The sequence below is a fragment of the Macaca thibetana genome, chromosome 1 (assembly GCF_024542745.1).
Source record: "Macaca thibetana thibetana isolate TM-01 chromosome 1, ASM2454274v1, whole genome shotgun sequence".
Lineage (NCBI taxonomy): Eukaryota > Metazoa > Chordata > Mammalia > Primates > Cercopithecidae > Macaca > Macaca thibetana.
Genome location: NC_065578.1, coordinates 192457440 through 192601618, shown reverse-complemented (window position 1 = coordinate 192601618; position 144179 = coordinate 192457440). Strand labels below are relative to the sequence as shown.

Here is a 144179-nt window from a genome sequence, read left to right as displayed (position 1 = left end):
GTCTTGCTCTGTCACCCAGGCTGGAGTGCACTGGCATGATCTTGGCTCACTGCAACCTCCACTACCTGGGCTCAAGCGATTATCCAGTCTCAGCCTCCTGAGTAGCTTGGATTACAGGTGCCCACTACCACACTAATTTTTTGTACTTTTAGTAGAGATGGGGTTTCGCCATGTTGGGCAGGCTGGTATCGAACTCCTGACCTCAGGTGTTCCACCCGCTTGGCCTCCCAAAGTGCTGGGATTACAGGTGTGAACCACCACACCTGGGGCAGTCTGTGTCTTTTAATTGGGGCATTTACATTTAAGGTTAATATTGTTATATGTGAATTTGATCCTGTCATTATGGTGCTAGCTGGTTATTTTGCTGATTAGTTGATGCAGTTTCTTCATTTTGTCAATGGTCCCTACATTTTGGTATGTTTTTGCAATTGATACTGGTACTGGTTTTTACTTTCCATATTTAGCGCTTCCTTTAGGAGCTCTTGTAAGGCAGGCCTGGTGGTTACAAAATCTCTCAGCATTTGCTTGTTTCTAAGGATTTTATTTCTCCTTTCCTTATGAAGCTTAGTTTGGCTGGATATGAAATTCTGGGTAGAAAATTCTTTTCTTTAAGAATGTTGAATATTGGCCCCCACTCTCTTCTGCCTTGTAGGGTTTCTGCAGATTGATCTGCTGTTAGTCTGATGAGCTTCCTTTTGTGGGTAACCCGACTTTTCTCTCTGGCTGCCCTTAACATTTTTTCTTGCATTTCAGCCTTGATGAATCTGACCACTATGTGTCTTGGTGTTGCTCTTCTTGAGGAGTATCTTACTGGTGTTCTCTGTATTTGCTGAATTTGAATGTTGGTTTGTCTTGCTATGTTGGGGAAGTTCTCCTGCATTATATCCTGAAGTGTGTTTTCCAACTTGGTTCCATTCTCCCCTTCACTTTCAGGTACACCAATCAAACATAAGTTTGGTCCTTTCACATACTCCCATATTTCTTGGAGGCTTTGTTCTTTCCTTTTCATTCTTTTTTCTCTAATCTTGTCCTCACGCTTTGTTTCATTAAGTGGATCTTAAATCTCTGATATCCTTTCTTCCACTTGATCAGTTCAGGTATTGATACTTGTATATGCTTCCCGAAGTTCTTGTGCTGTGTTTTTCATCTCCATCAGGTAATTTATGTTCTTCTCTAAACTAGTTATTCTAGTTAGCAGTTCCTGTAACCTTATATCCAGGTTCTTAGCTTTCTTGCATTGGGTTAGAACATGCTTTTTTCGCTCAGAAGAGTTTGTTATTACCCACCTTCTGAAGCCCACTTCTGTCATTTCGTCAAACTCATTCTCCATCCAGTTTTGTTCCCTTGCTGGCAAGAAGCTGTAATTCTTTGAAGGAGAAGAGGCATTCTGGATTTTGGAATTTTCAGCCTTTTTGTGCTGGATTTTCCTTATCTTCATGGATTTATCTATGTTTGGTCTTTGATGTTGCTGAACTTTGGATGGGGTTTTTGCATGGGCATCCTTTTTGTTGATGTTGGTGCTATAGGTTTCTGTTTGTTAGTTTTCCTTCTAACAGGCCCCTCTTCTGCAGGTCTGCTGGAGTTTGCTGGAGGTCCACTCCAGACCGTGTTTCACTTGGTATCACCAGTGGAGGCTGCAGAACAGCAGAGATTGCTGCCTTGTCCTTCCTCTGGAAGCTTCATCCCAGAGGGTCACCCACCAGATGCCAGCCAGTGTTCCTCTGTATGAAGTGTTTGTCGACCCCTGCTGAGAGGCATCTCCCAGTCAGGAGGCATGGGGGTCAGGGACCCACTCAAGGAGGCAGTCTATCTCTTAGCAGACCTAGAGGGCTGTTCTGGGAGATCTGCTGCTCTCTTCAGAGCTGGCAGTCAGGAACGTTTAAGTCTGCTGAAGCTGCGCACACAGCCACCCCTTCCCACATGTGCTCTGTCCCAAGGAAATGGGAGTTTTATATATAAGCCCCTGACTGGGGCTGCTACCTTTCTTTCAGAGACGCTCTAACCAGAGAGGAAGAATCTAGAGAGGCAGTGTAGTTACAGTGACTTTGCTTAGCCACAGTGGATTCCACACCCAGTTTGAACTTCCCGGTGGCTTTGTTTACACTATGAGGGGAAAACCACCTACTCAAGCCTCAGGAATGGCGGACGACCCTCCCTGCACCAAGCTCGAGCATCCCAGGTCAACTTCAGACTGCTGTGCTGGCAACAAGAATTTTGAACCAGTGGATCTCAGCTTATTGGGCTCCATGGGGGTGGGATCTGCTGAGCAAGACCACCCAGCTCCCTGGTTTCAGCCCCCTTTCCAGGGAAGTGAATGGTTCTGTCTCGCTGGTGTTCCAGGCACCACTGGGGTATGAAAAAACTCCTGCAGCCATCTCAGTGTCTGTCCAAATGGCCACCCTGTTTTGTGCTTGAAACCCAGGGCCCTGGTGGTACAGGCACCCAAGGGAATCTCCTGGTCTGTGGGTTGTGAAGACTGTGGGAAAAGAGTAGTATCTGGGCAAGATAGCACCGTCCTTCACAGCACAGTCCCTCACGGCTTCCTGTGGCTAGGGGAGGGAGTTTCCCGACCCCTTGCACTTCCTGGGTGAGGCAGTGCCCCACCTTGCTTCTGCTTGCCCTCCGTGAGCTGCATCCACTATCTAACCAGTCCCAGTGAGATGAACTGGGTATCTCAGTTGGAAATGCAGAAGTCACCCACCTTCTCTATTGGTCTTGCTGGGAGCTGTGGACTGCAGCTGTTTCTATTCAGCCATCTTTGATAAAGAGGGGGCTGCATTTAAATCTGTGTGTCTCATTCAGCAGCTATGTGGAGTGTGCTATGCATTATGACCTATCTTCTTCTCATGAGCTGATAGGCTCTCCTCAATTGATTATTTTTCATCACAAGTAAACTAGTTATTTGAATATCTCAACTTACTATAAGCCTACCCTATAGTAGAAGGTGAAGCAACCTTTACAAACAAGGGGCTGGCCCTTGTTGAAGTACCATATGAAAACCCTCCTGCTCTGAGCTATCCTTCCTCTTTTCCAATCCTGGGGACAATGAAAGTTCAGCCTGCTTTGGTTCTCAGTTCTTTAAGGTCAGAAGACCAGGCACCTTCAAGGGAATGAATGCCAATCTTCTTCCAAGGATTTATGCTGTTTTAGAACCAGAAACACTTTTTCATAATCCGCTGTCTTAAAATCTTCACCTTGAGGATCTCTGTTTGATCTCCAGGCTCTCCCAGACTACACAGAAAAAAAAAAAAAAAAAAAAAAAAAAAAAACACCCTATATAAGGTTTCTCCTTTGAGTCCATGGAGTACAGTTTTGTCAGCATGAGAGTGTATCAATCAGCTCTAGTGGTCTTGAAGCTCAGAAAGCAGACTAGACTGCAGTTGAAAGAAGAGGGAAAACAAGCTACATTCAAGTTACCAGTTTGCTAGAAACTTCCTAATATATTTTGTAGAAATTATTGAAATTGAGAGGACACAGTAAGAGAGTGATGGGCAATGTGACATAGTGGGGCACTCCATCCAATTATTGCCAAGTGGGAAAGAAGACCTTGGGTTGCTACATCTCTCCATTTTTTTTTTTAAGAAAAATCATAAATCCAGAATTTTATTTAATATCTTTTCATTTCAAAATATTGAAGATTTATAGAATTGTTTTTGTAAATACTGTGTGAACAAAACCAAACATGTCTTTAGGTTGGATTCAGCCTACAGTGTCCTAGGTTAGGATCTCTGGAGTAGATGGTATTTTGGATAATAGATGGACATCTCTAACTTTTTAATTCTGTATTGATATGGTTTGGCTCTGTGTCCCCACCCAAATCTCATCCTGTAGCTCCCATAATTCCCAGGTGTTGTGGGCAGGACCTGATGGGAGATGATTGAATCATGGGGGTGGATCTTTCCCATGCTGTTCTCATGATAGTGAATGGATCTCACGAGATCTCATGGTTTTAAAAATGGGAGTTTCTCTGCACAAACTCTCTTTTGCCTGCTGCTATCTATGTAAGATGTGACTTGCTCCTCCTTGCCTTCCACCATGATTGTGAGGCCTCCCCAGCCATATGGAACTGTAAATCCAATAAACCTTTTTTTTTTTTTGTAAATTGCCCAGTCTTGAATATGTCTTTATCAGCAGCATTAAAATGAGCTAATACACATATGATGGAAGGCAACTATCATGCTTTCTCTTTAGGCAAGTTCCTTGGAAAGAGAGGCATGTCCTCTACTTAGTTTTTTATTGTCGAATGTTCCAAGTATAGCATAAGGTATACACAGGACATTTAGTAGGTGTTTATGGAATGAAGAAAGACAACCCTTGGTGCCAGTGTCAGAGACTAATAGGTGACTGGTCTGACTTTTGTGAATATAAACAGTACTGCAGTAAAGGAAGCTACTAATGTGGCAATTGAAAGTGTGAAGAGGGATGAGACATAGTGTCATGAACTAAAATATTCCCTGGAATTGATTTCCATAAAGGTGAGCAGAATATGCATGTATGTGCCTTCTGCAAAACCAGAATGTTTTCAAAACTTTCAGCTGTCCAATTTACCTGTGGCATGGAGCTAGCTGAACAATGAATCCTGTTTAACGAGGAATACAAGAAGTTTTGTCCCAACCATGAGGATTTGAAGATTTTATAGTCTGACAACCACCTGGATGCAAAGCTTTGTCTCGTGTGGCATAACCTGAAGATGAACTCAAAACCATGAATTTTCATTTTTTTTCCTATTTGCCATGTCTCTTTTGAAGAGACTTCGAAGAGTCTCTTGTAGGGAAAGGAAAACAATGAAATCATTATCCTATATTTTGCAAGCACAGAGTCTGAATACTATAATAGTGAAGAAATGATTGCCTGAAATAACAACTCAAATGTGATTTCAAAATATGAGAGAGAAAGGCCAAAAACAGAATTTGAATTGCAAGCCTCCTTAATTGTTGATTGGGCTCTAATGGTCTGTTCACTGTACTACTGCCTGTATGAACATGAGCCCTATTCCTAATTACAACCTATTTTTATTGTTATCTAGATGACATCAAGATCTGTGGGATTAAACAGACAGTGCCATGCACACTGTGTAATGATTGTAGCCAAATACCATGTTTTCTCAAGACCATGGAGAGAGAGTGATTTCCTCAGTCAAAATATCAACAGCTAGATTTTCAAGGCTGCTACCATTATACTATTGTCATTCTGAGAACAACAACAACAAAATGTCACTCTATTGAGTCAACAGACTGTCTTTAGCTTATCTTCAAACTCATATTATTTTACTCTGTAATTTCAAAATTTTTGTTTATTAAGTTTCTCTCTGGGAGAGTTTGAAACATGAGTTTTAAAACAGATTATTAACATCAAAGACTATTGAGTTCACTTATAAGTAATAGGAATATAGAGTAATAATACTACACATTTATATATAATCTGTCTACTTTCAAAGAAAGGATTTGAAGTAGGTTCTTCAGAGTAAATGAGCTAAATATGATCAGCTTTTTCTGTCGGGAAATTGAAGAATCTAATGAGTGCACCCAAAGAATGGCAAACACGACAGTTTTCTTCAGGACTGTCACAGTGCCCTGCTTCCAAAGGATATGACACCCAAAGAGTTCACAGCTGTGCTGTCATCGCAAGCTTAAATTTAACACTGGTGATATCATAGCCATGGAATACAATTTTTTAAAAATATCACAGCTGAATTTTTAGATTACGTAGTATCATTAAGAAGTGAGCTCCACCAGTTTTGATAGAGACTACTGACATTTGAGAGCATACAATGAAGGAAATTTATGTAAAAATCAGCTGTGTCACATACTGTGTTAAGACTTTGATACCTATGATCTCAGCCTCAAAACAACCCCGTGAGCTAAGCAGCATTATCCTTATTCTGTACACTAGCAACTTAAGATTTGAAGAGGTTAAATACCTTCTCCAGGATCACACAGCTGGCAAACGACTGAACAAGGAGGCTCACCCACGTCTTCCTGATTCCAAAGCATGTGCTCTTTCCATTACACATGGAATGTTGGGAATTCAGATTGTATTTCGTTTTGGCCTAGGTTAAAAACCTGCTCTGGACATTTCTCAGGAGTCAAATAAAATAGAGGCTAATGAAAACAGCGAATTCATCTCCTAACAAAGCCTAACACACCTCGGTGGCAAGGGACAGGGTCTCGCTATTGGAATAAAAATTATGACATGACCAAAAGCTCTGTTCTCAGCCATTCCCTCTCATAGATGTAGCGATCTCTTAAAGTCCACCACGAATATTCCTTCCTATGTCCTTTTTAAAAAAATAAAATTATTTCTATGGGAGACAGGAAAGAATCATATATGAAATAAATTCACATTCAAGTGCTTAGTGACTAATCAGATATGCTTTCTTCTAAGAAGAAGGGCAGTCAACACGTTTTTGGTGTGTGAAGATGATGTGGCTGAAAAGCAGAATGGAAATCTGGAAAGGAAATGAAAGAACACTCTGTCTTTTTCACTTTCTGCTTAGGTCAAGCCCTAGACACAGTACTTGGAAAAGGAAGAGAAAAAGAGATGCTGGTGGTGGTTTTTTTTTTTTCTTGAGTAGTCTGGAAACTTGCAATGGGTCAAATTTGTAGCCATGTTCTTGATTTGAAAGATGTCTACCTGAAGATAATCGTAGTTTTAAACATTTTATTTTAATGGTCACTGATGATTGGTATTATTTTAAAGGTTAAGCATTGGCATCAAGGTTTTTCTATATCCTTTGCTTTTACTATTTTAATAATACTCTACATGAAATAAACACTTTGAAAACTTAGGAGATTTCATCCTTTCGTACTTGTGAATTTGACTTTTGAACTGTTATTAAGTTTGAAGTCCAAATTATGGAGTTGACTAAGACTGATACTAGATTAAAAAGTGTGCAAAACCATGGAATTAAAAGACCTAATCAGTTTTTCTGTGTCACTGACTTTCCTGCTTAACTGAGTATTGTAGAGTATTACATAACTAAATATAGGATGTAACACAGATCTTAAAAGTTAAAAGTCAATAACAAGATTCCAAGCACTGTCCATAGTTGGTAAAACACAAAATTCCACTTTAAAACAACGTTTTTCAAAGCCTCTCAGAAATTAGTCTGCTCTCAGGAAGTCCTGCCGAAGGCTGTCATAATGAGACATGCCTATGGAGTTGGCAGCCATCTTGTGCAGTGAGAGACGGAGTGTCTGGCTCTGAGCCAAGGAAAGCCAAAGTGATCAATATTACATCCTGAAAGCACCAATGGACCCTTTGTCCCAGAACTAGCGCTTCTGGGAGATGTGCCAGAAGATTCACATGTGCACATATGTGCACACACAATAACATGATGATTCAGGAAATTCAGTCATATGGGAAGATCAAAAGCACAGCAGGATATTCCTGTGACTCTGGCATTGGTCAGCAATACTTCAACCTCCACATCCAAATATGAAGGCAGCTTAAAGAGCCTACAGATGGAAGACAAACAGAAACTTGAAAAAATGTACTAAGACAGCTTATTTTTCTCCTGTTGTCCTTACACCTACCATGAACACTCTGGTGCCTTGCCAGTCACTCCTGCACCGCTTTGAAGTTTGACTCTGTCCCTGAATCCTACAGAGTGGATGCCAGCCTGGCCTGATCTCACCTCTTTAAGCCTTCTGCCTCCAGTGTGCTCACAAGTGTTTGGAACATGTATTGGGGATAGAGGAGAATATGATCCCAGACCCAGCTCCAGACAGCTACTAGAACACGTTATGTGTCTGGCATTGAACAAGATCACATTGCCAATTTAAAACCATCGAAGTGATCTCAATTTTCTTGGGAAAGAAAAAAAGAAAGACCAAGTGCCTGATGAGAGAACAATGAAAAAATACAAATATCATCACACACACAAATATCATCTGCCTAAAAATCCAGGCCATATTTGGGATCAGAAAAATATATTTTAAATGGATCGCATTAACAGAAGGGCCTAATCAGGCACTCTTGCTACTGTTGTCTTTATGGATAAATTTTAAGGACAGGTGGAGCCAGGCAGGAAGTAAATATTCAATTTAGAACGTTTTCATGCATTTAATATCTGCCTCTCTCATCATGTTTGCAATTTTTACAGTCTTTGTTATGAATAGCTTCTCATCACATTTCTAAGAGGGAGATCATCATAATTACAACCTTATGTTATGGCAGAGCAGAAAGAAGTGACTTGGCAAAGGTCGTGCGGCAATGCAGTGTCCTAGACAGGAAGGGAACTGATATATCTGGAAACCATTGTGAGTTGTGCATTCCAGTGTACATGGCAGAAAGCAAGGCTCAAGTTGCTGCAGCCAAAGCTTAGAGCTTTTTCTGAAGCATGAGTGCTTGGTATGGATATCACCAAAAAGAAAAAAGAAATTAAGCTTTAGTAGTACTGAGCAAAATCCGACTGGGAGAAATTTCCAAATTACTGTTACTTTTATGGGTATTAGGAGTAAGACAGAGAAAGGATAAACTGCCCTTTAATAATAGAGTATTTGATTTGGCATTTAAATGGTTACAAAATCTACTCTTAGGCAACAATTTACCCTGTGCGAAAGTGTTGTATTAATTCAGATAAGGATGGTACCTCCTTCATGAGACTCTCCAGGGGTTACTTCTTTGTGTTCTTGTATGGTCCACATGGCTATATAATGAGCCAACACATATCCTAGGATGCTGCTTTGCAGTAGGAATTAGATGTTTAAATGATTTTAGAAATGGAATATCATGAAGTCTATAATTTCTACACAATGAATGAGTCATTTACAGATCCTTATAGTTGGTCTTTTCCCAGCAAAAGTTTCAAGAATAAAAATCCCCTATCTCCCAACATAACATCAAAGAGAATAAGATTGAAAACTCAGAAGAGAGAAACAGAGAGACTCATAGTATTTTTTTCAGAAAATACATATTTCCCAGTAAGCAAATCTCCTTATAAATATAATTGTTTAAAAATGAAAAAAAAAAAAAAAAAACTCTGAATTTACTGTATGAACTTTGGAATATTTAAAATGGAGAAACCAAGAATTTTCTGTAATCAGTATTAAAATTTTGACATATAGAAGTGAAAATTTAAATCACAAGGTATAGGACAAGACCTTTATTTGATACACAAAAGGTCTTACTAGAGGAGAATATGACCCAAACTGGATAAGGGCAGACACATCTTCCTTGACCACATCTGACAAGTGGCTTTACCCAGTTGTCTCACAAAAAAGAATTACATGTTTATAACCCATTTGGTTTATGTTTCTAATATTTAAAAAAGAGGTGATTGTAAAATATTTCAGACAACAGAAAATAGTGTACCATCAACAGCCATATTTCACATGTTTCAGCATCTTACCATATTCGCTTTAGATCAAATTCTTTGTTGCCGGGCACAGTGGCTCACATCTGTAATCCCAGCACTTTGGGAGGCCAAGGAGGGCAGATCACTTGATGTCAGGAGTTGAGACCAGACTGGCCAACACAGTGAAACCCCATCTCCACTAAAAACACAAAAGTTAGCCAGGCACGGTGGCGGGCGCCTGTAATACTAGCTACTTGCGGGGCTGAGGCAGGAGAATCACTTGAACCTGGAGTGTGGAGGTTGCAGTGAGCCGAGATTGAACCACTGCATTCCAGCCTGGGTGACAGAGTGAAACTCCGTCTAAAAAAAAAAAAAAAAAAAAAAAAAAAAAAAAAAGACCTTCTTTATACGAAAGAAGACATAGCAGATATATTAATATTTGAATGCTATAATAGAAGACTATCCTGTCTTGCAATTCCATTTCCTTTCTTCTCTCCATGGTAGTACCTGAAATTGGGGTGTATTTTATTGTTGTTTTTATACCTTACTACCTGTAGATGTATTAGCAATTATTATGTAGTATCGTTTGCACATTTTTAAATTAGGTAATATTATGTTGTTTTACATTTTTCTATGTGATTTTTACCCTACCATAGTTTTTAACATTTATCCAAGCTTATATATATATATCTTCTAATTATTATAACCACTAAAACTAGTCTACTTATGTGTGTGTGTGTGGGATGCCATTTAATGATGGTTCACTATTATTACTTTTCATTGTTGTTGTACTTTTTATTTTGTATTTCCTTGATTATAGTGAGATTGATTTCCTTTTCTGTGATTTCTCTTTTCATATCCTTTGCCCATTTTTCCCACTGGATTGTTTGATTTTGTGAAATTAATTTTTAGCAGTTTATAATATATTCTTAATGCCAATTCTTTGACAATTGCATGCCTTGCAAATAACTTCTCTCTACTATGTCTCTTTAATGATTTATAGACTGCTGTATATAATGGCACATCTCACCTCTATTCCTTACATCAGCCCCATCCACTATACATAGTTGATGCCAAAAAGGAAATATTACAGCAACTTCACTGTGCTTTTCTATCAACCTCATTCTTGTTGAACTTCAATTATACCTTGCTTCTAGCCCTTGGCTCTGTTTTTCTTTGGCTTCAAATCCAATCTTTTGTATGACATTTGAACTTGCATATCCAAGTTTTTATATTCTGTGCTTCCTGAAAATGTTGTACAGCACTCAACCTTTGTCATCTCATCTTTTTCCTTCTTGTGTAGATTCTCTGGATCTTATATAATTTATATCACATGCTTTCATGATTGTGGTAAGCTAGATCCTTTGGCCTAGCATTGAACTTTCTCTTAAATTCTAAATCTTTAATAAATGAATTTGTTTTCTTCAGACATGTATTTCTAGCATAAATCATCTTATTCATGTATTTTATGACTTCTTTATTATCTGTTTCCCTCCTCTGCATCCTCCTACAAGAATGTAAACTTTATGAGAGCAAGAACTTTATCTTTTCACCACAGTATTTTCAATAATTTTTGAAAGGAAGAAGGAATCCAGATAATGTTCTTTGCATGATTTCTGATGTTTGAAAACCCAGCGCAAGCCTTTTTAACTAAGGTTCTATATCATTCTCACACCATAATATGTAGCTAGTCAATCTTCATTCGTTATTTTTGTTGTACTTCCGTTCTCACAGCACCTTTGATAAGTATGGCAGTTTTAAAACATGGCTGTAAATTATTTGCCATTTCTCCCATAAAGAGGTCTGATTTGTGTACTCATTCTTGATTTAGGTGAGTTTGTGGTGCCACAGGATTTTTGAGACTGAGTCATAAAAAGTCATGCAATTTGCGCCTTGTTTTCTGGAACACTTGCTTATGGAATCCTGAGTCATCATGTGATAAGTCCAGCAACATATCCTGAGGCCACCATCCTGTGAGGAAACCCAAGCCATATGGAGAGGTCACATGGCAACATGCAGGTCACATAGTCACATGTAGGAGTTCTAGGTAACAGTCCCTGCTTAGCCCAGCCTTTGATTTATTCCTGACCAGTTCCCAGACATGGAAGAAGCCTCTAAATGATTCTGTCTCTCAGTTGTTCAAGTCACTCCCAGTCATTTAAGTCTCTTCAGCTGAACCCACATATACTATGAAGCGAAGACAGAACATGTCCACTGCGCTCTGCCTGAATGCCAAATGCTACCTATACAAAAAGGATGCCAAATTAATTTTGAGGCCAAAATTCTATTATGGTAGAGTGAAAAGACCAGATAAACCACATTTTAAATTAAACTGTATAACCAAGCTGACAATAATCTGGATTTATTGCAAACTAAAACTCCACTTTAATAGATTAACTATCCAAAGAAAAAAATCCTGTTTTCTATACTTTTTGGCATCCGCCACCACGCTCGGCTAATATTTTGTATTTTTAGTAGGAATGGGGTTTCACTGTGTTGGCCAGGCTGGTCTCGAACTCCTGACCTCGTGATCCACCCACGTTGACCTTCCAAAGTGCTGGTATTACAGAAGTAAGCCACTGCACCCAGCCCTTCCTTTCTTTATGTAGATCCAAGTATCTATCACATCTATCACATCTCAAAGTTATAGAAGAAAAATAAAAAATTGAAGACTCCAGCAAATATGTTTCTAAGATTTCTGATTTAAACAAATCATCCTGGAAGAATACTTTATAAATTTAACCATCATTACAATACCCTCAAGCCCAAAAGCAGTCTAGAGCTTGTATAATGTAGGCCCAAGAGTTCATTATAATGATGGAATCTATTGCGTCAATACCAAATTCCCCAACAAAGACTCTTAATATGTAAGTGGATGAAGAGTCAGTACAAATGAACCCATATTCAGGACATTGTCAGCTCATGCTTTACATATCACTCAGGGGCATTTTATTCTACTCATTACTGTCTTCTTAAAGCTCTCCTCTCCTTGGGAATCTGTGACACTACTCTAGTGATTTTCCTGCTCCCTATCCAGGTTTTTCTTCTAAGTCTTCTATGGATACCTGTTCCTAATGCTACTCCAAGCATCGTCTTCAGCTGTCGGTTCTTATCAAAGTCATTCACATGAGTGATCTAATGTACTGCATACATGCTGACGACCTTCACATGTCTACCTCCAATTCAGATTTCTCTTGAAGCTAAACATATAATCTGCACCTTGGACATATTCCCTTAGAGATAAATCTTCTTTCTCCCAAGGCTGGCTTGCTGCAGGTGTACTTGTCAAAGCCCAGAAGCCACCCCACCTCTGGCTACATGTGTTGACTTTAGGTCAGAGTGAAGGTGCATGGAATCCAAGACACATTTCAGGGCCTGGGCCTGGACTGGACATGGCTGTGGGTCCAGGAAAAGGCTGGGTCTCTAGTAAATTTTAGGGAATCAACAGGAATTTTAAAAGCTATGTACAAATCTTCTTGTAGAAATGCCTACCTTGATGACCTATAGAAGCTTTAATGTTTTCAGAAATTGACTTTGTGCTTAGACTGCAGGCTGTATGAGAATTTTGTCTAATTTGCTTAACATTGTATATCCAACACTTAACAGATTGCCTAATCCAGAGTAGGCAGACAATATTGACCGAATAGATGAATGTATGAATTGATGAGTGTATGAAATAGTCTCAGAACTGTTTTCTTCCCAATATTCCCTGTTTTTGGAATGGTGACATCATCTCTTTCAATTTTCCCAAGCCAAGAACCTCAAAGTCATCTTAGATCTTCTTCTCCTAGCCCTCACACAACGATTTGGTCATCAATTCTGTTAATTCTACTTTCTGACTATCTGCTCCTCCTCCCCATCCCCATGACCATTGCCCGAGTTTATCACCAACCTCTTCATCTTCTACATGGCTATCAGAGAGATAATTCTAAACACAAGTGCCACTACGTCACATCCTACCCAGCTCTGCCACTGAGCTGAATGACTTTGGACAAGTTACTTAACCATGCTGAGTCTTGCAGCAGATTGTGAGGCTTAAATTAATAAATGTTAACTGTTTAGGACAGAGCCTAGGATAAGGTAACAGTCAATAAATGTTACCTAGTGCTTTTGTTATTATAATCCACTATTCTTCAATATACCTGATTTGTTCATAGAGAAACAAAAACAAAGGCCAGGCGCGGTGGCTCACGACTGTAATCCCAGCACTTTGGGAGGCCGAGGCGAGCGGATCACCTGAGGTTGGGAGTTCGAGAGCAGCCTGGCCCACATAGTGAAACTCCATCTCTACTAAAAATACAAAAATTAACTGGGCATGTTGTCACATGCCTGTAATACCATCTCAGGAAGCTGAGACGGGAGAATCACTTGAACCTGTGACGCGGAGGTTGCAGTGAGCTCAGATCACACCACTGCACTCCAACCTGGGCTTCAGAGTGAGACTCCGTCTCAAAAAACAAAAACAAAAACAAATCAACGCAAGTCAATCCCTTTGCCGGGCATGTAAGACTTTTCTTACCTGACTTCCACTGGTCTAGCCTCACTCCCCACTCTCTTTCCCTAAATTTGAGAGATACCAAATCCCTTTGCTTTTTTTTTTTTTTTTTTTTTTCCACTCTGTCAACCAGGCTGGAGTGCAATGGCACGATCTTAGGTCACTGCAGCCTACGACTCACAAGTTCAGGAGACCCTCCCACCTCAGCCTCCTGAATAGTGGCAACTACAGGCCTGTGCCACCACACCTGGCTTTTTTTTTTTTTTTTTTTTTTTTTTTGGTAGAGACAGGGTTGCACCATGTTGTTCAGGCTGGTCTGTAAATGATCTATCTGCCTTGGTCTCCCAAAGTGCTGGGATTACAGGTGTGACACCACCCCTGGCCACTTTGCATTTTTGATACATGACATGCTTCTTTATACCTTTGCATATACAGTAATCATCCCTTAACTCCTCTTACAGTTAAATTTCAGTTTTAATGCTGTGTCCTCTAATGAACTTTGCCTGATGTCTTTAAAGTCAGATGCTTCCCTGAAAGTGACACTTAACTTGTGTATATGATACTCATGACTTTCAGCTCACTGTATTATTAAATTTTCAAGCAGCATTTCTCTAGCTTTATTAAATTGTATACTTCTTTTGGGGAGAAATAATTCTTTTATCTTTGTTCCATTTTTCTATGAATAGTAATAGAGTCTAACATTTAGCATACATTCAATAATTATTTGTTGAACAAATAAAGCACCTTATTATTAAATCATTAGAAATGACCTAGATTATTGATAGGAAAATAATATATTGAGTAAATAAAATATCCTTTAGAATTTATGATTCTCTTCTGAGAAAAACTTCAGTTCTGTATATTTAATGATTTAAGTAAGTAAGCTCATCTTTTGAAGAAGATCCATAGTTTATGGTATTTTACCATCATATATTTCTTCTTTAACACTTTGCCTTTCTTTTTCTTTTTCTTTTTTAAGATGGAGTTTCGCTCCTGTTGCCCAGGCTGGAGTGTTATGGCATGATCTTGGCTCACTGCAACCTCTGCTTCCTGGATTCAAGCGATTCTCCTGCCTCAGCCTCCCGAGTAGCTGGGATTACAGGTGCCTGCCACTACGTACAGCTAATTTTTTGTATTTTTAGTAGGAACGGGGTTTCACTATGTTGGCCAGGCTGGTCTCGAACTCCTGACCTTGTGATCCACCCACCTCGGCCTTTCAAAGTGCTGGTATTACAGGTGTGAGCCACTGCACCCGGCCCTTCCTTTCTTTATGTAGATCCAAGTATCTATCATATCATGTTTCTTCCTTCTGAAAAAATTATTTTAACATTTCCTGCAAGGCAGATCTGCTAGTGACAAATTCCCTCAATTTTTGCTTGTTGGAGAAAATCTTTGTCTTTTACTTTTAAAGAATAAAGAATTCCAGACTGGTGGGTTTTTTTCTTTTAATACATTACATATTTCACTTTACTCTCTTCTTGTTTGCATGCATTCTGAAAATAAGCCCAATGTAGTTCTTTTTTTGTTTGTTTGTTTTTATTTTTTTCTTTATTTCTTCTAAAAAAAATGGGATACATGTGCAGAACGTGTAGGTTTGTTACATAGGTAATCGTGTGCCATGGTGGTTTGCTGCACCTATTGACCCATCCTCTAAGTTCCCCCCCCACCCCTCACCCCCAAAAGGGCCCTGGTGTGTGTTGTTCCCCTCCCCGTGTCCATATGTTGTCAGTGTTCAACTCCCGCTTATGAGTGAGAATATGTGGTGTTTGGTTTTCTGTTCCTGTGTTAAGTTGCTGAGGATAATGGCTTCCAGCTTCATCCATGTCCCTGCAAAGGACATGACCTCATTCCTTTTTATGGCTGCATGGTATTCCATGGTTTATATGTACCATATTTTCTTTATCCAGTATATCATTAATGGGCATTTGGGTTGGTTCCATGTCTTTACTATTGTAAATAGTGCTGCAGTAAATATACGTGTGCATGTGTCTTTATAGTAGAATGATTTATATTCTTTTGGGTATATACCAGTAATGGGATTGCTGGGTCAAATGGTATTTCTGGTCCTAGATCCTTGAGGAGTCACCATACTGTCATCCACAATGGTTGAACTAATTTACACTCCCACCAACAGTGTAAAAGCATTCCTATTTCTCTACAGCCTTGCCAGCATCTATTTTATTGTTTTCTGACTTTTAAATAATTGCCATTCTGACTGGCGTGAGATGGTATCTCAGTGTGGTTTTGATTTGCATTTCTCTGATGATTAGTGATGTTGAGCTTTTCTTCAGATGTTTGTAGGCTGCATAAATGTCTTCTTTTGAGAAGTCTCTGTTCATATCCTTTGCCCACTTTTTGATTTTTTTTTTTTTCTTGTAACTTTAAGTTCCTTGTAGATCCTGGATATTAGACCTTTGTCAGATGGGTAGATTGCAAAAATTTCTCCCATTCTGTAGGTTACCTGTTCACTCTGATGATAGCTTCTTTCACTTGCAGAAGTTCCTTAGTTTAATTAGATCCCATTTGTCAATTTTGACTTTTGTTGCAATTGCTTTTGACACTTTTTTCATGAAGTCTTTGCCCATGCCTATGTCCTGAATGGTATTGCCTAGATTTTCTTCTAGGGTTTTTATGGTTTCAGGTTTTACATTTCAGTCTTTAGTCCATCTTGAGTTAATTTTTGTATAAGGTGTAAAGAAAGGGTCCAGTTTCAGTTTTCTGCATATGGCTAGCCAGTTTTCCCAGCACCATTTACTTAATAGGAGATCCTTTCCCCATTGCTTGTTTTTGGCAGCAGGTTTGTTGAAGATCAGATGGTTATAGATCTGTGGTGTTATTTCTGAGGTCTCTGTTCTCCTTAATTGGTCTGTATGTCTGCTTTGGTACCAGTACCATGCTGCTGTGGTTACTATAGCCTTGTAGTATAGTTTGAAGTCAAGTAGTGTGATGCCTCCAGCTTTGTTCTTTTTGCTTAGGATTGTCTTGGCTATACGGGGTCTTCTTTGATTCCATATGAAATTTAAATTTGCTTCTTCTAATTCCGTGAAGAATGTCAATGGTAGTTTGATGGGATAACATTGAATCTATAAATTATTTTGGGCAGTGTGGCCATTTTCACGATATTGATTCTTCCTATCCATAAGCATGAAATGTTTTTCCATTTGTTTGTGTCCTCTCTCATTTTCTTGAGCAGTGAAGAAGTCCTTCACATCCCTTGTTAGCTTATTCACATCCCTTGTTAGCTGTATTCTTAGGTATTTTATTCTCTTTGTAGCGATTGTGAATGGGAGTTCATTCATGATTTGGCTCTCTGCTTGCCTATTGTTGGTGTAAAGAAATGTTTGTGATTTCTGCACATCGATTTTGTATACTGATTCTTTGCTGAAGTTGCTTATCAGTTCAAGAAGTTTTTGGGCTGAGATGATGGGGTTTTCTAAATATACAATCATGTCATCTGCAAACAGAGACAACTTGACTTCCTCTCTTCTTATTTGAATATGCTTTATTTATTTCTCTTGCCTAATTGCCCTGGCCAGAACTTCCAATACTATGTTGAATAGGAGTGGTGAGAGAGGTCATCCTTGTCTTGTGCCAATTTTCAAAGGGAATGCTTACAGATTTTGCCCATTCATTATGATATTGGCTGTGGGTTTGTCATAAATAGCTCTTATTATTTACATATATGTTCCATCAATACCTAGTTTATTGGGGGTATTTTTTAGCATGAAGTGATGTTGAATTTTATCAAAGACCTTTTCTGCATTTATTGACATAATCATGTGGTTTTTGTCTTTGGTTCTGTTTATGTGATTGATTACATTTATTGATTTGCATATGTTGAACCAGCCTTTCATTCTAGGTATGCAGCTGAGTTGATTGTGGTGCATAAGTTTTTAAATGTGCTGCTGGATTTGGTTTGCCAGTATTTTATTGAGGATTTTCACATCAATGTTCATCAGGGATATTGGCCTGAAGTTTTTTGTTGTTGTTGTTGTGTCTCTTCCCAGTTTTGTATCAGGATGATGCTGGCTTCATAAAATGAATTAGGGAGTAGTCCCTCCTGTTCAATTCTTTGGAATAGTTTCAGAAGGAATGGTACCAGCTCATCTTTGTATTTTTGGTAGTATTCACTGGTGAATCTGTCTGGTCCTGTTTTTTGTTTGTTTGTTTGTTTGGGAGGCTATTAATTACTCCTTCAATTTCAGAGCTTGTTATTGTTCTATTCAGGGATTCAATTTCTTCCTGGTTTAGTCTTGGTAGAATGTATGCACCCAAGAATTTATCCATTTCTTCTAGATTTTCTAGTTTATTTGTGCAGAGGTGATTACAGTATTCTCTGATGCTAGTTTGTGTTTCTGTGGGGTCAGTAGCGATATCCCCTTTATTATTTTTTATTGTGTCTATTTGATTCTTCTCTCTCTTCTTCTTTATTAGTCTAGCTAGTGGTCAATCTATTTTGTTAATTTTTTCAGAAAACCACCTCCTGGATTCGTTGATTATTTGAAGGATTTTTTGTTTCTCTATCTCCTTCAATTTGTCTCTGATCTTAGTTATTTCTTTTTCTGCTAGCTTTTGAATTAGTTTGCTCTTGCCTCTCTAGCTCTTTTAATTGTGATGTTAGGGTGTTGATTTGAGATCTTTCTAGCTTTCTGATTAGGGCATTTAGTGCTATAAATTTCCCTCTTTTGGGTTTTCAACACTGTATTGTTGATTCTTTCTCATCTTTGTGAGTTTGTCTCGTTTCGGTCTTTGAGGCTGCTGATCCTTGGATGGGATTTTTGTGGGGGCTTTTTGTTGTTGATGATGATGCTGTTATTGTTGCTTTCTGCTTGTTTTCCTTTCAATGGTCAGGTCCCTCTTCTATAGGGCTGCTGAAGTTTCTGGGGGTTCACTTCAGGCCCTATCTATATAATTCACTCCCACGCCTAGAGATGTCACTCAAGGAGGCTGGAGAACAGCAAAGATGGGTGCCTGCTCCTTCCTCTGGAACTTATGACCTCGAGGGGCACCAACCTGTTGTCAGTAGGATTGCTCCTATATAGGGTGTCTGACAACCCCTGTTGGAGGGTCTCACCCAGTTGGGTGAACAGGGAACAGGACCTATTTAACAGAGCACTTTGTCCCTTAGTGGAGAGGGTGTGTTTCACTGGTGGGGGGGGACCCACTCATCTGGGCTGTCTGAATTCCTCAGAACTACCAGGAGGAGAGGCTAAGTCGGCTGGTCCGTAGAGACTGCAGCCACCTCTCCTCCTAGGGGCTCTGGCCCAGGGAGATCCAAATTCTGTCCCTGAGGCTCTGGCTGGAGTTATTGGAGATCCCACCCGCTGAGGAAGGATGGGTCAGGGTTAGGCCTGAAGATGCACTCTGGCCGCAGGCTACCATAGCTGGTGTGTTGGGTTATGGGGACAAGTGTTGGGACTGAGCCCTCCAGCCTCCCTGGCTCCAGCAGAGTAAAAGAGCAGCCTGGAGCTATAGAAATGGGTGCAGCCCTTCTCCCACCCAAGGAGCTTAGTGTGTTAGGCAGTTGTGAGTCCCAGTGCTGGTTGCTGCCACTCCCCAAAGGAGTTCAAACAGCCACAGCCGGTGCTGGTTGCCCCTCTTCCTGGGAGTTCAATAGGCTTGAGCAGATTCTAGCTGAGAAGCTGTAAGAATCTGTGCATTCTGGGGTTGGGATGCTAGGCTCTGGTGGCGTAGGTTCACAAGTGGGATCTTCCGATCCGTGGGTTGCACAGTTCCATGGAAAAAGCAGTTTCCCCGGCTGAGTAGCGTGTTCACTCACTGCCTCCCTTGGCTGAGGGGAGGCAATTCCCCTTCCCCGTGTGGCTCTCAGGTGGGCCGCAGCACCACACTGTTCTTCCTTGTCTCCTTGGGTCATGCCAGCATTCGAATCCATTTCGATGACAGAACCTGGATACCTTGGTTGCAGGTGGAGCATTCACGAACTAAATATGTTTTTTTTTTTTTTTTCAGTGGGAGCCTCCTAATGCTGTTGCCTGTTGTCAGCCCCCTTGGCCCCCCCACCCCCCTACGCCCTTCCTCCCACTTCCCCACCCCCCTCCCCATCCCACTGCCTCCCCCTACCCCCCACCAATGTACCACCCCCACACCACCAGTGTCGTTCGTAATTCCTATTCTTACTTCTTTATAGGTAAGGTGTTTTTTCATCTTTCAAGATGTTCTCTTTGTCTTTAATTTTCTGCAGTTCGAAAATTATATGCCTGGGTGTAAATTTTTGTTTTTTATCCTACTTGATGTTCTCTGAGCTTTCTGTATCTGTGGTTTGGTGTCTATCATTAACTTTAGGAAATTCTCAGTTAGTATTGCTTCAAATATTTCTTTTCTTTTTTTTTTTTTTTGAGACAGAGTCTCGCTCTGTCACCCAGGCTGGAGTGCAGTGGCCGGATCTCGGCTCACTGCAAGCTCCGCCTCCCGGGTTCACGCCATTCTCCTGCCTCAGCCTCCTGAGTAGCTGGGACTACAGGTGCCCGCCACCACGCCCGGCTAGTTTTTTTTGCATTTTTAGTAGAGACGGGGTTTCACCGTGTTAGCCAGGATGGTCTCGATTTCCTGACCTCGTGATCCACCCGCCTCGGCCTCCCAAAGTGCTGGGATTACAGGCGTAAGCCACTGTGCCTGGCCAAATATTTCTTCTGTTCTGTTTTGTCCTTATTGTCCTTCTAGTATTCCTATTATGTGTATGTCATACATTTTGTAGTTGTTCCACAATTCTTGGATATTCTGTTGTCTTTTTTTCTCTTTGCATTTCAGTTTTAGAAGTTTCTATTGACATTTCTTTAAGCTCACTGATGCTTTCTTCAGTTGTGTTCAGTTCATTGAAATGCCCCTTTAAGGTATTCTTCATTCTTGGTACAATGTTTTTGATTTTTAATATTTCCTCTTGATTCTTTTACAATTTTTTCTCCTTTCTGCCTACATCACTTATCTGTTCTCATATATTGCCCATTTCTCCACTAGAGCTCTCAGCATATTAATCATAGTTGTTTTAAATTCCCGGTCTAATAATTCCAACGTCCCTGCCATGTCTGACTCTGGATCTGATACTTGTTCTATCCCTTCAAAATGTTTTTCTTTTTCTTTTTTCTTTTTTTTTTTTTGTCTTTTATTGTGCCTTACAATCTTATATTGAAAGTTAGACATGAAATACTGGGTAAATGGAACAGAGGTAGATAGGGTGTTTTTTGTGAGACTTTATGTTTATCTGACTAGGAGTTAGGCTGTAGCTGTAGGTGTCAGAGATTAACATTTCCTCTTGTGTTTTTCTATTTGTGTTTCTGGTTGTCTCTGAGTTTCCTTAGAGATTTCTTCTTAAATAAAGTCTGACACATCCAGTTCTTTTAGTTGTATTCTCCAATTATTATACAAGAGCCCTATTGGTGTGATGGTAAGGTGTGAGGCAAGAGTAAGTGTTCCATAGTCCTATGATGCAGTCTCAGGCTTTTAGTTAGCCTGTGCTCCTGAGCTGTGAGCTTCATGAGTGCTTCTCAATGTTTCCTTCTCTTTGGTAAGTAAGACTGGGTAGAGGTAGCTGAAGTTGGGTATTTCTCTTCTCTCAGGTCAGTTAGGTTCTGGTAAGACCTCCATTTGATTAAACTCTGGCAAAATAGTTTTTCATGAGAGTAGGCCTGTTTGAGAAGAACAAAATAATCTGGGCAAATTTTAAATGGAAACTTTCCTCATACCATTCTGGAAACAGAAGGGGATTTTTTTTTTTTAAAACCAGATATTCACTGTGAAAACCTCGTAGAGCTTCTAGATGTAAAACTCACATAAGTATAGGGGCTCCCCTAAGATTGAGCCCCCTAGAGTTTTTAACTCTCAAATTTGTCCACACTGAGCCGCCAACAACTTGTTAATTACAGTTTAAATCTTCATATGTTGATACTGGTTCTTGCAGAAGATTTTTGCTTCTGGTCTGGTAATTGTGATTTTCTGTATTAACCTGCTTCTCTAATTTGAGTTTGCCCTGTGACCTCAGTTTTCTGACGGATATAAGAAGAGTTGTTTGTTTTCAGTTTGTTCAGCTTTTTTTGTTGTTGTTTTATTTTGAGGCTGAGAATGACAACTTCCAAATAGCTTACATACTGAAACAGAGACTAGAAGTCTAGTTTGTGATATAAAAATTTATAAATACATGTTGTTGCATTTGGCTAATTGCTCATCACCTAAGAAAAGAGTAAGCATTCATTTGTCTATCTGTGCTTAGATGACATTGATTTTAGTTTCCTTATTTTTTCTTTCTTTCTTTTTTATTTTTGAGATGTGGTATGGCTCTTTCACCCAGGCTGAAGTACAGTAGTGGTCTTATGGCTCACTGCAACCTCAAACTTCTGGGCTCAAGTAATCCTCCCGCCTCAGCCTCTTGAGTAACTGGAGCTATAGGCATGTGCCACCATGCTCAGCTAATTTGTTTTTATTTTGATTGTAGAGATGGGGTTTTGCTATGTTGCCCAGGCTGGTCTCAAACTCCTGGCCTTAAGAGATCCTTCTATTTCAGCCTCCCAAAGTGTGGGGATTGCAGGAATTAGCCATGCCACCTGCCTAGATGACACTGTTTCTGAGAAGTGAATAATAATATTCTCATGTTTTCTATAATTTTGTGCTTAATTTCAATTTCACTATGTCAGATGAGTGTTGGCTTTTAGCAATACTGCTTATATTCAGTGTAATGTCAGAACTGTTAAGTAGTCAGTAGCTGCTTAACAATCTAAAACGAGTTCTCATTCTGGTAAGCCAAATGCCATCAGATAACTTTTTCTGGTAGATGATAATGCCGCTCTGAAATGTCTACTTTTTGTGGAAAAAAAGTATGAAATAAATTGAGTGGTCCTTAGAAAGCTGCATTTGTTGCTAAAAACAATTATTTTTGATTTGGCACATCTTACATGGGTGACTACAATGTAGACTAAGGCATGCAGGCCCTGGGAAGACAACTGCTACTTCCAATTTACTTTTTCTCTTTTTACCACAAAATCTAATGCTTTGATAGAATGGAGAGTCTTTCATTGGGTCATTCTTTACTAACGCTATTAATGAGATGTCAGTGATATACAAGCTACATATGGACTCTAGAAAGCAGACTCTCAATGAAGCATTGGGAAATTCCAGAGGCATCATATTCTAAACTGAAGAGGTTTAAGTCATACTGTTTTCAGGAGATGAAAATACCTATTGATAAATTTTAATTAGGTAAAGTTTCACCGAGTCTTTTCCCCAGCAAGACAATAAAAAAGCCATTGGCTAACTCTGGTGGTCTCCCTTTATGCTATTAGCCATGATATTAGTCTTGCTTGTTACTGAATGTGTATAAAGATGTAACTGGTTTGAGAACACCTGTACTTTAATTGTGCACCTGGAAACACATTTTGTGATATTAACATACCCTTTTCTCTTTCTATTTTACACCTTCCCTTCTCCACATTGAAGGTTGCTAGTCCTCCTGTCATTACTCAGGAATGACAATACAGGGCAAGGAAGGAAGCAAACACAGACCAAAGTCATTCTGCCTATTGTTTCTAAAAGCCTAAGGTTCAGAGGAAATGATTGGTTGTCGATTTTGCTGAGGAGGCAAAAAGAAGGAAATTCTATAGCATGAACAAATGGAAAATGATTTCCATTAGGTTGAAAATCACCCTGCCCCTTTTGAGCTAGTGGGTTGAAAGAAAAGAAAGAGATTTGTGAGCTGTTGGAGGAGAAGAGACCAACATCCTGCTTCTCAGAGCACCACAGGAAATGTTCTGAGACCTCCAAGAGGACCTGGCTGAACAGTTCTCAAGCAGAGGGACACACAAGCAATCTCACCAAGAAAGGGTCTGTGCTGCAAACATTCCTGAAGCAGTAGGAATCTGTTGGTCCTGAAAGGGTCTTGTGGGCAGAAGACATTTCCATGGCTATCAATGTGGCAGAAAGACTGAAGACAAGATGCCTCACCCCCAATCTTTACCCTGTATAAAATCTAAAAACTATACTATAATATATAGAAACTATACTATAATGGAGAAGTCCAAGAAATGTGAATGTTTATGTTTTTTGTCTCATGTGTTGCAGTCTTAAAATATGAATTAAATTGATTTGACAGGGAGGTTGCAACATTTCTTTCTGACCTGAATTTGTAGACATAGCCACACTTTTATTAGATCCTTATGCTCTTTTTAAAAAATTGTATTTTCCCCTTAAAACAAAGAGTACAAACTTAGCATTCAAATTATTTTGAATAATTGTCTCTCTAGCTCTCTTTTAATAGAATTCACCATCTTCAGAAACTTAGTAGACATGGAACATGGAAGTCTTTAGCAAAATAGACTTCATTGCTGCAAAAACTACTTGGGATTAAACCCAATCTAAATTAATTCAATATAAAACGAAAGAAAAGAAAAACAAAAATGAGAATAAATAAGGAGTTCAGAAGGGTCAAACATGCTAATATTAAATAATATTATAGTCCCCTGATTATGAACAGTGTCACAACTTGGCCTTGTTTTACACCATAACTACCACAGCTATCCTCTTGTTCAAATGTTTTTTCTTTTCTTTTCTTTTTCTTTTTCTTTTTTTGTCTTTTTTTTTTTTTTTTTTGAGACAGAGTCGCTCTCTGTTGCCCAGGCTGGAGTGCAGTGGCACAATCTTGGCTCACTGCAACCAACCTCTGCCTCCCAGTTTCAAGTGATTCTCACACCTCAGCCTCCCGAGTAGCTGGGATTACAGGAAAATACCACCATGCCCAGCTAATTTTTTTTTTTTTTTTTTTTTTTTTGGTGTTTTTAGTAGAGACAATGTTTCACCATGTTGCCCAGGCTGGTCTCAAACTCCTGAACTCAGGCAATCTGTCCACCATCCACCTTGGCCTCCCAGAGTGCTAGGATTATAGGTGTGAGCCACAGTGGCCTCTTGTTCCAGTTTTTTTTTTTTTTTTTTTTTTTTTTTTTTTTACTTCTTTAAAATGTCCTGACCCTAGGAATCCAACTTACAAGGGGTGTGAAGGACCTCTTCAAGGAGAACTACAAACCACTGCTCAATGAAATAAAAGAGGATACAAACAAATGGAAGAACATTCCATGCTCATGGATAGGAAGAGTCAATTTCATGAAAATGGCCATACTGCCCAAGATAATTTATAGATTCAATGCCATCCCCATTAAGCTACCAATGACTTTCTTCACAGAATTGGAAAAAGCTACTTTAAAGTTTATACGGAACCAAAAAAGAGCCCGCATTGCCAAGACAATCCTAAGCCAAAAGAACAAAGCTGGAGGCATCACGCTACCTGACTTCAAACTATACTACAAGGCTACACTAACCAAAACAGCATGGTACTGGTACCAAAACAGAGATATAAACCAACGGAAAAGAACAGAGCCCTCAGAAATAATACCACTCCTCTACAACCATCTGATCTTTGACAAACCTGACAAAAACAAGAAATGGGGAAACGATTCCCTATTTAATAAATGTTGCTGGGAAAACTGGATAGCCATGAGTAGAAAGCTGAAACTGGATCCCTTCCTTATACCTTATACAAAAATTAATTCAAGATGGATTAGAGACTTAAATGTTAGACCTAAAACCATAAAAACCCTAGAAGAAAACCTAGGCAATACCATTCAGGACATAGGCATGGGCAATGACTTCATGTCTAAAACAACAAAAACAATGGCAACAAAAGCCAAAATTGACAAATGGGATCCAGTTAAACTAAAGAGCTTCTGCACAGCAAAAGAAACTACCATCAGAGTGAACAGGCAACCTACAGAATGGGAGAAAAATTTTGCAATCTACTCATCTGACAAAGGGCTAATATCCAGAACCTACAAAGAACTCAAACAAATTTACAAGAAAAAAAAAAAAAACAACCCCATCAAAAAGTGGGCAAAGGATATGAACACACACTTCTCAAAAGAAGACATTTATGCAACCAACAGACACATTAAAAAAAAGCTCATCATCACTGTTCATCAGAGAAATGCAAATCAAAACTGCAATGAGATACCATCTCACTCCAGTTAGAATGATGATCATTAAAAAGTCAGGAAACAACAGGTGCTGGAAAGGATGTGAAGAAATAGGAACACTTTTACACTGTTGGTGGGACTGTAAACTAGTTCAACCATTGTGGAAGACAGAGTGATAATTCCTCAAGAATCTAGAACTAGAAATATCATTTGACCCAGCAATCCCATTACTGGGTATATACCCAAAGGATTATAAATCATGCTGCTATAAAGACACATGCACATGTATGTTTATTGCAGCACTATTTACAATAGCAAAGACTTGGAACCAACCCAAATGTCCATCAATGATAGACTGGATTAAGAAAATGTGGCACATATATACCATAGAATACTATGCAGCCATAAAAAAGAATGAGTTCATGTCCTTTGTAGGGACATGGATGCAGCCGGAAACCATCATTCTCAGCAAACTATCACAAGAACAGAAAACTCAACACCGCATGTTCTCACTCACAGGTGGGAATTGAAGAATGAGAACACTTGGACACAGGAAGGGGAACATCACACACCGGGGCTTGTCGTGGGGTTGTGGGAGGGGGGAGGGATATCATTAGGAGAAATACCTAATATAAATGACGAGTTAATGGGTGCAGCACACCAACATGGCACGTGTATACATATGTAACAAACCTGCACGTTGTGCACATGTATCCTAGAACTTAAAGTATAATTAAAAAAAAAAAATTTCCTGACCCAAACATTATTATTGTTAGGGACATCACATAAAAAATTACTGCAATTATTGGCATTTCAGCTTAGGAATTATTCCAAGTTTCTGATCATTCAGGCCTCTTTGAATCCCATCATGAATGGGTTTTCTCAAATCTCCAGTCTCCCTTGCCTTTGGATCTTGGCTTTCCCATCTGTTGGCTGTACAACCTCAGACCATCCTTATTGTTTTGGGTTGAATTGTATCTCACCCTCTCCCCTCAAAAGATATGTTGTAGTCTTGTCTTATCCAGTGCCTCAGAATATGACCTTAGTAAAGGCCTAAAGATGGAGTATTCACAGAGGTAATGAAGGTAAAATCACCGGTGCCCAATATGACTGGTGTCTTACAAAAAGGAAAGAGAAAGACATAGAGGGAAGACGATGTGAAGAGACACAGAGAAAACACAGCCATCTATAAGCCAAGAAGAGAGGCCTAGAACAGATCCTTCCCTCACAATACTCAGAAGGAATGACTGCTGCTGACATATTATTTCAGACTTCTTGCCTTCAGAGCTGGGGGACAATGTCTGTTGTTTAAGACACTCAGTTCATGGTACTTTGTTATGGCAGCCCTAGCAAACTACTACACTGATCCTCACCTGACACTACCTTCTGTTTACTGTTCTTTGGCTTCAGGCACTGAAGCCAAAGCCAGGATGCCGCTACCCTATGGAAAAACAGCAGCAAAACAACACACACTCCTTACCCTTCACTTATCAGGAGAAGTAAACTGGATAGCCACCCCTTGGGCTTCAGAAATATTTTTGCTATATAACTATATATCTATTTAATAGTAATGATTAGGATTAATCTCTTTCAAATACATAATTCACTATTGCATTAACTCATAAGCATTGTCAAGGGTATTGTTCACCGTATCACCCACATATTTAAATAAAATCCCACATAAGAAACATCTTCTGAAATTCAGTGTTTCACAATTTGGTGATATCTATAAAACTTTCAAATGTAATGATAATCTATGACCGAGCAATTCTACATGGCTCTTAGGGAGGCAAAAGCTTGGAGTGTTTGTGGAACATGAAAAAGGCCAGCCTTCATCTTTAGGTGCTTCAAGATATGGATCTTGGCCAGGCACTATAGCTCATGCCTGTAATTCCAGCACTTTGGGAGGCCGAAGTCGGTGGATTGCTTGAGCCTAGGAATTCAAGAACAGCCTGAGCAACATGGCAAAACCCCATCTCTACCAAAAAATACAAAAATTAGGCAGGCGTGATGGCACCTGCCTATAGTCCCAGCTACTGAAGGGGCGGGACACTGAGATGGGAGAATCACTTGAACTCAGGGTGGGGTGGTGAGCCCTGGTTGCACCACTGCACTCCAACCTGGATGATAGAGGAAGACGCTGTCTTAAAAAAAATTAAAAAAAAAAAGATATTTCTGGAACAGTCTTTTCTTCATCTTAGTGAACAATCAAGGTTAGAGCAAAGTGAGAAATATTCCTAAAGCATAAAACGCATGCCTGTAATCCCAGCACTTTGGGAGGTTGAGGCGGGTGGATCACCTGAGGTCAAGAGTTTGAGACCAGCTTGGCCAGTATGGTGAAACCCCGTCTCTACTAAAACTACAAAAATTAGCCAGGCGCAGTGGTGGGCACCTGTAATCCCAGCTACTTGGGAGGCTGAGACAGGAGAATCGCTTGAGCCAGGGAGGTGGAGGTTGCAGTGGGCCAAGATCACGCCATTGCACTCCAGCCTGGGTAACAGAGTGAAACTCCATCTCAAAACAAAACAAAACAAAACAAAACAAAACAAAAACGTAAAATATTTTCTGTTTGGCCCTTTTGGCTCCTTGGAATTTACAATGTTTAAACTGAGGGTTTCAGTTTAATGTAGACCTCATCTATACCATTATAGGTGTGACCCTTCACGTTGTGGGTCTTCAAATATGAGATTAAGGCTAATGATGCTGATATGATCAAATTAACAGAGCAGAGGCAACCATCAGGTGTGTCTTGTCAAGCAGTTCTATAGCATAGCTGAGATAGCCCTCACACCATATATATGGCCATGATGATGGGCTGCTTGTGAATTATTTTTTGTGTTGTCATTTTTTCAATTGACAAGTAAAGATTGTATACATTTATGGTGTAGAGCATGATGTTTTCATATATGTATACCTTGTGAGATGGCTAAATTGAACTATTTAATATATACATTACTACATACCTTTTTTTTTTATTTTTTGAAACAGAGTCTCACTCTGTCGCCCAGGCTGGAGTGCAGTGGCGTGATCTCAGCTTACTGCAAACTCTACTTCCTGGGTTCACGCCATTCTCCTGCTTCAGCCTCCTGAGTAACTGGGACCACAGGCGCCTGCCACCACGCCCAGCTAATTTTTTGTATTTTTAGTAGAGACGGGGTTTCACCGTGTTAGCCAGGATGGTCTTGATCTGAACTGGTAATCCGCCCGCCTCGGCCTCCCAAAGTGCTGGGATTACAGGCGTGAGTCACGGCGCTCGGCCTACATACCATTTTTTTATGATGAGAACCTGTAAAATCTCTCCTAGAAATTTTTAAGTATAAAATATATTGTTCTTAACTGTAGTCACCGTGATGTACAGTAGATCTCTTAAAGTTATCCCTCTTGTTTAACTGAAATTTTGTGTTATTTGACCAAAATCTCCCTGATTCTCCCACCTCCGTCCTCTGGTAACCATTATTTTACTCTCTGTTTCTAGGAGTTAGACTTTTTTTTTTCTTTTTTTCTTTTTTTTTAGGTGGAGTTTCGCTTTGTCGCTGGAGTACAGTGGCACAATCTTGGCTCACTGCAACCTCTGCCTCCCAGTGAGAGGTAAAGCTAGTTGGACTTCCTGGGTCCAGTGGGGACTTGGAGAACTTTTCTGTCTTACAAGAAGATTGTAAAATGCACCAATCAGCACTCTGTAGCTATGATTGTAAAACACACCAATTAGCGCTCTGTAGCTAGCAAGAGGTTTGTAAAATGCACCAATCAGCGCTCTGTAAAATGGGCCAATCAGTAGGATTCTAAAAGTAACCAATCACAGGGAGGATTGAGAAAAGGGCATTCTGACAGAGCAGAAACAGGACATGGAGGGGGGACAATTAAGGGAATAAAAGCTGTCCACCCCAGTTAGCAGCAGTAACCTCTGGGGTCCCTTTCCATGCTGTGGAAGCTTTGTTCTTTCACTCTTCACAATAAATCTTGCTGCTGCTCACTATTTGGGTGCATGCCATCTTTAAGAGCTGTAACACTCACTGCAAAGGTCTGCGGCTGCATTCTTGAAGTCAATGAGACCACGGACCCACCGGAAGGAACCGACTCTGGACACACCAGGTTCAACTGATTCTCCTGCCTCAGCCTCCTGAGTAGCTGGGACTACAGGTACATGCCACCACACCCAGCTAATTTTTGTAGAGACAGGGTTTCACCATGTTGGCCAGGATTATCTCAATCTCTTGACCTTGTGATCTACCCGCCTTGGCCTCCCAAAGTGCTAGGATTACAGGCGTGAGCCACCACTCCCAGCCGGAGTTAGACATTTTTATACTCACATGTAAGTGAGGGCATTTGGTACTTGTCTTTCTGTGCTTGGCTTATTTCAGTTAACGTAATGTCCTCCAGATCATTCATGTTGTCGAAAATTATAGGATTTTCTTCCTTTTTAAAGGCTGAATGGTATATATTTTGATTTGTAACTGTATATATGTTTGATTTGTAACTGACTACATTATTGTGGATATATACTATATTTTCTTCATTCATCCACTGATGGTCACTTAGATCGATTCCACATCTTGGCTATTGTGAGCAGTGCTGCAATGAACAGAGGAATGCAGTTATCTCTTCAGAGTCTGATTTCATATATGTCCAGTAGTGGGATTGCTGTATCATATTGTACTTCTATTTTTAATTTTGAGGAACCTCCATACTGTTTTCCATAATAGCTGTACTAATTTACATTCCTACCAACAGTGTTCCTTTTTCTCCAGTCCCACTGGAATAAGCTAGTTTCCTGAGGCTTGGTTCCACTGGGGCCAAGAGTACCTATAGTTCAGAGGGGGTGAGCAGAGATGAAGTTGGTGCAAGTTTTTAAAAATGAAATATAAATGATCAAATATGAATTATTGATATGAAAACTGATGCCTTATTTTACACTAGAAGAAACAAACACTGTGCACCTGCTTCTGTAATCCTTATGTAAGTGAAGGAAGTGCTGTGCTTTAGACTTTATTGTGGTTTCTTTGGCTTCTATCTGCCCCCAAAGAAAACAAATACACACACAGCTGTTACAGCACTTGCTTTCTGCTCCAGAAAAGGGTAAGTGTGGAATAGAAATATTGGGTGCCTTCAGACATTGCCTAATAACTAAAAGGTGTCAAACAGCAGGACTCTCCTAGTTCCCAGTAAGGAGGCACTAATTCATTATAAAAACAACCCTGCACCTGCAGTGATAGCTGTTTTATGCTCATCTGTGTACTGGAGGCTGTCCTTGCATAACTGTGAGTCTGAGGCTGAGGAAATAATATCACTACTGTGTAGAGTCTGGAGAAGGAATGCACAATGGTGATTCCAAAACCAAAGGACACAGATTTTCAGTCCCACTGGATAGACCAGTTTCCAAAGCTTGGTCCCATCCAAGTAAAAGTGCCTCCAGTTTAGAGGTGGTAAGCAGAGATAAAGTCAGTGTCAGTTTTTTTTTGAATGAAGTATAAACCAAAGACTTGAGAATTCTAGTACATGCCCATTTAAAATTATTTCAAAGGGCCAGGCAGCTGCAATACCATAGGTGCTTGGCTGATGTTGCCAATGCCAGTGAATTTAACCTTTCTTTCAACTGTTATTTCTCATTGTAGTTATTGGTGGTTTTGATGAAAGATTAGGTGATATATGGAGAATATCTTGTGGGCTTTATTTTAACACATCCCGTTGGTAACAGAGAGATGGACTGTCCTTTGAAGTTTCCTCTAAAAAGCTCTTGTCTTTTCTTCCTTCTATAAATCAAGTAATCTTGTAGTGATTTTAAATATGAATTATGTGGCACAAAATGAAGATACTAATTACAAATGCTATGAAGCATTTCACAGAAACATATTTACTCATGCATCCAACCAGCTTTGATTGATCCCTGAGAGCCAACTACAGGTTGGCTGGTAGAACAGAGATAATAAAAACACTCCATACCCAGGAAAAACATACATTTTAACAGGGGAAAATAGACATGTGAACTAATAAAAGCAATAGAATGTGATATATTCTATGATAAGAGGGTAAACTATGATTCAACAGGGCCCGAAGATGAGAGTGATCAAATATATCAGAATTTCTAGACGAAGTAAAGTTTGAGTCAATTTCCTGAAATAGGACCAAATACAGGTTTTTAGGAGAAGGACAAATTGTCCAAGCAGAGAAAACTAAAAATGTGAAAGTAGAGTCTGAAATAGTCTGACACAGTTATACAGCTGAAGATAGATTCAATCAGAATAAGGGTGCAACCCTTTATTTATTAAATAAGTTCCGTAGAGGAGTGAACAAGATATGTTCAGTCCATGCCCACAGGAAGACTACGTTATAGTAATGAAGGCAGATTTTAAAAATTACTATGTGAACAGATAAATAATATAATTACAAAGTATAAGTGCGTATAAAAAGAAAAGTGGGGGCTGAGATAGAGAATTGGGCAAAGAAGATGAGAAAGGGAAGAAGTATTCCTTAAAGTTCAGTAAGTGTTCTTGTGAGAGGTGCCTTTGAAATTGACACGTGAAGAATGAGCAAAAGCTAATCTTTAGCAAAGGAGGTGAGATAACCATTACAGACAAGTGAAGGGCACAAGCTAAGTCCCTGATACATGAAAAGGAAGGTAGGAGGTAATGCTAATCTAGTCAATGAAAGGAAGTGCATGCCATCACTATACTAAGATATTTATCCTCTCTTTTATTGGCAATAAGGAATCACTGGATAATATTAAAAGAGACAAATGATAATATTCTTTTTAGATATCCACTTTGGTGGCATGGTGGAGAGATATTGATCATAATGAAACCAGTTAGCAAATTACTGCAGTAGTCCAGTCAGTGGAGACAGAATTGAGGCAAACAATATTAAGGAAAGAGAACTGAAAGGATTTAATTTCTTTTTGGATATAGGATTTTTTTTTTTTTTTTTTGAGACAAGGTCTCATTCTGCCACCCAGGCTGAAGTGCAGTGGTGTGATCACAGCTCACTGCAGCCTCTACCTCCTGAGTTCAGGTGATCCTCCCACTTCAGCCTCCTGGATAGCTGTTAGTACAGGCATGCACCACTATGCCTGGCTATTTTTGTTTGTTTGTTTGTAATTTTTGTAGAGATGAGATCTCACTATTTCCCCAGCCTGGTCTTGAACACCTGGGTTCAAGCAATCTGCCAATGTAGGCCACTCAAAGTGCTGAGATTACAGGTGTAAGCCACTGATGCCAGCCTTGGGTAATTCCTTTCTATTTGCTTTATTTTACTTTTATTTATTGCTTATAATACAAGAAATGAATGTAATTTTGGAAGAAATAAATAAGCACCAAACAAAAATTTATACAATTAAATCATGAAAAATTCCAACATGTACACTTTCTTCCAGTCTCATTTCTATGCAAATACATAGTTTATAAATATGCTTGCCTAATTTTTTTTCACATAACACCTGTACTGTGAATATCTTTCCAAATCAGTAACTCCAATGACTTCATTATTTTGATAGCTACATAATATTTAATTGAATTTATAATTTATTTAATCACCCCACTATTAGACTATTTGGCTCTTTCCATATTTTCTATTATAAAAATGCTGTAAGGAATATTACTTTATATAGATCATTGTCTTTTGCTTGATTATGTTCTAAGGATTTATTCTTAAAAGCTGTATTATTATGCCATAGCAATTTTTTAATGCTTTTAATACAATTTACCAAAATATGCTCCAGAAAATCAGACACTTTCCTTCTATCTGAACTCAAAAACCATTTTCTCACACTGCAAAAAAAAAGGAACTTTTTTTTTTTTTTTTTTTTTTTGAGACAGGGTCTTGTTATGTTGCCCAGGCTGGTCTTGAACTACTGAGCTTAAGCAGTCCACCTGCCTAGGCCTACGAAAGTACTGGGATTACAGGTATGAACCACAGTGCCTGGCCAAAACAAGTAACTTTTATTGGGACTGCATTACATTTACTGATTAATTTGGATATAATTGACATTTTTAATATATTGAGTATTTTCATCCGGGTAGGAAATGCCCATCCATGTCAAGGCATATCTTCTTTTATGTCCTTCAATAGTGCTTTCTTAGTCTTCTTTTGTATGCCTTACACATTTCTTTTTCATTTTGCACTTAGATATTTGACATTTTATTATCATTATGATTGGGGTATTTTACTTAACGTCATGTATTCTGACTGACTATATTTGATATCTAGAAAAACTTTGGAATTCTAAATGTTTGATTTGTAACTGACTACATTACTGAATTCATTAGTTTTAAGGAACTTTTTTGTTGATTTTTTATTTTATGGTATTTGGTAAATTTACTTCTCTTTCCAGTATTATTACATTATTACATAGTTTTCCTATCTAATTGTGTTAGTTGGCATTTTCTGTATAGTCTTATATAATCATTGCAGTTATAGACTCCTGTCAGTAGTCTTGCCTTTAATGAGAATTTCTGTAGGATTACATCATGATGAATGATATTGTTCAATCATTTTAAGGTGTGCATTTTTATCATGTTAAAAAGTCACTTTCTAATTCTATTTTTTAAAATTTTATTGAGAATATATGCTCAATTTTATTAAATGCCTTCCACGTATCACTTCTGATACTTTTTATTTGATGAATAATGGTAATACATATTTTAATATCAAACCATCCATTTCTTTTACTTAGTTATTGTGGCTTGTCATTTTAATAAATAGCTTAGGTTGTTTAGTTAATATTTTATTTAGGAAATTGATGAGTCTTTTGATTTTTTGTGCTCTAAGACTTTGGTATCCAGATTGTGCTAGCTATATTTTTAAAAATTAGAAACACAGCCAATTCTAGCAATTTAATTAATTCTTTCTCTAGTTTTCTATACAGTTATATGTTCCTTCTTGATGTTTCCATTGTAATTTATACATTTAAAATGGGATAATATATTTCAAAATAATATATAATAGCACATAGTATATTATAAAACTATAGAAGTGTAATATATTTAATGTCATAAGATATAAATATATCACAATATATAATGCATATTAAAATGTATACCTTTCTTTTATTTTCCATACATGTAACTTTCTAGTTATTCAGAAATATTAATCTACCTGAAGGTGGTAAATAGGAATGAAAAAGAAAAAAGCAAGAAAATAGTTGACATTCAACTTCTGACTACCAAAAATGGGACTTTTTAGTCATTTTTGTGACAGTATTCTCAGAAGGCCAGCATTGTGGAGAGAGTAAATAAATTTCTGTTTTTAAACTTTCTTTATAATATCAAGAATTAGGACAGGCTGACCTCAATATCAAGCTCTCAAGGGTAGAGAGAATTCATAGGCATAATTCCTTTCCATACAGGGAAGGGAGAATAATATGGCTTAATATGGGTCTAATAGATTATGAGAAGGAAAAGAAAAAAAGAGGTAGGAGGAGGTAAAGGTCAGACCTTGTCCCTCAGATGTTCTCCCCACAGGAGCCCCATCTTTCCCATCTTTCACTAACTCCAAGAGCTTGTCTCCCTACTTCCCAAAGACCAGAAGTTTGGAACTCCGGAAAGAGATGGCCTCACAGGGTACAATCCTGTATCAAAATAAAATGGTGGAGAGACTTGGCTTGCTTGTAAGACCTGAGTTAGCCATTAAAAGACTTCCTCATCTCCTCTAGTATATGGAAGGGATCCAGAAGTCTTCATGCCTCATGGTGTGGAGCGGGGCAGGAGTGAGAAAGGTAATTGAGTTGAGCCATTGGATCTGTAAGAGACTGCTGCGGTAAACAGTGAGGGGACCTACTCAGTATACTAGTGCTGGGAAGCTGAACCCAGCCAGCTCAGATTGAGAGGGATGTGCAGTCCTGGAGAGAGTTCAACTGGAGCTTAGTGAGTCAGGGAAGACTAATATGAACTGATCAGCTAAGTGAAAAAACACCTTTATTAATAATAACTGCAAAAGGGAGCCCAAGGATTGATCCTCCCCACCAAACACTTTGTCACAGATAAATTAAAAGTCAACATAGAATTTTTATTCATGGAACTTAGACTCTCTCTCCCCAGCTTCTTGTAGACTTCAGACCCCTCCTTGATATACAGTAAGTTCTCACTTAATGTTGTCCATAGGTTCTTGAAAACTGTGACTTAAGCAAAACAGCATATAACAAAATCAATTTTACCATAGGCTAATTGATATAAACAAGATTTAAGTTCCTATGGCATACTTCTGGTCATGCACACGAAAAAATCACTAAGCTTTTTTTTTTAAAAAGAAGACCAAATATTTCTAATATTAAACATTGAAATAACAGTGAGCTCTACATACATTAAAGAAAGATTAATAAAAGCAAGTAAGACATGTATTTGTCCAAGTTTTGGCTAGTCATTGAGTGACAATGGTCATAGCGGTGGTGGGTTAAATCAAAGAATGTTTGCAAAGCAAAAACTGTAATGAGCTCTTCCTATCCACATGCCATTAGAAAATATAACAAATGTGGTGGGCTTGCCAAGTGCTTTTGTACTGCATCATTTATTGCCGTGCACTGTATGATTATTGTACACTTTACTGATTTTTATTTGACAATAATTTATGTCTATTCATTCATTTCCCAAACCATTTATTCCAGTTCAGGGTCATGGGTGGCCTCCCATGACCCTATCCCAGCAGCTCAGGATGCAAGGTGAGAACCAACCCTGAACAGGACACCATTCCATCTCAGAGCCATTCACCCCTCACCACACTCACTTAGACTGGGACCAGTGAGATACAACAATTCACCTAATGTGCACAGCTTTGGGATATGGGAGGAAACTGGAGTATCCAAGAAACCCCATGAAGGCATGGGGAGAACATGCAAATTTCACACAGACAGTGGCTCTGGTCAGAAATCGAATTTTTTCTTCATCAATTTTATAGCAAAACGATATTGAGTAAAATGACGTTATTTGAAGACCTGCTGTGCTAAGATGCCATTGTAGAAGAAAGTCAGAGGAAGGGGAAGCAAACTGAAAGACTGAGCACTGATATCTCAAAAAAGATGAAATTACCTTTGAGAGACGATTACACACTCCCAGGGGTCTGAGATGCTGTTAATTACTTAATTTAGGCTTTTCCTTGGCCCTGATGGATGAAGGGCTAGGATAATAGCTGTTATAGAAATTTAAAACAATACTTCTTTTAAGATTTGAGGAATAGAGTAAATTTAGTCCCCCAGATCCCTCTGTTTTCCTCCTTTAGCCTCTACTTCACCCTCACTTGATCCCCTTGAGTTACTTTGCACTACACTGGCAATTCAAAACATAAAAATATCACAAGGAAGAGGAAAACAATGATACCTATGCTTATCTTATTAAAGGGTTCATATCCCAAAATAGGGTTAACACAGATTGTTTTAGAATCTGTCTAGTTTTTGAATTCTTTTCCTGAAGATGGAGTAAAGAGGGAAGATATATAGTCAGCATGCAGACTTGCTGTTTTTCTTGGTAAAACAATGGAAAAGAGGGAATTACAAAATGAATACTTACCCTATAAATCAGAGAATACCTGCACTTAGATTATTTTTTCTCTTTATCTTTACACCCACCCTATTTTTGAAAGGTATTCATTCTTTGCAATGAAAAACTCATTTGCCATGTCAATACAATGGTATTTCACATCTGAAATACCATTCAGACCCTTGAATTGGTATTTCTTTACATCATTAATGCATTCCAGCATGATACACCATCTAGCAAGGTACTTAAGAGTGCAAGCCTTGTCATAAGAGGGAACCAGATTCTAACCATGCCTGGGTGACCCCCTGGGAAAACTACTTAAGTTTGATTTTCTTATCTGTAAAAGACAATAGTAAAACTTACCTTATGGTGTTATTGTGAAGATTAAATGAGATAAAGGATATATACTTAGCACAGTGTTTATCATATAGCGAATACTCATTAAGCCATTATTACTACTATTACAGTTCCTTGGTTATAAAATTGAGGTCAGTGTGAACAACTGGATAGCTGGGAGAGAATTATCATGGTCTTATATATTTCAGATGCCTGTGTGCAATGCTATATACTTAGTATATAATTTCCTCAGACACAAAAAACATAGTTAAAATCCTGCTAAATATTAGAAGACAATTTGTGAAAATACTTTGTTTTTTGGAGCAATTGATATTCTGTTTTAAGCATTTTATTCACATTTCTTACTCATTCTTACAGAAATCCTCTGTGGTAGATAAATACCAAAAACCGAGCCTCTGATTTCTTGCTTGAACTATAGTTTCTGTGAGAAATGTAATCATATGAGGTGTTTTCAGCTTGAGAAGTAGAATATGGAGACAACCAAATTTTTTTCTTAAATAAATGAAATGTACAAATGGTACTCTGTGCCTGACATTTTTAAATCAACATTATCTTTGTGAGATTTAACCATGTTGCTGCATGTAGCAGCAGACAGTTTTCAACTATATAAATGTATCAATTTTTTTTAACCCATAATACTGACATTTGGGTTATTTGCAGTTTGCATCTATTACAAATAGTGCATTACTGTTTGTGTGTGTGTGTCTGTGTGTGTGTGTATTTCTTTGGGTACACGTATGAAAGCATTTCTGTTGGATTGTTACCTATGACCCAGAATAAAATGTCTAGGTCATGGCATATATTTGACTTTAGTAGGTGCCGCCCGTTTTCAAAAGTTGTGTCAATTTATATTCCCTGAAGCAGTGTGTGGGAGTTTCAGTTGGTTGTACCAAGTTACCAGCAGTATATGAGTATTTCAGTGTATGAGAGTGGTGGTGTAACTATTCTAAATTCTTAAAAGCACTGTCTATTTCGTTTAACTATTTTGGTGATTGTATGATGTTATCTTAATGTGGCTTTAGGTTAGATATATCACTATGTCATTTTCACATAAAAAGAGCTTTCTTTCTTTCTTTCCAATTTTTTTAAAATTATTTTTTCTTCTTTTTTCTTGTACTGCCTAGGGCCTTAAAAGAATGTAAATAGAAATGATATTAGTAGGCATCTTTGTCCCATTCTAAATCTCAAGGGGAAAGCTTTGTATATTTTACTAGCAAGTATTATTTTTTCAGTATACTTTTCCTAAGTGTTATTTGCCAGATTGAGGGACTTGTTTTGTATCCCCAGTTTGTTAAGGTTTTTAAAAATGATTATGAATGTGTAATTTTATCAAATACTATTTCTTCATGAGTTTAGATAAACATCTATTTTTTCTTTGATATTCTCTTAAAGTGGTGAATGACATTGATTGACTTTTTAATATTAAACCAGCTTTGCATTCCTGGAATAAACTCAACTTGATTGTGAAGTATTATGATTTTTGTATATTACTCAATTTGATTTGTCAGTATTTCACATAATAGTTTTGTTTGTTTACTTATAGAGATTGGCCTGTAATTTTCCTTTCTTGTGATTTTCTTTTCTTATAATGTCCCATTTTGGTTTTGTTTTCAGAATTATGCTGGCCTCATAAAACAAGTTGAGATTTGTGTCCTCTTTATTCATTCTTCAGAAGAATATTTATAATACTGCTATTATTGCTTTTTTAAATTAGTGAAAAAATTTATCCTTCATGCCATCTGAGTCTGTCTGAAGATCTCTGAGTGGAAAAGATTAACTCAATTTCTTTAAAATGCGTAAGATTACTTGTATTTTCTAATTATTCTTGTGTTAATCTTCTTAAATTCTATTCTGTTTTGTTTGTTTAAGATGGAGTCTCACCCTGTCCACAGGTTGGAATGCGGTGGCGCGATCTTGGCTTACTGCAACCTCTGACTCCCTGGTTCAAGCGATTCTCCTGCCTCAGCCTCCGGAGTAGCTGGGACTACAGGCGCACCACCATGCCCAGCTAATTTTTGTATTTTTAGTAGAGACCGGTTTTCACCATGTTAGCCAGGATGGTCTCGATCTTCTGACCTTGTGATCCACCCGCCTTGGCCCCGGCCTCCCAAAGTGCTGGGATGACAGGCGTGATCCAGCGCACCCAGTTTTTTTTTTTTTTTTTTTTTTTTTTTTGAGAAGCAGTCTCACTCTGTCACCCAGGCTGGAGTTTAATGGCGTGATCTCAGCTCACTGCAACCTCTACCTCCTAGGTTCAAGAGATTCTCCTGCCTCGGCCTCCCACGTAACTGGGATTACAGGTGCCTGCCACCACATCTGGCTGTTATTTTTTTATTTTTTATTTTTAGTAGAGACAGGGTTTCACCATGTTGGCCAGGCTGGTCTCCAACCCCTGACCTCAGGTGATCCATCTGCTTCGGCTTCCCAAAGTGCTGGGATTACAGGTGTGAGCTACCTTGCCTGGCCGTTAAATTCTGTTTTTAAAGAATCTGTACATTTCCTCTGAATTTACAAATTTATTTGAATGAAAACATAATTACTCTCTTAAGATGTATTTAATATATAGAGATCTATGTTGATTCCCCTTTTTTTACCCCAATATTGATAATTCACTTTTTTTCTCTTTTGTTCTTTCTTAGACTTACAATGAACTTACTGATTTTCTTGGTCTCTTCAAAGTATCTGCTTTTAGCTTTGTGGACTTTCTCCATTGCAACTCCTTTTTTTCTCTCTGATTAGTTTCAATTCATCTTTATTGCTTCTTTTATTCTACTTTATTAGTGTTTAATCTTCAGTTTTTCATGTTTTTGAGATAGATACTTGAATCACAGGAAAAAAGACTGAAAACCTTTTTTCCCTAATATATCTTAAGACTATAAAACTATAAAATCACCATTACAAATATTCTCAGGTGCATTCTATATGTTGGATATGTAGGATTTTCACTGTGTAGTCCAAAATGTTTCTAGCTTCCATTGAAATTTCTTGTTTGATAAATAGTTAATAGAATAAAATAGCTTAATTTCCAAGCATATTGGAATCTTCTGGTTATCTCTTCTGATTATGTCTTTATTTTACACTTGAATTCTAGCTTGAGCATTTAATTGACTAGTTTCAATGCCTTGAATAATTTTGAAACTCATTTAATGGCTCTGCATATATTTTTCTGCCTTAGTCATTTTTCTGTTGCTACAACTGGATACCTGAGATTGGGTAATTTATAACGAAAATGCATTTATTTTTCATAGTTCTGGTTGCTGGGAAGTCCAGGGTCTTGGAGCCACATCTGGTAAGAGCCCTATTACTGATAGAGACTTTCTTTAGAGCCCCCAGGGTGCTGCAGGGCATCACATGGCAAGGGAGCTTATTAGAGACAGCCAAACTGGCTTTAATAACAGATCCACTCTCATGATAACTAACCCACTCCTGCAAACCTATTAATCCATTGATGAGGTCAGAGCCCTAAAACCCTTTTGAAGGCTCCATCACATTTGAAAGTTCTCATCTCTTAATGCTGTTACACCGGGGACTGAGTTTCCATATGAGTTTTGAAAGAGACACACATTCAAACCACAGTGCATATAGTCATTAATATTTTGGTCAATGTTATATATGCACTTGGAAAAAATATACATAGTTTGTCATAGTTGACTTCAGTGTTCCATATGTGTCAACTAAGGCCAAGTATTTTTCAGACCTCCCCTCTTTTTAATTTGTTTTTTTTTTTTTTGTTTGTTTGTTTTCTGTTATGGAGAAAGAGACATTAAATATTCTCTATAATTATGGTTTTGTATATTTCTCCTCTTGGTTCATCTAATTTTTAATATGTATTTTTGGAAGCCACACTAATAGATGCATACAAAGTTTAATTGTAATGTTTTCATATAACTTTATTTGTTGTTATTAAATATCTTTTTTCATTTCTAAAATTGTTCCTTCCTTTTAAGCTTATCTTTTCTGGTACTCATATTCTTTGTTTTGCTAATCTTTTCACAAAATGTTCTTCTCATTCTTTTGCTTTTTACTTTTCTTTGCCTTTATATTTAAGGAGTAACTCTTGTAGCAATCTGTAGCAGCATGATGTTTCTTGTCTTTTAATTTGTGTATTTAGACCATAAGACATTGTTGTTATTATTATTTTTACAGTCAATAGTCATTCAGATTTATTGACATATTTGCCTTTATTTTGCACTTTATTTCTTCCTGAATTTCTATGTTTCTAAGTAAAATCATTTTAGAATGATGTGTTTAGTGTGAGTTTGCTGGTAGCAAATTATCTCAAGTTTTACTTTGTCTGAAACTATCTTCATTTTGTTTTAACAAAGATATTTTCACTAGGCATAGAACTTCAGGAGGGCAGTTATTTGTTTTCAGTACTTAAACAATGTCATCCCATTGTCTCTGGCTTTCATTGTTTCCGTTGAGCAGTCAGCCTGAAGTCTTGCTTTTGCTACTTTGGGGTCAAAATATCCTTATTTCTCTGGTCCTTTAAATTTTTTTCCTTTTTGTTGTTTGTGTTTTGTTTGTATCTCACCAGTCTTATTACGATATATGTAGGTATCATTTTCTTTTATTTGTATTTATTCATCTTGTTTAAAGAACTTCTTGAATGAGGGACTTGATGTCTTCCATCAACTTTGGACAAATTTCAGTCAGATCCAATTTCTTTAAATTTGCCCCTATCCTCTCTTTATCCTTCTTCTGAAATTCAACTACATGGATGTTAGATATTATCCATATGTCTATATCTTATCATATATATATTTTCTTTTTTTCTATACTTCTCATTATTTTTGCTCTCTGCTTCAGTCTTTTCTTCTGACCTATTTATTTTCCAGCTCACTAATTCTCTCTTGAGCTGTGTCACATATCCTGATAAACTCATCGATTGAGTTCTTAAGTTCAGTTTTTGCGTTTTTTAGTTCTAGAAATTTCATTCAATTCTTACAGTTGCATGTTTTCTGGTGAAATTCTCATCTTATCATTTATTACTTTGATTATGTTAATTACAGCTATTTTTTAGTCCATGTCTGCTACTTCCAAAACCTGGGCCATCTTTTTCTGTTGTGTATTATTTCTCTTGGACTTACTTTTTAATATACTAGATTTTTTGGTGCTTTTTTGGTTATTTTTATCAATTGGACATTTTGTATAAACATTAAAATGATTCTAGGCTGGATGTGGTGGCTCACGCCTGTAATCCCAGCGCTTCAGCACTTTGGGAGGCTGAGGTGGGTGGATCACTTGAGGTCAGGAGTTTACGACCAGCCTGGCCAACAGAGCGAAACAAGTCTGACTTACCTCAGAGCATCCTTGTCTGGAATATAGGTTTGCTCAAGTCTTGAATGCCTTGGCAGGTGTCTGATATTTGAAGTGAGGAAGATATAAATATTTTTAGGTTCTTAAGTTGCTTTTGGAGGGAGCACTACTCTTCTGCTATAAGCTACTACATCATTGCCAAATGAATTTCTCAACTAACTTTTATTGAGTATTTATTACCTGCCAGGCACTATGTTAGGTCTTACTTATTATCTTACTTTTTTTTCAGATGTACTTTGAGCTTCTGAGACTCAAAGTGTGAGACTCAGAGGAATTAAGTTACTTGCTCAGAATTTCTTTAAAGAGGTAGAAGCAAAGAATAAACTTTCAAAGCCGCTACAGCCTCTAGTCTTTACACCACGTTAGGGACAAAGTAGGATGTAATACAGTGTCTGGTAATGGTTAAAGATTAATGGTGAACTACTACTTTATGTCATTTGGTCCAAAATAGAATATAAATGTTGATATCTTTGATCCTGTGTAACAATTTTTGATGGAGACTGAAACACACAATAGTAACGAATGTTAGAGAGGTCACTAAATCTCTTTTCATATTTTGAAGGAAATAATTCTAACTTTTGGCTTAAAGGAACAGAAGATGCTCAAAAGAACAAATCAGGAAAGAGGAAAGAATAAAAGGGTAAGTAGCAAAAGGAATTCCTTTTTTTTTCCAGTATGTATTCTGGAGATAGGTAGTTGTGGTGCTTTAAATGCAGAGCTGGGTACCAGGTTCATGAAAGACAAAGGTATATATTGCATGAAGAGGTGAATGGTGACTTAACAAAATGTAGAAATAATAGGTTTGTGATCTGCAAAGTACTGATATAACACATTATTTTAGACTTTTTAATAAAAGTTAGTTTTCTTATTTCCACTGTATAAATCCTTACTTCTTTTCTGTAGTGATAAAGGCAAGAAAAGAATGTCAGGAAAGAATGACAACTGGAGGTAATGACAAATATAACTGGTCCTATATACAGTCATACCTTTTACATTGAGTTCCTCACATATACATTATCTCAAAGCATCACTTTGAGGCAGGAAAGAAAAAAATAGTCTCTGAAATTTTGTGAAATTACTGTGGAGAAAAACTTGAAATAAGGCAGATCCAGGTGTTTTTAACAAGATAAAAACAAGAAAAATTAGGGTAAAATTTATATACCTAACCTAACAGGTATAAAGTGACAAAAGAAGTTGTGACCAGCTTGGATGTTTACCTATGAGCTAGTATTATAGGAAAAGTGGAGATCTGGGAGATAAGAGAGAGACACGTTTAGAAACTTAGAGATTCATAGAAGGGGAGGAAAGCACGTAGAGAAGTGGGTTGTACTTGGTTCCAGATTTACGGGAGCAGCAAGCCAAGGAATGTTATCCAAAGTGGCACACCCACTATGTATGCTGTAAATAAGCACCAAAGTCAGCTGAAGGACCTTATGCATTTCAAATCAGCCTAACTTACCCAGGTCCAGAGAATTTTGTATTTGTACTGTTAGATTCCATCTTATGTCTGCCTGGCCTGGAAACAGAGCTTCAGGGCCCAAAAGTTGAAGAGCTTGCAGAGGCACCAACCTAGCCTGGGATCTCAGCTTAGATGTCTTATTCAGGGCCAATAATCTGGTGAGTATCAGGTTCTCAAATTCTCAGAGTGAGACACAAGAAAACCTACCAGGCATGAATTCTTCCTGCAAAAGAATGAGGGGTTGGCATTGGTTTCTCTTACAGCTCTGTGTGCTGCTGCTTGCCTAGAGCCATTCCCAGTTTTAAGCATCTAAGTTGCATGCCTATGCCCATCCTTAAAGGATTTTTCTAAAATAGAAAGATAGCAAGAATTAAGCCTCCTATTACCCTGTGCAGCCCAGAAGAATCTGAGCATAAGGTAAAGAGTGGAGGAAGGGAACTAACATTTGTTGAATATTGACTATGATAAGGCATTTTTCCTTTATTCTCTTTCTTAATCCTCTCAATAGCCATTTGTGGTACATCTGAATCTGCGTGGTGAGTAAGATTTGGGTTCCTCAAGACAGAGAAGGTATGGCACCTGTATACTCATATTTCCTCTGAGAGCATCTGGCAAGACACCTGGACTACTAACTGTTATGTTTATATAATATGAACACACTATAAATATAATACCTACATATTCATATATAGTGTTGCCTATTCACCTCCTCCAGTATTACTTTATTTTCAGTTCCAATTCCACAAGGATTTATTGGCTATTTTGTATCAGGATTGATGCTAGCTAGATAATTTAGGCAGACCTGGAGGTGGCATCAAAGAGGAAGAAATTTGGGATAATTCCTAGGTTTACTACTGGGGCAAGAGTTTAAGTTTATGTTTCTTCAATAAATGTGCAGATCCAGCAAGGAGATAGCTATCTTTTTTTTTCTTCAGATCTTACTATATGCTAAGCACTGTGATAAATTGATTGCCTGCATTCTTATTTAATTTTCACAAATATATATGGTAGGTGCCATAATTAGAATTATTTGAGTGATGAGTAAGCTGAGGCTTGGAGTGGTAACTTGCCCAGTTTGCAGCAGATGACAGTAAGTAGGTGGACAAGCTTAAGGTTTACATTTTGGACTCATTGACAAACAGGTGGTAGTTAACTGCTATGGTTTGGATATGGTTTGTTTGTTACTACCAAAGCTCATGTTGAAATTTGATCCCTAGTGAGGGCGGGTTGGGGGTGGGGCCTAGTAGGGGGTGTTTGGGTTATGGCAGTGGATCCCTCATGAATGGTTCAGTGCTCTTCCAACATTAGTAAATACATTCTTGTTCTCACAAGAGTGAATTAGTTCTCAGGAGAATGGATTCTCATTGGAGTGGGTAGTTATAAGCTGGGATGCCCCTAAGGTTTCCCTCTCTTCATACATGTCCACTTCCCCTTTTACCCTGTCTGCCATAGTGTGATGCAGCAGAATAGGTCTCACCAGAAGCCAGAACTTGAACTTGAACTTCTTATCCTTGAACTTCTCAGCCTGCGGAACCGTGAGCTAAACAAACCTCTTTTCTTTATATGTAACCCAGTCTCAGGTACTCTTTTTAATTATTTATTTATTTATTTATTTATTTATTTATTTATTTATTTGAGACAGAGTCTCGCTCTGTCACCCAGACTGGAGTGCAGTGGTGCGATCTTGGCTCACTGCAAGCTCCGCCTCCCGGGTTCACGCCATTCTCCTGCCTCAGCCTCCCAAGTAGCTGGGACTACAGGTAGCCGCCACCATGCCCGACTCATATTTTGTATTTTTAGTAGAGAGAAGGTTTCACCGTGTTAGCCGGGATGGTCTCGATCTCCTGACCTTGTGATCTGCCCACCTCGGCCTCCCAATCAGGTATTCTTTTATAGCAACATAAAACAGACCAAGACATAACCCATAAAAAGTAAGATATCTTCTAAGAACAACCTATTTATGTTGAAAGACAGTAAAATGAAGACCAGAATTCTGGAGAATATAAATATTTAAGGAGTGAGCAGAGAAAAAGTAATACACTATGAAAACCAAAATAAGTGGTCAGAGAAACAGGGGACCAGGAGAAAAATACTAAAAAAAAAAAAAAAAAAAAAAAAAAAAAAAAAGATGCTCAACACTATCAATTATAGCAGAAGCATTTAGCAAAATAAGGCCTGAGGAATACTTATTGCATTTGTAAATGTGCAGGTCACTAATGTCTTTAGCTAAAGCTGCCTCAGTGGTATATGCAAAGTCAGTGTCCAGCCAGTGATTTGAGGAGCAGATGGGCTTAATGAAACTATTCTAGGTCCCACCTGAATATATTGGGCTTCCCAGCCTATAACAGAGTAGATCCATTAGCAGCTCATTACTTGGAAATGTATTTTTAGTCTGACTTCCTTTAATTATTATAAAATTTCAAAATAACTCAATGAGGCTATTGGATAAAGAATAGAGCATAGGAGAAATGCTCCTGAAATAACACGTTTATTACAAGAATCAGAATTGGAAGGATAAAGGAGAGTTCCTTTCAGGCCTGACATAAAGACTCCTTCTAAAAAGATTAAAATATGGGAACCCTGCAGAATCCATTTTGCATTTGTCTTTTCCCCTGTATCATTGCTAATGAATATGTCCTAGATTGTCAACCATGAGAAAGAAAGCATTTTCATTCCCACAGCATGTCATTCTCCTGAGAGTGGTGGTGTCTTCTTTATGTGTCATGGAACCTGTGACCTGTCACCTGATTGTCATGTTAGTTATTAACATGTCAGGGCGTGCCACCCCTGGTTTCCACCTCAGAAAGGAAATTGCTTAGGGTGGGAGACATTCTGCTAGCCAGATAAGGCAGAGTTCTGCCAACTTTCAGTGCCAGGGAAACCCTAGACAGTAATCAGTACCAAACCTGACTATTAATAGGACCACCCAAAGGCACGTGGCTGGGAACCAAACCTCTCTCCTACCTTGGTCTGATCTATTGGCAAGTTTCCCTGCTAGATCCAGCTTTGCTCCCACATACATGGGGAGGAATTCAAAAACAGAAATTGTAAAGGAGGTAGGGCAGAAGGAATGGTTGGAAAGTGGGTCTCAGATGCTGGAAGGGTCATAAGGGAGAAGTTTCTGGTTAGTTACATCATGCAGGGCTTCAAACTTCAAAAAATAATAATTGATGGATGGAAATCAAAGCTAAAGCCAAAGAAAGGCCTACACATGTTCAGAGATTTTGAGTTAGAAATTCTCTTTTTCCAGCTCTCTCTCCCACCCCCAAAAATCACTTGGGGAAAGCAAAGTAGTGATTAAGGAACTACAGGGGCAACAGCAGGCTATTCTCTGGGGCCTTCTAAATGCCAAGCCAAGCCTACCGCCTGCTTGGGAGATGAGTATGTGCTCTCCTCCAAAACTTCCTCAAGTCTCCTCTCCTGACATCTTTCTGCCAGATGGTAGTTCGAATTCTCAAGGTGCTTGGCCCTCCTGGTTCCTACAAGGTGAGCCAAGCCCAGAGAACTTTGGTCCATCAGTTTCCCCCTTGCTCCACCCCTCTTGCGAGCAGGACCTGGAACCTGGAGGTCAAGGAGAGGCTAGGAGTACCGACCTATGGCGCTCTGGGAAGGAGCTCCCAGCTTGTCCATGGATGCCTTTGGGAGAGCATCAGCTCTGGCTAGGAGGGTTTCCGGAGCGCCTTCTCCAGCTGAAGCACGCCTTTTGTCCTTTATGAGGTGAACGCATTATCAGCTCTGACTTGAATTTCCCTGTAGGGTTATCCCGATATTTTAAAATTACAATCCAGACTCTTAACAAATTACGAATGTGTGTAAACATAATCAGAGTGTGGATGCAATCCACTTGTAATTGCTAATAGAAAAAAAGGAAAAGAAAAAAAACCACAAAGACTTAAACAAGCAAGAAAAACCGGGGAGGGGGGGTTGGGGGGCGGGGGGATCAGTTCTGCAGGGTGTTTGCCTTTGTGATTTGCTTCCTAGGGGACTCTCCCAACGCGTCCCGCAGCCCACCCTGCCTCCCGACTCCCTGCGGTGATGTCCGGGCTAGAGGAATCCAGGGCTTGGTCCCTGCAGCTGAGGCCTACGGGATATCCCGGGAAAGAGCAGCCTCTCACGGTGTTGAAGAGTCCCTCAAGCCTTCGCGCTCTGGTGGCCTCCCTCCGCCGAATTCTGAGAAAAGCACTGCGGAACGGCGGAAGAGGGCCCTGCTGCTTGCCTCGCGCTCCCCGGGGACCGCGACTAAGTCCCCGACGCCGCTCTTCCCTTTCCCTGAGGACCCTGGGACTCTGCTCCCGAGTTCCAGCTCCAAGGACTCAAGGACACTCTCCGTTCCTCACTCTTCAAAGGCCACCTCCTTTTCTAGAGGTGGGCTCCCCGACCTTGTGCTTCTAGAGCTGCAGGAGCGGCGCTGCACAGGTCTAACAAGCCCGGCACATTGGCGGGTGTTCGAGCTCTCAGTTCGAAAGACATTTGGGGAAAATACTGCACATAGAAATTTATATTATACGTTACGTATATTATATAATATTATGTATATAGTCGATAAATTAGCAAATGTGTGCGGTGTTTTTCTTGAAACCGTTAGCATCCTAGTTGGTATTAGTGGTATTGGTTGATATTAACACGAATGACAAGTGGGTGATTTTCAAGAAGCGCCCAGTCCCTCCGAATATCATCGGAGACGTCTGCGTATGCCTCCGGATGCCCATCTGTAAACTCTCTTGCTTGTGGCTATTCCTCACTCACCAACCATATTGACCATTCACCCGGATAAGGCAACTTCCTCGGAAGGGCGATCTGAGGACGCTGACCCCCTAAATGACTGAGGACGCTGGATCTTCAGGGCGAACATCGTGTCTTGGGGATGCCAAAAGTCCCCAGCCCTTACCCAGACCTTTATTACGAGGGGCAATTCGGTCTGTGTAGGGGACAAACAGCAACGTTAAAACGCAAGTGTGTAAATGAGGATGGAGAATGCGAAAGGAGAGAGAGGCAAGGAGCTGCTCCAATTCTAGGGAGGTTTTGGGGAGGCTGATCCGCTCCAAGGACAAACCGCTGGGAAGGGAGAAACGGCCCACATCGAACTGCCCGGTGGAAACCTCTCTGCGCTATTAGATTGCGTCCAGTACAGCAGATGGCACGAGCACGTGCGGCGCTCAGCTTAGGCTCTCGGAGGCAGCTGAGTTGGAAATTCCGACGAAAGGCACCCACACACTCCCACTCTGCGCTGGCCCACCCGCGTGCACGCCCACCCCCCACGCGCGTCGATTTCACCCTAGCTCAGAAGCGCACAGATGTTTACAGCTTAGAGCCGGTACCGCTGGGGAGATCGAGCGACGTGCGCGGCGCACAGTGCGGCGCTGGCAAGGCTCTGGGCTCCCGGTCGGGGGTTCGAGTGGCCCAGGGATGGGAGTGGGGGTGGGGAGATTGGGGGGAGGGAGAAGGACTGCAGAAAGGAGGGGGGAGTGGGTGGACTAATGATGAAAAAGTCTCCTCCATCCCTGCTCCTTAATTAAATGCATGGAAAGAACCGAGGCGAGCACATCTGGTTTCAATCTGCAGCCCTTTGATGGCATCAAATGTTCTTTTCCCAGATCAGGGCTGGAAGTTCTGGGCTAACTATGGCCGTTTGGAGCCCAGAAACCATTTACACACACTCGTACCCTTCTTTCTCTCCAGTCAAGCCTCTTGGCTATAGGACGAAAAAAAAAAAGTCTAGCAATCAAGGGAGTGCGGGAGTACGGATGCATGTGTGTGTGTGCGCGCGCGTTTAAAGAACATAAAACGCCACAAATAAGCACTTAATATTTTACTTAGTCGTCATATAGTAACTCATTTCTAATGAGACTGTTAAAGCTGTTACCAAATTCCAACAGGTCATGAAAAAACTGCTCAGCACCTCTCTGTCTTCTGTCAAGTTAGGGCTCCGCAGACGGACGACAGAGGATTATCCGTAAACTTAAATGGGGGTTCCTCCGCCCCTCTCTGTCCTCCCGCCACCACAGCCAGGCCGACGCAGAACCGCACGGAAGCCTCCCCTACTCCCGCCTCTGTGAGTGCTCCTGCCTGCTCCAAGGAATCTGGGCAGCGGGACCCTCTAGGTTTAGCGTCCTCGCCTGGGGAAGCAACCTTGGCCGTACCATAGAAGTTACAAAATCGGCAGGGGGTAGGGAGAAATATTATAATATATTTTTGGAGTCCTTTCCTCCAGTTTAATAAACACGTACATTTCTCATTGCCCTAGCCCTGGTATTCCTAATAGCTGGGAAAGCCTCAAGTAAACTCGGTGCCCTCTAGATCTCCCCAACCTGCCTTCAGTCCTTGCGAGAGGCGTAAGAGAGCTTCCCATTAGCATCCCTCTTGTTATTTTATTACATTATTTAATAGGCTCCCTCTACGGAACCAAAAATAGCCTTAATATGCTTACTTTCTCCCTGTATTCCCCCCAAAACTGTTAGAACAGCAGAAAATGTGTGTGTGTGTGTGTGTGTGTGTGTGTGTGTGTGTATGTGTGTGTGTGTTTTAAAGGTGGTGGGGGAAGGCAGAAGGAGAAGAAAATTTGATTGTGATGGTGGTGGATTTTTTCCAAATTTCCCCACAGCTGTTATCAAAACATGCAAATGAGATTTTCCAACAGGATCTTAAACAAATCTGGAGGAGTTAATGCCGAAGCAAAATAATCCGCACGTTTGAAGTGACTGTGAGTTTCAGTTTGTCTTTTCTCCCGTGATATTATTGCAGGGGAATGATAATTAGACCTTTAGAAATCCAAAGGGGCTCTCTTGCTCTCTTCCTTCTCTCATTTCTCTTCTCTCGTTCTCTCTCTCTCTCTCCTTCCCTCTCTCTCTCCCTCCCTCCCTTCCTCTCTCCCTCCCTCTCTCTTGTTCCCTCCCTCTCCCTTTCTTTCTAACTCTGATGTTGGCAAAGGGGGTTTTCTTAATCAGACTGTTTTTTGGTCCCAGGGAAAGGAGGAAGAAGGAGATTGTGATGGAGAAAGGGGGTCTGTGAAACGTCAGGCACCGCACAAAGGCTTTGCCACGTAATTACAGGCTCCTATTAAGTCGAGATCTGCCCTCCCAGGGGTCTCCAATTTTCTTGTATTCCCTACAAAGCCTCCTCTGCATGCCAGTTTGTGCCTTTTGAAGTGCCAGAGAGCTTCTTGATCCAACTGAGAAGGAAAAAGGAGCCCAGCAAGAAGAGGGGGAGAGAGAGAGAAGGGAAAGGGGGGAACCCAACAGCACCCTCCTTCGGACTCTTGAAGCCTTTTTTTTTTTTAATTCTTAATTTTTTTTTTTTTTTTACTCTTTACAAAAAGTAAAGTGAGAATCCTGCTCTCTAATACATCTGCAAGACATCACCCTCTCCTCCTGAAACTTTAGTCACTCCTGAGAATCCACAGGAGTGCAGAGAGGGGGGAACACGTTTTCTTGAAGATGTTTTAAAGCTGGAACAAGCCTTCTTCTGTTGGTGCTTGAACTCTTGCCTGGGAATAACTTTTTTAACCTTTGAAAAAAACCCTTCACTTTGATTCTTCTCTCCCACCCCTTCTTCTCTCTTCTTCTGTTTGCCTAACTCCCCCGCCCTGCTGGCCTCCGCTTTCCTTTCTCCCCCTTATTATTATTTTTAGTCTGTGCGTGTGGACACTTTTGGAGAGTTGGAAGGGATTTTTTTCTCCTGACTTGAACATAGGGTGACTTTTTAATATTGTATTTTAGTGTGGGTTATCTCTTTGGACCGCCCCGGACTTGGCCTCAGGAAAGCAACCAAGGCTGTGGAAGGCGGCTGGTGCAGAACGCTCTGCTCTACAGAAGGGGGTCCCCCGCCCTCTTTTCCACTTTTTTTTTTTTTTTTGGCCTTCCTCTCCTTCCCTCCCTCTTCCTCTCCTCTCTCTCTCTCTCTCTCTCTCTCTCTCTCTCTCTCTCTCTCTCTCACTACCCCCCTCTTTCTTCCCCACTCGGCTCCTCTCCCCCCTTGCGCCCACAGCGTTTGGTGTTGATTCGAGCGGGAAGAGAGGGGGGTGGGTGGGATCGGTGGGGGAGACCATGACCTCCAGCTACGGGCACGTTCTGGAGCGGCAACCGGCGCTGGGCGGCCGCTTGGACAGCCCGGGCAACCTCGACACTCTGCAGGCGAAAAAGAACTTCTCCGTCAGTCACCTGCTAGACCTGGAGGAAGCCGGGGACATGGTGGCGGCACAGGCGGACGAGAACGTGGGTGAGGCTGGCCGGAGCCTGCTGGAGTCGCCGGGACTCACCAGCGGCAGCGACACCCCGCAGCAGGACAGTGAGTGAGGGGCGCATGCCCACGGGGTTGTGTGCCCGGGACAGAGGGCGGGGACCGGTGTAGGGCAGCGAGAGCTCCTCCGCGGCCAGAAAGACTAGGTCCTGGGACCAGGATAGGTGGTGGCAGACTTGGTCCCGGGACACTCCGAGGCCCTGCGGTCTTAGGCAGGGACTCTGTCCGCCGCGGACTCTCTTTACTTTGGTCAGGCACCGGCTCGGTTCATCCCGCACGCGGGACGGCGGGACTGGGATGGGAAAAGGTCTTAGCGGGGTGCAAACTCAGAGAGCCACCCCTGTTTGGGAAAGCAGCGGGTTAAAGATGCTGAGTCGGGTTCGAAGGGCTTCTCTCAGGCAGCGTATGACGGCTTGTGGGAGGGCACCAGGCACAGGGAGCAGGACTTGACACTCCACGCGGGCACCGTAAGGCCGGGCGCGACTTGGAGGCCGCGAGAGAACGCCCGGCCCGAGACACTGGAGCTGCTCTCTGCCCCCTGCTGTTGCCTCTACAGCAAATGGGTTTGAGACTGGCAGAGTCAAAAGCCCGGCTGCCTCTGGAAAACTCAGGCCAAGCAAAGGGAATGTCCTTTACGGGTGAAACCTGAAATCCAGCCCTGCATGATCCCGCACAGGCGAGCTGCATCTGGGAGGCGCGGGCTTCAGTGCGGAGGTCAGAGTCACTTTAGAGGAGCTCTCCCTATTGGCTCTTAAACGTCCAAGAAAGTCTAGTTTCCCTTCCCCATACTCACTGACCAACCTCGCGCCCCATGAAAATCTCGCTTCGCTAGTGCCTTAAAAAGAGACTGCAAATGTATCCCCATGTCCCCAAGCCTGTAACAGACCGGTCACCCTGTTCAACCCAGGTGACATGTGGCCAGATACGTACAGATACTCCCTCTTCTCCTCGAGGTTGCAAGAGTCTGAACTTAGCTGTAAGTCCTCAAATGAGGCTGTTCACTTTCTATATCAGTAGTTGCCGGTTACCATTTTGTCTTCAAATTTGGAAACCTGGGAACCAGGGGACCCGCCAGCATTCTATGATTTTCACAAAACCTTGTCTATTTCAGACTCTCAAAGAATAGACATACAAGTCAAACTGGACATAGAAACAACTGGAAACAGGGCCCGGGCACAGTGGTGGCCCAGCGGGCCACGCTAAAGCAAGCGTCAGAGAGAGCCTCTGGTGTGCTGAGGGCGCGCGGTCTTTACCCTGCTTCCTTAATTCCGGCCTGGGCGCCCCTGGGTGTTTTTAGCCAAAATAGGCCTAGGGCCGATCCACCTAATGTACTAGCAGACTGCTACAGGAACTGAATGAGGAAGTCTGGCCTGGACACCAGAGAAAGGTGGCCAACTCTGAGGAATGAAGTACCAGGTGTCCCCAAGTTGCGCATAAAGAGCTAGGCGCAGAGACAGAGACGTTCTATGTAGGGTTTGGGTTCTTGAGAGGCTGCTTCTGCTGCCGGCACCCGCAGCCTTACTTCAGTGTTTGCATAGGCACTCTTAGTTCTAACAAAATGCACTGAGAAATACTATGATTGTTTTTAAACGTTTTACTAGGGAAAATGAAAAATGAAAAAAGTAGGGAGAGTCGAGGCGCGGTAGCTCACACCTGTAATCCCAGCACTTTGGGACCCCGAGGTGGGCAGATCACAAGGGCAGGAGTTTGAGACCAGCCTGATCAATGTGGTGAAGCCCCCTCTCCTAAAAATACAAAAATTAGGCGGGTGTAGTGCCGCGCTCCTGTAATCCCAGTTACTCAGCAGGTAGAGGCAGGAAAATCGCTTGAACCCGGGAAGCGGAGGTTGCAGTGAGCTGAGATAGTGCCACTGCACTCCAGCCTGGATGAAAGAGTGAGACTCAGTCTCAAAAAAAAAAAAAAAAAAAAAAAAACGTAGGGAGAACAGCATTCGGTGTAGACCCCAGCTTCACCAATTCTGCACGTCTGGTCGTTTCTGTTTTGCCAGGACGACTTATTAATTGCGACATTTACCACTGTTCCGATACTAGAGGCTGGACCCACAACAGAAAACAGGAACATGAAGAAAATTCTGCTTAGAAGACCAGAGTGGATCAGGAGAGACTAGATGCTGCTTTGCCCTATGAGGAGGTTGGAGGATGAGAAAACCATGGCCAAGGCCAGCGGCCTCGGCCAGCCTGGGGAACAAGCCAGCTGTGGTGGCCCTCAGATACTGCAGGGGAAGAGGGATGCAAATTGTACAGGTTGTTTGGCTCTGAGTGGACGCCACTCCTGAGAAGGGAACACGGGATTCATCGTGGCCTTAGAGTGGGTATGGAGAGGGGCTGGCCCGGCCTGAGGAAGCCAGCTATGGAGCGCCACCCAGCAGATTAGGGAGGCGATGCGCTGTGGCTGGGAGGCCGCCCTGGACTGGGGACTGGCTTCTGTGAGACCTGAGCCTGGCGCCTCAGAGGCCCTGTGGAGCACGTGGGCGTCCTCAGGGGCGCTCGAGGACAAGCTCAGCATCGCGGGTGGAGTTGGGGACTGTATGTTCCGGGAGAAGGGAAGAAGTCTCTAGAAACTCGCCCACGTGATACTCGGGAGCATCTCAGAGTTACAATGACTAAAGAGGTCTTGTTGGGAGAAGACCCCGAAAGGAAACTGAGGTTCAGAAAGAGGATGCTCTGCGGAAGCGTGATCAAGAGACAGCTTCGGGAGGAGGCCGCAGAAGGCAGAGCGAGGTGATGGGGACGAAGTGACAGGCACCTGGAGCTAGGAAAGTAGCTGAGAACCCCCCCCACACACACACACAAACACAAACACACACACACACACACACACATACACCCCAGGCCTTGCTTCCTAGAGAGATGAGGGTAGTGTTCTAACGAATAGTTTGTTGCTTTTATAAGCACTTTTGTCAACCTCTTTTTTCTCCGCTGGGATGAGAATGGGAGGGCCTGATGAGTCTTATGGCTTCCAGGGGAACCCGCATCCCTAGTTCTTGGGCTCCCATCAAGAGTTGCCAAGAAGGCTGTTGTGAGCTACTTGGAAATCAGGACCGCTGGGCCTCCAGCCTGCAGTGACAATGAGACTCAGACTGTGAATCAGGGAAGAGGGGAGTGTCACGGGAACGGATGGCTAGAGCAGACTCTCCCCCACCCCCAAAGGGACTCAGGGATGGAACCGGGAGTCTAGCGCTCTTTGTATCCCGCTGAAAGTCTACTCCAGTGGGAAACGATTGTCTCCTTCGGAGAGATGGGGAACATTAAAAAGAAGCCTTTGACTCTTTTAGCTATATAGAAACAGTCCTTGTCCTTTCTAAATTTTCTCTTCAGCTGAAATTAACAAAACAAACTCCACTTACACCTTCAATATTAGGTTCTTAAATTTGCAAAATTCCTAACTACAACGAGGGCCGAATATAGTTAGAAGGAGTAGGTATTGTCTAAAGTCAGGGCTTCTCCCAGACCCTCCCCACCCCATCACCATCAGCAATTCTGTCCCCACCCCCACCTTGGTGGACATTCACTACACTGTCCTCTCTGTAGAGTGCTTTCTTTCCCTTTTTACTGAGTCTCTTACTAGTAAATTCTCAACTTCTGGGCTCAAATATACTAAGTGTCCAAAGAAATAGTTCTTTAACATTGTTTGGAATCCAGTGGCTATTGGGAGAGTGTGGAGTGTGAATGGGGGTGGTGGCAGAACTTGGGTAATCAGGGAGAGGAAAGAGGAACAGGTCATTAAAATAAGCAGACATACTCCAATGAAGACAGTGAATCCCGCTGTCATTTCTTAATCTGAACTTCTGCAAACTCTTTTAAAAAAATGCGCCTGCCTTCCACGTTTCCAACCTCTAAATTAGTGAAACCAGATTGTCCTAATAAGACCTTTTGTTGGAAACACATGTAGTCATAAAAAGGTAGACGGAAAGTCAATTAGACACGCGCGCACACACGCACACATTCACAAGCCGGTGCTAAGTGTGCACCCGGCGCAGCTGGTTCCCGGGCCGCGGCGGGATGCAAATGCAAAACAGTGACGCGGGAAATCGATTTGTCACAAAGGGAGAGGTGTAAACGCAGCGCAAAGGAATTGCCTGCCCAATCTACCAGCCGCACTCTCCCAGGACCTTGCCCCGCCAACTTCTCTTCGCCAGAGAAACTCCCAGGAGAGCAGGAATATTTTCTAGGGCGCTCCCAAGTTGGAATTCGCATCACAGTAATATCAACTTCTAGAGTCTCAGCGTTTGCAACAACCCTGGCGCCAGAAATTTTCTTATGCAGCACCATCCTGGGACTCGGGAGCCAGTGCTGGCAGTCTAAATTTGGGCTTCAATTATCTCGTTGAAGAGGGGAGCCAATGAAATATATCGTTTTAAGGTTAGCCTGGAAACTTTTCTCTTTAGAGGAGGAGAAATACAGGATTAAGGTGCCTCACTGAGTCCCCAAAGTCGAATGTCAAGGCCGGTCAATAGGTGGTGATTTCGGTTTATTTTACACGCAAACGTAGGGGCCCGGGTGACCTTCTTCTCTTAGAATTTTGGGGAAATTGATAGTCCAGGGACTCCTTACCCACTTTTGGGTGAAGGACGACTTGGAATTTGAAGTGTGGGGAGATAGGCCTGTAAAGTCCGAAGCCTTAGGCTTCCAGTCCTCTCTGGGGCTCCAGATCCCCCAACTCTGGAATGCAGTGAATTCCCACCCCCAGGCTTCAGAGCATCTCTCCCGTGCGTTAGGACGTCGTGCAGTCCTGCATTTTGGCTGAGAGACCTAACTTCGGTGCGCGCTCAGTTCAGAGCGCCAGGGAGTTAGGCAAACAGGAATGGGTCACACGGGTCCCTATAGTTCCTTCCTCTTCCCAGGAGTGTCACTTTAGATTTTACAACACGAGCGAATAAGTCATCTCCAAACCAACAAGATGTCACCTTCAAGCTCCCAGTTGAAAAAAAAAAAAAGTCCATTCAGAAGCAGTGATGATGCCTTTCTATTCCACCGACCCAGCTTTGAATGCCTCTCCCAGCCAGGACCCTTTTCCACGAAATAACAATTGTAGGTTTTCAACCACGACGATCCCTAGACCAATTTGATTTTTTATTTTAAGAGGCATGTTTCTTTTACAATCCCTCTCCTACACACAGTTTCCCGCTCCATCCAACAGCCTACCACACCATCATCGCAGACCCCTAACTCCTGGAAAACCCTCCTCCTTAGCAGAAGCACTAGGGCCGCAGGTAAGGGGTTGTTGCAAAGATCTGCGCGCGCCAGTGCCTGCATTGCGACCCCCAGCGCCCCTCCAGTTCCAGGGCCGAGCCCACTTTCAACCGCTCTGAAAATATGCATGTATTTCCTCCACTCCCCCCAACCCCCGCTTTAGAAGGAGCTATACGAGGAACAACTTTTTGAAATCGGGAGTGTGTTTGTAGAGACGGAGATGAGGATTGCATTTTGCTTATTTTTCTACAGGTGGTGGAAGTGTTTTGGGGGTCAGAGTATCCTCTCAAAGAAAAAGTAAAACGTGGGGGTTCGCTTTCTCTAGCCAAGCCTTTGGAAGTTTAATTAACAGGACCCTTAAAGTATTCCTTAGAACTACAGATAAAAAATTACAGGCAATATTTGGATAAGGGGCCAACTGTCCCTGTCCAAACATTTAGAGAACTGCCTGTGAGTGTAATTGTAATTGTGAGTGCCATTGTAATTTGATTGGGCGCCCTTTGTCGAATTCTGTGTTTTACTTTGATGCCTTTTGAATACCACTTCCATTGTTTGGGTGTCCTTTAACTCCGTTTACAACAATATATTAATAAAGAGGATGCATATGTCAGCGTTATGTATCCACAAGAATTTGGATTCCTGTAAAATCAAATGGCTTGGTGAGCAGGCTAACACTCAAAACCCAACAGTCTCAAACAGTAATAATAATACCAACAAATGGTTGCAATGCCCCCCTTTTCTCCAAATGCTGTTTATTCTAAAATCAGTATATTCGGAGTTACATTGCAGAGAAACAGTCATCAGTGGTTCAGGGTCGGCAGGTTTGTTTTTCAGGTGTAGATGTTCTTGAGTAATACCGCTCCACTGTGGACTAAATATTAGTAAATTGTCATTGTCATTTTTCTAATTTAGTGCGGCAGCCTCAGGGAAGTACTCATCCAGACAATTATGGGGTATCGATTTTAACTTTGAGCCTAAAAAAATACGTATTTCACTTGCCCTGGGACTACTTTTCTTGATGAAAAAATATCTGGGAAGACGATTTTAGGGCCATGTTAGCGTAGGGGAGGGGAATAAAGGCACAAATGGTGGTTGGTTAAGGAAATTTTATGAAAGAAAATAAAGAAAACATGTCAGAATAAATCAATCAGATGCACAAATGTGTTAGAGGAATCTGAGGACAACCAGCATCTTGGGGATTCTTCTGTTCCCGAGGTTCGCAGATACAGGAATAAGGGTCTGAGTTATGCCCAGAATACATTCGTCGGGTACTGCATGTCCCAGTCCCTTAGCTGTGCCACGTAATGAAGAAGCTCTAATTCCCCAGAACGTTGGGGCTTATTTTTTTTACCATTATTGAGTCCGCCCAGGCTCAGCTCTCTTAAAAAGGGATAAATCTGAAATTCGTGTTAATTTGAATCCCCAAGATCCGAGTTATGAGAAAGGGCAAGGGCAGGTTTTATTCCTATTTTGTTTACTTTCACCGAGTTACTGTGAAGTGATTGGAAACGTTCTCAACGGGCAGGGAGAGAATACACCGAAACTCAGATGCAGCAGTAAAGTTGATACAGCGGTCGGAACAGGGGGCTCTTTTTGGATCTCACCTTTACTGGGGATTGAGGTTGTGGAATGGGTGGAAGAGTAATTAACTCTATGAAGAATTTTAACGTTGAAAACAGAGCCCACAGTATTTTTGGTTCTAATGGTGTGGTCTCTGCCTCGGCAAAGAAACAAACACCGCCACCGCATCGCCGCAGTTCTCCTCTCTGCTGCACCGACGCCCTGCGCTGCTTAAAAGAGCTGCAAGCCTCGCCAGACGCATTCCTCCTTCCCTTCTTTCGCCGAAAGGGGGCGCGCTCCTCCCAGGCGGCGCTGGTACCTATCCTGCCTTCAAAAATCTTTGGGCTCCTGCAGGAGAGAGAGTCTCTTGAACACGAGCAACAAAACGTGGGAAATAATAGCTTGAAGGCACTTCAGGGACTATATGAATATAAGCTGCACACACATGCATCTTATTGGAAACATGTAGACAGCTGGCAGGAACACTGGCTGCCTGCCTCTCCTCCTTTCAAATGAGGGTGGTCGGGGTTCCAGGGTGGCAGGAGGGGAGTGGGGCCAGATGACCGTGGATGGAATTGGTGGGTGCTAGGACTGGTGCCTGGGTTCCATGCTGGAGGAGAGGGTTTGTCCCCATGGAGCTGTGTGGACTTTTCTGCATATGTACTTGAGGTCTTTAAAGAAAGAAGGGCAGATCTAAGAAATGGAGAACTGGCTGGTATTAGTGAGATGTTGAAAAACTGTCAGAGAAGCCCTCACAGTGCCTGGAGTGTTAAGACAGAAGAGAAAACCTGACACCATAGAGTTTTAGGCCCTTGGATCAGGGTAACCTTTTGTCCCCACAAAAGAACAGTAACTGCCCCAAATCTCGTGTGAGCCTGCAACTTGGGTACCTAAAGCCATTTCCAATCTACAAATCTGACTCCTGGCCTCCACTGATCCTCCATTTTTGGGCAAGAGTTTCAAGAGACTCACAGGACAGATGAGGATAAATTTTTAACCCCTTCTGTAAATTTAGGGATTTTCGACTTCTTAGCACACCCTGACAATGGGGGTCAACAAATCAAGGCAAGAGTGAGAGTAACAAACTGGAAGAATGAATGTTTTGTCTTCATAGCATAGATGATGGTTAATACATACCTTCCAAGATAATCTGAGCTGGAGTGTTCACTAGAAACAGGAGCACAAGGCCAGAACTGTAAGGGAAATTGCTTTCCCACAAACGTTTGTCTGAGAATAAGAACATTCACCCCATTCACTTAATTTCTCATCATCAGTCATGTCATTATATTTTCAAGGACCTCACAGTGCTGGAAAGTGGTATAGTTACAAATAAGTATAAAAACAGATGGGTGATCCCAGTCCTCTAAATATGTACGGGAAGGCCAAATCTTTTCAAAGAGAATTCAGATATACAACTTAAAGGCCAACGAGCCCAACTCAATCAAAATTTGAGCCAGGATGTGCTAAGTTCAATCAGCTGACTATGGGCAAAGTGTTAGACCTAGCCAGCTCTTCAGATTCATACAGAGAACCACATTTTCTCAAGTTTCCATTGTTATTTTCCACACAAATTTAGTGTTAGTCTTCAAAGGGATTGTTAGATTTGGAGGGTGGTGAGAGTCAGTGCCCCAGGCTCCTGTCCTTGTCTACTCCCCTTTTTTTTTTTGGTACTCTCTCTGCTTCAACAGTTTGCCGAAAATCTGTGTTGCAGAGAAAACTGACACCTAGAGGCCACAGAGGTCTCCTAAATGCTGTTTTCTAGGATCCTCAGAAAACAAGAGGACTGTTGAGTTCAATTATATGTAATATACCTCTTTAAGTATTTTTCTTCTCTGCTAATTCATTTTATAATAGTCAAGTTAGAGACTTATTGGAGACTTAGGTTTTGGGGACTGGATATCATTCTGTTTTATTTTCAGCTAACTCGTAAATATATGAAGCTGAAAGTTCCCATGGAAGTAGGTATTGAATGTAAACCTTTATACCTGGGCATTTTCACGTATTACCATTAATTCAAACTGGGAGGTAACGTTAAATAATTATGTACATTGTCACTTTCCATTTTCTACCAGTGCTGCTTTGCTAAATACTTGTCTAGATTCCAGCAGTAGTATACTACTGGGACAGTTGCTAAATTGTCGCCTGTGTTCAGTTAATGCTTACCAAGTGAGAGAATGAGCTCTCCATCCTTGGTGGAACACCCTTCTAATCTAGCCTAAGTTCTAGCCACTTTACCCTCCCCTTCCCATTTTATACCTTTTGCCTAGGAGGTATCTTCTAGGCCCACCATTTTAATAACCATCTATATACTAACCACTCCCAGTTGACAGCTTCAAGACCCTCCATTGGAGCTGCAATCCATAGCCACAGTCACTTATTTGACATTTCCATTTGAACATCACAAATGCGCTTCGACCTCAAAAATCAACAAAACATGGAACTAATGAACTTTCTTTCCCGAGTCTGATCCTCCTACAACTTTCCCTGTTTTCCTATATGGTAACATGTGGGTGCAAGACTCAGGCACTTCAGACTCATCCTTGACTCTCCTTCCTTTATGATTCTGTTCCATCCATCCCCAAATCCTAGCAAGTTTACCTTCTAAAATCATTTGAATTCATCTACTATTTAAATCTCTATCCTGGCTCACCTGCACTGCTGTACCACCCTCCTAGCCTGTGGAAACTCTCTGCGTCCATACTTGTCCTTGATGTGTTGGTGACAAAGACTGGATATAATAGATCCCTAAAGAATATTTATTGAATGTCCGAATGACAAATGCTAGTGTATTTTTCTACAAATATATTTAAAAAATCATGTCATGTTCTTTCTTTAGAACTCACACTTTTCATCCTTTACATCAAAATTGAATTGTTTATCTTTTTTTAAAAAAAATCACTTGATAGTCTACCTCTCTGTCTCTCTCCCTCACACACACACACACACACGCACACACACAGATTGTAACTGTTTTCCTATTGTTCCCTAGTATGCTAGCTAGGCTAGTATAGTAACTCCATGTGCTCTAGTCTCCTTTCATGGGCTCTGGTCTCATTTTGGCTTCTCTGACTTCTGATGTGAAGTGTCCTTGCTCTGTGCCTCGTTTTTGCAAATCTTCCCATGCTGTCTTCCAAGATTCTGCTCCCATCACACCCCCTTGCAAAACCTTCTCTGACTACTTTATCTAGACCACACAAATCTCTTTTCTCAAGACTTACTATGAAAATAACAGTCAGTGGCTCCACAAGTAGTGCTCAGTTATTTTCTAAATATTTTATGATTATCTATATTTTTTTAAGATTTAGAGACTTCTGGGGAAAAGGTGTATTCCGCAGCGTACAACACTGCTGCAGTAAGCAAATAGATTTTTTTTTTTTTGTACATAGTACTTCTACTGTTTTTGTAATCCTTTTTTTCCTCCCCTCTTCCCCATCTCTGTTTTTGTAATCTTTAGCTGCAAGTAGTTTTTTAAATTATAGGAGTAATGCCAAAGTGTAATACATGTTCATTTTTGAAAATGTATTGTTGTACATTTAAAAATTGAAATGGGAATATCAAGACACCAATTTTTTCACAAGTCTGAGGTAGATACAGTTAATATTTTGGTGTTAAAATATTTTCTTTTAAACTTTTTACACAATTGGCATCATATTGCATTAACATTCTTCTTTACTGATTTTTCTTTATTCAGTGGAAAAATTTTTAACCCCATTTTCAAAGACTGTGTTTCTCTAAAATTGAAAAACTGCCTAAACATTTAACCCACTTGCTCTGATCAGAAAAATTAAACAAACACGCACCACACTAACAACGGTTCTACAAGGATTGTGAAAGCTGTGTTATCAGTTAATTCCCAGCTTTCTCAAGTTCCAGTGGGGACGTTTTCAGCAGTGAAGTCCTTCAGAGTTAACAGCTTCTTTTTCTTTGCTGCTGGTTCTAGCTGGGAACCTTCCCTAGACACGAGCACATGTCTTCTTGTGAAATTGGAAAAGCCTGCATAATACCGAAAGGACGTTCCTAGACCACAGTTAGAGAACTACTGCTCCAAAAATTAATTTTTACATGATTTGGTAAGGAAGAGCTCACAAAATTAGTGGGGGAAAATTTTGTAGCAAACTAGACATTTTCTATTACTCTTGGTCCCTGAATCTTGAATTTTTAAAATGAAATGTCTTAAGGCTCACACATGCTTTTTGAAAGAGAAAAGGAGGAAAATGACAGTTATTTCTTTATACCTTTTAGAGGTAAGATAGTGACATCTTCCAGGACATAATAGTGTGGTTTGACAGAGGAAGAAGCAATTATAAAAAACTAAAGATAGTGCATTTACCCAGACATGAGCATCTACAGCATCTCAGCTTTTTCAAATGTGATTTTTCAGAGAAACAATGTATTTTATTATTATGAAGTCTATTTAAAAATTGTTCCCAACCAAATGGACATTAAAACATTTGTCTGATGCATGCAAATATTTTATTTAGGGGAAGTATTAACAAGTGATATAAAATCTGATAGAACAGAAATTTTAAATTATGAATTACATGTATGTTAATAATTAATCTTTCTCCTCATGAGAAAGGGAGAACAGAGAGAGTAAACACCATTTTTGAAAACTAAAAACCACACTTGTCTAATAAAAGTTTCTGAAGTTCCCCCACATTGCCTATTTCTGAGAGAGGAAAGAAAGAGAACCACCCAGAGAGCTCTTTGCCTATAACCAGATGTGCTGTTCAACAGCTCTAATCCTCCAGATCAGGGGAAGACCACAGGATGAATCCTCAACACATTTAAGAAATAAAATGTAATTTAGTTCATTAATCATGGAACCAAAATCTGCAGTTTTGCTAGACATATTTCAAGACTGAATCCCTTCTGACAAGAGAAATAGAAAATAATATCACTCCACATTTGACTGTTACAGTCTGTTCTTAGCTTCCCTCAGGGAAGAAATTTTTCCTGGTATGATCGTTTTTACTCAGAATATACAGACTGCTATTTAAATTTATATCTCCCTTCTCTCTCTCTTTTTTTTTCTTTACCTCAATATTCTTTTTTTCTGGGTGGTGAGAATATTTGTTTTCTGAACTGTTTTGGGCTTTTTGATTTGGAGATTCAGAGCTACCTTGAAGGTCAGGAAATCTATGTAGGCCTTGAAATATAACCATTTCAGCTGAATTAATATACTCAGACTGCTGGTTTATTTAGATGACTTACTTTGTCATAAAGAATTAATAAAATTCTTAATATGAGAGATAAGGTGGGATAAAACATAAAACTGCTTCACAAACTTTAAGAACATATGCAAATGCTACTATGTTCTATAAAAACAATTTTAAGAAGTAAGATAGGGCTAATGTAATTATTTCATTTTACAGATAGGAAAACTGTGGCTTGGAGCTGCTCTGATCCCATGTTATTTATTTTTCATTATATTCCATGATCTTTGATGTCAACCAAATTCCTCCAGATGCATTATTATCTGGTGAAATCATACTGAGTTAGGAAGGAAGAGTCTAGCATGCCATTTCATAACATATCGCCATGCTGCATAGACCTTTTTAAATTCCTCTGGTTCGTGTTCTTCATTATAAAATTGGCATGTGACTGCCGCACCTATCTTCTTCATGCTAACATAGCAGGTCGGAAAGAAATTGTGTTTGTGAAAATATTTGAGAAATAAAGGGCTACATGTATGTGCGTTATCATACTATAAGGGAGTGAATGGAGAATTTTCTAAATTAAGTTGTCAAGTAACAATAAAAAAAAAGAATGCATTTTGTTGGATTTACAGCAAGGTCTCAAAATGTGAAACATTTTAAATTTAGATTTAGATACATTAGAAGTCTTCATGTGTTTTACGTTGGATTCAGCAAATTATGCGTTAAATTATGGTTCCACCATTTATTAATACTTGCCTACTGATTTTAGACAAATCTCTGTGTCTCAATTTACTCATCTATAAAACTGGCACAATAATATTTATCACACAGGTTTGTTATTTGGGATAATAAAACGATGTAAGCAAAATGCCTAGTACCCTACTCAAATAAATGCTTATTATAAATTGTTATAAATGCCCTTTAGGACAAGCATTTATTTGAGTGCCTTCAGTGGGAATGGTAGTAGGGTACTGGGCATTTTGCTTACATTATTTCTTTTTTTTTTTTTTTTTTTTTTTTTTTTGAGACTGAGTCTGGCTCTGTCGCCCAGGCTGGAGTGCAGTGGCCGGATCTCAGCTCACTGCAAGCTCCGCCTCCCGGGTTCACACCATTCTCCTGCCTCAGCCTCCCGAGTAGCTGGGACTACAGGCGCCGCCACCTCGCCCGGCTAGTTTTTTGTATTTTTTAGTAGAGACGGGGTTTCACCATGTTCACCAGGATGGTCTCGATCTCCTGACCTCGTGATCCACCCGTCTCGGCCTCCCAAAGTGCTGGGATTACAGGCTTGAGCCACCGCGCCCGGCCCTGCTTACATTATTTCCACCCCACAGCATCTCTGACTAGTATGACTTTTTTTTGGCATGGATATATGTCCACTGTGGCTTCCCAATCAATGTTGGAGGCCATTTAGTGCCACTGACAAGAGGAATATCTGCATATTCCAAAAGCCATACTCTTACAGCATGTCACTGATTGAGTCTATTTGTTTTCTATCTACAGTTAGAAACTGATGCTTCGTAACTTTTAGCGATACTTATAAGGCCACACCATGAGTATCTGGCAGAACCAGGAGTTTGGCTCAGAAGTTCCTGACTATGGTTATCACCTTTAGGCCACCCTTCCTCTCTCAGCATGAAACAATAACACAGATCATTTTATATTTTTGGATGGCACCAATATTAAAGATTTTATAGGGACTGAAGACGTTACAGGGATTGAAGAAGACAAATTCCTTTCCTCTATTTAGCTTCTGAATTTTATAGAGACTCTATGACATATGCTTGGGATACAGGGTGTTAAGGGTTCTTATTCCAGACCTGACATAGCTAGTAAATTTCTGGAGGCCAACCACATTAAATTCTCTCTGTCATATAGTGCCTCTAACATAGCACTACCTTACTACTCCACTGAGATTTCTGTGGGTTTACTTAATTTTTTGTACATGAATAATGCTCACCATGTTAACTATAATTATACATAAAGTTGCCATTCTTTTGCCAACTTAGATTTCCTAAACCAGTTGAGTAAGATAAACATTCTGTCCTCTGTTTGATATGTGACCTGTCTGCATACATATTTTCCTTTGAAATCTGATAAGCCTGGAAGACATACGGATGGCACTTCTATATCATGAAGCATCCAGGACTCTATTTTCTTTTTTTTTTTTGCCAAGCAATCAACAATTAAATCTCTCTGGCATTCTCGAGCAATAGATCAGCGTGGCTAGCAGTTGTGGTACATGTGGAGAAAACTGGTCACCATGGGTGAGGCACTTTGACAAGTTTATTGCAAGGCTAGTGTGCTTGTGGTCGAAGAAAGTAGCTTAACATGTGCCTTATGCAAGAGAGAAGGGGCAGGTCAGCCTCAACATGCTAAGTGAGTGTTAGGCAAAGATTAGGAGCACAGTTCTCTTGGCAATAGCGCTCTGATATATAGAAAAGTGTTTGTGTGTGTGTTTGCTAAAAATGTTGTCAATATTTTATCATATTGTGTAGGGTCTCTAATTGGGGTTGTAGATAACTCTGGCTCTCTGTTCTTTGGAGTGCGTGAAGCCCTTCCTCATCTAGGAAGATTTTCCTTTGGTCATTGTTTTTCTTCTTCTGTCTGTGTCTCTCCCATATGTGCAGTTCATGTCTAATAATTTAGAGAATAGGGATAAGAGAAATAAATCACAGATTATGGGATTCTTTCTCTAGTGTCCTTATACTCTAATCCTCCATATCTTCAATGTGATGCCTGGTTCACTTGCATCAGAATGATCCGAGGTTTCTCAAAATGCAGATTTCAGGGCTCCACTCATACCCAGTGAATCAGAATCTCCAAAGCATATGCATATTAAATATCCCAGATGATTTTTATATCCCACAAAGTCTGAAAACACTGACCTAGACCACTTTCTCCCATAGCAATTGGTATTGAATAATATCTTCCTTGTGACATCCACTGTATCCTGTGTGTTCCATTGTTATTTAACTCTCCGTGTCAGTCTCATCTCTTCAAAGGAGTGCATACAGCTTTAAAGACAAGGGCAGAGGCAAACAGTTTAAGCCTCAGAGCACTTATCATGGTGCTTTTTATATTATAGGAGGCTTAACAAACGGTTACTGAATAAACAAATATGTGAACAAACAAGTGAGAAATAAAGAGCACACACATAGCAATTATTAGGCATCTGGCATTCTGTTAAGCACTCCACATAAAATCAAGAAAAACAATGTGAGGCAACTATCAGGGGATGTAAAAATTCTAAGACTAACTGTTTTATTTTATTTTATTTTTTTTGAGATGGAGTCTTGCTCTGTCACCCAGGCTGGAGTGCAGTGGCACAATCTCCGCTCACTGCAAGCCCCGCCTCCCGAGTTCACGCCATTCTCCTGCCTCAGCCTCCCGAGTAGCTGGGACTACAGGCGCCCGCCACCACGCTGGGCCAATTTTTTGGATTTTTAGTAGAGACGGTGTTTCACCGTGTTAGCCAGGATGGTCTCGATCTCCTGACCTCGTGATCTGCCCACCTCGGCCTCCCAAAGTGCTGGGATTACAGGCATTTTATTTTATTTTTTTGTCATATATTGACAAATTGTGGTTGTACATATTAAAACTAGTTTTAGGTGGTTGTTAGCACTTATTCTTGAAGAAAAAACATGTGTCAAAGAAGTGGCAACCTACCCCATGGATAATGTTTGCAATTTAATTTTAGTTTTAAGTATGTTTTTAAATGAAAGTTTATCTTTATCTTCTATTCTTACAAAGTCCTTCCTTCCTTTCAGACCGTTGATAAAGCACAATTTTTCTATTTTGAAATTTTGTTTATTTATCTTTTTTATGGTCTGATAAAGCCAAGTTTTAATTTTCCCTTTTTTCAGATGCTGATTTTTGAAAAGACTATGTATGAAATTTCAAATTTCAACATAACCTTTCCAAATGTATCATTTAAAGACAACTGCATTTATTACACTAGTAGGTTTTGGCACATGCTAAAGTTATATCTCAAATATCCCCTTTTAAGGTATGTTTTAGGGCTCCTGTCCTAAATGGATTTTCTATTAAATACCAGGCTTTGTTTTTTTTTTTTTTTTCTAATGAAGTATATGTAATCATGAATTGCTGTCCAAAGGATGTATTTGTTGGTCTGTCTTGAATGACAGACCAGTGAATGAATGAAAAGGAACTACATTTAGAAAAGCAGGATAAGTATGATTTTAGAAAACCTAAAGGAAGAGAACAAGAAAGAACGGCTCTTGTAGAGACGTGAAGGGGCAGAAAACAGAGGTGAATGGGTTTCCTGGACCCATGTCTGTAGTAGAGACCACTACCGAGTTACAGTTCTCTAAGCCCATCTGGGATCCTTTGGTGACATGAACTTTGCTCTAGTGGTTTATGACATCAATGGAACCCCGTTGGTGGAATATTACGACTTCATAATTCACAGTTAGCTCTTGTTTATTTTATATTTAATCATTAGCGGAGCATACTGGCAGCATACTCAGGGGAACTATGTGGTTATGCTCCTGCAAATCTTGTTGTTGCATAATTAAGTACGTCAGAAGTAATTCACCAAGTGTCATAACATCCCATATTTCAGGCCTTGCAGATGCTGGTGTTGGTTATGAATGTCCTGAAAGTTATCCCGGCTGCATCACCTCCTCAATGAGTTTTCGTTTTGGAGGAACAGTTACCAAAGACAGCTAGGCTTTCTGGTTTAAATAAAATACAATTTTCTGAGTAGCAAGCATGATGCTTCCATAGAAAGACAACTCCAGCACCATGCAGGAGTGACTTCTATAATGTGACTGTAAAATGTGGTTCTATTCCTGTTAACCCATGGGCGTGTAAAATGTATCAATGAAACAACAAAGGCAGTTTCGAGGTGAGCGAGGAGACTCTGGATTTGTCTCCATATTTATTTGTGTTTAGCCTGGAGACTCAGAAATGATTCCACTTAACTTGTGCCTTTGGGTCTCTTAATGGAAGAAGGGAGCTAAAGGGAAGAAATTAAGATGTATTGAATACCATAATGGGTCAGGTACTTGCTGGGTAATTTTTGCTAATTATGTTGTTTCAATTTTCACAATAATGCTGAGTGATAGATATTGCCTTGAGACTCAGAGGAGTCGGAGCAACGTGCCTGAAGCGTCAAAGTTAGTGATTGACAAATCAGAACTTGTCTTGACCACTCTGTTCCACAGTGTTCCAGTATCTTCTAACTTTTTCTCCAGTGGCTAGAAAATTGGAAGGAAGTGGTTGAGTTGAGTGGTTTTTCAGTGGCATTTATTCAGTGGAACATAGAACTCTTGTAACTGTGGTACCTGACTGTTAGAATTACAAATTATAACATGCAAATAATCCTTCAGAAAATATTATTGTTGCCAAAAAAAAAAAAAAAACCCTCTTGATAGCACTAGACATTTAGATGTCAGATAAGCAGCAAAATTGAGGTCAATTACAGGGCTCAGTGAACATAAATGAAGAAGTGAGTTGGAAGATAGTACTAGAGAAGAAACAGGTGAGCCAGAGAGCTTTCCTGAAGGTGAGGAGTTGATTTTGACCATGGTCCTTCCAACAGTATGGCCTTGAACATGCCACCCAGCCCTTCTGAGCTCTAATCATGGGAATAATAGAAATATCTTCTTGACAAGTCTATTAAATATAAAATCAGATATTTATGTATCAACTTTACCTCACAGGTGGAACCAAGCTCCTAATTTGTATCATCTAATATTGAATTGTAAAACACTGAGAAAAAGGTGACAGGTTCAACATTTCTGATTATGTTCTCTGTTGCTATGGAAATGAATTTTTATAACCAAGAATAGAATTGTATTTAAAAGATTCAGACAGTTGTTTCTAATTTGGCTGTTTGGAACTGGAAATTCATTTGTCCAAATGCAATGTTTTAATTTGTTATTAGGTTCCTAGGAAACCTCCAAAAGATTAGTCGATGGGTGATACAGTTGAACTGTAGTGTAAATGGAAGCAGCTAGTGTGTTGCATCCTGGAAGAAATAGATTTGTGGTTCAGAATGAGGAAGAAAGGGATGGCCCTTCTCTCTTTACTGGTATAGGACCAAAATTTAGGCAAAATTTAGAGCTAGATGAATTTAATCTCTAGGCAGCCTTCTCCAAAACCCTTCTCCCCGACCCCTAATGTCTGAATTCAGTGTTCTTTCTGTGTGCTCCCATGTTCTTAGTCACCCTTAACAGTATTATCACACTGTGTGGCTTAAGAATGCCAGTGAGGTTTTGGTGCCTCAGTTACATCCTACTCACTCCTCTTCTCTAGAGTTCCCCATAAGGAAGATAAACACATAGAACAGTAGCTGAAGAGGAAATAAGGTACTGAATTATCATCATCTAGCAAACACTCCATAAACTCTTGGCACCCCACGCCCCATCTCCTGGGATTTGTTAGTATAACAAAGTTGGAGGCCTAGGTTTAAATCTGTTATGTTCGTAGAACAGACTTCCATGCGATCTCTTTTTCTTTCTCTCACTTATTTTTTTTTCATACATATTACACAAATATGTCTTGAGTACCTACTCTGTGCCAGTTATTATGCCAGGTTCTGGGATGCAGCAGTGAATAAAATAGACACGTTGCTTTTTCTCATGAACCTTACATTCTCCTGGGAAAAAGAGGCAATACACAAATAAATGAACACACACCTAGATAAGTAATTCAATTGAGATTAATAAGTTTTATGAAAGAAATGAAACAGGCTCTTTGAGCAGGAATACGAAAGAAAAGAAGGAGAGCTAACTATGTAGAGAGCAGGGTGAAAAGCCTTCCAGGCAGAGGAAGTGAACAGTAAGTGCAAAGGCCCTGAGACAGGAACAAGCTTGAGATGGCCAAGGAACAGAAAGAAGGTCAATGTGACTGGAAGATAGTAAGCGATTGGACTTTGAGAGGTGACAAAGTCAGAGAGGTATGTAGGGGCTAGGTGACAGGGACTTGTACGTTGCACTGAGGAACTGGGCTTATATTCTAAGTGTGATGACAATGGGAAGCCAGGGGAGAAATTAAAACTGGAGAGTTTTGTAATGTGATTTATGTCTTTAAAAGAACAACCCGACTGCTTTATGGAGAATGGATATTAGAGGAGGAAGGAGAAGCAGTTAGGAGGTTATTGCAAGAGGCCAGATGAGAGATGATGGTGTCTGGAACTGGCTGTATGAGTGAGGATGCAGCAGCAGTGGTAGGCACCCAGAGTGTGCCTCCTACAGGGGCTCAGGAGGCTGACGGAGCCAGCGGAGTTGAGCAAATGAAAGAGGAAAAGAAGGGACAATGTCAATGAAGCTGTGCAGCCTGGCCTGGAGGACTGACCGAGGACATTCATCTTTCTTAGTCTCATCTTTTCTGTTTCTGTACCTGGGTTTTCTCTCAAATTTCCAAGTCTTACCATGGTGGGCTCCTTGGAAGCAGCTGCATGGGAGAAGGAGTGGTTGGTTGTGTGCAGTGGGGTATGAAATAGGAGCAATTTATTTTGATTTTGTTATTTGAAAGGTTAGAGTCTATAATTCAGGTACTGCCTGTAATTTTCCCAGAAAGGAAGGGTTCTGCTTTAAATTCTGCAAAAGCGACCTCTTTGTAATTTAGCAAAACATCAGAAGGCAACATTGCTAAAGACTGCAATTCAGATATGTGAAGACTTGTGTAACTGAAATGTCTTCAGAAGTTATTAGTGTTTCCTGGGTCTGAGTCTCTTCTTTTTAGTATGTATGCATTAATGGAGCCAAAGGTCAGAAATCCGTCAGGTCTTTCCTCCAAGCAAACAATGAAATAGTAACCAAAATTCAGGGGAGGTAAAATCAGAAAATTATACCTACTACCAGTTTGTCGATTAACAAGTATGCATTGTATTCAGCATCACGCCAAGCACTTTGGAGGATATTAAAGAAGTGAATGGCATGGCCTCTTGCCAATCATCCAGCTGGCGAGATGGATATAAAATTGTGCCTCACATAGTTCATATTCAGCATGATTTTAACATGTCTGCTCCTGGGGTCAGAGATCCTGTTCCTCCTCTTTTCCCTATCACTCAGTGGTCCCTCATGCTCTCAGGTGGCACCTGCTCAAAATGTTAATAGCAACCTCAACTCCTTCCTGTCTTTTATGCGTATTTCTCAGGCTTATCCTCTCTTTTCCAAGACAGACATTTTATCTCAGAAACTTAATCAGATCTTTTCTTGTAGTTTCTTACAGATGGAACTTTCTATGACCCTGAAGTGATTGCAGGCTATGAGAATTTTAAACCCATAAGAAACAAGTAGTTGGAAAACTATCAGAATAAACTATTTGTATAGATACATGTTGCTTTTAAAGATTTGCAGTTGACCGGGTGTGATGGCTCATGCCTGTAATCCTAGCACTTTGGGAGGCCAAGGCAAATAGATCACTACAGGTTAGGAGTTCAAGACTAGCCTGGCCAACATGGTGAAACCTCATCTCTACTAAAAATACAAAAATTAGCTGGATGTGGTGGTGCACACCTGTAATCCCAGCTACTGGGGAGGCTGAGGCAGGAGAATCACTTGAACCCGGGAGGTGGAGGATGGAGTGAGCCAAGATCATGCCACTGCATTCCAGCCTGGGCAACAGAGTGAGACTCCATCACACACACAGACACACACACACACACACACACACACACACACACACGAGCGTGTGTGCGCAATTTGGAGTCTCAGATACTTTAAGCATTCTGCAGTTTGTAGCACCATGAAGAGATTTAAGAAATGCCTCACTATCTCATTTTTCTTAGCATCTTGAGCTTTCCAACAGTTTTCATGATTTTAAAAATAATTTGGCAAAGGATAAGTTATAATCAGCATAAACCTAGAGTTATGCCATTGATTAGGTAGACCATGCAGAGAAGTCTAGTATTTGAAAAGAAAAACTGGACTTCATGTAAACTGAGACTTGGAACAGGAAAGACAGTCATCTGACTTCCAAATTGCAATTTAGAATCTACCAGTTTTTAAATTTCTTGGCACAGGAAATTTAATCAATATTTTTTCCTGATGTTGAAATATTGGTTTTGGACCAGGACTTATTTGAAATTTATCTCTTCTTTTGAGCTTTCACTATTGTCTTTATTAATGATCTGAAATAAGGAATGGGGAAGAAAATTGGGTCAGAATAAGCCAGTTGACACCATTTGTGGCTGGACCCATGCAGGAGGACACCAAGAACTGTGTGAGGTGGGTGAGGCCACAGCCTGGGAAGTCTTGTCAAAGGGTGATTCAAGTGTGGGCTAGCAGCTGACTCAGGAACAAACCGGCAGTACTCTGAGGGTTGACTCAAGCTAGGGGATTTGTTAGGCCATCTGCAAGACACATTTAGAGGGAAAATGATCTGGGAATGAAAGTGCTGTCATCCAAACTTGAAAGTTTAAAAGGTATTCATTTTGATAGATGAAGACTAAAAGATTTTGGAATTTGGAGTCAGAAAATCTAGATTTCAATCCTGTCTCTATTTCTGCCACTCTTGGCTTCTATTACCTACCTGTAAAATGAAAATGGTAATGCCTGCTTGATTTCTTTCCTTTTTTTTTTTTTTTTTTTTTTTAATCATGGAGTCTCAAGAGGGCACAATGTGGTGGAAAAGTTATATATGGTTTGAAGTCTAATGAATACCTCTATGAAGCTCTAATATAATAAGAGGGTAACAAGCTGCTAGGGATTCGGAGGGTAGATTTTTCATCCCTAGCAAGGATATATAAGGACAGGCCTTGAGAGCACAAGGCAGCATGTGAATGTAACTTGAGTGTAATTGATTTTTTTTTTTTACAAGTCAGACTATTGAGAGTTAAGAACAATATAAACAGTAAACAAGCAAATTCAATTGGACATATACCTGTTCATTCCCACAAGAGATTGAACTGAAGGGTGAGGCCTGTGAATTTCATTGGCAGTAGTCAATATTGCTTCACTCTGTTATAGTTAAAATATAGACCATCTGCCTCCAAAGCTGTCAATCCGGCACCTTTCACCAGCACTGAGCTCACTTAAAAATGATTTGAAACATTACATTTAAAAAAAGCCTGGTAGATCCTTAGTTAAGGGTACAAAAAAAAAAAAAAAAAAAAAAAACAAGTTGTTGTTTGCGTTTCAGATATTTTTTAAAAATACTGTCTGGTGAGTGGAAAATGGCAGCTTGGAAAAATGCCGGCGTAGAGGGCCAAAAACCTAAGAGGGCAAGAGCAGGCAGCTCTGCGCTTCATAAGCGAGCTTTTCTTTAAAAGGAGCTACAGCAGCACTGGGCTTTGGGGGAAGCAGAAGGGAAGGAAGAGACGTGGGGAATAGAATTTCTTGTTCCAATAATCCCATAGTTTTCAGCAAGGTCAAAAGTCTGAGAGTTGTGTAGGGCCTTGGGGAGTGGGTCTAAGGAAAATGTGACCTGCCAAGGTCAGCAATTCTGACACTGATTCAAATTCTAGCCCTAGGGGGTAGCTGTTTGATGAGAACAGAGAAGGAGGTGGCATGAATAGATGACATTTAGCATTGGTAGGAGACGGGCGGCTGCAGCGGCTTGTGCAGTCAATTCCATGAGAGATATTTCCAGAACAAACAGAGTCACCTCCTAATTGCCTGCATATGGATTTACCACTTGGTGCATTCTTTTAAAATCTGTAGTTGACACCTCTCTCTAACTTGCACACTCCAGAGTTTGTTTATTTCATTATCAAAGAATCTACACTTTGAGAATTCAAAATCATTTGGAAATGAAACGAAAATGAGGCAACTATGTAATGTGGGAGATGGAACTATAATAACATTGGTTGAGTGCCTTATAAATGGTTATGCCTTGCCTCTCTCCATTAGTTAGAATAAACAAGAATTGACCGGATGCTTCTCCACCCCCATCCCAAATGCACGTCATTTAAGTTTCTTACTAATTAAGTATCCTCTCCCCCTGCTCCCACCCTCAGAGTGCCACAAGGTTAAACAAAAAGCCCAATTTCTATGATAAGAAGAGCTTTTTACAAAAAGGTCACCTTGACCATTTAGGATTTCTCTCTCTGTCTCTCTCCCTTTTTTTTTTTTTTTAAATTTTACAAGTCAGAATGTTGTGAGTGAAGAACAAAATAAACACTAAACAGGCAATTTCCAAAACCCCATTTGTGAAGGCTGGTTTTTAAACGATGAGAAAATGTCTGCACTGCACATTTATAGTCTGTTGAAAGCATATTTGGTGAACAAGCCTGTTGGAGGCATTTATTGAAACTAAACAAGAGCTCTTGGTCTACAAGTCTCCTTCTCTGGCCTCTTAAAGGCAGTCTCTTTGGATGCTCAGGGATGCTCCCCAACTTTTGTGAATTCTGTCTTTTCTTTCCTGCTGTAAGCTAGCAGTAGATGAGCTTTGCTTTCACACAGCAGCAGTTCACAAGGGCTAAGAACGTGTACTTGGTATAGCACCCTTCTCCCGTCACTTAATTGTTCTATGAAGTCACTCTCTGAGCCTTACTTTCCTTTTCTCTAAAATGAGGATTATAATATGTCCTTTATGGGGTTTTTGTGAGCATTAAGTAAAATAAGGTATAGGATGTGGTTAGCATTATGCCTTGCATGTAGCAAGTCCCTGCTTAATGAAAGTTATTTTATAGCATGTACTTAATTCTTATTTTACAATTGAACAGACATTGTGGAGTCCGTTATCAGTCATCCATAAAAACTGTGTGGATATATCCTTGAAATATTTGTAAACATCTGGAAACAATTTAGTCTGAGGACACTTTAGGTAACTAAAGGGACTCATTCTTAAAATGAATATATAGTCTCAGGAGACACCAGGGTCAAAGAGCAAGTGACCAAATACTTCTACTCAATTCAAAAAGCTCTGTGGTGAGAAAAAGGGGAAAAAGAAAGGAGAAAGAGAAGGACCAAGAAAGAGAAATAGCTAATCATCAAGAATATTTTGATTGAGAAGCAATGTGTTGCTTACTCTATAATTTAGAAGTCAAGCATGTAGGCTATACATTCATTCATTTGCTATGTGACCTCTAAATTCATTGTCATACTTCTCAAAAATTGCTATTATTATTATTTTCCTATTACCCTAAAGATCTTGAGAGATGAAATAAATCCTGGAGCTCCTTGTTGACTTTGGACCCAGAAAGCAGTATAAAATAAGAATGTAAGGAAAACTAACACTCCAAGTACAAAGTTGGTCCAAAAAATGTAATGTTATATAGTGTTAATATATATTTCTGAAACTGGACTGTGCTGAGGCAGAAAATTAAGGTATCTATTTTTTTTCTATTTTTCTTAAAAATTGCTTTTATTTAACCAACCCATTTGAAAAAGTAATAGGAGTTCTAAAAATTTACTCTTAAAGATAGCTTTATCCATTATGTTTCAACATTTTCTAACTTTTAATAGCCTTGAAAATTAATTTCAGGTGAATGCTCAGGGTTATACAGATTTATGAAATTTATTTACCAATGAAATTTTATGTTTAAAAGGTATGAATATTACTTAAAGACATTTAAATAAACCTCCTATAGTCTGCTGACTATATCATTTCATAGACGAAAGAACATTATAAGACCAAAATAATAAAATGGCTACTAATTACTACTAATTGTACTTGCAAAGTAAAACAATAAAAGGGCATATTTAACATATAAAACTTTACTATGTTGTACTGATTGTTGTACCCATTTAATTGTGAAACTTGAAGAGTTTGTCTTTGTTCTGGGAACTGTTTACAGGAAATTTCTAATTGACATCTTTTTTTCTTCCCATTTCTTAACTATATACTTGCTAAGTTCAGTATTGAAACTTATCTGATAATTTTGTGCTGACTCAAGTTCAAGTAAAGTTCATATTATTCTTTAGCTTTGCATCTTTTGGTTTTTAGTTCTGTGACAATATAATTGTTACCAATATACATTAGCAATCGATAGCACATTTATAATGAGAAGAAAGATAATACGAGCTAAATGTAGAGATTTGAGGCTTTTTCTTCAGGAATTATCGATTTGAAGTTGTATGTAATCTATCAGCATATGCTCTTTTCTAACCCATTGGTTCCCAATCTTAGATTCCCCAACTTCTTGAGGCAGTAAGAGAGAACCTTTATTTTTTTTCTGTTATTTCAAAAAGATTAATAAAAATGTATGTTTACTCTCTATAAGCAAAAAAAGAACTTTAAGATTTTTGGTGGGATTGATAATAATTTAGTGAGACTCTGTGGAGCTGTGTACTGTTCTTAGAACAAAGTAGGGACTCATTAAAGAGCTGAATAAATCAATGAATGAACAATCTTCCTGGCCATCACAGGCTAAATGATATCATAGTCTGACAATTTTGAATTTACTTAATGCAAATGACAAAATATAGTTGATTTAGTAGAAAAGGTTTTAAATCATGGAATCTATGTGGGAAGGCAGTCCATGGGGCTGAACAATTGAGAACATTCATAAAGATGTGAGTGGAAACAAGGGTGAGTTTTGAGGAAGATTTGTGTATTTAATCTTTATATGCCTGTGACCAGATGTCTATGCCAAGAAGCACATGTTTTTGTTTTTGTTTTAAACTTTCAGTTTATGGTTCCGAGGTCCTGATACTAATCAGCTTTAAAAAAATCGTTTTCATTTCTTAGGTATTTTTCTTGCTTTTGGGCACCAGGTGGCAATACGGAGTGAGGTGGGGAGTGCATGGGGCACAGAGGTTGGATTGTCATAAAGACCAAGCATCTGTAGAGTGAACTGATGAGATTTAATATCACATCTCTGTGTGTGTGTGTGTGTGTGTGTGTGTGTGTGTGTGTGATAGACAGAGAGAGAGAGAGAGATCAAAAAAGAGAAAACTTTGTAAAGATTTGGTTCCATTTTTTCTGAGAAAGACTGGATTGGCGTTCCTCATCTGTATGAAACACTTTTCTCAACAGATTCCATACAATATATCACTTGGAAAATTCAAGAGCTGCCAGGTCTCTAGCTCTTGCTAGCATTTGGTTAGCATTTCACTGTATATAAGATCCTTACTCCTCCCCTCCTCCCCATTTATTCAACATTTACTGAGCACCTATAATGTCCCATGCACTGTAATAAGTATTAGAAATGTTGTATCAGATAAGATCTTGTTCCTGCCCCCTACAAGCTTATAGTTTAGCAGGGACAGACATGTGAACCCTAAATCAGCTGCATGTTATGGCTTCTACGATGGAGTCAGGATCAAGGCAGGATACGGAAGGATCACAAAGATGAAATTGTCAGTCCAATGGGTAAAGAAAAACATCATGGGAAATATGAACTATAAGCTGAATAGTGGTAGATGAACAGATATCCATCACTTAGACTTGGAGAGAGAAGTTATAATAATCGATTTTACTCCTTTGAACCCTTCAAGTGTGTGTGGTGCATATAAGGAAGTTGGTTGGATCTTAGCATTTATTTATAGTAATACTCATAAGCACAATGGGCAGTTAACATTACCAGCCTAGTTTTTGAATTTGAAAATGTGAGAAAATACGTGTTTGGTAAAATTCAACTTCCCCACTTTCTCCCACATACGAGATTTTATGTGATAAGAATAATTATAATATAAATTAGACTTTAAGTATTCAAATGTTTTTATTGGGTCAGGGCAGATTAAATAGGTGCCACCTGAATTATGTACCGGAGAGGCCTTGGAACTGTGACTCTGGGAAAGGTATAAATAAAATTAAATTTAGAAGATATTCAGAGAGATGGATATTTCAGAAAATGTAAGATATTACAGAGAGAACAGTAAGTTAGCTCGATGCAGTCTTTGCTGTGAGCATCAAAACAAGGAAATGCATGAACTGGTCAGATATAGTCCATCAGAAAATGCTTGATTCCAAAGAGAAGGTACTCATGGTTTTATCTAGACAGACAAAAAGAGGCTTGAGAGGATAATGTAATGAAAAGATGCTTGACAAAATTTAGGGATGGATAATACACTAATTTGGGTTTTAGAAAGCTATTGAGAGAGCAAAGTAATGTAGCCTTTCAAGTGAGGGCCATATTTTATTCACCACTGTTTTTCCAGTGCCAATCACAGACCTGGAAAATGGTTGTGCAAAAGGTATTTGTTGCATGAATAAATGAAAGAAATAAAGCAGATGGGTTGCATGTTTGCAACCAAACAAAGATTGGATTAAAAAATGTTTATTAACCAACCAGAGAGTGAAATATAAAGTAATGTCTTTCAGAAACTATTGATGGATTTAATCAGATCACACTTACATAACAGCTTGCTTTTATGGAGTTGCCACTCAAATGAATTCTGACATCCCTAAGAAAAAATTTATTCCCTCCTTCCCTTCCTTTTCCCCTTCCCCTTCCCCTTCCCCTTTCCCTTTCCCTTTCCCTTCCCTTTCCTTCCCTCTCCTTCCCTTCCCTTTCCTTCCTCCCTCCCTCCCTCCCTCTCTTCTTTCCTTCCTCCCTCCCTCTCTTCCTTCCTTCCTCCCTCTTTGCCTGCTTCTCTTCCTCCCTCTCTCCATTTTTTAGTTCTTTTTAATATTTTTGTTTTTATTTCAGATATATTGTTACGTCAATTGCTTTCTTTAATTTTATTATTTCCTCTTCTCCCTTCCTTTCTTTTCCCTTCTCTTTTCACCTTTTCTCCCCTCCTCTCCTTCCCTCTTTCTCTTCTACTCTTGTGTGTTGTGACAAAGATAGTATTGAAAATAAACAAAATGAAGCATAGTCCAAATGGTTTAATGTAGAGTATGAAAATATTAACCCTGTGCCCTGGGTCATGATCAACAGAATTCCAGCAGCAGGTTTCAGAGCACTATGGGGCCTTCTGTTAGGGTGAGGGGAAGCAGTGTTCTCTAAGCCTGCCTTATTAGCACATTTATTCAAGAAATATTTAGTGCACAGTTATTGTGTGCTTGGTACTGTGTTAAGTGCTATGAGGAATACAAAGATCCCTGTCCTTAAGAGGTCATATATGGGTCTAGAATCTAGACTCTAGATATACACATAAATATAATATCAAATGGAAAGTGGTGCCATGAGAGAGGAGCCAATTCCATAATAAAGTTGTTTTTATCTTGGCAGACCAAAATTGAAGTTGGATCTATTCAGGTTTACATTTCCAGGAAAAATGTACATTTGTATTATTATTAACAATTGTCCAGGATCAGGAAGCCCTTTCTAATAACTGACATAAATCCTTATGGGGTAAGAACTCAATTTATTTTCCATTGTTTCAATACTTTTGATTAAATTCTTAATTTAAAGGGTTTAACTAAAAATAAAAGTGTACAAACTTCCAAGAAATAGAATTGATGAGCCTCTTGGGATATCTTTCCTTAATTAATGCTTGACATATTTTAGAATGTAGCTAACTTTCTAGAATGTAGTTAAGGGATCACCTTACATTATTTTTAAGTTGTTGCGTGTATTTGATGAAAAATTAAAGTTTTTTGTTTGTTTGTTTGTTTGTTTGTTTTTTAATTCAGGCCACTAGAGTTCCACTATTTTTTAAGAACCAGGTCTGTCCTAGTTGAATCTGTTTTTTTTTTTTTTTTTCAAGATAGGAAGTAATAATCTACAACAAGTATTGGGGATTAAAATGGGTCCAATAGATAATCTTCATGGAAATAAGTGGAAAAAACCCCTTAGCTAACAACTAATCCTCTCTCTCTCTCACACACACACACACACACAGACACACATGCACACTCACATGCATCTCTCACATTTTTCTGCAACTGAGACTTCTAGAATTTTTATATCATCAAAAGACTTACCTTCTGCAGAAAGCCCTTGACCTTGAGGTGCCTTGGGAAATTTTAGGACTTGGCCTAATCCTATATATATTCCAGACAAATTTTGACAGCCTTATTGCTTTTCATCATTAAGTGATCCTGGAACTTTTCCTAAATATTCAGGCATGTTAACACCAGCATCTTGATTCACTTCCAACCCAACCTTCAATTTATTCCACTTAGGCTAGTCACAACATTTTTCCCCAGTCCTTCTGTGACCTAAGCAATTCTGGGAGACTGCAATGTATGCTGTTAATATTTGTAGAGTTCTCAGGAGACAGAAGCTATAGAAAAGCTAAATACCATGGTTTTGTTATTACTACTAATTACAAGGCTCTACCTCAAAGGAATCAGGGTGAGAAGAGATGAATTAGCATTGATAAATGACTTGCAAAATAGAATATGCTGTAGAAAGGTTCTAAATATACTATAAAGAGTGGAGACAGCATGCAAATGTGATTAGGGAGGTGGGGTCAAAGGGCAAACACTGGAATACGGGTGTACTTAGGGTCAGTATGACCAAATTCTAGTATGATGTAATTTCCTGCACATACCAATCTCAGAGGCAGGCTCTCAGGAAACAGGATATTTGATATGGCAGTACAACCTTTCTCATGAAGGGTACTAGGAAAGAACAACAGTTGACTTTTGCTGGGCTGTGATCTTCCACTTTCCCTATCTGCCAGCCCCCACTAAAATCAATAATCACTGTTGTAAATAATTTGGAAATGTATGTTGTTAAGATAAAACTTACTCAGCTAGACTCTTAAAAGAAAAACTATTAGAAACAAGAAATTTGATAGTGTGGCTAGTATGATGGAAACTGGCAATTTGCTATTTAAAATTTCTTTGGAGGTTGGATCAAAAAGATGAGAAGCTCAGACCTTGAATCAGACTAAATTTACAAGAGGAGACAGAAGATCGAGGGACATTTATTCTCTAAGAAATCTGACCCGAATGGGGAAAATGAGATGTAGTGGCAAGGCAATGGGTCTGCATAGTATACAACTCAGGCAAGGTTTGTGCCCACAAAGAAAAATGGTTGGGAGCAATAATTCCATCTTATTTATACATATTTTATTACTAGTTTTTTTTTTTCATGTGTTCACCACACAGAGATTCCATGAAGCAGAGACAGGCTTAGTTTTGTAAAGAACTTTGCAATTTTCCTGGAGGAAAGTTGTCGCCGTGAAGGACTTTATTACCACATACTTTGGTTTCCAGGTGCGGGTGCGTCCAAACCCCAGGTGCAAATATCTCCACATTTCAGCACCATAAGCTTTCAGTTTCTCACTTGTGTTTTGTATAGTACCTGCCAACACATGAAACACGGTAGAAAGGTTTGATCAATTTTTAAAATGAATTTAGGAAAAAACAGTAACTTACAGAAACTTTGAATTCAGAGTTGAAAGAGAGCTTATAAATGATCAAACCAAACCTATTCTGAGAGCCGAAATTCCTTCTCCGGTATTCCTGGCAGACAGGATCCGGCCTTGCTTAAAGATTGTCACACAAAACAGCTGTTTTTGTTGCAGAGTGGAAATGGTTCTTATGAAATTTATATGAAAATTCTGTGAATGTCTATGTGTGTATGCATGCGTAATTTATATTTCCATCTAGGAGAGGCATATTCCCTATATAATTGCATTTGCTTATTCAAAAGCTAGTCGCACTGGTTGAGAAGTACGAGGGTACTTATGGGGAAAATAAGACAGAATTAGGATAGTACTTTAAATCTGGGAAATGTGCCCACGGTATTTACTGCTGTTTTAAGAAAGCATATTTATGCTTTTAATACCAAGCAGATCTTCTTGTTGATTCAGGACTTCTGCTATTTTACAATAAAAGCAGATTGTAAATGAAACTTTACTGATTTTCCTTTTTCCTTTTCCTGTAGTAATCAAATGCTCTCAGCCACTGGATCTAATGAGTAACAGCTGTGCTTGAAGTGTCCTTATAGATAAAAATTAAAAGTATGGTAACATCTAAGGATTTTGTTGTTGTTAGAATAACAGTAGACTTAGGAATTAAGAGGAGGCTAAAGGCATCAATGCTTCTAGTATGTCAGTCAGCCTCTTCATGTAGTAAGTTGGAGAAACTGACATAGTCTAATGAGCCGATGCATTGGGAGATATGCTGTGGTGATCTGACCTTACTTGGAGTTGCAAAGACTTGCACTGGAAGAGTCTATCTCCCTAGTGATGGTGGGGATGGTTTGCTAAATGTCCTTGAAGGCCTGATTTGCAAGATATCTGATGTTGTTATGATTAAATGCAATAACCGTACCCCATGAACCATTAGAGATGGAGCTAGAGAAGGTGCCCTTCCAAATCTCTTACTGACAAAATGAGGAAGCTGAAGTGATTGCACAAGATCAGCCAGCTAGCTGCACAACTGTGACTGGAAACTGAGCCCCTATGTAATGCTCATTATGTCCCACCAATGGCTTTCCTGTACCTGCATTTTACTGTTTAGAGTGGTTGTAGCCACTCTAAACAAGATGCTATTTTAATACTACATACCTAAAAGTTCAATCAGTTGGACGTTTTTCTCTTTTTACCAAAACCTTTTAAGAACATATTTGATATGAGTGTCATTTGTCTGTTGACATACGCTTGGTGGAAGGAGTAAGTGTCCTGGGATAGAAAGGCTATTCTTCTCTGCTGCGGATGTGTGGGATCCTCAGCCACAGTTGGATAGAAGAGAGTATTTTCTTCTTCAGAATCAAGACCACAGTTTTTTTTTTATGTGGCTAGCCTTGAGTTTTGTCAACTTAACTAAACATATCAATTCCAATCAATTATATTTCCTATTAGTTCAAACACTTCTGCAGTCAACAAGAAATCTGTAAAGAGTCCCTGAGTCCCTGCCCTCACTCTCACACACATTTCTTTGTGTGATCAGTATGAATGTGCATCTTTTCCTTCAAATATCATGACCCCATCCTTATTTTCTCTTTTCCCTTATTTTCCTGGGTATGCTTTTTTCACCTCTCTATTCTCTGAGGCCTTTGCTGGAACCTTTATTGAATGCATAGCACATGCTTGGAGCAATTTAGGATGACTTTTCTAGGATCATCCAGATGTCCAGTGTGGAGAAATAAAATAAAACATGCTTTTCTCTACATTTCAACATAAAGGCTTTGGTTGGCATTTTAGTTTTCTCTGTCTTTAGCAGTAGACATGTCCAAAGACCAGCACAAAAAAAGAGACAGAAGAGATCAGCATGTGCTTCACACCTGCACTGGTCACTCATTCAAGGTGCAACGTAGGCAGGAGCAAAGGAGAGAGTGACACATGAAAAGTTTCCAGGCCAGATGGCAGTAGGACAATCCAGGCATGCTTGTCTAGGTCTATTTGTAAACCCTGTGGGTGTTATCCCCACACTGCAAGAACAGTGATAAATACGCCATTAACCATGACCAGCAGTGACATGTCTGTATTAGAGAAAAAAAGGCAACACTGAATCTTAACAATATATTTTACGTCTTACATTGCCTGTTCTCTAGTGTGCAGTTCTCAGAGAGGAATGCACCACAGTATTCCAATAGTGATGAAAAGATAACATAAGGTGCAGCCAGCAGTCCAGAAGAGATGTGGTTAAGATTTGTGAAACTATTTGAAATCGTTTATAAGTAAAAATACCTCACTCAATGATTCTTATGAATTCAATTTTCCAGTTAAAAAAGGGCAAAGAACACATTTTGCCATTTGTGCTAGGGATTAATATCCCTTTATTTACATGCAAATTACTTTAAAAGGTAGGAAAACCTATAAAATTTTAAAGGTTCCACACTGGGGGCTTACACTAAGAGTCTTTGTCAAATAAAATGAATTCTCGCAGATCTGCTTTGAGCTACTTTCTTTGCCTCTAAGCACAGCCTCTCTTAGAGGAAGGAAACAGTAAAGTTCTCACAGAGAAAGAAAACGTTTACCACTCAGTAAAAATCCCTGGGCCTCACTGTATGAAAGCTTTAATTTAGCTCGGCTCATTCCTCCATGAGTTAATTTAGAACACCAATAAAAGGAGATTATTTTTGGACTGAGAATCTGCCTGGCACATTTTTTGAACTTAATAGAGCTAAATAAAACTATCCAAACTCTTGTGATTTTTGGAGGAGGTCATCTACAAGCGATAGCCCTGTGATAGTTTTCATGAACATAGCAGACCAAACGTGAAGGAACATTCTCTAATCTGGAGATATTAGGGGCCTCATGCATGAATAGACTCACTTCTTAAATACACATTAACAGGAAGAGATATGGAATGTGAACATGCATGCACACGCTCTCCAGGCAGGAGCAGCCAGGAGAAATGGAAAGTGCAGAGGCCTAGGAATAAGATAAGCCATGTCTTAGCGTTGGCTGTGCTGGGGAACTAATTTCCATTGGGAAAACAGCTTCATCTCTTTGAACATTAGTTCCTTTTGTAAAATGGGAACGATGGTCTCCCTTGAAGGGTTATAATATTGCATGTGTACAAATGCATAATCTTCCAAGTGTGATATTTTTGTTTTGATTTATTTACTTTCCTGTATTGACCTTTTCTATTTTCTTCTAATAATAAATGTAAGACAAGCTTATCTTAAAGAATTAGAGAAATATATAGAAAGGGAGATAAGGGAAAAAGTCTTCATTATTGCATCATTCGGAGGTTTTTCTTCCAATCTTTACATTATTCAGAGGCACTTTCTTCCAATCTTTTGTTGAACATTTTCTTTTATAGTTAAGAATACACCACATTTGTAGCTGGAATCCTTAAAAAAATACATATTTTTTGCATGTCTATAAATATACATATATATTTATATCTGCGTCTATAGATATACAAATACAGATATCCATATACATATATAGCTATATAAATATATACATATATAGATATATAAATATGTATATATAAATATGTAGAAATATATGTCTATATAAATACATATGTATACAAATATGTATATCTATATACACATATACAAATATGTATATCTATATACACATATACAAATATGTATATCTATATATACATATATAAATATGTATATACATATATAAATATATCCAGATCTAGATCTAGGTCTGGATATATTTATATGTATCTAGATCTAGATCTATATATAAATCACCATGTTCTTTTGTATTATTTAAAGGCCTTTATATAACATAACTTTTAATACTGCATATTCCACCTTCCCATCATCATCATCTTTGTCTTTATTAGTATCATCTCCAAGATCATTATTATCACCGTTTGTTAAACACTATGAACCAAACCATATGTAAGTAATTTACACATATTACACTATTTTACTTTATTCTCAATAATTATTCACATTTGTAAATGGAGACAAATATAGACAATAAAAACAAAAATATTGAAGAGAATAATAATCATCTGTAAGCTTTGTACTTCTAAGAGAAACTCCAGGACCATTTCAAACTAACTTAACTGGCAACAAGGTGACTGAAACACTGATTATTACCTTGTACTTTTTTGGAAAGTTAAAGCTAAATAAGGCTATATACTTATATATGTTTCTTGAAAGAGAGTTCTTACCATTATATAACCACCTGAGAAAAACACTTTTTAAAAAAATTAAAAACTGAAAAACAAAGCGTCTCTTTATTTTTCTGTTCCCAAAGAATGGAATCATTTAAAGATGGGGAAATGTTTCAGCTCAATGCAAAAAGGCTTCTTCCAAGAATACATAGGCACTATTCAGGGTTTAGAAAGTTGTTTTAGAATCACAGTAGAGGCCTTTGCTTATTAAAATAGACCATTTTTTTTTTTCCTGACCATTTAGCCTTGCAAAGCAGCTGAGAGGAGTAACACCATATTATTTCTTCAGCTTTCAGATATCTATCTAGTAATTTCCATTTTCATCCACAGAACACATTCAGAGTAGAATTGGAGTAAAGTTGTTGCTGACTTGATTTGGCCAATGATTCTTAAGAAATGACGGTGGCACAACTGTCACATCTTTCTGCCAAAACCTTGTCAGTCCAGCAGTCTCCACTGGATGAGGTGAAGGGAGACGAGGGCTAGAGATGGGAGAGTCAGTCCTGAGAGGGGAGGAGGGTGGCTGAGGAAGTGTCAAGGGGGTGTCTGGAGAAGAGGCCCCGGGCTATTAGCTAGCTGTCTAATCCTCCCCTCAGCAAGGGCTTTTGACTGCCAAGACTGTTATCCTGTGTGCAGTGTTGATGGTCTGTAATCCTTTGTCAGAGTAATTGACGGTGAAGTCTGCACTTTTGCAGCTAATGATAAATAGAGCCTTTAAAGGTTGTAATTTCTTGTTTAACTGATGCCAGTTGCAAATACTTTGTGCTGAGGAATAATTCCTCTCTGCCAAATAAAATACAGTGGAAGTCTGTGGTGTGTTTTTCAGCTTATTGTTAGTCACAGCTTTCCTGACAGAGCACTTTCTATGCAGGAGATAAATGCTCAGGCCCTCCGCCTGCCAATTTCAGCACAGAAAGGACTTTTCTGTGGAAAAGACTTTTCTGTTTCTCTAGTGAACATTAATAAGGATTTTTATTTATTTTACTTTTTTATTTTATTTTTTACAAAACCCTTTCAGGGGGCAAATGTTTGCTTCCTTGCAATGAGAATTGTTTGAGTTTTTAAAATGGCTCTCATTTCTTTCTCTGTCCCATTCAGGAGCTCTGGTTTGCACACAGCTCCTCTAGATAAATGGCAAGAGGATGGCTCTCTAGTCCGTTCACAGAAAACTGTATTATGGCCAAAGGGAGTGGGGAAAGGCTTCCCCAAGGGTCTGCGCACCACAAGACTGAAGGGAAAATTATAGTAAAATGGGCCAGAGGATGGCAAAAAGGAGAGAAATCAGGTTCCTAGGAGCTCGAAGGAAGACTGGCCTGCTTGGATATAAATTGAGATTCATACCTTTCACAGCGAAACGAAGCAACACAAAAATGCACCGAGAAATACCAGGGTGCCTCAAAAGTACAAGTGAATGGATTTGAGAAGGAGTCTCGCTCTGTCGCCCAGGTTGGAGTGCGGTGGCATGATCGAGGCTCGTTGAAACCTCTCCCTTCTGGGTTCAAGCAATTCTCCTGCCTCAGTCTGCCAAGTAGCTGGGATCACAGGCTCCTGCCACCACACTCGGGTAATTTTTGTATTTTTAGTAGGGATGGGGCGAGGCTGGTCTTGAACTCCTGACCTCAGGTGATCTGCCAGCCTCAACCTCTCAAAGTTCTGGAATTACAGGTGTGAGCCACTGAGCCCAGCCAAGTGGATGGATTTCAAGGGTTTTCATATATATGACTATAATCACATTTAAATGTATTGATGGGGTTACAAACTTGAAAACATTCTATGGCCTCCTATGGCCATTTTTTTAAGCAAATGAAACACCATACTCAATTTGATGCATTTGGAAATTATTTTTTGTGAATGAGTTGGTTCAAGCCAACCTCCTTCATAGGAAATAATTTCTGAGCCCAGGAAGTCCAGTAGGTCTCAGGTGAAATGTTGGCAGGTGGAGGTGCTTCTAGCTAGTATAGAACTGCTGATGAGTGTGTTACTGCAGGTTCTATTATAGGGTGGGAGAACCTTTAGGATATATATTCAGACCATTTGGAAAGTCCTTCAGGGCTCTTCCATACGTTAAAAAATGGCATGTCCTCGTGTCCTGAATTCCTGCTTTACTTATCTAGTCATTTAGATATACATATATGTCATAGATTGAAAGAAAGATGACCAGGAGAATTAAAAACAGACCTAGACAGGGGAGAAAGTGGGAGATGATGGACAGAGACACTATAGTGAAAATTTAGCTATCAGAGAGGCCTTAAGCATCCTATTCATTAAAAGTAGCAGACAGTCGGCCGGGCGCGGTGGCTCACGCCTGTAATCGCAGCACTTTGGGAGGCCGAGGCGGGCGGATCACGAGGTCAGGAGATCGAGACCATCCTGACGAACACGGTGAAACCCTGTCTCTACTAAAAATAAAAAAAAAATTAGCCAGGCGTGGTGGCGGGCGCCTGTAGCCCCAGCTACTGCGGAGCCTGAGGCAGGAGAATGGCGTGAACCCGGGAGGTGGAGCTTGCAGTGAGCCGAGATCGCGCCACTGCACTCCAGCCTGGGCGACAGAGTGAGACTCCGTCTCAAAAAAAAAAAAAAAAAAAAAAAAAAAAAGTAGCAGACAGGCCGTATTATTAGTGCTGTCCTTCTGAATCTGTAAAGCATTAATATTTGTCTCATGCTCAGCAAAAACCAAGCTCCATGTTACCAGGTTGCTACCTGGAGACAAAACTGCCCCTATCACCCACTTTGCTGCTGAAAACCTGTTACTGACTGCCCTACCCTGGAGGATGCAGTTCAAGAGTCTTAGCGTGTTGGGAAAGGTCCTCTACCATCTGGCCCTACTTTCCCACTACAGCTTCATCTTCTCAAGGCTCTCAAATGCTGGCCTGAGACAACACAGGGAAATCATGATCATATCACTTATCAGCACGGCATTCCTGAGAAGTCTACTTTTCTGAACCCCTGAAATTAGGACAGTGACATAGTTTTTCATAGGGCTGTTATGAGGAATAAATGAGGTAAAAATCCACTTTTAGGAATGAGTAACACTGCCTTTATCATCCTGATCTGTCCATTACAAACAGTATTTTTCCACTGGTCAAAATGTGTATTTTTCCATCAAAATCTAGTGCAATTAGTTCCTCTTCTTTATGACTTATCTATTATCTCATCTATTAAGGTACAGTTGATCCTTCCTTTGCATCACAACTTTACTATATATATCCTCCATTATTTTGCATAATTCAAGTTTGAAGTTACTTGCTTATATATCTGTTTTTCCTCACTAAATTTTGAGCTCCTTGTGGGAACCACTGACCTTTCATACTTATCAGCCAGTGCTCATCACCAGTAGTAAACATATATTACACTAAATAGAAAACACAACATAGGAACTCTGAACTGTGGTTTGTCATTGCAACTTGATTTGAATTCCATGGTTTAAAGGCTCATATAATCCTTGGGCATGAAATCAGTTTAACTTGTGGGCATCTGATCATTCTATTTCTACTCAGGCCAAATGTTTTGCTTGTTTTGTTCGAGAATTACAAATTTAGAGTTTAAGAAATTTTCTTTCCAAAAACTATTAAGAAGCAGAAGAAATTTTTTTTAAGGAAAGATTTTTTTCAAAAGGGTTATTGCAATAGGGAGAATGCTTCAACTACAAGTTTTACAAATGCCCTAAAGTCAGACCAAAAATACATTTTCTTTATTGTTATTTTTAATTGACACGTTATAATTGTACATGTTTATTCAGTACAGTATGATATTCCGATACATGTATGCAATGTGTCATGATCAAATCAGGGTAATTATTAATATCATACCCATCATCTGAAACGTTTATCTTTTTGTGTTGAGAACACTCAAAATCCTCTTTTCTATTTGAAGATACACGTGAATTATTTTATAGTCACCCGATAGCAGAATAGAACAATAGTCCCCAACTTTTTGACACCAGGGACCGGTTTCATGGAAGTTAATTTTTCCATGGATGGGGGAAGGTGGGGGTAGGGAGCGAGAATGGTTTTGGGATGAAACTTCCACCTCAGCTCATCAGGCATTAATTTACATTATCATAAGGAACCTGCACCCTAGATCCCGCGCATGCGCAGTTCACAATAGGTGGGGTTTCTGCTCCTATGAGAATCTAATGCTACCGCTGATTTGACAGGAGGCGGAGCTCAGGCAGTAATGCTCACTCACCTGCCGCTCAACTCCTGCTGTGTGACCCTGTCCCTATCAGGCAACGGACTGTTACTGTAATTTTTTATCTGTTATTAACCAATCTCTTCCTAATCTCCCCTCCCCTCACACTTTCAAGCCTCTAGTAACCACAAGTGTACTCTCTACTTGGAAGAACTTTTAAGAAGTGGATTTGTCGGACTCCTCCCTGTGGAGTTGGCAGTGCTATACAGTGGGTGTGTGTGCAGGCAAAGCAGATCCACATTTCTGTTAACAAATGTAATTTATAACAAGTAAAAAGAGAACTCCTCAACTGAATTTCCTAAGAGCGAGGGTAACCAGTTCCCAGGATTGAGACTTTTGCCCGTGTTCGTAGAAGAAGGTATCACATGTTTTCCGTTGTTCTATGAGCACCCTGTAAAGGGTAAACGCTCAAATTTAAAATTTTATTTTTATGGTACTTAAAGCAAAAAGACAATATAATGTGGGTCTCCCATAAGTGGCAATAGCAGAGTGTTTTTTTAAAACTTGGAGATTCCAGAAAGCTAGGTTGCAGCATTTCAATAATTTACGATGTTCGGTGAAATGGATGGGTAGATCTACGCAATTATCTTGCTCTCATTGGCTTCGTGCATAATCAGATTAATGCTTCCACTTTTCTAAGAGGGATTTATAACCATTTGATCAAGAGAAGAACAGAAATATCTTGCAGGCTGGAACTTCAGTTTGCAAAGCCAACCAAATGTTCAGAGGCATTTCTTTGAAGAAAACATCCCTTATGAAAATCATAGAATTGCAATCCAATCATGTCAAGAAGTTTATCTGTTTATCTAATTTAATTTCTAGGTTAAAATTATACCCGATACACTGCCACGAATTCCTATCCACTTCTTAAAAGTTCTTCCACTTCTTAATAGTTTATAGGAAGAAAATTTTCTAACCTCTGAATTCTTTCAGGATCATTGGTTCTGTGAATGTCAAGTGATTCAGAACTTGGGCTCTGTAGCCAAACTACCAGATGTTGTCCATTGTGTGCCCTGGGCCTGGATGATCAGCTCCCTAAGCCTTGGTCTCCTCATCTGCAAGACCTCCTAGTGTAGTGAAATATGAAATGGTCCATGTAGAGCACTTAACAGAGGTTCTTAGCAAGTAGTTAGTACTTAATAATTGTTTGTTATTTAGAAATATTTATTAAGTATTTACTTGGTAAATCATATTGACTTGACATTACATTAGTTCCTGGAAAGTATATAGGAAAAGTACAAATTACTGCCTCTGTCTTCACAGAGTTTATAATAATAATACATTACATAATAGTGTGTTTTTTTTAAGTCATCTTACTTGAACCTCACAACAACACTTGAAAACATTTAGGACACTTTACATTTGTATTTTACATTTTATTTCAGAACTCGGTCTCTGTAGCCAAACTACCAGATATCAGCTGCATGCCCTGGGCTCAGGCAAGATGAGTGAGTTTGCTGAAAGACAGTGAATGACAGGACTGGCTCTCAAGGCTCTATCTTCTAATTAATGTCATTTCCAGTCCATGTCAGCTCTTCCCCCTGAGTATGTAGTTGAGACCAAAATACATAGAAAACAAAGAAGACATCATGAAAATATACAGCCATGTGCTACATTGTGTGAATCAAGCACTAGCTCAGAGTCAAGGAAGGAGAATAATCAATGTGACCTAGAATACTGGGAAAAGCAAAGCAAAAATAAAAATTTTAATTAAAGGTTAAACTAATCAACTTACCCACTGACCATTTTTATTCTGAAATATAACTAAACATTGATTTCCCCAAATGTTAAATTAGATAAATGTAAACTTTGCTTAGTTTTGTTAAAATGTATTAAATTAACACTCTTTAAAATTAAAATTGTATTCTGTCCTTTTGTTATGCTATAAACACATTTGGAATATAAATGAAATAACATACGTGAGGTGTTTTACGATCTTTGAAAGAAAGGCCTATATAAATGCAACCTCTCAATGCTCAGAAGTTATGAACACAATTAAGTTTCTCTCTCATGGAATTCTGTTCTTTCCAACTGCACTGAGAATAAAGTGGGGGACATAGATTTCTACTTATTTTTCTGAAGTTCAAGAATCTCTAAGCTGTGGTTAACTTTTGGCATGAGACCACAAAAAACACACTCCAAATATTAATCATATTCATAGGTTAAGTAGGGTACACAAGATGTAATTGATTTATTGGCCATTGGTCACTGCAGTCATTGTATAGGCCTGAATGCAAACTTGCCTTCTCAGCTGTACTGTGTTCTTAAAGGAACCTTGAGAAGCAAGACAGACTTTGGAAAGCTGGTGTCATACATCTTTCCTGTTTCCTGTCCTTAGCCTCCACAAATGATGATCTTGGAGAAACTCAACTTCATGAGAGTCTTTGCTGGAACAAATAAAATGGTAAATAGATTTTCCCCAACAGATCTGCACCCGGTGTGTAATAGACTATACCCAAAACATTTCCAAACCTTAAATATTAGTCTTTCACATTCAGTCTGGAGAATACATTGTTTTTCTGGATTCTCTCCTTTTGGAAGAGGCATCATCTTGGGATCAAACTAACAGGCCTAGATTCTGTTGTTACTGGATGCTTTGTGCCATTATTTTTCCAGCCCTGACAAGAAACTGCTCTTCTAGAGGGACCCATAAAACTTACCTAGTGGCTTTGGTCTGAACTTTGAAACATATACTGCAAATAGTTCCAAAGGCACACATGTTATTTGGGTCCTGGTGGAATGGTCTCAATATATAAACGCTCACAATTAAATGGAAAAACATCCTTAGTGATTCATCTTAAATGTACCCCATTCCTTTTTTTGTCACCACTTTGCCACTTTCCTACTCCATGTTTGCATTATGTAGCAATTTAAGACCTCATTTATATAGTTCATGGTTGTGCCAACCAGCATAATCTGGCAATTTACTTCACTTGGAAACTTATATCCTCTGACTTGGTTTATTTAAATTTTAGACTATATACACAATATATATGTAAAATATACATAATGTATATTATATATATATAGCCTCACTCTGTTGCTCAGGCTGTAGTGCAGTGGCACAATCATGGGCTCAGTGCAGCCTCGACCACCTGGGCTCAGGTGATCCTCCCACCTCAGTCTCCCAGGTAGCTGGGACTACAGGAGCACGCTACCACACCCAGCTAATTTTTGTTATTTTTGTAGAGACAGGGTTTTGCAATGTTGCTCAGGCTGGTCTCAAACTCCCGGGCTCAAGTGATTCACCCGCCCTGGCATCCCAAAGTGCTGGAATTACAGGTGTGAGCCACCTCTCCTGGCCATGAAATATCTATTTAAAATGTATATATATTTTGTTTACAGCTGAGTTCAGCAGGCAGTGATATCATGTTAGCTATTGTCTGGGAGCTCCTACCAGAAACTACTATGTCAAAGTGAGCTACCAGATACAGTCAGTACTAGGTAATGACAGTAGGTCTCAGCAGTTTAGTGGGCTATGCAGAGAACTCAAACAAGTAAAACTTTCACATTGCAAGAGGTTGTTCCTTCCCACTGTGAGCCTCTGAATCTGCTTCTAGTTTTCATGTTTCTAGCACTGTTGTTACCAGTTCAACTTTGGGTTCTCTGAGCTAAGTCACATATATACCCTCATAGACACACACACAGACACAGACACAGACACACACACACACACACACACACACACACACAAACATTTTATAAGAAATTATGCCCTTCCACCCTTAAATGTTAGATTGTTTTAAAACTCTAGAACTTTATACAGGGTTTTTCAATAGTTTTCTTTGGTTTCTTGTTAAGTATTTGAATACCTGCTAAATCTGAACATTATCTTTAAAAATTATCTGAAAGAAAATAAGCATTGATGCAATGTTGAAATAACCCTAATTTCTGCAAATATCATTACTAGTGTTATTTAAAAACAATCAAAGATACTGCAGATTCGACCACGGCAATGTATATCCATGGAATTACACAATATCTAATTAATCCATTGTTAAATTCATAGATTCCAAAAATGGGGATAATTAGTAATTAAGTATATTATTCTTTACTATATACCTCTTTGAAGGCACAGAATTATCTATTGGTCAAGTACTTGAAGAGGAGTTTGTAATTTAAAATTAGAAAGAGTTATTAAAAATAATTTAATACTATGCCCTTTTCCAACAGCAACAGTAATAGAAATCTAGATTGGCAAAGTTACATTCTCAAGATCACATGACATTTTTGGGCCAGAGACAGAGAACTCAGGTTGTCTGGCTTCTGATCCACTGACATTCTTCCATGCCCCATTATATAAAGTTGACTTCTCATAAATTTCTATGAAAAAACTTTTACTAACATTGAATTGCTGAAAATGTGGGAAAGAATATAATATTATTGTTGTATAATTTGGTCTGGGGCTATGATTAATTAGAGATAAGTTTTGATATAACAAATGGGCTCTCTCAGGTCAAGAAGTTACCTACATTGGTATCATTTGGTGACCACCTACACTTAATGGCCAGAAAAGCTCAGTGTCATTTGGTCTTGGGAAGACCTGAGACTGGTGCTCAAACCAGAAGTCTCAGCCGGGCTCAGTGGCTCACACCTGTAATCTCAACACTTTGGGAGGATGAGGTGGGAGGATTGCATGAGACCAGGAGTTCAACACTAGTCTTGGCAACATAGTGAGACCCCATACCTACCAAAAAACAAATTGCTGGGCATGTTGGTGTGCACCTGTAGTCCCAGCTGCTGGGGAGGCTGAGGCAGGAGGATCACTTGAGCCCAGTAATTAGAGGTTGGAGTGAGCTGCGATTATGCCACTGCACCCCAGCCTGGGTGACAGAGTAAGACCCTATCCCTAAAAAAAAAAAAAAAATAAAAAAAAATAAAAGAAAGAAAATTGTAATAATCCTTCTAGCCAAGAAGATTTCTCCTCAAACTAACAGATCTGTAGTAAAGGAATAAGTTTAATGATATCATCAAGGAAGGTATGACCACTAATACTAAAAAGGCCTAGTATAGAAATAGCCAAATAGAACAAAGTGAAGGAGCCCAGCAGGGGTCTGCATAACACAGCTGAATAGCAAGAAAGGAAAATATTTCATTTTAACTCTCTTCTTGGCTAGATTAAAAAAAATAAAATGCAGCTTAGAATGTCTCCAACTTTGCTCAAATCAGTTACCATACACACATTTTCTTTAACTGATTTAATGCAAACACTGTGTTTATAAAATCTGATTTTCTCAAATCCTTTCTTCCATCTACTCACCTAGTCAGTAAATGTTTTCTATAAGAATCTCCTGAGTCCATGAAAATTTCAAGTTTATTCCTATGATACTTTATTTTAAAGGTGCTGACTTCTGAATAAATTAGCCACCTAATTACACCCTGTGCCATTTTAATCAAATAGATTAAAGAAAAGAAATAAGAAGGCTGGTAAATGAAACTTTTATCAATTGTTGGGAATGCTCTTGCAGTGGAATTGAACAATAGTATATCCAGTTTGTCCTTGCTGTTCGTTCAACATATCACTATCAAAGTCCTTTTTCGAAGTAATTTAAAAATTGCAAAACTTTCAGAAACAGGGAAAACCTGAAAAAAGACCCAAGGTGATAGGAGGAAATATATCTGTAATTGCCATGGAAGTCATATTGGAAACAGATGCCAAGGTGGAGAATGACCCAGGTGGTGATTGAAAAGTCATTGTCCTTCCTTAACCTTGATTATCTTCCTTTTCTGGTTATCATTTTATGTTTAATCAGTACAACTTTTTATTAGGTCTTTCCTTCATTCACTTTCTTCCTGTTATGAATTGAGCGGTGTAAATTCTTGTTGCCAAATTTCAGATGATGAGGATTTGGAAGTGTTGGCCACGACATGAGTCACAGTGACACATAGATTACTCATAGATTTCCACTCCAGGCAGACAGAATGACTATTAACAAGGACTTCTTTAGGGCTGCTCAACAACAGGGGACATGATTCAATGGAATAGGATTATTCCACATGAATTTTTGGGTGTTTTACCCAAATGTAACTTTTTTTTCTCATATGACCTTAGTGCATCGGCTTCCTTACTAGTTAAAACAGTCACATATCCTTGGAGAGGAAATCACCATATAATTAAAGCTTAGGTGTGGCTGACAGGCAGTAATGTTCCTGTATATTGGAGAATGAATTAATTAGCTAGGCTTTTGCCCAAGCTCCTTTGCCAGAGAAAGGGAACAGAAAACACGGTGACTGGAAATGACTAACTAGAAGAAAATACAACCTCAAGCTAAATATGTTTTTTGGAACATAGAAATAACTGTATCAGGTCATGCCTTTTGAGACTTCCTTTGTCTTTTCTAGGAGCAAGATGGTCAATAATTCCATATGTGTCATCATTATCAAAGCCAAACATTTATTGAGCACTACTAAGAGGTTTAGGGCGCTATTCTATAAACTCTGTTCACCTGCCTTCAAGGCTTACTTTCTAATTGGAATAATTACTGCTGCAAAGTCATTCACTGAGAAAGTGCGTGAAAAACCTGCAAAACATTTGATCCTGGAATTTACATCTTACAAAAATGCAGTAAGCAGGAAATTTTGTGTGTCAAGACCTTATTACAGAAAGTGATCCCTGAAAGAGTGGTCAGGTTTGGTGACTGAGTGTGAACAGATCAGGTTGTTCAGAGTAGGCACTTTCACCAAGGACAGTCTAACATAATAATTTAATAATTCTAAGAAAAGTACCCAAAATATGGAAGACTAATGTCAGGTGCCAGGATAGCACAGTTAACGAGTCAGTAAGGTGCCTACATTCATGAAGCTATATTCTAGGGTGAGGCAATCAACGTAAATAGTTACAGGTTGTCATAAGTGTTATAAAGCAGATGGTTAAGATGCTGGGTGAAGAATAGTGAGAAGACTACTTCTGGCTGTTGATCACAGAAGATTCCTACAAAGAATTGACAGGTCAGCTGAGACTTGGGGAAGGAGAAGGAGCCATTAATGTAAAAGTTAGTAGATATGGGTAAGGTCTGTGATGTGTTATTAGGCAAAGAAAGACAAGGTCGGAGAAAAATATAAATGAAAAGGACAAGAAAATTACGTTTTTATCACCATTAGCAGTACAACTAATGTGGAGTGATTGCGTGAGAAATAATAGGTCAGCTGAGAAAAGCATGCTAAGCTTTAGGCATGACAAAGAGAGGCCCATGCAGTGTTTTCTAACCTTGTACTCACTTTGGTATCTCTGTCCTCCTTCCTAGCCCTTTCCTGGCTCTGATGGCCACCAAGTGTACTGGAATGTTTTTTTCTCTACTGTTACTTTACTTGTCAAGTGCTTTTGACTTCTTTCTCCAGATCAGTTATAAAGTAAGTATCTTGAAGTGTAGACAACATACAACATTTCTGTCTACTCAGAGCATCTCATTGCTTGGCATGTAGGTGTTCAATAGATATTTGTTCAAATGAATGAATAAAGTGATAGTGAGAGGATGCGAAAGTCAAGATTGAATGTAACCATTGTTAGTGGCATCCATTTTGGGATTAGCTTAAAATGGTTGATATAGGCAGTGTTTGCAGCAAGGCTGATGCCACTTAACTCATGGTTAGAAGGTCAAGGATGGCAGAGAAAAGAAGTATGTAGTTATTCTTATCTCCTTTTAGTAAATTTAGAAGATAGAATAACTCTTTATAGTTATTCTAAAAAACATCGTACGTTTCTTCTTTCTCTAGACTGTGGTTAGAGGTAAACTAATGTCTTCTAAAGATTCACATTGATTTCAGTCTGGAGCGTTGTCTCTGCAGAGTGCTGTGGGCATGGAGGAATATGTCAAGCACTGAAGATTTCTCCAGGCCTGGTAATTACATTGCAGCCCTTATACAAGATAAAATCCAGCCTAAATGTTTCTCAAAAAAGTAAAAAAACACCACCACCACCACCATCACCACCAAAAGAATATAATTCAGTCATCACCCTAAATGAGCAATTATTGAAAGTTTTTTAAATTAGGCTAGGCATCGGAAATGTAAAAGCTATCCTATAACTCCACAATGCTGAATTTGAAACAGATCTTAGTCCCAGAGCCTAACCTATAATTACGCCAGTTAGGACACTTGAGGGCTAACATCACAGGCTTTCCCAGTAACTCCCCTGATTTAGAATCAAAGCCTCCTTATTCCCAATCCAAAGCCATTTCCACAATTGCTCCATAATACATATTTTACAATAAAATATAAGGAAATGTGCACAACTAGTTGTCACAATTTGTATCATTTAAAAATATATGTATCACTTGTATCTTAAAGCAATTGTCATGGACTGAAAGTTTATATCCTCTCCAAATTCATATATCGAACCCGTAATCCCCAATGTGATGCTATTTGGAACTAAGGTCTTTGAAAGGTAATTAGGTTTAGATGAGGTCACGTGAGTGAGTCTTCATGATGGACTTAGTAGTGTTTTTATAAGAAGAGACCAGGAAGCTTGCTCTCTTTTGCTCTCTCTGCCATATGAGGATATAGTAACAAGGCAGTTGTTTCCAGGCCAGGAAGCAGGCCCTCAACAGGAACCCAAATAGGCCAGCCCCCTCATCCTGAGACTTCCAGCCTCTGAAACATATTTCTGTTGTCTAAGCTACCCAGTCTATAGTATTTTGTTTTGGCAGCCTGAGCTGACTAAGCCAACAACCATTTTACAGATACCGAAATTGAAAGCTTCAGATGTTAAAGAATGGTATTTTCCTCTAAAAAGTCAAACTGTAAGCCATTATTTTCACTTCAACTTTTCTTATTCTTTAAATAAAATTTGAATTTTTGTTCTTTAAAGAGAATTTTATTTCATCTAAAAAATATTTTAAAATATCAAGCTTCTTATGTTGAACATTTTAGTGTGTTTTCATCTTCAGATTTATTTGGCATCCAAGACCAGAGTAACACCAAAAACTTTGATATCCTTTTCAGACCTCTTCATTTATTTTATATAGTGTTACAGAATTGCCCTTGGTTCTCTCTCTTACTGTGATGGAAAGCTAATTCTCTGTTACTGTGGCTTTCTGTGCTATAAGCACCTTGTCCATTTAACACAAGATTAACAATTATAAGAAAATTCAAGTCATGCTTTTGTTCTCACAAGTTCAAATACCATGTAGCTGTCTTTCTGTCTAAGCGGAGAAGCTCTGCTCCATCACTCCTGTCCTTCTAAGAGCTGAGCTTACTCATTAACTATGTACATCTCCTTCATTCCTGTCTGCTTCCAGTCTTGGTTTTTTAGAACTTGTGTTTACCAGATTTTTCTTTAGAACATTAAAAATTATAACCAAAACAATAAGGAATCATTGAAAAAGATGACATATGATGCTTGCCTCTCATGAAAACACTAGTTTCTACTGGTAATGGCAAGATTGATGTTGTCTCTTTTACAAAGTGATAACAGTCTCACTGCAAAGGGAAAAAAAGCTCAGCAGAAGAAGACAAGAGCATATGCCTCATCCTCAGCTCTGTTTGTAATCGCAGTCCAATTCCTAAGTCAAATAATGTATTCATGAATACATTATTGTTATTGTTATTAGTAATATTATGTATTCATGAACACATTAGTATTATTAGTAGTAGTATTATTTCATGTCTGATTATTCACTTACTGAGCATTGATAAGAGCTTCAATTAAATACAAACACAAATGTTGTGCTCTAGAGTTATAGTCTAAAACAGATTCATCATCACATGGAAAATGCCTAAATAATGGGGGGAGGGGAGATTTATCAACATAGCCTCAGAAGTAAGTATGGTTCCAATATGAGACTACACAGAAAGTCAGTTCTGGCAAGTGTCCTTGCTTTGTGTTGGATATTCTCAGGGGTTCTGGTCAATAATCCTTTAAGAAAAAAGCCTTAAGAGAGTTAAAGCACTTAAGGTGATATGGATTGTGTTAACATTTTTGGTGCTATAGAAATGTATTTGTTCTATAGAAGTGAAAAGAAATACATAACAAAGAAGCTAAAAACAGTGCAAATCACATTAGAGTACCTCATATTCTTGAGTGTTCTCTACTTGAAAGGAGGGTTGGCTATATTGAGAGAGTTACATTTTGAGCTGTCTACACAGAGCCACTGACTCATCTTTTTGATCAAAACCATTCAAAATAATGTAATGTCACACTTCTTACAGCATTTTGTTCTCCAGAGAACATATGTCATTTCCCAAATTACGTATAAGATGTTTTAATCCTGTTTGCTAAGGCTTAGTCTGATACTTGACTAAAAATGAACCAAGTCTTACCAAGATGACAGTAAAGACCACCAAACAAAGTTTAGGGGATTTAGTGTGCTCTAGTTCAGGTAGCTGTGCTGTGATAATGCACAATAGCTGCACAGTTGGGTATTTGTATTGGCAGAGATCTGTTCACTCTTGATACTCGCTGGGAGTCAATGGTGGAGGACTGCTGAAGGACTATGCTGTTGAGAAGGAGTGGGTGTGCTGCTCAACTTGGCTTTGGTCATTGTGATGCACTAAGCTCAGTCTATATTGCAACAGTCTTCCCAGTTAAGTGACCTATGTGCCATTTATCAGGGCACATATTAGAAAGATGCTGTCCTAATTTCAGTTAATGCTGAGTGTAGCCAAAGAAACTCAAACGAATACCACCGCTCTATTTCACTGCTTTTCATAGGCCTTGCAATAAAAGCTAAATGGTTTTTAGTGGCTTTTGCAATTATACTTCCTTTCAATTTTCCAAAGGTTACAGGGCCTGAACCACACAAATCCCATTAAAGTAAGTAGCTGTTGTGCAATATAAGTTCCTTTGAAAACATTCTTCAATGCCCATAAAATGATCAGCGGGCTGCACTTTAGATCCGCTTGCCTGCCATGCTTTCAACCAGAAGGCAGATGACAAGCTTTGATGTGGTAGTTGGTTTCTGCTACTGGAGCTGGCATTTTATCTTCTTGCATCAGATTTTTTCCCAAACTGATGTGACCCAGGCATAGGAAACACAGTTTTCTTCAGATTTTATTCCTAAACTATGTTTTTACCGTACCTTTAAATTACGTTTGGCTGACCAATGATTTGGAATCTCTAAGGTTCCTCCCACAGGATGCAGAGCAGAAGAGGGTGAGGGGTGTTGGAGTTAGTTGAAGCTTGCATGGTGAGTGCAAGGCCTTAGTGAATAGGGATCACCACATGCTGTCAGGTCCCCATGCTTGAGGATGGCACTTTCTGCCTTCTCCTCCACCTTCCCTCTAGGGCAACGTCAGCAGCCGCTTGAGGAGTCCAGAGTGAACTTCACACTAGAGCCAAGGTCAGGGCTATTGTTCTCTTTAACTCATATTTGAATACACGGAGGGTATCCTACCTCGGGCTTGCAGACTTCTTTTCTCAAGAAGTTCTTCATATGTATTCTAACATTGTGATCCCTTAGAAACACCCATCTCTTTTAGTACCTCTTTCTTGTGTACGTTCCTGGTGGTTTAAATAATTCATGTGTCCTGCAGCCGCTTTTCTAATAAAGGATAAAAATGAAAGAATAATTCCTACATTTGCAAAGGAATCAGACAACAAGCCTTTTTCCCTCTCTAAATCTGGTAACTATTCTATCTGATAAAGAAACACTGCAAAAGAATTTTTCCTCTGTGGGTAAAGCTATCCAGAGACAAAAGACAATGCTAACATAATTACTTGCTATGTATTATTAAAAAGAATAATTGGAATTCAGAAACTATGCAGTGCTTTAAAACTTCAAATAAATCACTAAAGTTCTAAAATTCTGGGACTGCTTCTATACCATGACATTACTATAACTCTTTCAACTTTTACTGTAACGTAATATGTCAAGGAATCCTATCTCTTTTCTATAGAAATACCTGAATGCACTAAGGTGACAAAATATTTACACAGAAAAAATTGAACCATAATTTAAAAAAAGTATTTGATAATATACTAATATATGTATATAAATTTAGAGCCTTGGAAATCAATATGAATTGGTGCTATCAGAAAAGGTTTATAGAGAAGGTAAGATTTGAGATGTGTTTTAGGAACAGAGACATTTTAAACTGTGTCCTAAAGTGAAAATCATCTTCCATGATTGTGGGAGAAGATAGAAGACGGGGCATACCACTAAGCTAAAATAACCCTGCACTTATTTAACTGATGAAGCAAGGACTTATGGATAGCATTGTAAAGAAGAATACAAGAACATCTGGATGAAAATAGCTTTCTAGATGAGAATGGTTGCATTTTTTAATGGCTATTCTGGTAGGAAGGACAACATGTGATATTCATCGACCCTCTTTCTCAGACCCTTTTTATAACAGCTAGTATGGAAAAATCTGTCTTTCTTATAAACATTTTCCCTGGGGAATGGTTTCCATTTATGTGTTGGATGCTTTGTTGTTTCTCTCTTGCACAGCGTGTATGCTGTCATTTGCACTTAAGAGTGGAATGGAATTGGGAATCCTGGTTTCTCGCTCTGGCTAGAGGTCCCAAGTCTGCATTGTGATTTTGGGCAAGTCACATTGTTCTTCTAGATCTAATTTAACTCATCTGTAAAATAAGATGGTTGAATTAGACAATTTCATGGGTTTTCTTAGATGCCAATATTTTATGACTCATGATCCCAAGCAAGACTACACCTATTTATAAGGATGTTTCGCTTGTTTTTATTAAGAGCAACAATAACTACATATTTTCAGTTTACTCAATTATCAAAAAAGTGTAAAATCCATACACACTTTGGATTTGAAACATTGTGACTTTGATAAAAATGTATCCATGTAGGCTGGACACAGACACGGTGGCTCACGCCTGTAATCCCAGCACTTTGGGAGGCCAAGGCAGGTGGATCATGAGGTCAGGAGATTGAGACCATCCTGGCTAACATGGTGAAACCCGTCTCTACTAAAAATACAAAAAATTAGCCGCAGGTGGTGGTAGGTGCCTGTAGTCCCAGCTACTCGGGAGGCTGAGGCAAGAGAATGGCATAAATCCGGGGGGTGGTGCTTGCAGTGAACCGAGATTGAGCCACTGCACTCCAGCCTGGGCGACAGAGCGAGACTCTGTCTCAAAGAAAAAAAAACTGTATTCATGTTTCTGCTGGTTATTCTACAACTTGGTGAATCCTTCCCATTTTAGAATGCCAAAGAATGAGATGCATCCTAATATCCAACTGGATGTCAGTATCCTCAGACAGCATGTTTCAAAATCAACCTTCACTGTAGTTGTTTTTGCTAGTTGTAGTTGTTTTGACCCTCTTGGAATTTGTACAAACACACTGCTTTCTCTCCCCTGTATTCAACCAGAGCCAAGAATCTGATAAATGTGTTTATCACAGGTCCTTCAGATGCCCTGCAGATGTAAACCTCTACAGTGTTTATGTTTCCTTTTGTACTGCTGAAGATACTGTGCTGGGTCCTGTTCTGCATTCTTGGGGAAAAACAGGGAGCTCACACTTTGTGATTAGTGAGCAAAGACAGACCATCCCCAGCACTGCTGCTCGAGCTGTCTCTGTTGCCCACTCATCGTCTCTTTCTATTATGCTTGCACTCTGAAGGACATTTGCCAGAGCCAGACTCCCTGGATCCCTGTTATTTGTGTCTTTTCTCACCTTCAACATGATCTGAACTAGTGTTTTCATTTGTTAAAAACAACAAGAACATTCACTGGGAAACTTTTGCTGGAATTGCTTCAGGTCATCATAGCTATTTATTCCCTGTCATAAACTGTAATTCTCCATTTCCCTTACTCCCACATCAGGGGAGTTGGTGGTTTATGGTGGACAGTCAGTGGAATTTGATTCAACAGTGGAATATTTCAAAGAACTACTGAGATTATGTAGCAGGTTGTAATACTAAGAACAAAACATAAAATATTCTTGGTCTTGATTGCAGTTGGCAGTACAAGAAGAAATAGGCTTATAAAAAACATAAAAGATTTACAATTTGTGGTTGCACCTAAGAAAGAATTTTCTTTGAGAGAAGGAAACAAATCATGGGATTGGCTTAATAAGGGATTTTCTCTATATGACTAAAAATAGAATTATCTCTATATTATTAAAAACAGAAATTTACCTGTATGATTAAAATGGCTTAGGGTCTAATTGGTCTCAGTTAAAACAAAGTACAGAAGCTAAGGATTTTTTTTTGCAGACTTCTGTTTTGGGGGCATGAAATTCAGATTATTGTGCTATCACAAGGGCTTGCATTATCTAGAAAGACCTGAAGTACAAGACAAAATGATTTGGAAAAATGAACATGAATGGGAGAAATGCTTCCAAATATTAAATAGGAAAGAGAATACAAGGGCAAGGTAACTACTAAAAGGTATTTAATCCTAGGTGTTTGAATTCTAGTGCTGATCTTATTGCAAACTAATTTTGCTAATCGCTAGTGGTACAATCAGTGATGTTGGTTAGAATATTTTAGGCATTGGTAGATCTCAAAAATTATTATTAAATTTGCTCAATTTCCAAGATGCAGCTGATCTTACATTCTTACTGAGTGTCACAGAAGTGCCACCAAAGCTGGGCCCCTAGTTGAGGCACCATAAATGTAAAAATCTAAAGAGAAGGTTGACTGCACAAAACTATAAAGCAGAGAGAATGGTGTGGTAGCTTCTTGGCTGGAGGAATCTGGTTGAGATCATATGACATTTTTTGCTACGGAAACAGTCTTCTAAGGACAAGAGGAGTTTCGCATTTTCCCTGAAAACAAATTCAACAAGCATTTACTATATATGGGTGCTTTAATTATCAAGAGGAAATGTGCAGTCTCCATTCTAAGCTTCAGGGGTTTTCCTGGTAAGGAAGCATTGATGTAGAAGGGTTCTCTTAGCAAAAAGACTTAGAGACCTTAGTTGTCAGGCCTCTGGATTTAAGCTACATTTTGACTCTGTACACAAATCTAGAACATTCCCTCAATTTGTAATAAGAACAATATTATAGCTGAGGTAGGTGTCATCATGACTCGTGCTAATAGTTTTACTGAGTACGTTGTGTTTGTATTCTCTCTGTTTATAATCAGAGAGAATCAGGAGAATTTGCATATTAGAAGAGACAGCCAAAAGTACTTTCTAAACAGTGAATGGCCAAGCTCTCCTTTCTCCCCATCCTCACTACAACGCCTCATAATTTTCTTGGGGCTGAGCCTCTTTGGGGAAAAGCTAAGGGGAACTTAAGTCCAGTTCATTAGATGGAGCGTATGACTTGGGTTTTGGCAGCATGGTGTTGCAAATCTCTTGGACTTACACGGGCTCTGCAGAGCTCAGGTTTTAGGGTGACAGTTTGATGAAGGTGTCGGCATAGCTGGTATTCCACTCAGTTTCACATATACATCACTCCTGACTGGGCTGGGTGGGGGCAGCAGGACAGGAGCATACTACTCTCTGACTGCTATGGACAACCTGGACAATTATCTCACCAGGCTACCTTCAGGGGAGCTCAGAGAAAACCAAGGAAGGATCTTGACAGGTAAAAATGGTGTTGTGATTCTTCAAAGGTGCCTAAGATCTTAGGGTCCTAGAACTCAAGTTTGAGTGAAACATTTTCAGGGATCTTTCTGAACTGTTTCCTGTTCTTGGGTTCCCAGGGAGTGAGCTCCAGGCTAATGTTAGCTTGGGTTGATGGCATTGTAGCACTAGTCCTGATCTAGGCTGAGGCCTCTGAAGCCTGCCTTTGCAACAGCATGGAGTCTTCAGTGAACGCTGTTAGAAATTACTTGCTGCTTCAAGGGGAGTGCATGGTAAAACACATCCACGTAATGTGGTTTGAACAGAGTTTCTTCTCTATAACTCTACTTTTGTGTTCATGTATATATGTTAGGAGAGAAGGAACCAGGAGATAATTGGTCTACTTGATTATTAAACTACATGAGTGAGCATAATATTGTCAAAGACAAACAAGGTACAAAAACATCTACTTTTCTTCCTTTATCTCTAGAGAAGTTCAGAGAACATGAACAGGGGTACAATTTTCCTTGACATGTTTGTCAAGGCATCAAGGAGCATGCAAGTAATGTCTCTCTGACAGTTCAGGTCTTGTGCCAGATTTAGAGGCAACAGCCAAGCATTAGAATTGTTGGAATTCTTGACATATGAACTTGAGAGCACTAATGCCCACATTTGCACATGCAAAGTGGCATTTGGCTATAGGACTTTGATAAAGATGTGAGCAAATGGAGCAATATCTCACTATAGATATACCATAAAAAAAGTTTTAACTGGGACTCCTACAGTGAATTTGGCTTCTTTTCATCATTGTATTCTATTCCAGATGATCAGCTGAACTCAGAGGAAAAAAAGAAGCGAAAGCAGCGAAGGAATAGGACAACCTTCAATAGCAGCCAGCTGCAGGCTTTGGAGCGTGTGTTTGAGCGGACACACTATCCTGATGCTTTTGTGCGAGAAGACCTTGCCCGCCGGGTGAACCTCACCGAGGCCAGAGTGCAGGTAACTGAAGCTGTGGGAAGCTGGCACCAAGTAGTCCCCTCCTCAGAGGCACATCTCTGAAGATTGTTTAAAGACACAAATTATAGCCCAGCGCAGTGATTCATGCCTGCAATCTCAGCACATTGGGAGGTTGACACAGGCACATTGCTTGAGCTCAGGGGTTTGAAACCAGCCTGGGCAGCATGGTGAGACCTCATCTCTACCAAAAATACAAAATAAATAAACAAATAGCCAGGCATGGTGGTGCGTGCCTGTGGTCCCAGTTTCTTGGAAGGCTGAGGTGGGAGAATTGCTTGAGCCTGGGGGGTGGAGGTTGCAGTGAGCTGAGATTGTGCCACTGCACCCCAGCCTGGGTGACAGAGTGAGACTGTCTCAAAAATAAATAAATAAACAAATAATATACAAGTTAGAGGCTTCAGATGGGAGCTGGTACTCATAAGGGTTGCAAATGGTCAGCATAAGGATAGAATCCTGTTTCCAGCTGTTTTTCTTTGGGCAGCAAGTATTTTTTTTTTTTTTTAAATAAAATTGAATGTTTTCAGGTAGGGCAGAATAATCTTTGCCACAGGTTCCTCTCCCAGCACCCGTTTCTTTCTGACACTTCCAGATTTATGTGATATACATTGTCCATCTGAGCATTTTACTCTGCACCCTTAGATTTCACTTTGATCTTGAAGTGGTTAAAGAGATGAATTCTCTGTCCCCTACCTCAGCTCTCCTCCTCAGTCTTCAAGAAACTTGTTGTAAGTACACATGAATATGAGCACTGATGGAGTGGGAAATGAATACTTAGGAACTGAGTTAAGAGCACACTCAAGTGGATGATTTTATTTACCCTCAGGGTCTCTGTGAACTGAAAGAGGGTAAGAGCATGAAAGGCAGGAAAAAGAGAATAGCCATTCTTTCTAACATTGGTGCCATGACACATCAACTGCAAGCCAGACATCTAGAACATCATACAACCTGTGATTAACAGTCATAACAATAATGACAATATATAATAACTAACACTACTGGAGCCCTTATATGCCAAGTAGTGTTCTTTACATAAGTAATGTATTTCATCCTCACACTAATTCAACGATGTGGATAGTATTCTTCATTTTGCAGATGAGAAAACTGAGGTACAGAGAGGTTAAAATATTTTGCACAGCATCACATAGCTAGGAAGTGTCTGAAATAGGATTTGAATGCAGACATGCAGATCCAGAGTTCATGCTTTTAATTACCCCCACCGCCCCCCCCAAAAAAAACTGAATGAATAAAAGTCTCCTGGCTAAATGCCTTTTGGAGTAGTGCTTTGCTCTCTGCTGAAAGATCTTACTGTCTTCCATATTGCCAGTAGCAAGATGCTGTTTTGATAAGGTGGGTAGGTCCAATCTGTCTTGTCTTCCTTACGAAATTATTGTTTGTATATCTATGTTCTGTCTGAGAGTTAAGAATTTCTTTCTGCAAATGATAACCCTCTTGACAGGCCAGAACTTGAGCTAGACCCCAGGGTAGATTTCTACCCCATTGATTACGGTCTGTGTCTATGGAGGAGACACAGTATACAGTGGGAGACCACTGTGGAGTTGATGCAGAGATCCTGGTACTCCCTTCAGTCTGAAGAGAAAGTGTGAAAGTTTCCCTATGGGGAAACAGGGACCTCACCAAGAAGTACGCCCCAAGAAAAGAAATGAAAATGTCAGTGACAAAAGAAGAAAGTTATGGGAGCCTGTGGGGTCCCTGAGGGTAGGTTAGGAGGAAGTGTGAGTGCAGGTGCCCCTTTGGGCTCAAGTAAGAGTGACCCGTAGGGACAACACTCAGTTTTGCTCTCCCATTCGCCATCCAGGGCAGATTATTAAATTTGTCTTCCCACACCCTCTTCCCCTACACTGCTCACCGCAAATCTCTAACTCTGCTCTTAAATCCTTTCCTCTCTCCTCAAAAACTCCATGTCTTTTATGCCACACCTCAGTTTGCAGTGGTGTAATGAATACTTTTAGTCCAGTAACCCACAGCACACTAATGTGCCACTTTTGCTACGGTGATCTAAATTTTAAATAAGGAAACCTGCCCAGGGCAATGGTAGACATTTCAAAAAAAAAAAAAGTGAAAGACCAATTTTGGGGTTGGTGGACTGTCTTGCCCCTATCATGACAGGGAAATGTCTTTTTCATATGTTGGAACTATTTTTTTCTTTCTCTTTTCCCACCTTGCTATGATTTAATGACTTTTAGAGCTGTGAACGTTTCCTAAATGAGTAGGACAGAGTTCTCCCTCCATGGCTTTACTCTTCCCCCATGAAAGCCTACCTTTTTCCAGTCTGAACCAACCCCTTCTGATTCCGGGCTTCTTTATATTTATGGCGTTTATCATAACATGAAATGTATTATATTGAGTTGTATCTGGGCCAACTTCCCCCACAGGACTGAGGAGGCCTCTTGGATGGAGGCCATGTTTTATTCATCTTTGCAAAATTTATTTTTTTCTTCTTTTTCCTCTTTTTTTCCTCATACACTTATCAAGCACATATTATGCTCTTGAACCCAGTTTTGGTTTGCTGGGGATGAATAAGACACCGACCCTCTCCTTAAGGATGTTTGCACCGGGGTGGAGAAGATAGATGTGCAAACCATACATTTATGATATCATAATGTGATTCCTACATCAGTGGAATGTACAATAATTAGTGATAGAGCAGAGGAAGGAATGATCTAATTTGCCTGGGGGAAAAGGGAGAGAATTTATATTTATTAGACACCAATTCTGGGCCAACTCTCAAAACTATCCTGTAAGTAGATATTATTATCTCCAAGTGATTAGGAGAAAAAGGAGCAGAGAAATTAAACAACTCCCAGGACAAATCTTGAAAGTAGTGTAGCCAGTATGACTTTTAAGTTATGTTCAATGTTAAAGCTGAACTTCGAAAAAAATATGTAGGCTTTGATACCTGGACAAAGCAGGAAAGAATATGATAGGCAAAGGAAATATCTGGTGTGAATATTTTTAGGTGGGAAATAGCCTAACACATTTAGGAGTCCACAGGTAATTTTGAACACAGGGTAGGAGCTGGAGCCATAGAGGGCCAGTGTATGAGGTTAGAGTGATGTGGCTTGTGGCTGGATTGATGGACAAAGAGCTAATTCCTGAACAGCTTTAGTTCTGCGGTTAAGAAGTTTTTATTTTATTCTGTGACTGATGGGGAGCCAGTAGATGATATAAAACAAGGCACTAATGTGATTATATTAACATTTAAGATGATAGCTCTAAGAGCAATGTGAAGGCACAATAGAAACAGAAGAGCCAGGAGTCTGGGAAGCCAAGTCCAGATTCCACCTTGGCCAATTTCCACCCAGGCCCTTCATGCTGCGCAGTTCTACAGGGAACTGATCACATGTTATTTTATGTGTATGTTGTCCCCTCGAGCTGTACAACTGCTCACTCCACAAAAAGAATTTTGTTCTCCCATACCTTGTTATACATTTCTATAATTGCATTTAAAATACTTGTTTTGCAGTTTTTCAAATTTACATGCCTTCCTTTAATAGGTTGTGAGCTGCTTAAAAGCAGAGCATAAGTTTCTCATCTCTCTCTTTCCAGCATTTAGTACAGGGCCTGGACCATAGCAGGAGCTCCATAAAGATTTCTTGAATGAGTAAATGAATGAGTAGAATTCCATAGCACTCTACAAGAGTTGTATGATCATGAATTGGATGTCCTTGAGTTCAGAAACTCAGCCATTTATTATTTATGTGAATTTCAAGAGATTACAGTCATATAATGCTTAATAATGGGGAGTCTGTTCTGAGGACTGCATTTTTAGGTGATTTTGTCATTGTGCAAACATCATGGAGTCTACTTACACAAATCTAGATGGTATAACTGACTGCACACCTAGGCTATAGGGTATAGCTTGTTGCCCTTAGGTCACAAGCCTGTACAGCATATTACTCTACTGAATAGTGTAGGCAATTGTAATACCATGGGAAGTATTTGTGTATCTAAACATATCAAATTTAATTATAATATAATTAAGTTATAATTATTATAATTCAATGAGACCACCATCGTATACAAGGTCCATGATTGACTGAAACATTATTATGTGGTGCATGACTGTATTTAATCTCATTGAAATTGCTTTCTAACTGTAAAATAGAAATATTAAAACTTAATATGTGAAATTGTCATGTTGACTAGAAATAATGTATGTAGTGTGCTTATATAAGTTCCTAGCCCTAGTAACACTTAACAAACAATATTGTTTGCCCACTTTTTAATGGGATTGTTTATTTTTTTCTTATAAATTTGTTTAAGCTCCTTATAGATTCTGGATATTAGACCGTTGTCAGATGGATAGATTACAAAAATCTCCTCCCATTCTGTAGGTTGCCTGTTCACTCTGATGATAGTTTATTTTTCTGTGCAGAAGCTCTTTAATTAGATCCCTTTTGTCAATTTTTGCTTTTGTTGAAATTGTTTTTGACGTTTTCATCATTAATTCTTTGCCTATGTCTATGTCCTGAATGATATTGCCTATATTTTCTTCTAGGGTTTTTATAGTTTGGGGTTTTATACTTAAGTTTTTAATCTATCTTGAGTTAATTTTTGTATATGGTGTAATGAAGAGGTCCAGTTTCAATTTTCTGCATATGACTAGCCAGTTCTCCAAGCACCATTTATTAAATAAGGAATCCTTTCCCCATAGCTTGTTTTTTTCAGGTTTGTTGAATATCAGATGGTTGTAAGTGTACAGTCTTTTCTGAGTTCTCTATTCTGTTCCATTGGTCTGTGTGTGTGCTTTTGTACTAATACCATGCTGTTTTGGTTACTGTAGACTTCTAGGAGATTTTGAAGTCAGATAGTGTGATGCCTTCAGCTGTGTTTTTTTTTGCTTAGGATTGTCTTGGCCATATGGGCTTTTTTCATTCTATATAAAGTTTAAAGTAGTTTTTTCTAATTCTGTGAACAATGTGAATGGTAATTTAATGGAAATAGCATTAGATCTATAAATTACTTTGGCCGTATGGCCATTTTCGTGATATTGATTCTTCCTATCCATGAGCACGGAATGTTTTTCCATTTGTTTGTGTCCTCTCTGATTTCCTTGAGCAATGGTTTTTAGTTCTCCTTGGAGAGGTGCTTTATTTCTCTTGTGAGCTATATTCCCAGATTTTTTATTCTCATTGTAGCAATTGTGAATTGGAGTTCATTCATGATATGACTCTCTGCTTTTCTGTTGTAGATGTATAGGAATACTTGTGATTTTTGCACACTGATTTTGCACCCTGAGACTTTGCTGAAGCTGCTTATCAGCTTAAGAAGTTTTTGGGGTGAAACGATAGGGTTTTCTAGATACAGGATCATATCATCTGCAAACAGAGACAGTTTGACTTATGTAGCAAACCTGCACATCCTGCACACGTATCCTAGAACTTGTAAAATAAAATAAAAATAAATAAAATTAAATGATAGGTTTATTATTAGCTGTAGCAAATGCTGTCTGTGCTGTCCATTTCCCTTGAACTCTACAATTAAGTGCAGTCTGGTCAGCTTCCAACTTTTAGTGCCTGCATTTCTGTGCCAGCAGTTTCTTTTAGAACTTCAGGAGACTGCCCTGCCTTCAGCATTCCAGAAGTGCTGGAACATTAATATCCAACGACTGACAGGATCCAGTGTACACACACCCAACTCCGTCAGCCCCAGGAGGGATAACTCTGAAGTGTGTGTCCTACATTAGTCTTAGTTTTCAGGATCTCTGTAGGATTGAGCTACCGCAGAGATAGCTGGTTTAGTAGCACACTCTTTAGTGGTTGCCTTTTCTTCTCTGTTACTTCCTTGCTCCCCAAATGGTGTTCCTTGCACCTCCCAAATAAAACACTTCCTTCTTAAATCTTAGTTGGAACATCTACTTTTGGGAGATGAGGAATTTTCTTAAAATATAATTGTTATGAAAGCAGATGACATTTTCACATTTTGAAGAATTTTGAGAAAGCTTTTAGAAAAGTCATTATTTCTGTGGCAGAAGCCTAATGAGATTTTTCTTGATTACAATTTAACAGGGATTATAACCCATATTTTGCTGTCCTGTCTGTAAGTCACAGATCCCATCTCCGGAGACCTGATTACTGGAGAATTTCATGGTCTTGTAATAGTCTGGACCTTTAAGAATGGCCCTCATGAGGGAAGCCGTACGGCATGTTTCTATTGTTCTAAGGAGAATTCCATAGCCATCTTATATCTTCCTTGGGAAGGCATTATATAGTAAAATCAACCAGAATTTCATCCATGTAACCCCTTCTTCTTTGTTTTTCCTCTCTTTCCTTACGCCTTCTCGCCTCCTAACAATCCTCCAGGTGTGGTTTCAGAACCGAAGAGCCAAGTTCCGCAGGAATGAGAGAGCCATGCTAGCCAATAAAAATGCTTCCCTCCTCAAATCCTACTCAGGAGACGTGACTGCTGTGGAGCAGCCCATCGTACCTCGTCCTGCTCCGAGACCCACCGATTATCTCTCCTGGGGGACGGCGTCTCCGTACAGGTGAATGACTGGCCCACTCTCCCTTGCTCCACTTCCGCTTGTTTCTCAGCGGTCGGTCATGTTTCAAGCTGCTTGTGCAGCTCACCGACATTTCTTACTGGGTTAATCTCTTCAGAGACATTCAACTTGCTGACATCCCCACATTTTCCCAGGAGATTATTAGCTGCCCCAGGAGCAGGGTTTGGGGCAGAAGTAAGAGGGGCAGGCTATCTCAGCAATCTCCTCTTGGACTCAGGAACTCTTGCAAAGGTTTCAAAGATGAGGAAGAATTTAAAAGAAAAGATCATTAAGCTGTGCCCAGTGTCCCTCTTGCAACAATTCTGCAACAACACTTTACCCTGTTTCCAAATTTAAGATAAATTCTTTGTATTATGCAAATGTAGGGACTTAACTTATAAAGCTCCAAGTATAGGGCCAAACGCAAACTTTGCAGTAAAACTGACTTTGAATTTAAAAAAAGAAGAAGGAAGGAAGGAAGAAAGAAAGGAAAGAAGGAAGGAAGGAGAGAGACAGAGAGGGACTATGACAGAGAGAGAAGGAAGGAAAACCCAAGTTCATTCTGATCACTTTCATGGCCAAGGTTCTTTGTTAGTAGGTGTGAATTTCTTATAATGCCAAATGCCTTCCTAGTCTATTGCTAATTCTTGTCTACTTGTCTGAAGGTTTCTCTGGGGATCAGTTTGTGTGTATTTGTGTGTGTGTGTGTGTGTGTGTCTGTGTGTGTCTGCATGTGTTTGTGTGTGTGTTTCTTTTAAATAAAAAAGGAATGTATAATTTACACTAAACTTTTATATTAAAAAGTTGAACATTTTTAAAGAAACAAATAACAGAGTACTATTTCAATCTCATAAAGAGGTTTTTAACCTCCAATTATTATGCTGTTCAGAAAATACAGGCTGCCAGAAGGGAAGCTGAGACACAAGTGCCTAACCCATTGGATTAGTCTAGAGTGCCTTTCTTTGAAAGTAGACCTGAGTACTCTGAGAAACCAGGCCAAGCCTACGTGTTCTCCCTGGCTGATTTCAGTGGAGGCAGAACTATTCACAAATTCATTTATTATGCTTTTGTTTACCTTTTTATTGTCAAGGTTAATTATTGGTTTAAGGAGAGGTTTTAAATGAAATATAGGAGATTATGTCTCAGATGAAGTTGAATTCCTGACATGAAATGCTACATTTTTGAAATGCAAGTGTTTTTCAAAGGTTCATAGCTTTAATCAAAGCAAAAAGCCTCATCTAAAAGTTTCTTTCTGTTCCAAATCAGTTCCTTTAGAGAAACATGGTAAATGCATTTGGAAATTTCTTTTAATCCCCTGTTATAAAATTAGCCTGAATTCTTTTGGTCTTAGCACATAGAGACCCTCCGTCTAGGAAAGTCTTATTCTGGGCCCTGTTGCACTCAGATGTGGTGTGCCTTGCTGATCTTGAAACATTAGTTATATCTGTGTGCCCTGTTTTAAATTTAAACTCTTCTCCTATAAGATTTACTAAAAATACAGTTTTTGAAGACCATTGTAAAATCACATATTCTCTAATATTTTAAATAAATGAAAGTCTGCTTTATTTCTCTTATAAATATTGGTATAAGAGAAATTTAGTGTGTTCATGAACATGCTAAATGACTTGGAAAATGGGTGTGGTTCAAAGCCTGATGCTTCAAGATCTCTGGTTTGAATATGGTCACAACCAGGAAGTATTGTTCCTTTTTCTGTCTGGGTCCTCCATAGGAATTTTTCACACCAGCAATAAACAATCCAGATGGCTGCCACATGGTCCTTACCAGTGAGAGGCTTCACACAGCACACTGCATGAATGGGGATGAAATCCTTCCTGAATTAATATAGGGTTATATTACTTGGACCTCAGCCCTTTGAGCCTCAGCGTCTGCATCATACGTGTTTAGTATATGGACATCTAACTGAAATTATTAACATGGCAATTTATGCGTGCCTGTTTTGGAAATACTCTATTTTAATGGAAAGAATTATGTAGAAATACTGGATACATTTTTAAAAACATCCATAATTCACCATCTTGACATAACTAGTATGTTCATTTTTGTGATTAGAGTTCAATATTTTATATAGGTGTAGCCTTAGTGTATATATTATTTTGTATTCTTCTCTTTTCACTTAAAATCATATAACCTAGTACGTTTTACTCATTTCATGGTATGCTTTTATATCATTTCTCTCTTAGAAATTGAATTTGTAAAAATTAATTAAAAAATCATAAAATGTTCATATTCTGTATGAAGAATAAATTATTCTTCAAATATAAGTAGAAAAGTGATGTTAAAACAGTAATCTAATCAATAATAATGTTTTTGATCCAATGTTGACTGAAGTGTTTATATTTTGGTTAATTTCTAAAAGTAGCAAAAAGCTATTCTGTTATTTGGAGAAGTTTCTGCTATGTTTAGAACCAAACTATGTTATGATTTCACACTTTGAAGCTTGATAGGAAATATTGTTAAGGAAATAAAAAAGAAAACCAAGTGATCCAAAGCAAAGGAAATGATAGACCTTTTGTGTTATGAAAAATTAACTCACTGTTCTTGTTGATACTATTATGTCAAGTTAGTTATCTCACATGTGACACTCATTAAAAGGCATTTCTCTTGGTTAATTCTTGGAACACTCCTGTGTGATAGCTCTGTCTTGCTCTGCTCCAAAGAAGAGACTAAACACTTGCCCAAATTTAAGTCTTCAGCAAGCAGAACTAGAACTAATGCTTGTGATCCCTGTTTTTATCCAACATGTTAAGCCACACGACTGTACTCTCATTCAAATTAAACCTTGCATTGTATCGAAAGTAGTAAAAAAGTATAAGATTGGAAAACTATCTAAAATCCCCTTTTTATTCAAGAGCTATCTCAGATCAGTGAGGCATGCCTGCGGCTGAGGTCCACATTCCGTGGGGTGTGGGCATCCCAATGGACTGATAGATGTGGCTTGGTCATACAAGCCAGAGACAGTGAGCAGACAGTTTTACCAGAAAGGATAGTTTGTTGACTTCCACAGTTATCCCCTGAAAAAAGAAAGGAGAAAACCAAGGCATAAAAGCAGTTATTTGCATATGGTCAGAATTTTGGGTTGGAAAATAGCCAACATATTTTTTTCTGGGTGTCTTTTACATCCAGAGTGATAGAAGTGTAATTTATTGTTCAAACTGGGGCATTTTTTAGAGTGAAAGGGGAACGCTATTAATAATTATACTAGGACAACAGGTATAAGCCAGGATTGTCCCTAGGACATATAGTTTGCTCTAATTATAGCACGTCATGACCTCACTCATTCCCTTGATTGAGCATGTTAGAGGTGATGACATTAGGCAGGCAACTGAGTCACCAGAGGGACAAAGCATTCCCTAACACGGACACTGTTGTCCTGGCAGGTGTCTTCTTTATCCATCCGTGGCCAGTTAAAGGAAGCTTGTTTTTGGCACACACACCCATTGCTTAACTCAGAGCTATTTTTCTTAGGCAACTTGTAAGAATGAAAGCACACACAAGCACCAAAATTATTCAGACTCACTAATCTTGCAGTGCTTTGCTTCTTGGGTAGCAGTGACCAACCAAGTCCTGAACTTTTGACTGTTATTTGAAATGAAGTAGCCAAGAAACATTTTCCCAGAGACATCCTTTCCTAGGTGAAGTGGGTAGTGAATGGCCTGGTTCTGCATTATTGACCTGAAGTGCTGTTTCCAGAGGGAAGCCTGGGCTTAAAAGAAAGCTAGTGATCAGTGAAAGAGAGGCCAGCTATCCTCGTCCACAGCTTCCCTCCCCATCCTTCTCCTCCCCTCATTTGATCATGGTCATGGTGCTGCCTGACATCTGCTGAACGCATTTGGCTTATTTCTCCCTTTCACACTTTCAAAAATAGATCCTCGTCCCTCCCAAGATGTTGTTTACACGAGGGGCTTCATAACGGATTCTAACGGAAGACACTGAAAAGGTAACTTGTCAGAGGGGGAAGAGGGCGGCTGCTTGGGGTAGGGTTTAAGTGGGAATTCAGAGTGTTTAAGAAAGTGGGGGTTGCAGTTCTAGAAATTTCAGCAGTGAAGTCCTCAAGTGAGGAATACTATTGGGAACCAGAGCTACAAGAAAGCATGTCCACGAAATGAATGGTAGGGTGATACTAGTCTAAAGCAGGGCTCTTCAGAGATTGCTGTGCGCGGGAAACATCTGGGATCACGTGACCGTGCAAACTCTGATTCACGAAGTCCAGGGTGGAGCTTGGATTCTGTATCTCTAACTTGCTTCTAGGTGATGCTGATGCTGCTGACACTTGGTGCACACTTTGAACAGTGAGACTTTGTAGGTTACCGGACAGGGTTCGGAAGAATTATTTTCTTGTCCTGGCTTCTGCTGCTCCTCAGGCCAGTCAGATCATTGCTCTCTTATATAGCTTTGTATCTAACATGAAGCTAGCAATAGTTTCCCTATTGCTTATTTCACAGGGGTGTCTGGAACCTACTGATAAGCAATGTGCACGTCAAAAAAAGTCTTGCAACAATAGAAAGATATAAGAGGCTTTATATATAAAAGCATTTCTAAAATGAAAAGTTAAAAATAGCAGAAAGATCACTGAATATATAGTACAAACTGAAAGCTTACCAATGAAATGTGCAAGTGTGTTCACTTTAAGAGATAAATATATATCTTAGAAAATCAACTTCTGAATTTCAAAACATAAGTTAGAAACAGAAGTTAGTTATTTAAATCACAAAAGATCCCTTTCCAAAGAATGTACCAGATCTCTTTTTAAAAGTAAATTTCCCTAGGAAAACTGGTATTACATTTTATCAGGTGAGGCAAGTATGCCTCTGTTGTACTTGCACTGACAAAAGAACAAACCAGAGACTTTCTGCAACTTCTATGCATCACAATCTTGGACACCATAACCCCTACAGTCTTTGAAAAAATCCTGAGCTGGTGAAACCCAAGATTTCAGGAAAACTCATAGACTTCTTGGCTGACAGATTTGTCTTTAGGGTGAAATTGTAAACGTCATCATTTGTTCAAAGGGCCACATAGAAAACAAAGAGTTGAAAACAGAGTCAGGTATTATTTTTTTCCCAAGCTAGCAATTGTTTTGTGATTTGTGGGACTCAACACTATAGGTTTTTAGAAAGCAGAGGGGCAGTTGTCCGTAAGTATCCTGGCTTTAAAATCGTACTACGAATAGTATTTTCTGGCAGTCATTTTAACATTTTTCTTTTTTCCTCACAACTTTCAGGGTAGGTTGAAGTGATAAAAAATGATTTGTCCCCAGTGAAAACAGTCCTCCAACCCTGCTAGTGATTAGCATTCTGCTATCTATGGCTGTGCTGCATCTGTTAGGAATCTCCAAATAAGGAAATGCAAACATTTGAAGCTGATTTAAATGTGTCAACTCCGTGTAAGTCTCAGTGCAGACTAGCTAAATCAACAGATGTGGTGCAAGCATTTATTATTAATCTCTAATTCCTCAGTGCACTTTATTCAGTAGTGTGGTTTCTTGGTCACTGACACAAAGAACTTAACTATAACTAACTAAAAATGGGGCTTTAGCCAAAACCTAAAAACTCAGTCCCAGAACTTATGTCTGTACCCTGCTTCCAAGAATAAATGGATTTTGCTTAGAAGGCAAGACCAACAGGCAGGATCTCTGGTTGTTGTTAAGCAGGCTTTTGGTTGTTGTCATGTGCTTAATCTGTACAAATCACTTAGTTTCAATCTCACCATTTGATCCGAGCAAGCTTAATCCTGTATAGGAAGGACTGGTCATTTTACATGCTCTGAATGGCTCTATAAATTGGTTGAAAACAGTTAATTACCCTCATTGGACTTTTAAGAAAACACTTTAGGGTTCTCTTTCTTTTCCTAAAGCAGAACTTCAGAAGTTTCCATGACATGGAAAGCAGATGGTCACAAACAATTTCATATTGGCAGCCACTCAAGACTGTCTTGCATCTGTTGACACTTTAGGAGGCAGGTCCTCTCCATCTTACTTCTAATGCCATTTTTGAAGAATGACTAAGCTGCTCTCAGAGGACTCACTCACTAATTCTGTCTTTTCTGACTTGTAATAAGAAGTTTTGCTTTTCACGGGTAAATCCAAGGACTGCTCACTGCTTGCTATATTGCACCCTTAGCTTAAATTGAGAAGCTAGATCCATGTCAAATTACTGGAAAACAGACTTGCAATTATTTAGTATGTTTACAAAATATTATTGGAATCCATATTTGTAGGATTACATATTCTAAAAATTTTTAAGAGGCTGTGAATTAAGATGGCTTTGGTTCTTTTATCCTACTTCTTATGGCTATGGAATGCTTGAACAAGTTAAATCAATTTTGAAAGTTTATACATTTCCTATGCATTTATCAAGTGAAAATGTTATCACCTATCAAGCTCCTAGGGAGCTGCAAAATTCATTCATTAAAAACAACTGCTTTTTAATCCTCATGCTCCACTAATTTGAGGGATACCTATAAGACATTGTCACAGACTTGCCTCTGCTGGTGTTCTTATACAACGTCACTGTATAATCAGACAAGGGCACTGTTCTTTACTGTGGAAAAGCAGGCTGCAATTTATGTGAGAAATGTCCCAGTAAATACCCAATCTCCTGTGCAATAGATGATCTGAATCCCATTAATTTGTTTTTGAGATAGAAAGTGCATTAACATTCATCTCATTTGGGATATCACTGTCTTGCTTACATTTGAGAGAGAAACTCAATATTTCCAAGTAATGTGTGACCCTACTAAGTCCTCAGACTAGAATATCAGGTGGTAAAGCTAGTTGACTATGAAATCACTACAATAAAAATGGTTATGCAAATAGACAACTCGTAATCATTATTATAGGAGACATTTCTGGGAAATAGCAATAGCATCTTCAGTAAACTAAAATAATCTCCCCAAGGTTCTAATCTCCCTTTTTGGCTAAAGAGATGGAACACAACTTTGATATCTAAGAAAGGGCAAATTTCTGTTAAATAGGACTTTGCTTGTTCAGAATCTCAAAAAACACATCTCTCAGAAAATTAGACCAAGTACTTAAAGCACAATATTCTATGACAATCTACAATTTAGCATCAGAAAATTTTTCTTTATCCTCTCTCGTGAAGTTTTACTTTCTGTTTTCAGAAGCCATCAAAATTTCTTCTCAATACTTAGCAAATAATACAGGCAACTCCTAATTCCAGGTTCTCTTCTATGTGTTTAAAATTATACTAACTGTGCATCATCTTTAGGGCTTAATTCTGTCACAGAAACCTGATTATGAAAGGTTGACTTGGTTGATTTTATAATAATCTATGACTTAGGTACATTTCCCAAATTCAATAGTCTTTTTTTTTTTTTTCTCAGATACTTAGATCTTTGGATTCTTGGCATATCCTAGAAATTTTTTGAATATAGGTTTTGTGGGTTTACATACATTTATGGTAAGGTCTTGAGTGGAACCGTGAACTAAATGATAATACGTATATGAGTTTTGAAAATAAGTGACATTTCTTGGTATATTCTTAAAAAAACTTGTCCCACTTTAGTGTATTGTTCCGGTCATTTATCTCACTTCTAATTTAAACCTACCTTAACTGGGAACTCTTCTGCTTCTATCCCTTGATAGGTAGTGGTAGAAGTGATAGTCTAACTATACTAATAACTTGTTCAGTTTTTATTGTGAAAGATATTTTTTGATGGGTCCAAGTATACACAGCGATCAGCTTCTACTTTTGTCATTACCTACTGACTTTGCTCTTTCTATTAAGATAGTAAAATTGGCAGTAAGGACCAGTTCCTGTGAATAAAAGCATATTGGTAAGATATATTTTGTTTTTAGAAATCATTGCTCACAGCAGAATGACAGAAACCAATGACATCGAGCAGGAATCAATTTAATTATACTATATCTAGATATTTCTTAGTTATCTGTTTATTCATTGAACACATAGTACTAGATATGGTGTCATTTCTACCTGAGGAAACAGTGTGAACAAGGCAGATGTGATGTCTAATCTATGGAGCTTATAGTTGAAACAGTGATAGATACTAAACAAATTATTAACTAAACTTGAATCGAGTGCTAAAAGCAAAAGTTTAGTGTGCTATAATAGAACATAGCTTTGTCTAGCTGTGTGCACACACACACACACAGAGTCACCCATACATTTAACCAGGGCTATAAAGATTTTAAATTAAAGATGTATATTTCTGGAAATACCTAGTGATCTGGGACTCATTATATTTCTTAATTTTTTTGAGTTAATTATTAGTAACTGAGCTGAAATAGGTTATTATGAGTTTTGACTCTGTGTGTCCCAAATAAGAATCAATGACTTGCGTTCTATTTGTGGAGTAGCTTTACTTTTCTCTCTTTCTGATCTTGTCACTTGATCCGCAGAACCACAAACTTTTATGTGGCTGACAAAATTCCATTGGAATGTAGGCAACAGAAGAGCACATGTCATTCCATTTATAAGTCTATCTCATTCCAGCCCTGAGTTGAAAGATTTTACTAATCTTAGAAGCAACTAAAAACATTTTTATTTAATTAAAATGCATATCCTTTTAACTATTTAGTAGAAAGAGTAATTTACTATTAAGTCTATGAAACCATTTCTTTTTCCTTTAATAGAGATTCATGGATGCAATGAACAGAAACCCGCCAACGACAAATTTCTGCTTACCAGTGTTCTTAGGTCCTCATTGTAATCTCTGACAACGAAAAACAACTTCAGATTTTTCTCAGCAATAAAGACAGTGAGAAACAGTTACCTCTGAAGTCAAGAATGCTGAAAATGGAGACTTTGATAGTTTATCTAGTAGATTTAAACATTTTCAAAATAACTGACCCAAAAGGCAGTGTGTGCTATTCAAGTTCTTTTGAGGAGTTTTTAAAATCAAGGCCAGTGGGTTAGTAAACTCTTGATTCAGCAATGCTTGGTACTATCAACCAGTAAATTAAGAATGGCAGAGAACTTATGTCAGGATGTTTAACTGGTTCTCCAGGCACATTATTTATTATGGTATTTATTATCTAAAATGTGTTGGAATTAAGGTCAGTTATCTAGAGTGAAGGAGCAAAATTCCCTTTAGTTTATTTTCAAAAGCTTGTTTCTATTCCTCACTGCTCCCACAGGCTGGGGAGGTAGGCAGGACGAGAGATTAAATACTGTTCTAATTAGTCAGCTGATGAAACACCTGCTATTCAACTTGAGCAACTTTCTTCTCCTACCCCAGAAATAAATCATTACTCACTGTATCCACCACAACAAATACTTCTCCCTCCCTTTCCTCACTCTACACCACTCTCTCCTGCTCTTCAAAACATGACCACTCTTCTCTAAGTACCTTAGACGGATGGAAAGCTGGGGCTGTAAGGGACCCTAGAGGTCATCTAGTCCAAGCCATTGCCCCTGCCTGCCCCCATGCTGAGAGTACCTCCATCTGGGGCACGGACTTGCAGCTTTGTGAAACTAACGCCTGTTATTCTCCCTGCTCTCTCCTTTGTCCCTACAGCGCCATGGCTACTTATTCTGCCACATGTGCCAACAATAGCCCTGCACAGGGCATCAACATGGCCAACAGCATTGCCAACCTGAGACTGAAGGCCAAGGAATATAGTTTACAGAGGAACCAGGTGCCAACAGTCAACTGAGGAAAAAAATTATTAAACAGGCCTAAGAAGAAATCAAAAACCATAAGACACCTATCCCGCTCTGTTATTTCTTCATCTGCTGGGGGAGAAAAGTAAATTACAAACAAACAAACAAAAAACAAAAAACAGAACTAAAATATTGGGACCATGGCAGAGAAAAGCAGGAGAGGAGCAAAATGAAAATTAGTTAACAAATGTTCCTCCTCCCTCTGGGATACCACCACCACTTGTTTCTGTGTGTGTTTATTTTGTTTTTCTTTCTATTCATGCTTTGCTTAATATACTCCAAGCTTCTTCAGCTAGGTTCAGCCCACCCAACCCCATGATTGTATGAAGTTTTTTAAAAAACTACAGCAGCCAAAGAAACCATATATACATCCAGAATGATTGCCTCTACTCTCCTCATTGACTTGTTTGAACCTCAGTGCCTTACCCTGTCCTCTTCCCAGTTCTCTTGATAGAAGCTCTAGGAGCTTTTGAAAAGCCAAAGTCTTTCTGAAGAATCTGTGCCAGACAGACATAATTCCCTTTCTCATTGTCTCCATCTTTGTTGGTCATGGTAAGGTTTTTCCATCAGCCTCTGAAAAAACAGTTGTGCACATCTGGTCACTGGACTGTCAGATCCAATGTAATTGGCTGTGTCTGGCTAATTCTAAGCACTAAGGTGTACATCTAAGCTATAGATTTAAGCTTGAAGCTATAGATTATATCACTATCACCACCACCCCTCACCATATGCAATCAATCAATCAATCAATCAATCAATCATCTTAAAGATATTTGTTGTCTTTGAATGATTTGCTGTCACAGACTATTTGGTAGAAGAAATATTTTTCACCTGAGAGAGGAAGAGAAATTTCTCTAGTAACACTAAGAGTGAGTCGTAAAAGGCATGCCCACATCTCTTTCGTGCCTTAAGGATAGTGAGATGCACAGTTATATATATACTGTATATATTTATATATTTATATATATATTTCATATATATATATATAATATTGCAAGCTTCAGTTTGCAATTTCCCAAACAGTACAAAAAGCAAATTATACACCGTCACCACTGTTCTTATCTCTATAGTGATGAGACATTAATTAGGGATCTTGCTGCTTTTCTTTTTCTACACAAAATTTTCATTAAAGCCACAGAATAATTGATAGAGCAGCTGTTTTAAAACAGGTCTCATTTTCACATTAGGACTTTAAATGGATTAGAAACTATTTGAGGCTATAAAAAATGTCCTTGAGTTTGGAGCCTGAGCTCTGGTGAAATGCTGATACATCTGATCTATCATGGGAATTGCAGTTAGAGAGAGGAGGGAAAACCATTTAGTCATCTACCCTTTCTTCACTCAGCAGGAATATGAAAGACACATGTTTAAGAGGAATACCTAAAGGTTTTTCTAAATTCCAACATTTAAAAGGCAATTGTGGGCTATTTTTATTTTTTAATATTTTGAAATAAAGTTTAGTGTCTAGGGCTGGGAGCCAGGACTGATCTTTCATTTCTTTTTCTTTGTTCCCAGCCATGCTTTTGTAACTTGCCAGGTGGACTTGATCAACTACATTACTATGCTGTGCCTCAGTTTACCCATTTGTAAAATGGGATTAACAATACTTACCTACCTCACAGGGGTGTTGTGAGGCTCTATTCATTTGCTCCTTTATTCTTTCCTGTATTCTCTGTATGTCCAGCACTTTGTAGCCATGGGAGGAAAGGGACTATAAAAGTGTACAGTGTTAATGGAATGATACGGTACCTGAAAGCCTTGTTTTCTAGTAAGAAAATGCTACCTTGCTGTACATACTTATAACCTTGTATTTGGAAATGAGAAATAGGTTTATATTTTCAGATCTCTCAAAAATCACATCATTTGACCAAAGAATAATTTAAGACACATAGAACAGAATTTTTTTTTAATTTATATTTTCATCCTGACCAGCTTAGTTCTAATAATTTCTAGTTGTGAGTGATTAAAAAACTTTGGATCAATTTTGGTCAAATATGGCAACTTTGTAGTCTGAGTGACAGGCAAGGATTTTTGGGTTTAAGATGCACTTTTAGCACACATTTGTATTTCCCTTGGCATATCAGATTGAGCTAATGGTGATGTTATTTCAGTCTAACAGCCACCAATCTGAAATTGTATTTCAAATGTTGATTCTGTAGTTCTTTAAATAATAATGAAGCTCATCATATACATTTTGCTTTCACCAATTGATTCCTTCTTCTTTTAACCCCCTATTAAAGTATTTCTTACTGAATGGTTCGTGTAGGCTTGCTGAACAGCATGCATTACTTGCTTCCTGAAGAGCTCCTCCATTCATCCTTTTGTCCCACTAGTTGCTGTGGATTTTCAAGTTTTGAAGGAACAGTACATCCCAACAGACTGACACATTCTAAGTGAAATGAGTATAATCCAAGAAATTGATGAACTTTGGAGGTTTGGAGTTTGGAGAGAATGGCTAAGAAGATTTGAATTATAGGGAGGGAACAGAAATCATACATGAAAAGGTTTTATTGAGAAGGGAAAAACCTTAGATAGAGGGACATGTGAAACAAAATCATTTGAAATTTTGATTCAGACATCCATTTCCAGTGGCAAACAGCAAAGCCGGAACCCACAAACCCAAATGATCGGTGAAATTGGGTGGTTTTATCCAATGTCTCAGGCAAGCAATGTCTGGGAATATCTTAGAGTAACTGGTGCTGGTCAGCCAAAGAAACATTCACTGCCAGTGAACCAACACCATAAGCATGTATTATCTAAGCACTTGATCAAGAAGTACACATGTTGTACAAGCTCTCAATTTTGTTCATTTACTATCAATTTTTTAAAATACAAGTTTGGTATGTGATTTGGAAAAGAAACCTTCTGGATCTTAAGCCAGTTGTCAGTTGAGGGCCTCAGGGCCACAAACGTCAAGACACATCTCTGTTCTTCACCATCGTGATACTCCAGATACCAGATACAGGTGAATACATAGGAACTATCTGCCTGTGTCCTCAATCTCCCTCCAAACAAGATGCTGATTTGTAGGGTATACTTGGCAGGTTAAATTAAACCAGAAGAGGTGACTTAATAGAAAAGGGAATGACATTTAGGGTATAAAGATCTCATAAGAAATGTAATATGTAAATTATATCTTGCTTTATGTTGTAAAATATACATTGTTTGCGCTAGAATAGAAATGATTTCTTTTCAATAAAAAGAAAGGACACTACCATGTCTTTTGCTATATACACTTGAGCCTGCTGATTCTCTTCTCTTTGAACTTCGAAAACACAGATCTGCTAGAATCTGAGATTACATGCAGAAGAGTGAAGGTAAGAAGGGCTCATAGACAAGAGAACTATATCCGAGTGTGATATTATTTTCTATAAAACAGGAAAATAATCTATTTTTCCTCAGAAACAAAGACAACAGTAGGAAGAAGAGGGGACACAACTATTATAATAGATGAGAATAGAGTGGAACTTTTATGAGAGTTTAGCATTATTAAAATCAGTACCTTTAACATTCACAATACCGTCCAGTAAGGATCTGTACAGGTGAGAAACAGGTGATGGCTTTTCAAATGAGGGTGTGGAGAAGTAGGAGTGAAGGCAGGGATATAGGAATGAGGAATTTGTGTTCAAAGATATATGGCAAGATGGGCCGGAATGAGATGGAGAGTTAATTTTAAAGTTGAATGGAAGATACTAGAGATGCAAGTTGAGGCTTAATCTTGCAGGGTACTACACGTCAAATATGTTTGGACTTTTCCTCAGGCCACAGAGATCCACTGAAGGCTTTTCAGCATTAAAAAAAGCCATGTGAAAAAATGCTACTTTAGCAGGATCAAAAGAATGAAGGTAAACTAGAACAGAACAGGAACTGGAAGCAGATCAGATAGAAGTTGCTGTGAGAGGAACAAAAAAGAAAGGACGATTAGAAAACATCTTGCAAGGAAAGAATCACTGGGACTTTATAGCAAGAAAAAGAGAATGGAGTCAAAGGTAATATTGGTTTAAAACCTGGGGACTGGGAAAATGAATCACTGACAAAACTGACAAAATCTACCCAAAATGGGAAAGACTCAGCTACAGAAGATAAACACAGTTTTTGTTGTATTATTGAAGCTGAAAATTCAAAGGTAAGCATCCAGTAAGTGAAGACATAAAAATGGGACTTGGTACCAAAGTCAAAGATGGAGATATAAGTTTGAAATTAATATTTAAGGAGGTGATACTTAGAGGTACAATAACAAATGGGTTCATTGAAATGAGAGAGTGCCATTATGACTCAAATAATTATTCCCAGTAAATGACTTTTCAAAGTAGTTTTAGCCAGGGAGGAAGATTATACTTTGAAGAACATCTCTAGCTGGAGAAATGGCTAATAAAGTCTATTTAAAAGAAGCTGTTTAAAAAATAGGAGGAGATTTAATCTTCTTTATTATTCCGGAGTTAAGAGAGGTTTTCAATAAGAGGGGAATGTTTGATATATTCAAATGCTATAGAGAAGGCCAGCTAATTGGGAATGGAGGAAAAGCCATTGGATTCATGACTTTTGAAAGTACAGTTTACCTGAGTGCTGGAGGAGGAAGGTTGATTTAGCAAGTTATGGTAGGAATAAATGCTTTTAAAAAATGGAACCACTTGCATGGCATTATAAGCCTATTAATAAGGATTCTTTCATTTGCAGGCAGCAGAAACATCAAATTAGTCAAATTTATAAAGAGGCTTTATTTGAAGGACAGTTCATGCAGCCAAGACATGCTGCCAGAGCTGGGACAGCCCCAGGGATCCTAGACCCTGAAACAAAACCTGTACCTGTTTTCTTCAAGTTGGGCTGCTCTAACAAGATACCATAGTCTGGTAGCTTTAAAAACACACAGTTATTTCTCACAGTTCTGGAGGCTGGGAAATCCAAGATCAGGATGCTGGCATATTCTGTATCTGGTGAGAACCCTCTTCCTGAGACAGCCATCTTCTTGTGGCTTTACATGGCAAAAAGAGTGAGCTCTAGTTTCTTTCTCTTGTAACGACGCCAATTCCACAATGGTGGCTCCACTCTCATGACCTCAGCTAAACCTAATTACCCCCAAAGACACTACCTACTAGCAATATCCAATTGGGGGTTAAAGTTCCAACATATGAATTTAGAGGGTACACAAACATGCAGTCCTTTTAAAGTAAGAATGTTAGTCTGTTCTCACACTGCTAGTAAAGATATACCTGAGACTGGGTAATTTATGAAGGAGAGAAGTTTAGTGACCTCACAGTTCCACAGGATGGGGAAGGCCTCACAATCATGGCAGAAGTCAAAGGAAGAGCAAAGGGGTATGTTACATGGCGTCAAGCAAAAGAGCTTGTGCAGGGGAGCTCCCATTTATAAAACCATCAGATCTTGTGAGACTTATTTACTACCATGAGAATAGTATGGAGGAGACCGCACACATGATTCAGTTATCTCCACCTGGTCCTGGCCTCGGCAAGTGGGGATTATTACAATTTGAGGTGAGACTTGTGTGAGGACATAGCCAAACCATGTCATTCCACCCCTGGTCCCCTCTAAATCTCATGTCCTCACATTTCAAAACCAGTCCTGCCTTCCCAACAGTCCCCCAAAGTCTTAACTCCTTTCAGCATTAACTCAAAAGTTCAAGTCCAAAATCTCATCTTAGACAAGGCAAGTCCCTTCCACCTATGAGCCTGTAAAATCGAAAGGAAGTTAGTAACTTTGTAGATACAATGGGGGTACAGGCATTGGGTAAATACACCTGTTCCAAAAGGGAGAAATTGGCCATAATGAAGGGGCTACAGACCCCATGTGAGTCCGCAATCCAGCAGCACAGTTAAATCTTAAAGCTTCAAAATGACCTCCTTTTATTCCATGTCTCACATCCAGGGCATGCTGATGGAAGAGGTGGGCTCCCATGGCCTTGGTCAGCTCCACCCCTGTGGCTTTTCAGGCTACAGTGCCCCTCCTGGTTGCTTTTTCACAGGCTGTTCCTGAGTGTCTGTGGCTTTTCCAAGAGCACAGTGCAAGTTGTCAGTGGATCTACCATTCTGGGGTCTGGAGGATTGTGGTGCTCTTCTTACAGTTCCACTAGGCAGTGCCCCACTCTGTGTGAGGGCTCTCACACCACATTTCCCTTCTGCACTGCCCTAGCAGAGGTTCTCCATGAGGGCTCTGCCCTTGCAGCTCACCTCTGTCTGGACGTCCAGGCATTTCCATACATCCTCTGAAATCTACGTGGAGGTTCTCAAACCTCAATTCTTGACTTCTGTGCATCTGCAGGCTCACCACCACATGGAAGCTGCCAAGCCTTGGGGTTTGCACCCCTGAAGTCACAGCCCAAGCTGTATCTTGGTCTCTTTTAGCCATGGCTGGAGTAGCTGGGATGCAGGTCACTAAGTCTCTAGGCTGTACACAGCAAAGGGGCCCTGGGCCCAGCCCATAATACTGTTTTTTCCTTCTAGGCCTCCAGGCCTGTGATGGGCAGGGCTGCTGTGAAGGTCTCTGACATGCCCTGGAGATGTTTTCTCCATTGTCTTTGTGATTAACATTTGTCTCCTTGTTATTTATGCAAATTGCTACAGCCAGCTTGAATTTCTCCTTAGAAAATGGGTTTTTCTTTTCTATTGCATCATCAGCCTGCAAATTTTTCAAACTTTTATACTCTGCTTCCTCTTGAACACTTTGCTGCTTAGAAAATTTCTTTTGCCAGATGCCCTAAATCATTTCTTTCAAGTTCAAATTTCCAAAAATCTCTAGAGCAGGGGCAAAATGCCACCAGTCTCTTTGCTAAAACATAGCAAGAGTCACCTTTGCTCCAGTTCCCAACAAGTTCCTCATCTCCATCTAAGACCATCTCAGCCTGGACTACATTGTCCACATCATTCACTATCAGCATTTTGATCAAAGCCATCCAACAAGTCTCTAGGAAGTTGCAAACTTTCCCGCATCTTCCTGTCTTCTTCTGAGCCCTCCAAACTGTTCTAACTGCTGTCTGTTACCTAGTTCCAAAGTTGCTTTCACATTTTTGGGTATTTTTACAGCAACAGCTCACTCTACTGGTACCAATTTACTGCATTAGTCTCTTCTCACATTGCTAATAAAGACATACCCAAGACTGGGTAATTTATAAAGGAAAGAGGCTTAGTGGGGCTCACAATTCTACATGGCTGGAGAGGCCTCACAATCATGGTGGAAGGCGAAGAAAGAGCAAAGGTATGTCTTACATGGTGGCAGGCAAAAGAGCTTGTGAAGGGGAACTCCTGTTCTTAAAACCATCAGATCTCATGAGACTTATTCACTACCACGAGAGCAGTATGGTGGAAACCACCTACATGATTCAATTATCTCCATTTGGTCCCATTTGGGATTCAATTATCTCCATTTGGTTGGTGAGGACACAACCAAATCATAGCAGTAACTCCTTACCCTTCTATCAGGCAAGGCCCATATGCCATGCCCTGAGCCTCACCTATATTCCTCTGACTGTGTGCCTCCGCTGAGAAAAGAGTTTATGGAGCCACCTGCATGTGCCCACCTGGAGCCTACATCCACAGTTCTTGACCACACTCCAGGTACTTGAGATTTGGAATTCCCTAAACAAGTGATCCCAAACCCACTCTTAGGGCCTGAACAGGCCTCTTCTTGTGGTTCATATATCATTGAGGGGTAGTCAAAAGGCTACTTTTGGTGGAGGTGAAAGTGTGAAGGTAGACCTGGGATATGTGTGCTACAGTTTCCACACACACACACACACACACACACACACACACACGTCCACTTTTGGTGCACGATGGGGCTGGGGTGAGGAGAGAAATGGGAAGGCTACAGGCTGGGGCCAAGGTCTAACTCCCTTCTCCACCACTGCCATGTTCTGGAAAGAAACTCCAAATAGTATGAGAATCCTAACAGCAAACCTGGCTGTTCAAGTCATTATGAAGGTATGTTTGTTGTAGTAGGAGACTAGAACACACTGTAACAATCTGTTAGCTTGATTTATACATAAATATATGGATATAAATATGCAGACCTTCCATTTCTACTCTTGCCCTGAGCACAAGACTGGACAAGGGCTCCACACTCCAGCATTCTTTCTATTTCCATCTCTTATTTTGGCCTCTTACTTTCTCTTATCTTAATTCTTTCCAACTAATCGGCCTTTGAGCAGACAAATAGTATGGGTAGTGGCAGCTTGAGATTCACATTCTAATGAGGGGCAAAGAATCTTCCATGCTGGTTCTAAGCAGAACAATCTAGGGGAAAGATTCTGGTTGGCCTGGCTGGCGTTATGTGGCTCTCTGAATCAGCACTGTGGTCAGGGGGTGGGGGATCCTCTTATTGACCAGACTGCTTTATGAAGGACACTCTGATATGCAGATCCCTGAGTACCACAGGGAAATAGTCATGGAGCAGGATCAGCCTTCTATAAGAAGGGAAGTGCTATACTGGAAAGAAAGGGACAACAGACTGACAAAAGCAGCAGAGATGCAATTCCATTCCATGCCGGGAGCCCCAGGACACACACCACTTTCTTCCCATTCATAGTGCCTCCGCTTAACATGATGCCAAAAACTCTCAAGAACACTTATCTCAGAACTCTGAGGCACCCATATTTGTCAGTTAGATCTGTAGGTCTAACTTATGATCCTGTCATCTATAGCTAAGGTATTTTAACCATTCCTAATGGGTGTGGAGAAGAGAGGCTAACAACAGTAAAATTTTCTTTTAAGGAAGATTAAAGGGGAAGATATATATATATATATATATATATATATATATATATATATATATATATATAGTGTTCACTTGTCTGTAGCATATGACACCAGGAACACAGAGGACTCAATCCCTTGACAATAAAGTGGTTTCATTGGCCAGTCTATCCAGCGCACACATCTGCCTACTTTAACCTTTGTTCCCCATGCATGCCCAGGCCTGGGAAACAGGCACTGCTCTATTATCCCCATGGATGAGTGACATACATGCTTTTAGATCTGGCTTGGCTGCTATTTGATTCAATTTCTGGAGATTCCATAACTAGACACTAATATTGTTGAGTCAGAAATATTGCTGAGTTATATACTTGAGTCTGAACCTATCCCAACCCCACTTTGTTTCTTCTTCTTCTTTTTTTTTTTTTTTCTTGACAGGACTCAGTGGTCTGCTCATTCCTAGGACCTCAATTTAAAGGTTTCATTCTAATCTTCTGCCTTTGGATAGAATGATACAAGAGTTTTGGGCAGAGATAATCTGTCCTTGTCAGGCAAGATCCCAGCAGATTATAATTTACAGTGGGAGGGGGAGTGGAGTCCTGGCCTGTGGGGAGCAAGGACAGCAGGAAGCCATTGGGAAGGGGCTGAGGAAAGAAGATTTGCAGTCATTTCTCTAGCTCCTTTTAAGCCTCAATACTTTTCACTGTGTTTCACAATTCCTGGCTTTGTTTGAAAAGGAGAAAATGTTTCTACCATTTGGCAGATTCGGACCCTCGGTATGACACTCAGGAGTCTTGGGCAGCTGGTCTCAAATTGAGATCCTCCAGCTCTTCAAACTACCACAGGTCATCTAGGTCTAGATTTGAAGGCATGCACTTAATAACACTCCACTTTCATCTATCCATTTTTACATTTCTGTTCAGGTACACTTCAACTGTAAGTGGCAGCAACCCAACTCAAATTAGGCTAAGATAGTCAATCAGAATATTTATTAGATGGATGAGATGTGGTCACAGGATGAAAGGGGGATTTATAAGAATCAGAGTAACTCCGAGAACCTCAGGTCCTGGAACCAAGACTTGATGTCACCAGGACTCCATCTCCCACCTCTGCAGGCAAGTTTTCTCCTTGTAGTAGGGAAAGGGACTGCTTGAAGGTACAGACTTACCTCCATTTAGCTTTGGAAGAAGGATCTTAGAAACAAGCTGCTATTATAGAAATCCCAAGGGAGAATTCTGTTGTCCTGCCTTGGTGTATGTAACACTCATGAGTCAATCATTGTGCCTTGGGGGTGCAGGTGTACTGAGTAGCCAGACCAGCATTGCCTGCCTGTCTAAGACACCACTTGGGTGCCAGTGCAACTCTTCTTGTCCCCACTTGTAGCCCAGTCATTACTGCAGTGCCCAGTCTCCACGATATTTCCACCAGCCTTGAAGATAGAACTTCAACTAAACCAATAGATAAATGCTCCCCAATTTTAATCTATGTGCATACAGTTATTGACCATCAGTCACCATAGAAATGGTGGCCACCTTGATCATGTGTGCTTTTTACCTGTATTCTCTCAACCCCTCGTTCCTGCTCTGTGGGATCATTTTCCAAGTAAACTTCCTGCATTATCAGCCATTACCTCCAACTCCACTTTTTGGAGGGGGGCTCTCAGGCTGCATTCTTATCAAAACTATGAGGACTGGGTAGTGGAGATCTGTTGTTATCAGAAGATAGACAAGGAAATGAAATGTAGGCAGACAAAAATAGCACAGGTACACCAGAGAAAGGAAGAAGAAAGAGAGCACTTTTGATTGCAAATTGTTTTTAGCTCAATTGGTATTACTTATTTCTTCTTACTAATGTTGGCAAACATTTGCTGCAAATACTTCAATTAAAACTATAACAACTTCTTTCCTCTCTCCTGTGGAAGAAAGAATTAGCATTTTAGTAAAGTCCATTTGCTCTTCCTTCTGGGCACACAGGTAGATTTCATTTCTCAGCATCTCTTACAGGTAGATCTGGTCTCATGACTAATTCCTAGCCAATGGAATGTGAGCATTAATGGTATTTGACAATTTCAGTCCTGACTCAGACCTCCCATTCGCTCTTCTTGCTATTTATTCCATCTGGCTGACTGAGATGACAACTTCTGATTAACTTTGGAAGCCACATTTTAAAGATAGTAAAGTAACAGTCAGCCTGGACCCAGAAAAGTGACTGCATAAAGAAACGCTGCAACCCTCACTGACCTGGAACCATCCTGAAGTGTTATACAACAGAGAAATAAAGTTCTATTATGTTGAACCATTACATGGCGAAGTCTATTTGTTACTGCAACTCAGCCCTACATAAAAATATCCCCTTCTTCTTTCTTTCTCCCTCCCTTCCCTCCTACCTTCCCTTCCCTTCTGCCTTTCTTCCTTCCATACGACCAGCATTTTAACATCCCTGTGGTAACTCATAGACTTCTAGTTCTCAATGAATAGGGGAAATTATTCTCCCACATTAGATATTTGAATATGTAATATACAGTCTTGTGGCACCTGGTGCCCTTGGATTATAACCTAATAAAGTAAATTGAATGTTATAGTAAATAAACACACTAAATAACCCTTTCAAGAAATTAATGCCTGACACTCTGGAGTTCATGGAAGATATTTCAAACTGTTATTTTAGTTATAAAAAGTCAGCATTCCTAAAAGGAAGATAGCTAGGTCGTCGACAAATCAAAGGCATCTGAGAACTATTTCCTAGAGTCACATATTTATTTGCTTAGTGTCATTCAGTTAAGCAGAGGTAAAATAAGGCTAGCAATCCTGGACAGTCAGAGAAACTCACACATGTGCACAGGAAGACATGAACAAAAATGTTCATTGCAGCATGGTTTGCAATTACAAAATATTGGAAACAAACAAAATGTCCTTCAATGGGAGAATAAACATACTGTGACATGTTCAAACAATGGAATACTATTCAGAAATAGAAAATGAAGGAAGCACAGCTACATTTATTTACTTAGAAACATAACTTTGAGGGGAGGACGTGTTGTAGAAAGATGTGCCACCCTTTATAAAAAGTTAAAAAACGCACACTCTAATAGTATGCTGTTTGCAAACATATATCTATGTAGTAAAAAAGCAAAAAAAAAAAATCATAGAAGTGATAACTAATTTCATAAAATTTCTGAATTGATTCAGAAACAATTTCAGCAAAAGCAACTTCTGAACAAGGGGGCAGAGGATAGGATTGGGACAGGTATACTGGGTGCTTCTAATACGTTTGAAATATTTTACTTCTTAAAAATATGAGAAGAAAATATAACAAAATATTAAATTTGATAAAAGCTGGGTGGTGAGTATAACATGTTTATAGTGTTAACCTCTGTACTTTTCTGTGCTTGTTGTAGTTCAAAATTTGTTAAATGTAGAAAGAAAGAATGGGCAGGTATATTTTACAACCTCAGCAGAGGGAGATGTGGGGTTGGGGTGGGTATGTTTGTGCAATCCTTGTCGTTGCTCTAGCCAAGCAGGGAGGAGGGAAATTGTAATATATTTTTAAGAAAACTACAGAAAGTTTAGTTGCATGCAATTCAACTTGTCCAGTCAAGCTTTTAGATGTAAAAGAGTCAAAGTGTCTAGAAGACTTCTACCAAAAATGTCTCCCTTGGTTTACTACTGTACCTAAATTGACCCAAGCAGAGACTTATTCCTGCCGTCACCGCACAGTTTCCAGGAGTCTCTCAAGAGGGGCATGGGCTCAACCTGTGCCTTGAGATAATTATTAACCATTTCCACAACTTCTTGGTCTTAAAGGAACTGGACATAGTTTTGATGCATGAGACGAGGCAAAAGAGAAGTACGTGTGAGGTCTGGGAGGATTCTGCTGCAGAACAGCAAGCATTAACAGGAATTCTACAGAGGGGAACTTCAGGGTACAACATGATGTAATGGAAAAAACATGGACCTTGATTCCAGTTCCTGCTTAGCTGCTTACTTTCAGTGTAATCTTGGGCAAGTTGCTTATCCCCTGAGCCTTTTTTCTTTTGTAAAATGATACCTACATCAGAGATTAGTGGCAAAATTAAAGAAGACAACATACATGAAACATTAACACAGTACCTGTGTCACACTTGAGGTTCCCTTTTCCTTCCATACTATCAAACGACAACTCAGATACATTGGCAAGAGTCCTGGGCTGCAGATTAGGGGGCTCAGGTTGTCCGTGTGGCATTACAGCAAAAGAAATTCAAAGACAAGGGCAATGTGGCAGTGAGAAGAGGAAGAAAACTGCAGAAAGGAAAAGAGGGAGTACATGGAATATCTGTGACTGCTCTGCTCTTTCCAGAAGTATATACAACATGCTTTCCCTGTTGCTTAGCTACACAAAGTTGAGGGTTTGAGTTTCTTCCCCCTTACATATAAAAACGGCACTCAGAAGTTTAGAAACCCCTTTTCCCAGCACAATGGAAAGTCTACAGAACAGTAACTGAGAGGACTTCTGAAGAATTTCTTTTTCCTCTAACAAAATAACTATTTTCTCGTAACAAAATAGCCTAGTCCCAAAGCAGTAGAGTGCAGAGTTAATTTTTGAGTGAATAAAAATCCCTGGAAGTCTTTTGCTTAAATCCCCTCTTCCTGCTGTTTGTGCAGTGCCCCTTCTTGTCAGGGATGAAGCGTTAGAAGCCAGTTAGTTATGGAGAACTTTTCTTCATCCAGGGGAGCAGTCCCTAATTCTCTTGACCTACTCAATCCCACCCTTCCTGGCTCCAGGTGAGTTTTCAAAGGGCCTACTTGAAGTTAATGCTTGGTTTTCCGTCAGTAAGGCAGAAAGCAGGCATCGCAGGCCTATGAATGAATACAGAATTGTCCTCTGAGCCCCAGAAAACCAATTATCTGCGCTGGCTCCCATAAGCCCCTGCTGTGTGTACCTCTAGGTACCTAACTCAGCTTTTGCCATCTCAGGGAAAGAATGCATCTCCTTCTCCACTTCACCCCAACACCAAATAAATTGCTGGTGGTCAGATGGAATTTTAACATTTTGCAAATATGCTGTTGACAGGAGATATGTAAAATGCAAAGATAGAATTTTGAACATAAAAGTGTGAGAAAATATACATCAGATGAATACTAGGCAAAAGAAATCTGGTCTCCCCACATCAATAACAGATAATGTGGATATTAATGCAAAGATCACTGTTAGGGATCAGGAAGATCATTAGATAATGATAAAAAGACAAAATTGTTCAACATGAAGCTGTAACAATTTTAGATAACACCTAACAACACTTAGTAACAGAGCTTTAAGATTTATAAAGGATAAATCAATAGAATCACAAAAAGGAATTTATAAATCCACAACAACAGCTGGAAATTTTAACATACCTCTGTCAGTAAATGATAAAGATTTAAAATTAGAAAGGTCATAGAAGAATTAAATAAGACCATTAACAAGCATAATCTTTATAAATATTTATAATATAATTTTAAATATCAAAGAACTCATTTTTATTGTAATTAAATAAAATTAACAAAAGAAATACGATGGGGTAAACATCATGGCCCATGTTTGAAAAGTCATAGACAGTAGAAAGAATTACAGAATAGGAGAGCCAGGAAGATATTTCAACATTTTAAGGAAGGGCGATAACAGGCATTATACCTATTATGTATGTATACAGGGACAAGCTCTACACCCAGTCTAAGGTTTGGTTGACTTGGCCTCTGGGTATATCAGAGCAACCCTATTTTTTATCCCACTGTATTGAGTTCAGGAATGTACCCGGACTGGGCTCATGTTGGTCTACCCAGACTGAGGGAGATGCCTGAATGTACTATATCAAACTGTACCCAGTAATCATATAGTATATTGTATAGTAGTAAGTTTGATTATCTCAAGCATATATGCATACCAACCTATGCTCAGTGCTCAGACCTGCTCTGGTTTTTTTTTTTTTTTTTTTTTTTTTTTTTTTTTTTTTTTGAGATGGAGTTTCACTCTTGTTGCCCAAGCTGGAATGCAATGGTACAATCTTGGCTCACTGCCACCTCCGTCTCCCAGGTTCAAGCAATTCTCCTGCCTCAGCCTCCTGAGTAGTTGGGATTACAGGCGTGCACCACTATGCCCTGCAATTTTTTTGTATTTTTAGTAGAAACGGGGTTTCACCATGTTAGCCAGGCTGGTCTCAAACTCTTGACCTCAGGTGATCTGCCTGTCTCAGCCACCCAAAGTGCTGGGATTACAGGTGTGAGTCACTGCACCCAGCCTCTGGTTTTATATATGATAGCCTGAAAAGGCATAGCAGCTAGGCTACCTGAAGACTGATGTGACTATCATTCACTTGGATGTTGTAATCTACAAATGTACAGGATTTAGGGTATGGAAACTTACCCATCCTTCTGTCCTGGAATATGTGCTGGGTATCCTAACAGCACTTTATTTAAAGATCTTTTAGAAAAATGAATCCAGATTTTTTTACTGATGTGATGTCTGTGTTTGTTTTTTTTGGTCAATCCAAGCCCCCTATTAAAATTTGTTGTCATGTTTGATTTTGCTTCCCAGAAAACAATTGAGTGGATGGTTTTTGAGTAAAAAAAGTTGGGGGTTGGGGGAGGAGATAATATGGACACAAGGGGGTAGAATGTGTTCACTATGTTTTTTAAGTCAGAAGAATTAGTAAACTGATAGATTTGGAAATTCTAAAAACACTTGCTCATCTTCATTTTTGGAGGCCTTAAAAAAATGAGGAAATTTATTATGGTGGGGCTTTTGTACTCTTTTACTTGATGGCTTTATCCTTAGGCTGGTAGCTAGAAAGCTGAAAATGTCCAAGAAGATTTTGAGTAAGTTCCTCATTTCTCAACAGGAAAAAATAGACAAATATGAGACAGATGATTATATTGTACAAATGAATAAAAATTTTTACTGTCTGCATAATCGTGCCCAAAGTTCATGCTTATTCATTAACATACTTGAAGACTTTGTTTTAGGTACATTTTTACTCAATATTTTAATCAATTACTTCTGTAAAGGTAAAAAAATTCTATTACTTACGAAAATAGTGAAAAATCTCGTGATTCAAGTGCATTATTTTTTAAAGACTTGACCCAAAAGTGAGCCAAAGTAACCTGGCATATCTGACCCAAAGTAACTTGGGTCACTTTGACCCAACTGTTGAAAAAATAATTAATGCACTTGAATCATAAGATTCATTTGAGATGGCCCTCATTTTAAATAGATGTTAGATAATGGGTTAGTGGGCTCCTAATTCCAGGAGAAATGAAACGCTATTGAAGCAACATTCTTCACTAGTTTTAATTTCCACTACACACCCATTAGAATGGCTAAAATTAGGGAGATTAACAAAAACAAATATTGGTAAAGGTATAGAACAACTAGAAATCTTTAACATTGCTTGTGGGAATTAAAATTTATATAATCACGTGGAAAGCAGTTTGTCGGTTTCTTACCCAGCTGAAAACACAGTTGTCATTAAACCAAATTATATTCCTATGTATTTCTCCAAGAGAAATGAAAACATTCTTTTATATAGAGACTTAAACACAAATGTTTATAGCAATTTTATTCATAATAGTACCAAATGGAAACAACCTAAATGGCCACAACAGGTGAGTGGGTAGACATTTGTGGTATATGCATAAAATAGAATATTGCATGACAATAAGAAGGATCAAATCACTGATGCAGGCAACAACATGGATATATCTCAAAAACAGGTTGAGTGCAGGAAGATAAAGCAAAGAAGTGTATATATTTAATTCCATTATGTGAGACTCTAGAAAGGAAAAATCTATAGGAGCAGAAAGAAGTCCAGTTGGTTGCCTAGGGCTTGGGTTGGGGAAATTGACTGGGAAGGTCATCAGGAATTTATCTGAGCTAATGGAATTGTCCCCTGTCATGGTTGGCATGGTGGTTACATGACTATATACATTTGTTAAAGCTTATTATTAAACTGTACTCATGAAATATGTACATTTTATTTTATGTAAATTATGCCTCAATACAGTTGATTAAAACAGGATAATTGTATAAATCTACAAAAAAGTAGACAGACCAACAAAGTATGTAGTAATGGAAACAGAAGCTCCATGAATGCAATAGATTGAGCTGCAAAGTAATAAACAAACTGTTGGCATATGTCGATTAATTCAATCAATTGGACATCCACACCCAAACAAAATTCCCACTATGACTTCAGAGAGTATCATATATGCAGACCTGCCCTTGAGGCCTAAAGAATATTGGCTAACATCAGACAACAAGAACTGATAATCATTATTATATTAGTTATTATATTTGATAACATATATACTTCTCTTGGTGAATAACATTAATGTATCTCTATGTTTACATCAAATTTTCTATAGTCGTTTATTGGAAAACAATAATTTCAATACCAAATACAAACTGAGGAAGATTTTTCAATGGAGATAATGTGCTTATATTTCACATGAATATGAACTATCTTGCCAAGTAAGGTCTCACTGTACATCCCAGAATGACTATTATATGGAAAAAATAGTCTTTAAGAATTAAAAAAGATAGACATCATAGAATGGAATATAAAAGCTAGAAGATAATTAAGATAAAAATCACAGACTGACCTCTACTTGTTCTGTTAAAATTTTCTCTGCAAAGAGACACATGTTTGGTGAGTTCTAGGGGCAAGCCTCAAATTTTAGAGCAGCAAAGATCTAAAATTGACATCTTAACATCACAACTAAAAGAAATACAGAAGCAAGGGCAAACACATTCAAAAGCTAGCAGAAGGCAAGAAATAACTAAGATTAGAGCAGAAATGAAGGAGATAGAGACACAATAAAATCCTTCAAAAAAATCAATGAATCCCGGAGCTGTTTTTTTGAAAAGATCAACAAAATTGATAGACCACTAGCAAGACTAATAAAGAAGAAAAGAGAGAAGAATGAAATAGACACAATCAAAAATGATAAAGGGGATATCACCACTGACCCCACAGAAATACAAACTACCATCAGAGAATACCATAAACACTTCTATGCAAATAAACTAGAAAACCTAGAAGAAATGGATAAATTCCTGGACACATACACTCTCCTAAGACTAAACTAGGAAGAAATTGACTCCCTGAATAGACTAGTAACTGGCTCTGAAATTGAGGCAATAATTAATAGCCTAACAACCAAAAAAAGTCCAGGACCACATGGATTCACAGCTGAATTCTACCAGAGGTACAAGGAGGAGCTGATACCATTCCTTCTGAAACTAGTCCAATCAATAGAAAATGAGGGAATCATCCATAACTCATTTTATGAGGCCAACATCATCCTGATACCAAAGCCTGGCAGAGACACAACAAAAAAAGAGAATTTTAGACCAATATCCCTGATGAACATCGATGCAAAAATCCTCAATAAAATACTGGCAAACCAAATCCAGCAGCACATCAAAAAGCTTATCCACCATGATCAAGTGGGCTTCATCCCTGGAATGCAAGGCTGGTTCAATATATGCAAATCAATAAATGTAATCCAGCATATAAACAGAACCAAAGACAAAAAACACATGATTATCTCAATAGATGCAGAAAAGGCCTTTGACAAAATTCAATGGCCCTTCATGCTAAAAACTCTCAATAAATTCGGTATTGATGGAATGTATCTCAAAATAATAAGAGCTATTTATGACAAACCCATACTCAATATCATACTGAAAGGGCAAAAACTGGAAGCATTCCCTCTGAAAACTGGCGCAAGACAGGGATGCCCTCCCTCACTGCTCCTATTCAACACAGTGTTGGAGGTTCTGGCTAGGGCAATCAGGCAGGAGAAAGAAATAAAGGGTATTCAATGAAGTCAAATTGTCCCTGTTTGCAGATGACATGATTGTATATTGAGAAAACTCCACTATCTCAGCCCAAAATCTCTTTCAGCTGATAAGCAACTTCAGCAAAGTCTCTGGATACAAAATCAACGTGCAAAAATCACAAGCATTTTTATACACCAATAACAGACAAACGGAGAGCCAAATCATGAGTGAACTCCCTTTCACAATTGCTTCAAAGAGAATAAAATACCTAGGAATCCAACTTACAAGGGATGTGAAGGACCTCTTCAAGGAGAACTACAAACCACTGCTCAGTGAAATAAAAGAGGACACAAACAAATGGAAGAACAGTCCATGCTCATGGATAGGAAGAATCAATATCATGAAAATGGTCATACTGCCCAAGATAATTTATAGATTCAATGCCATCCCCATTAAGCTACCAATGACTTTCTTCACAGAATTGGAAAAAACTACTTTAAAGTTCATATGGAACCAAAAAAGAGCCCGCATTGCCAAGACAATCCTAAGCTGAAAGAACAAGGCTGGAGGCATCAGACTACCTGACTTCAAACTATACTACAAGGCTACAGTAACCAAAACAGCATGGTACTGGTACCAAAACAGAGATATAGACCAATGGAACAGAACAGAGCCCTCAGAAATAATACCACCCATCTACAGCCATCTGATCTTTGACAAATCTGACAAAAACAAGAAATGGGGAAAGGATTCCCTATTTAATAAATGGTCCTGGGAAAACTGGCTAGCCATAAGTAGAAAGCTGAAACTGGATTCCTTCCTTACACCCTTATACAAAAATTAATTCAAGATGGATTAGAGACTTAAATGTTAGATCTAAAACCATAAAAACTCTAGAAGAAAATCTAGGCAATACCATTCTGGACATAGGCATGGGCAAGGACTTCATTTCTAAAACACCAAAAGCAATGGCAACAAAAGCCAAAATTGACAAATGGGATCTAATTAAACTAAAGAGCTTCTGCACAGCAAAAGAAACTACCATCAGTGTGAACAGGCAACCTACAGAATGGGAGAACATTTTTGCAATCTACTCATCTGACAAAGGGCTAATATTCAGAACCTACAAAGAACTCAAACAAATTTACAAGAAAAAAACAAACAACCCCATCAAAAAGTGGGCAAAGGATATGAACAGACACTTCTCAAAAGAAGACATTTATGCAGCCAACAGACACATGAAAAAATGCTCATCATCACTCGCCATCAGAGAAATGTAAATCAAAACCATAATGAGATACCATCTCACACCAGTTAGAATGGCGATCATTAAAAAGGCAGGAAACAACAGATGCTGGAGAGGATATGGAGAAATAGGAACACTTTTACACTGTTGGTGGGACTGTAAACTAGTTTAACCACTGTGGAAGACAGTGTGGTGATTCCTCAAGGGTCTGGAACTAGAAATACCATTTGACCCAGCCATCCCATTACTGGGTATATACCCAAAGGATTATAAATCATGCTGCTATAAAGACACATGCACACATATGTTTCTTGTGCACTGTTCACAATAGCAAAGACTTGTAACCAACCCAAATATCCATCAATGACAGACTGGATTAAGAAAATATGGCACATATATACCATGGAATACTATATAGCCATAATAAAGGATGAGTTCATGTCCTTTGTAGTGACATGGATGCAGCTGGAAACCATCATTCTCAGCAAACTATCACAAGAACAGAAAACCAAACACTGCACGGGTTGGCTCAAGCTCAGCACTAGGTGGGAATTGAAGAATGAGAGACATCTTGGACACAGGAAACCCCGTCTCTAAAAAAAAAAAAAAATACAAAAAATAAAAAATAGGGGAACATGTAGTCCACACGGGGCTGAGGCAGGAGAATGGCGTGTTGTGGGAGATCGGGGGGTGACAGAGCAAGGTCTCAAAAAAAAAAAAAAAAAAAAAAAAAAAAAGAGCACGTTCTCACTCATAGGTGGGATAGCATTGGAGGAAGAACATATAACACGGGGGCCTGTTGTGGGGTCGGGGGAATGTAAATGACG

At 39.3% G+C, this 144179-nt stretch overlaps 1 protein-coding gene across 4 annotated transcripts; it reads left to right on the top strand.

Moving 5' to 3' along the window:
* The first annotated feature begins 50890 nt into the window (after nucleotides 1–50890).
* On the top strand, nucleotides 50891–126813 carry PRRX1 (paired related homeobox 1). Of its 4 annotated transcripts, none has more exons than XM_050784104.1 (5): nucleotides 50891–51053; nucleotides 52483–52636; nucleotides 107249–107424; nucleotides 113766–113947; nucleotides 123461–126813. In XM_050784104.1, exons 2-5 carry the CDS (start codon nucleotides 52537–52539, stop codon nucleotides 123597–123599), a joined length of 597 nt encoding a protein of 198 aa, XP_050640061.1. In that variant the 5' UTR covers nucleotides 50891–51053; nucleotides 52483–52536; the 3' UTR covers nucleotides 123600–126813. The 4 variants fall into 4 exon arrangements, with proteins under 4 accessions (XP_050640061.1, XP_050640050.1, XP_050640039.1 ...); XM_050784093.1 differs by lacking the exon at nucleotides 50891–51053 and adding an exon at nucleotides 117831–117902 and having other exon boundaries at nucleotides 51141–52636; nucleotides 123461–123482; XM_050784082.1 differs by lacking the exons at nucleotides 50891–51053; nucleotides 123461–126813 and adding exons at nucleotides 117831–117902; nucleotides 122577–123452 and having other exon boundaries at nucleotides 51141–52636.
* The last annotated feature ends 17366 nt before the right edge of the window (nucleotides 126814–144179 follow it).

Bases quoted from the DNA above. Each gene is read 5' to 3' on its own strand.
- PRRX1 (XM_050784073.1), top strand. From the start codon at position 52,396: ATGACCTCCAGCTACGGGCACGTTCTGGAGCGGCAACCGGCGCTGGGC. The intron at 107,425-113,765 runs GTAACTGAAGCT...ACAATCCTCCAG, and splicing joins TCACCGAGGCCAGAGTGCAG to GTGTGGTTTCAGAACCGAAG. The intron at 113,948-123,460 runs GTGAATGACTGG...TTGTCCCTACAG, and splicing joins GGGACGGCGTCTCCGTACAG to CGCCATGGCTACTTATTCTG.